Genomic DNA, 144179 nt, shown 5'->3' with positions numbered 1-144179 from the left:
TCAAGTGTCTTACACCAGCCTATGACTTCAATAAGTAGAGATTTCCTCTCCCTACTGACCAAGTTCCCATGTCTTTTTTTTTTTTTTTTGAGAGAGAGAGAGCCCACATGAGTGAAGGGGGAGGGGCAGAGGGAGAGAGAGTATCCTAAGCAGGCTCCACGCTCAGGACAGAGCCCACTCAGGACTCTATCTCACGACCCTGAGAGCATGACCTGAGCCAAAATCAAGAGTTGGACACCAAACTGACTGAGCCATCCAGGTGCCCCATGGAATCCTTTTCTGATCACATATTCCATCTGTACCCAGTTTCTAAAACTCTTCAAATATGACTTATAGAACTCCTGGTCCATTATAATGAAAGACAACTTATGTTCTAGACCCTGACTCTTTTTTGAGAATACCACTTTTCCCACAGCCCTTTCAAATAATAGCTGTTAGCCCCTCTGTGTTCTCAGACACTGGGCTTGCAGGAGGGAAAGGTGCCCTCTTACCCCCTTACTGCTCCTTCCTATTTTCTCTTCCTTCTCCATGGAAACACTCAGTTTTGAATCTCAAATGATCAGGTGCTTCTACACACCAGTCCTCCTGGCTATAGTTATCAACTCATACTAAGGCCACTTCTTAATTTTTGCAGATTTTTGATCCTGCTTCATTGTCATTTTTTTTATATCACTATTGCTTCTTGGTGATTTCAATGTCCTTCCAAGCTAATATGATCCTTCTGATACCCTGGCTTCCTAATTTCTTCCTAACTTCCTATGAACTCTTCCCATGATTATACCATAGACTTTGTCATTATCTGATCTACATCCCCTCCATATTCTCTATTTCCAGCATAATACTCTTTGACAACCACCTGCCATCTTTTTAGATCATTCCTTCCATGATCTTCTCTTCACTCTCCCTTTGAACCCATCAGGATACAAAATTCATCCATGATATGTTTAACTTTAGTTTCACTTTTTCTGACCCATCTTGGATTCACTCTTTTTCTTATCCAGCCTTAATTCTGTGACCAATAATTGTAATCCCTCCCTTGCATATATTAATGACTTCTTTGCCCCTCTCTAGCTTCCTCATAGGCCAAAACACATCCCTGGTTAAATCCAACTCTCTGCCTATTCTATGCCTGCAACTGTGCAACTGAACCTGACTAAATAAAAGCATAAAACCATGATACAGCCCACTAATCTCAAGTGGGCTCTTAAGACTAACTGGAAATTATATTTCCATATCCATTTCTTTTCTATCTACTAATGGACTATTTCATACTTGAAACCTCAATACTTCTTCCCCATCCTCCTTTCCTACTTGATGATTTGATAAAGCAACCAGAAGAGAACTTCACAAACTCTGACCACACCTACTCACCTACCTCCGTCTGTGCCCATACACTCTGCTTTCTCTCCTGGTACTATGGATGCACTGTCCAGGCTCTTAGATAACTTCTGTCCTAGGTACCAACTCTTCCAGTCTGCTCAAAGACCATGCAGCAGCAATTATCCCCCTTTTTCCCCTGAACCATGATTGTCTCTTCTCTATTAGATCTTTCATATCAACATAATAACTTACCATTTCTGGGGCTCCTGGGTGGCTCAGTCGTTAAGCGTCTGCCTTTAGCTCAGGTCATGGTCCCGGGGTCCTGGGATCGAGCCCCACATCGGGCTCCCCGCTCGGCGGGAGGCCTACCTCTCCCCCCTCCACTCCCCCTGCCTGTGTTCCTCTCTCACTGTGTCTCTCTCTGTCAAATAAATAAATAAAATCTTTAAAAAAAATAAAAATTAAATAAATAAATAAATAAATAAATAAAATAAAATAACTTACCATTTCTTCTTCTACAAAAAAAAAAAAAAAAATCTTCCTAACTAACTCTACTTCATTCTCTAGCTACCATTTATTTCTGTCTTTCCCTCTATAGAAACTCTCCCGGTATTTTCTATTATATATATCTCTCCTCTTATTTTCTATTCTATCATTTATTGACAGGTTATTTCATTCTCCCTTGAGCCCTCTCTGTGTTTTATCTCCAATACTCCACTGATATTGCTCCTTTCAGCATCCCTAGTGACCTCCAGATGGCTAGATCTGATAGTATGCCCTCAATTCTCACCTTATTCTAGTAGTAGTATTTGACACCTTCTTTCTTCACTTGACTTTCAGGATATCCCCCCTCAAATGTTTTGCGTCACACCTCATTTGCCACTACTTCTAAGGCTTTTGTTATGGTTAATTTTAGTGTCAACTTGACCAGGCTAAAAGATACACAGATAAGTAGTAAAAAATTCTTTCTGAGTGTGTCTGTTAGGGTGTTTTGGAACAGACTAGCATTTCATTTGATAGACTGAGTAAAGAAGATAGCTCCCACCAGTGTGGGTGAGCATCATCCAATCTGTTGAGGGCCTGAATGGAATAAAAAGTCAGAGGAAGGGCTAGTTTGTTCTCTGCTGGTGTTGGGACATCCATCTTCTCCTGCCCTCAGACATCAGTGCTTCTGGTTCTCAGGCCTTCAGACTACAACTAGGATTTATGCCATTGGCTCCTCTGATTTTCAGGCCTTTGGGTTTGGACCAGAACTATATCATTGGCTTTCCTGGGCCTTCAGCTTGCAGACAGCAGATCATGAGACTTCTTAGCTTCCATAATTGCATGAGCTGGCCCCTTATAATAAACCTCTTTCAATGTATCTTTATACCTCTGTGTAAGTCCTATTGATTCTGTTTCCCTTGAGAACACTAATACAGCTTCTTTTTGAGTTCCTCCTCATTTCCCTGACCTCTTAATTTTGGAGTGACAAGGACTCAATCTTTGGCCTTTTATTTTTCTATCTATGTTCACTTTCATTTCCTTCAGGCTTTAAATTTAATTTAAGTACTCTTGATATGCTGACAACTCTGAAATCTCTCTCTGAATTTTAGATTCACAGAAGCAACTGCCTATGTGGCATCTTTTCTTAAATGTGCAATAGGCTTATCATATTTAATATGTCTAAATACTAAGCTCCTAATCTCCCAAGCCCAACTCAACCTCCTCCATCTCATCTTTGCTCTGTTTCAGTTAATAAGAATGCTGTCCTTCCAGAGACTCTGATCAGAAACTGTGTATTCCTCCTCGAGTCTCCTCTATTATGTCCACCTTATCCAAATATGATGCTGTAAGCCTTTTCCCTCTCTCTGCCTGGATACTCTTTACTCACAAGACCCGTGACTCTTTCTTTGACCTCCTCAGGTCTTTACTTAAATACCATTCTAAGTGAGGCCCTCCCTGACCTTCCTATTTAAAATTTCAACCCTCTACTTCCAACATTTACTATTTATTTCCCTGTATTATTTTACTCTCTAAAATATATTACCATTTTAATGTATGTATTACTTATATTTTTGCTTATGGTCTATCTCCTCTGTCCCTCACTACTATATTATAAACTCCATAAAGACAAGGTTTTTTTTTTTTTTTTCTTAGAGAGAGAGAGAGCCCACTTGCATGAGCTGGGGGTGGCAAGGGTCAGAGGGAGAGGGAGAGAGAGAGAGAATATTGAGCAGGTTCTACACTGACGTGGGACGCTATCTCACAACCCTGAGATCATAACCTGAGCTGAAATCAAGAGTCAGATGCTTGACCAACTGAGCCACCCAGGCACCCCCAGAGTATTTTTTTTAATTGCTCATTGCTCTATCCTAGTACCTAAAATAGCATGGAACATAGTAGGTACTTACCAAGAGTTATAGAATGACTAAACAAAACAGCTATCCTTAATGCTTTACAGGACAAACACTGTCACCTTATGAATTATGTGTTAGGACTACAACTTTCAAATAATTGTTTTGAATTTTACACACCCACCAGCCATTCTGAGTGTCACAAGGTTTCTTGTCTGGAGAAGACAAGTCTGCTTGTTTTAGTGGCAGGAGTCCATTCCTTCCCCGCTGAGTACAAAGCAATTCTCAGAGGGAAAGCCCAGTACTGTATTCTTGTATGAAAGAAAACTGTGGTTTTGATGTGTTACAGTCTAAATGTGAGTGTTGCTCAGTAGCTTGGTGAGTACTCACCTCCTTCCTTCCTGCAGCATAGCATTTAGGAGCCAGCAACATCTTATTCTTAATCTGAATCATTTCCCACAACACATATACTCCTCACAGCATATTCTCTTCTACATACTATGTTCGTGAGTTTATGCTTGACTCTACCTCACCACAACCACCTTTTGTAAAATCAGCCTCTATCAGTCAGGGCCCAACCAGGAAAACAGAAACCAATCCAAGTATGTAAAACAAACACAGGGAATTGGTTCCAAAGTTATATAGGGGCAGGGAGCATTCTATAAAGCTACTCAGTACAGAGGGAAGCAACAGAGATGAGCAACAACAGGAGGCCCCTACAATCCCAAGTTGGAAGGGACAAGAGAGGAGTGTTGTCACTGGAGCCCTGGGGAGGGAGGCATTCCATGTAAGCTGGAGCCAAGTTGGTCATTGCAAGATTTGCTGAAGACACAGAGGATAAGCAGCTGATATTGGAAACCCTACCATAGGCAGAGAAGTGGCACCTTCTCCCTTCTTCCCACCAACCTCCAACCTTCCATCAGTGCCCTCCTTGTCCAAACCCATCCATAAGTGTGTGCCTGTGGACACAGCATGGACCCTGGAAAACACAGCCTATGGGGGTTAGTCAACCTTCCCCTGTCACTGCCTCCTTACCCTTTGTGCCAGAGCAGAGCAAGGGAAAAGCAGAGAAATAAATTTCAGGGCAAGCAGCTCCATGAATAGGCACACAAGATGTGATTTTGTTCATTTCTAGCTGTCAGAAGTTAATTTCCCCAAAATATCTGAAGATACATATGGCGGGGGGTCTTCAGGATATGAAGTAGGGACAAGCTTGCTTACTTTTAACAGGCTGGGATGAGATGGGGGGCTTTTATCAGAGGGGAACTGGCAGGAACATTGTGAGAAGAAGGAGTGAGAGGGGAACTGCCTCCCATGCTCTGAGGCTGTTTCAGTTCCCACAGGGGCCATCTCCTTTGCTTTTAAGGGGAACATGAACTGAGAGACAGGTCTGGTCTGGAATATGGGCACCCATTTCCCATGCCATTCCAGGGTTCATAGTTGTTTGCAAACTTTCTTCCCATGACCAGGGCTTTGATTTTTAAGAATCCATATACTCTCAAAAGGACATAGTTCTAAAAGATTATATTTTACAGGCTATAATTACATAAGTCCCAAATTAGGTAGTAAACACAGGACATTCTTTACAAGAAGTTAGATAACAGAAAGGAACTGTACACTGAGCAGAACCACCTGATTTTCTGGAGGGAACTATTTATACTTTTTAAATTTAAATGCAAACAATAGAATGTGTATCTATACTATTCCTTGAAGTAACATATTATCACACAGCCACTTTCCATTCAGTTAAAGTCAGTGTTGATCAAGCAAAGCATTTGATGTTTGACAACACAGCACATCCCCGACCAGGAATTGTCATGAATCAGTGGCAAAAAGATGAACACTGGGTGAGAGAAACCAGACCCAATTCATATCCCAGCTTTTCCCCTTACTGTTTGGAAATCATTGAAGAAGCTGGCTAATCAAAGTATATTTCTTCATCAGTAATAATGATTAAAATTTATATTTACTGAATGCTTCCTATTTGCCAAGTACCTAAGTACCTTATATACATTAACTAATTTAATCCCCAGAAACCTATTATTGGCTTCATTTTACAGAAACAGAGAAAGGTTAAATAATTGTATAAGCTCAAATAGATAAAAAAGAGCAGAACTAAGGTGGTTTTTATATGTTGTATACCACAAAAGGTGTCCCATCTAAGGGTCTGCCATTCCCATTATAGTCATGGTAGATTTGTATATTGAATAGGATGATTTTCCGGAACATGGCAGTACTGTGTTTTATTCTAACAAAATCAGTATATTCTGACACTTTTGACAGATGGAGGTAAAACATTTTTTAAGAAGTGCACCTTTTTCAAGTATGCACAAATTTGCCATATGGGCAGCCAGCAAATGCATTGAGTAGAACCAGGATACAGATCTGGGCAGTCAGGCTCCAGGGAGATGCTAGAAGTATGTTAGAAGGATGTGTGACTTCAAGTTAAATTGCAAAAACAAAATAAGATACCATACATAAAGGATAAACATTTGTCGTTGCCACATAGTTTTCAGGGAAGAAGAAACTATCTATGTACTAATGCAGAATTATAGTGCTCCTTTGTTTCTAGATATTTTACCAGAACTCACAGACCTTCATTTTTACGGCCTGGGCACTTCATTTGTTATGGACGACCAGTGATTTCCTACCCTTATTTCAGATCTTGCCAGTTCCCAAAAAAGGTCCAACATTCACTTACGTTGATAATAAACCTGACAGTCTCCACAGACGTCTTTTGAAGTAACTTTCCCCTCATTCCTTTTTAGAATAATTTTCTCCTCATTCCTCTTTTTCTTTTCACTAGTTCTGGAGAAACTTGGGGAAAAAAATTCAGAGCTGGGCTTTGTCTTACAGAAGATAAGGACAATGTGTGTCGTGTGTGTGTGTGTTAAATTTATTAAATTGTCTATATACATTTTCCTCTTGACCTTTTTCCAAGCATCCAATCACAGCATTTTCACCTGTACTGACTCTGACAAAATCATTACTGACACATAAGGAGCCCCTCAAGGAAGCTAGATGTCTTCTCATCAGGTGGCTGAGCTTCCAGAGTAGAATCCTCAGTTCTTCTGGACAGACACCCTTCCTCTGGTTTTGTTTTGTTGCAAAACTTATTTTTCACTCTGACCATGAAAATACACATTAATTAGTTGGAGAAACAATATGTGTTGACAAAGGAAAGTAGTGATGAGAGGAAGTTCACTACTTTTACTACAAAGAAGATTCTGGCAGGATGGTCTGCTAACATATTATTATAATAATAATTCTTATAATAAGTAGGATGTACTAGTCCCCCAATAACAGAGACATTTTTCCAGTTAGTTCTCTTTTTTCTGCCTCATGTAAAGACAGAGCTATTATTGTGGCTCTCTGAATCCCCAGGGGGATGCAAGAGTAGCTGAAGTAAGACAACGTTGGTAAGACCCAAACCTGCCTGGTGAGTGCAAGGACCTCTTACCTTGTAGAACTACATAGACAGTTTTATGTTGATCAGCTCCTCTGGGGAAAGCAGGAGAAGATGAATGACTTGGGAAGAATTTACCAAGAATTGGGGTAGAAAAAAAAGTACTCAAAAGTTTAAATACTACATTTTAAACAAAAGTCCCAGGGGGTAACTGTGGGAGGTTGTAAATCCCTGATACTGACTGGTTTCTGAGACTCTTCAAATCCTAAATAAAGATTATAATCTAAATATCAGTTCCCTCCAGGTCCTAAAGCTGAGAATAGTGTACTATACTCCAAATTCTAAATCAAAGTGTTAGATCTTTGAGGTTGCCTGTACAAGAGGATTGGATAAAATTGATTCTGCCATCTATTGCCAACTCACCTCTTGATTATAAAGAGCAGAAAGCAAGAGAGGCCTGGAAGTAAAGAGTGATGGACAGGGTGTTGTCAGCAAGCAGCTCAGGCTATAAGGGAGAAGATTATTTCATCCTCAGAAAGTTTAATCCTCAGAAAGAGAAGTCTGGAAGACATAGGGTCTGACATCTTACCACTCATGGCTGAAAGTCTTCAGGCAACCTTTGAGTAACCTTTGGTAGCAGGTTTCATTGGAAAGTATTTGCTATGGCCTAAATGTGCCTACCCCCTCAAATTCATATGTTGAAACCTAATCCACAATGTGATGGTGTTTGGAGGTAAAGCCCTTGGGAGGTAATTGGGTCATGAGGGAAGAGCCCTCATGAATGGGATTAATGCCCTTGTAAAAGAGTTCGCAGAGAGCTCCCTTGCCCCTTCTGTCATGTGAGGATATACTGAGTAGGTGGCCATCAATGAGGAAGAAGGCTCTCACCAGACACCAAATTGGCCAGCACCATGATCTTGGACTTCCCAGCTTCCAAATCTGTGAAAAATAAATGTTTGGTGTTTTTAAGCCATCCAGTTGGTATTTTTGTTATAGCATCCTGAATGGGCTGAGACCATCCTGTGTACCTTTGCTTTGGCAGTACAAAGCTGAATCATTGTCCCTGCTCCATATATATTCTCTGCAAAAGGGATCTGTAAATCATGTTATCTCAAAAGGGGATTACTCAAAGGAGTGAGATGACCCCAAGATGGTTGTTTGGGGGAGTAGGTTGTAAGAAGCCAGGAGTTGAAGGAGGTGCAATTAACCAGTACCTAAGGTATTAACTGTGTCAGATAACTGAAGATTAGAAGTCCCGAACTTGAGAAAGAATTAGCAGTCAGGCCTACAGCACATAGAAGGCCTGATGCGAGGTTACAATGACTCAAGTGAATTAAGTCCTTGTATATCTCACCTAGCTCTGGCTTTGTTCCAATTCTGAAGGTTCAGGGAGCCTACACCTGGGGGAAGAGGAAGGGAATGCAAGCCAAGGGGAATAGTAAAGAAGCTGATCTAGCCATTTTTGTCCAATGCAGTCTTTCTAGCCTGAGGCAGGCCCAAGCTGGGAGAGCTAAAAGGCTTCAAACAGCGTAAGTCAAAGAAACTAAAGTGTAGATGCTTCACTGGATTTTAATTTTAGTATCTGAGTGGAATAGAAGCTGTGGGATTATCCATTGTGGAAGATAATGAGTCAAAGGATCAAGGTTAATAGAAAGTTGTTTTCTGCTTTCATATACCCAAATCTGGCTCATTCAATAGTCAGGATTTTAGAAAAAAAATAACCTTGCCGATTGTGATCAGTGCTGTCAATGAGCTAAGCAGGTCAGGAGAGGCCTCTCTCAGACAAGTGTCCTTGAATCTGAGGCCTGAGTGGTGAGGAGGAGCCAACCAAAGAGATCTGAAAGAGCATTCTCACCTGAGAAAACAGTAAGAATGAAGGCCATGAGACAGAAGCCTTTAATAATCTAGGCATGGACCAAAGGGCAGCATCAAAAACAGAGAAAAGAGGCCTCTGGTAAGGTTGGCATTGGAAGCAGAAGCCTAATTCTGAAGTACCTTTTAGATTTTAGTCTTGAGTTTGAAATTAATTATAAAGGCAATAAGAAGCTATTAAAGGATTTGAAGGTGATCAGATTTGTACTAAAAACAACACCACCACCAACAACAACAAAGAAAGAAAATGACTCTGGCTTCTGTGAGGAAACTGTATGCTGGTGAGTTAAGGTTGACGGAGGAGCACCTGCTGGAAGCATTTTACCCGTGTAGGTAAGATATGATGTCACCTTGGCCTAGGTATAAGCGGAATTGGCTGAGATGTGGATGGATTTCAGATATAAGTTGTAGGTAGAACTTAGGCCACACACTGATGAGAGGGTCAATTAAGAATCTTTAGTGGAGGGCGCCTGGGTGGCTCAGTTGGTTGGGCGGCTGTCTTCGGCTCAGGTCATGATCCTGGAGTCCCTGGATCGAGTCCCGCATCGGGCTCCCTGCTCGGGGGGGGGGGGGTCTGCTTCTCCCTCTGACCCTCCCCCACTCTCATGTGCTCTCCCTCTCTCATTCTCTCTCCCTCAAATAAATAAATAAAATTAAAAAAAAAAAAAGAGAATCTTTAGTGGATGCTATTCGTGCCCTGCTATTACCTGCTTCAGTGGTAGATATATCCATTTCCCAGCTGCCATGAGTGTTAGCTGCTAATTGCTCACAGCTACTACCTTCTCTGGAGAATTTTCACAAGTTAAACAGTAACTGCAGTACTCAGAAATTTATGTCCTCCAATATCCCACTTGTGATGATCCAGAAACCTGACATGTGGATACCATGTGGATACATGGATACCATGCTGGAGCTAGTCTCACTGAGCTCTTTTCCTCAGTTCTCTCCTGTTTTCCTCCCCCCTTTTCCTGAGGGCACTCACTAAATAAGTCACTTGACTATCACTAAAACAGTATCAATACAATAAATCGCTTGAGAATCCCTGTCTGAGGCTCTGCTTCTAGGGAACCCAAACTGAGAGAGGATTTAATTTTGAACATGTTACTTTTGATATGAATTTGAGGCAACCCAGTGGTAATGTTAAGTAGGTAGGTTGATACATGACTCAACCTTGGAGAGATGGAGTGTTTGGACATCAGTAGCATATGAATGGTATTAATAGCCAGAGAAATGGATGAAGTCTCCAAACAGGTGTAGTACAAGAAAGTCTAGGACTGAGCCCTGAGATTGACAACATTTAGAGGTAGAAGATGAAGATCCTGAAAAAGAGGAAATATGATATCTTGGAATCTGAAGAAACTGTACCTTTATGCCTAGATTTGGGGGTTATAATGGGGTTCTACTATATGATTTCATGGGAAGTATTAGACTCCCTAGTGACCTTGACTGTCTCTTTCACTATACAACATGGAGAAAATTCAAGAAATGTGATTTTCTGTTACAGATCTTTTAATCATTGATACCTGCAAACTGACGCTTTGAGTCTTCATAATGCTAGGTAAGGTTATTTCATGTTAACTGCACAATTAACTCATGTCATCAATGAAGCTTTTTTCATTTAAGTTCCCAGTCCCTTTAAAATTAGAATTTTCCTCATTTGCTGAAGTCTTCCAATTACTTTCTAAGTTGAATTACTAGTGCACTAAACTTTTATTTCCAGAGAAATGAGTTCAAGTAGAGGTCATCCATGCAAATGAGTTGAGTGATCTCAAACTAGTATTTAACTGTGTCTTTAAGTTCTATCTATATTGGTTTATTTTTAAAGGCAAATGAAAGGTGAGAATATAGATCTTGTGTATTTATTTAAAGAGAGATTTCTGAAAATGACTGTATTTTCATCTAAATCTTCAGCACCCATCATGTAACTTATCAGGGAGCAAACTTTATGGCAGGCCAGAGAATCCCAAGATGAAGAGACAACAAGCCAAAGAGGTGGGTCTAGCAACAAAGATGCTCTGAGTTAAAGATGCCATGGAAATTTTATCTATATAAATTATTAAAGTTTAAACTAAATTATAAGGTAATGAATTCTTATTATGAAAAAGCTCAAAGTTTTCAATTCTCATTTAATCTTTCCTGCAATGCTTTCAGTTAAGTAGTATTTTTTTTTTTAAGATTTTATTTATTTATTTGAGACAGAGAGAATGAGAGACAGAGAGCATGAGAGGGAGGAGGGTCAGAGGGAGAAGCAGACTCCCTGCCGAGCAGGGAGCCCGATGCGGGACTCGATCCCAGGACTCCAGGATCACGACCTGAGCCAAAGGCAGTCGCTTAACCAATTGAGCCACCCAGGCGCCCAAGTAGTATTTTTTTTCAACTTAATGATGGTCCAAATAAAAAAAAAAAAATCCAAGCAACTTGTTTAAGAAAGCAAAGCTAATAAATGGTAGATTAGGATTCTAATCTAGGTCCCTCTGATTCCAAGGTTCATACTTTTTCTCCCATACCAAGATCGACCATGAAGACCCAACTTATTATCCTTAGATGTTCCAAGTGTCTTCAGTGTTGCAAAAGAAATGAACTCCAGAAGATAAGATTCAGGGGAGAAGTGAATTCTGTATGTCTAGTCTTTGACTCTTTCCCCAAGGGAACGCCTCCCAGTGGGTCATCACTCATTGATCCTCGTACTTCTTTTTGTCCCTGTAATGTAAGGATTGCATTCCTCTTTGTCTTGAAGCACAATTTATTTAGACATAATATTTTTCCAAGGAATTTACAAAATATGTTGGGGATGTGGGTAGGGGCTGATACCAAGTGAAGGTATAAAATATATAACTTTTCTGTGTCTATTTCTATCCCTCTTTTGCATAAGGGTTGAAGCAGCTTTGGACAAAAGGGAATAGAATTCTGACCTCCAGAGCTCTATACTCAGAGATATAACAGATTGCCTGAAAAACAGGAATTATGTTGAAGATGAGATTGCAGAAAAGGAAAACAGGATTCTGAGAGTAGGGAGGCTGGACATCTGCTTGAGCTTCCCCACCAAGGTTGAAATTGTTGGAGGCCATTAGTGAGTCTGAAAAAAGTGTGTTAGTTGGTACCAGAACCTTATTACCAATATCTGGTCTGGTAAGCACTGAATTGCTGCAACCCCTGGGAGCTTGGGTTATCTAACTGAGGACCCAGCTATGGATTACACAGGTGATGCATCATTCTTTTGCCTTATTCAAATACAGTGATGCTTTTCTCTTTTTACTACAAAGGGGCAATGATGAGGACTCTAGACCTAAGATGCAGGGCAAAACAGGTGGCATTCTCCAATACTATAACATTCACAAATGTTAGATGCAGTAGTGGATTTCCCAAGAACTTAAGTGGAGGCCAATATTTATGAAGTCCAGCTGCTAGTTGCCTTGGAATATCCCTCTTAAAATTAGTCTCAAGGGGGTTCTGATTTCCTACTTAACTAACAAGTCTTTAAAATGTGTAAGATTCACTGTGTTAATCAACTCACTGCCATGTCCTACTCCTACTTGGGGATTTACATAAATATTTGAGCCAGGGTGGTTCTAGGAAGACTGTGCTCACTGCAAATAAGCAGGGTAAAAGTTCAGAGCTATTCAGACTTGGATGTTAATATTAAAATAATCATATCTGTACTCAGAATATGGAGTATTTTACATCGCTGTTACAATCAATGTCCGGTAAAAGTCCTTTCACCCAAGCTTATTATGAACTAGGACAATCTTACCTAAATTCCATTATACCGTTAACTTTTATGCATCCATTCAGGTCATAGAATTGTGACCTTTAACTTATCATTCTATGCTCCTAAAGGAATCTTTAGATTAAAATCTTTAACTTATCATTCTATGCTCCTAAAGGAATATATCTTCTAAAGCCAGTTCACTGTAGTTTCAAAATATATTTTAGTAGTGGACTGAATGGTGGTCCCCATAAAAATATACCCATGCCTTAATCACCAGAACCTGTGAATATGACTTTATTTGGAAAAAGGGTCTTGGCAGATGTAAGTAGGTTAAGGAGCTCAATCCAGTGATATCATTGGATTATTTAGGTGTACCTTAAGTCCAATGGCAAATGTCCTTATAACACCTTACAGCAGGAGGAAACAAAGAGAAGAAGGCCATACGAATACAGAGGTTGGGGTTATGCAGTCACTAGCCAAGGAACCCATGGAGCCAGCAGAAACTGAAAAAGGCAAGGAAAGATTATCTTCTAGAGCCTTCAGAGAAAGCCAAGTACTGCCAACATCTTGATTTTAGACTCTGGCCTCCAGAACTGTGAGACAATAAATTCCTACTGTTGAAAGCCACTAAATTCATGGTAATTTGTCACAGTGGCCACAGGAAACAAATGCAATTAGTAGCAGCACTGAAACTATACAATAACTACAACACAAATATTGTAAAAAGTGGGATACATACTCTAAGAGTATGGTTACTGAATAAGAGGTAAGGTTATTCAACACCTACTAACATTTTGGGAGCATTTTGTGCTGAGAACTATCCCCAGTTTCTCTGTAATTTCAAACCTATAGAACCATACAAAATGGGTGAGACCATCCTGGTTTTACAGCTGATGAAACTGAGGCTCAAAAAGGTTAAGATTTTTTTTCCTGAAGACCACTGCAAGAAAGTAAGAGAGTGGGGATTTGTGTCTAACTTCAAAACCTTTGCTCTTTCTAATATATCATTCATCCTGTTCCACATGGGGATCATTGCTTTTAGACCATCTCAAAATTACAGTAAACTGGTGGTATAGCTGGAGATAGTACAACACAAATGTTGGCTGACAGAGACTTAATGTCATTAAAAACACTATAATTATCATCTTCCAGTTTTAAAATATTTCTTTGGGGATCTTGATTCTCTTCCTAGAAAAAGGCTATACATGAGCTATTGGTGAATCACATTTACATCCTCCTTTGCTCAATGTCCTCAGCAAGATTTTTAGAAGCTAAAAATCACGCATGAGACTGACAGTTCACTCCTATTATCAAAAAAATCAACAAAAATTATATTTGTTGAATATGAACTAAGAGTATAGATGGGTTAGATGAAGTTTGGCAAGGTCTGACCTAAATTCTTAGCAAATTTTGGGGAGGGTTCCAAAAGTTTCCATGCTTCTCATGGCCAGAAGGTTATGTCTGCATGAGCAATTATGCCCCCCGCGCCAAACCTCTTAGAATGATAACTTTAAGAAAAGAAAATCATATTGTAACCATCCCCTAGAAGTTATTCTTAAATTGCTGATATACTCCTAGCTCTTTCCTTGGACAAACTGAACAAACTGCTGAGATTGTGAACATTTGTTATTGTCATAGCAGAAGGTAAACTATTTTCATAAATATGCAAATATCTCCTACTGGGCTTCTATAATATTTCTAGCAACTGTGCTGCAGCGTATGTCTATTTCAAATCTGATGATATTAAAAAGGAGGAGAAAGTGCAGAGCGTGCAGCTTGGAAATATCTCTGCCCAGGAAAGCTAGCAATTAGAGCAAGGGATAGGCGAGCAGCCTGGGATAATGAACAGTACCAAGATAACCTGCTTAATTTGATCTTCCTCCAAATCTGAGGGTGTTGTAAAGGAATGGGCTTTGTTTCTGTAGGGGAATATAGTGAAACACAGGCAATCTCTTTATGATATCACTGCTTATGGACTCAGAGGTTTGTATTATTTCAAAGAAAAGTAATACTTAATCTAAGACAAGAGCCCCTTATCATACTGTTTGCTTGCTTGTTGCGGGGGGGTGGGGAGGCTTTCTCTCCACCATTCTGTGTGCTTAGGGAAGTCAGGGACCCTTGACAACAGCCCCTTGGAATGTCCATATACCCTCCCATGCTGTCAAAGTAAAGGAGGCTCTCCTTAAGCATGGGTTAAATGAATGAGTGACTAAAAGAGAGGGAAAGATAGATATAATGATAAGAGCAAAGGTTTTTCAATCAAACAAGACTAGGATTAAGTCCTTGCTCTACCAGCTACTTGATCTCAAAAAAGTTCATAATGTCTCTGAGCCTTCGTTTTCTCATCCGAAACTACTAGACACTGGGCCTGGCTTATATTAGGCATTCAATTCATGTCAGCTGTTATTAAGTTCTCAAGATAATAAGCTCCATAGCTGACCCTGGGAGAGTAGGCCTAGTAAGGGATTTATTTTTTTTAAAAAAGGTATTTTTGAGCCCCCATGGTATGACAGATGCTGTGCCTGGCTCTTGAGATACACAGATAAAACACTATGGCTTCTACTTTCACCACAAAGTGGAAAGATATATACTTAATAATAATAAGTGTAAAATGTATTATCTATTATTATAAAAATGTTATTGTTAGTATTAAAATATGATGGACATTTTAACAGCCATGCACAAGAGTCAGTGGGAACATATTATAAAGAATGTCAGAGAAGACAAGACAGGGAGACAGGAATAGTTTTATAGGGAGGTAGTTAAACTTATTAGTGATCCCTGAAATTACATAATCATAATAGGAAGTTTTGGAAATGGGCTGAGTTGAAGGTCACAGAGTATTTCAGGGATAATAACTAACCATTGCCAAGACACTGAAGCAATTACCAGTGTTTCTAGAAGGGTTGTAAAAATCTCCTTGACCCCAAATCTTTCCCCAATAATTGGTTCCTTCTTTTGAACACTGCCCTGTCCTCTACCTGGGAAGGTAGAACACAAAGCGTATGAGGCTGCAGTGTGCATGGGTGGTTTAGACACAGTTTTCTGTGAAGACAATTCCCCCAGGCAAGCCTAGGTGAACATAAGGCAAAGCAAACTAGGTTCCATGACACATTCCAATTTTTCATAAATTTGTCTAAAGTAGACTGAATTTTTAACATTTAGAGCAATACATATTTAAGGGAAATATTCATAGCTTCCTATGCCATTTCCAGGCACAAATGTTTCAGGTCCCGAGCTCTTTTTAAAAGAGCTGCTGCCTTTTCTCTTCCTACATCCACATGCATATTTGGAGGAGAGCTCTGCCAGGAACTGGGACCTCCCAAGGCAGATCTCTGTTACTTTGTACTCCCTAATCCCAACTTCCCCTTCTGATTCTGTAAATATTCAAAAGTCCCCTTTTTTATGTAGATATTTGTGAATAGCTCACCCTAAGACAGAGCTTCAGAAATCATAGAAAATTTGAGCATAAATATTAGTGGGAAAGTGTCTTAATGTGATGTGAATTGGGGCGGTTTCTCATTAACAGAGCATGTCACCAATCCTTATCCAAATTGTATCTCATGGGGTCCTAGAGTGTCCCCGGAAATATTCTCAGGTGCTGCCATATGTCTTCAGGAACAAATAGATCTCTAGTCTCCTCATCTCCATCTCAAGCAAAATGACTTCACTTACCTGTATTTATATTGAGCTTTTAGGCAATATTCTGTTTAAGGAAAATGTTTCTGCCACTTCAAAAATTTGAAAAACATTGATCTAGAGAAGTGGTCCTCAAACTTGAACAGATATCTGAGTCACCTGAAGGACTATTTAAAACACAGATTGCTCTGTCCTACCCTTAGTTTCTGATTCAGTAGATATGGAATGGGGCTGGAGAATCTGCATTTTTAACAAGTTCCAGATGATGCTGATATACTGATCTGGTAATCACACTTTAAGAAAGAATGATCTAGGGAGACAAAACTGACTTGGGAGGAAGGGGCCCTAGATTCCAGGCTTAGATATATTACTAGCTAGTAGTAAAAATTTTGAGGAAATCATTCTCCCTCTCTGAGCTTTAGGTTCTACAACTATAAAATTGGAAAGGATGGGGAAGGGTGTACTTTTTCAGATGCTAGTGATAGAGAAAACAACTCAGATTGGCTCACTAACAAAATGGAATTGGTTGGTTTGTGAACTTGGAACGTCCATGTATAAATGTTCAAATTTATACATTGCTGGACACAGGTTCTCTAACAATGTCATCAGGATGCTGTGCCTCTCCACGTCTGGGTCTGTCTTCATCTTCAGGCAGGCTCTCCCTCATGATGGCAAGAGAACCACCAGCAATGCCATACATATATTTTACTGACTTAGCAACCTTAGACAGTATCTGTTTTCAATAGTTTGAGCCAAAAGTATGAAGGCTGATGCTCATTTCTTGGAATGAGCCAATTTGGGGCTCTGTTGACCAGACCAAGGATGTGTACAAATTCATCGAACTAAAGGGTAGGATAGACACAGCTCAGGCCACAGGGATGGAAAGTGGGGGAGATCTGATTCCATGAAGTTACACCAAGGTGTTGCACTCAGAAGAGCCAGGAATGGTGAGACAAAGTCAAAAGACAACTCAAGGGTGAGTAAATCAGATCAATGTTTCTCAGAATCTTTTTTTAACCTATGGACCAGCAACCAAGAACACTTTGTAAAACTTTCCTTAAAGGGGTTTCAAGTCATTGCAGGTTATTTTTCCTATTTTGTAATATAAAGTTATGTTGACCATTTTATGTACTTTTTAAATATCACTCCCTCCTCCAGGTTTGTAACACCCTAGATGGGATCAGGGCAGGTGTTATCAGTGAGTAAGCAGAGGTTTTGGAGTTAGCCAGACCTGAGTTTGAATACCAGCAACACCACAGACTATTTCCCTTGACCTTCCCATCTTTGTGGATATCAGTACCTACCTTCTAGGGTGATGGTAGGCATCCAGTTAGGTGATGTCTGGAAAGTACCTGCCTACTCAAAAGACTCAACAGATTACAACTATTTTTATTATTACTGCCAAACTTGATGGGGCTTTTTTGGTCAAAATAGTCTAGACACCAGCTAGAAGCTTTAGTCTGTGGTCAATCAGATCCAGATAGCCAATTAAAGTCATCAATTTGCCAGACTCAGGGTTTTTTTTTCCCCCCAACTCTCAGCAAGTCCTGAAATCTTTTTAATAAGGATTCTGCGAGCATTTCTGGGAGTTTATAAAATAAGGCAGAAAGTAGCCTGGATGAGATGAGCATAAAAAATGGAAAACAAAGAGAACCTGGAATCAGTGGGAAACTTCATTTTCTTTAATTAGCATATTTAAGTGAAGTTTAGAAGCTGCTTCTTCCCTGAAACATTGCATTTTATTAAAAGCTGTTTAGAGCTCATAACCATTCTGCTGATTTTCTCAAAACACGTTCTCCTTATAGGCCGGTGCTAAACTGTGCATATGAAATGAGCTCAGCTTAATGTTGTGTTAAAAGAATTTGGTCTCTAGAGCTGTCTCTCTTCTTAATAATATGTAATCATACTCCATCTATTTAGTTTTCATTTAACTTGCCCCATGCAGGCAATGAATCCAGTTTAATTAAATGTGCCTTTAAATAGTTGAACGGCACTCATTTGCACCTAGCAAGCCTCCCTTTCATCCTATTAAGACCCCCCTCAAGATATAAAACCCAATAAAGAAGTCATGTAAAAAGTGTGTCTGATAATGCAAAGGAAGTCTGATATTTCCTGTGTACTTTAGTGGAAACTTGCAGTAGCTTTTGGGCAGTGTCACAGCTGAATAGAACCAGTGTGCGGCCTCTTGGATTGTGGAGTGGTTATTTGGATCACTCCTCATAAACAGCACATTTGGAAATGAGCTAGTGACCCTTTGGGTTGGAGTCGGCCATGCCCAAAGTGAGGCCCTACTGAGATACTAGACAGCTGCCTGGCGGCTCTCAGAGAGCCTCTGAAGTAGGCATGGCCAATGCCTTTGGTCATAATCACCAGGGACACAGGGTGGGAGAGGCTGCAGTTTCTCCCATTATAAGATTTGAAAAAGGGCAGGGAAGTTGGTCCTAAAAATTGAGAGAGGATAGTTAGGTGGTATTTTCCAGTCAAGAAAGGATAATATTAAAGAATTGTTAAATAATCATCCTCATCAGAGCCCTTCAGTTAAAGAATGGATTTCTATTCAACCTAGTGCTTCATTATTCATGCATTTAACACATTATTTATGTGTTATGTGCCAATTGCTAGCCCCCTACTGACCAGGGACACGACAAAAAACAAAGCAAAGTCCTTATTCTCTTTAAACTTACATTCTAGTTGAGGGAGACAGAAAATAAACAAAAACAAGGAAAGAACAAATAAATACATGGTCTTGGGTGCTAAGTAGAAAGAAAATAAGTCATATTAAAGAGTAGTGAGATTAAAGGGGTGGGGAGTTGCAGGGTAGTGTGGACGTAGTGTCAGAGAAGACCTATCTTATTAGACACTTTTGTAGGATCAGATTTGACACACCCTTGTGAGCTAAGTCCAGTGCTGGGCATTTTCACATAGTATATTAGTGATGAGGGTTGCTTCAAGTGTTTTTTTTTTTTTTTTAAGATTTTATTTATTTATTTGACAGAGAGAGACACAACGAGAGAGGGAACACAGCAGAGGGAGTGGGAGAGGGAGAAGCAGGCTTCCTGCGGAGCAGGGAGCCCGATGCGGGGCTAAATCCCAGGACCCTGGGATCATGACCTGAGCCAAAGGCAGACACTTAATGACTGAGCCATCCAGGCACCCTTGCTTCAAGTGTTTTAAGCAAGAAAGTGACATGATCATACCAGACCTTTAGAGACTGTAGAGAACAGACAGCAGGGAGGGGGTTGGGGGGATGGGGTATCAGGGTGATGGGTATTAAGGAGGGCATGTGTGGTGATGAGCACTGGGTTATATGCAACTAATGAATCGTTGAACACTACATGGAAAACTAATGATGTATTATATGTTGGCTAATTGAACATAATAAAATATATATATATAGTTTTACTACCAATTTAAAAAAAATGAAATGCCATCTTTGTGATATACTATATTTTGTTTCTTGACTGCTTAATTTATTATATCTTGCCATTAACAACCTATATTAATTACTGTAGCTTCATATCATGTTTGTAAATCTACCTTATTAGTCTGTTTCCAAAATTTCTTTGTTATACATAAACATTCATTTTTGCAGATAAATCTTAGGAGGAACTTTTCAAGTTCTAAAGTAAAATTCCATTGGTATTCTATTAAGTTTTTTTATTAAAATTGTATTAAATCAATAAATTAAAATTGCCAGATTTACAATAAAAAAAAAAGGAGACAAGTAGAAGTAGAAAGACCATGTAGATGATTGTTACAATGTTCTAGGTGGAAACAATGGTGGTGTAGGTACGACAAAGGAGATGCAAAGAAAGCAACAGACACAGGTATGGTGTGATGGCTGAATGGACAGGACTTGGTCATGGATTAAATGTGGGAAATGAGGGAAAGGGAAGGGACTTCCAGTTTTGTGAGTTAAGTAATGGCATATTACCTATAGGTAATAAAAGAATGTGCATGAGAATACCTATGGGAGCACATTCCAGGAGGACAGCTGCAGTAAAGCACATAAAGTGAAAAGGGATGGAGGTGAGGTCAGAGTGGTGAGGGGAGTAGGATGGGGCAGATCAAGTCAGGTTTTGAAAATCTGTTTTCAAGAATTAGGTGTTTTCTCTGAGATGGGAAGCCATTGGAGGGTTCTCAGCAGAGGCTGCTGCAGGGAGGCAGGGTAGAGGAAGCAGGAAGAGCAATTGTTGCCATCAGGTAATGGACGACAGCAGCTTGCATCAGGTAGTTTTGGTTTACATGGTGAGAAAAGGTCACATTCTGGAAATATTTTGAAGCTACAGTTGATGTAATTTGCTGTTAATTTGGATGCTATGTATAAGGGAAACAGAGAAGTTAAGGATGCCTAGATAGATGATTCTGGAAGCTAACTGTGAAAAGGAGTTGAAAATAGGGAGCGTTGGCTGGATGGAGATGGGTGGTGGGTTCAAGAACATGTTTGGATGCTAATTAAAAGAATCCACTAAGGGATAATAATTCAAACATAAGAGGAAGAAATATAACTGATATAGAGGGGACCATGGGAAAGTGAGATGGGAACTAGAGACCTGGGAGGCTGAATATTGGTAAAGGAAACTTCTTCTTTTAAAGCAGAAGAGATGATGAAGAGAATTGGTTTTTATGTAGAAAATTTGATAAATTTGGTAGCAGGAAGGTGGAGATCCCATTTCATGGTTTCTGTTTTATCTTCATGATATGAGGCAAGGTTTTCAAAGGTTAGTGAAATTGAGTACATGGGAAGTTATGAAGAGAGTGGAGAATATATGAATGATATTTTAAAGCAAATACAAGAATTTTCCTAGTAGCACAGCCAAGTTAGAATGTTAAGCACTTTTGAAAGCTCCGCTGAAATCTGGGATCACAAATTTATAATCACACTAATCTGCCTGGCTTTGTGATTTTTCTGCAGCAATACTCATCTGTTCAGATGCAAGCATGGAAAAGACAAATATTAAGATCTACCCAGGAGTGTAGTTTTGCCAGACAGGTTGGATGAGAAGAGGGAGGGGCAAGTGAGTTTTTGCAGGAGCATGATTATTATAATGTGCCATGGAACATACACTGGATAAGGAGATACCTGAAGACAGGGAGGTGTGATATATCAAATTTGGATGTGACAATGGATTGCTGTATCAGTGAAGTCAGTGGTGTACCGTGGTGGACACATGCCTGATTATGTCAACTGGAAAGAAGTGAAGAGTTCTGGTAGAAGAAAGTAAACTATGCTTTTGTGACTTCTGAGTAGATTATCTATTAGAGATGATACAGATATGAAAGGTATTGTGGAAATGGGTGGTTGAAGTGCAATGGGAGTGAAGGTCATTTGAAATGAAGAGATAACTCAAGGAAGTAAGAGATCAATAAACTGTAGAAATCAAGTATTGGAAGTTTTCTGGAGTAGGGTCAAAGTTGAGGTGGAAAATGAACAAGCATGTAAAATGTTTACTGAGGGGTGCCTGGGTGGCTCAGTCAGGTTAAGCATCTGACTTTAGCTCAGGTCATGATCTCAGGGTCCTGGGAACAAGCGCCACATCGGGCTCCCTGCTCAGCGGGTCTTGAGCAGGGAGCTCGCTTCTCTCTCTCCCTCTACCCCTCCCCTCACTTGTGCTCTCTCTCATGCTCTCTCTCTCTCTCTCTCTCTCTCTCAAATAAATAAATAAAAATCTTTAAAAAATAAAAATATTTACTGAATGGGGGATTATGCCTCAACATTGGTAAAGGATCAGTAGGATGGTACAGAAGGATTCTGTCCTCCTCAAAGAAAAATGGAATGTTCTGGAATTACCTCTACGGAGAAAGGGAGATGATAATTCTACCTCCTATTCCTATTAGGAGATAAAGCCACCCTTCTCTTCAGTAGGCTATAGGAAATGAAGTTCATACAAAAACAAATAGATGGAGGGACCTTCGCAAGGCATGATGAGGGTGAGTGGATTTTGCCAATTAGGGTCATGTGTTCCAGAGGAATGGTGGAAGGGTTTGGGAAAAGGGAGTGTGGAAATTTAGCCTCAGTGTTGGGGAGTGGGGTGGGTGTGAAAGATCAGAATGTGATTGGTGGCTTGTTATGCCTATATTTCAACATCGAAGTATGATGGTGTGATGTGATGGTAGGAGCCTCCCTACTGATGGAGGATATTAGAACTAATAGTATCTCTCTGTGACCTGGAGGTAAGGCCCAGTGTGTTATAAGGGGTCATCTTTACTTCCCAACCTGCTGGTATTAGAAGCTTCAGTGAGTGTAATCATGGCTTGCAACAATGGGAGAGCTCAAAATAAATGGCTCTTCTCTGGTGAGAATAGGCAGTTGACTCTTGGGCACAGGGCTGGAGCTTCCTCTTCGAGTCCAGCTTGGGTGGTGTAAGTGGAAGATGAGCCCCTCATATGAAAACTATCACTAAATTGCTCTAACTTCAAGAAACTGTCAGAGGCCAATACAAGTTGTAAGGTGGCAAAAATGATCTCTCTTTGGAAATACTTTCAGCCAGAGAGGGCACAGCCTGGGCACACTCAATGGGTTATGGATGTTCTGGTGACCTGTGTGTGTGCGCAATGTCATTTATCTTTCTCTGCAGTCTTCTGACAGCCAAATTCCTTCTCCTTGTTAGTCAAGAATCTTCATGTGGAAAACTCATGTGGAACAGAACATAGGTCCATAGGAAAATCTGTTCTGAAAAATAGTTGCATTTTGTACTTCTCAGATCAAAGATCATAAGGGAAGAAAGATGAAACTTTTTAATCACTGGGAGAGGCGGACTAATGAGTCACCCATTTCAGTAACTGCAAGGCGGAAAGCACCTCCCCTTACTCTTTCCACCCTGGACAGTGAAGTGCCAGCAATACAATAGCCCTGAGCAGAACAGGAAATATTCATCATAAGAGCTACACATTCTCTACTTCAGTTGCCAACTCCTTATAGGCTCATACTGGAACTCTATTGAATGTGTAACATTTTGATTTAGACTTAGCAGTGGGGAAAGATGAAGAAGAAAGTGAAAATGAACTTTTCTCCTTCTATTCACAGACTGAAATATCATCTAAGTTCTGATTTGGAATGACTAATATGGCAATCAGGGGAGAGTGAGAACCTTGCAGGAAGATCTTTGGATTGTTCTTGGAGTTAAAGGGTAAATTGGAAAGAGGAGAATAGTTTTTGGACATATCTGCAGAATTGGAGTGGAGACCATGCACACTTTCTTGGAATCAGGTTCTAGAAATTGAGTCCTTTTTTTTTTTTTTTTTTTTTTTTATTTGAGACAGAGAGAACGAGAGAGAGAGCACATGAGAGGGGGGAGGGTCAGAGGGAGAAGCAGGTTCCTTGCTGAGCAGGGAGCCCGATGCAGGACTCGATCCAGGGACTCCAGGATCATGATCTGAGCCGAAGGCAGTCACTTAACCAACTGAGCCACTCAGGCGCCCCTAGAAATTGAGTTCTACAGATTTTGAACTTACTCTCTGTACTGCACACAGATTTTTAAACTGAGTCTCAGAGAAAGAAGGAACGATCAGGAAATAGAGACAATTAATTGAATTAAAGTGCAATTTTGACCCAAGGACCTTAAGCAGAACAATAGGTTACTCAAATATTCCGTACTATCAAAGAAATGAAACAGGAGAAGGCAGGTGATTATTGGCCTATTATCACGTCATCAATGCCCCATTAAGATGTATTTTAGTAGACCATAAATTTACTGCAAAATAGTACTATATGACAGGTATTTTTAAGTCAAAATCAATCAATAAAACGTCAAAGACCACTGATGAAATAATGGAATAGATTAATAAGAATGTAATATACAGATCACGTCCTTGGACTGAGCATTTGCTTAGATATTTCTCACTTATACTCATGAGTCTGGAATCCTGACTCCAACACTTACTATGTGATATTGGACATGTCACTTAACCTACATTTCTATCATCATCTGTAAAATGGGAATAATGAAAACAGTGATCCCAGATAGCTGCCATGGTGATTACTGTATAATATGGATTGAGTGGTTGGTACAATGTCTGGCACGGTGTCAGTCCTTAACAGTTTCAATAACTGTTGGTATAAGTGAGAGAAAGTGAACCTTAGTCATTGAGGTGATGTGTGAGTAGGATATAAACCAGGACAGATGGTTATAGGGCCATCTATAAATATAAATGGCCAAGGTGAAGTAGGGACTTGGCAGTATATACCGTTCTCACTCAGAACAGCAATGAAACTAAGATTTCTTGCTCAAAAAGCAGAAAAAGAGTTTCATTAAAAGTACTAAATACGAAGTTTTTTACCTTTTTTCCACGTATGTCCTTTGCTCAAGTATATGCTCAATTATCCCACAGGACTTCACTTACAAAACACACAAAAGATTAAATTTAATAATTTAATTTGAAACTTAGTATTTCAAGACAGCAACAGTAGAGCATTAAACCAAGTGTTGGGTTTTTCTGAGGTCCTGCTCTCACTGCTCCATAGTAATCAGTCAATGGTTGGAAATGGAGATCAGTAAGAATTAATTAGAACTTTTCAAATATAATGGGAATACGTCAGAATCTCAGGCATTTTTCCTCTGGACAGACCATCTGGGGTGTATTTTCTAGTTAGTTGAATATAGCTGGATTATCAACCAGTCTCACTTATTGTGGTATGCAAAGCCTACTTACACACAGAGGTATCCAGAGAAAACTATACACTAAGTTATTTAGTATATTTTGCTCCAAATAAGCTGCCAAATACAATTTTAAAACTAGATAAAAATTCTCAAGAAGCACCCCAGGTCTAACCTGTGCCCTCAAAATTGGATTAATAGAATTCACTCATAGGATTTGCTTGCCTAAACCATATGGAACCCTGATTGCTAATTTGGGAACTTTATTAAATAATGGATTAAGATTCAAAAGGAATGCTTCAGGGAGTGGCTAGTAATAGTTTTGTCAAATGAGACAATTAATACAGCACAGGGTTATCTATTGGGTCTGAGTGGGATTCCTATCCCACTGCCCAGCTCATAATCAGTAGGGCAAAGAAAACAAGTCCACATAGACTAAATGGCCAAGAACAGATGAAGAGCAAGCTAATGGTATAGTAATTAGGAACAAAGCCAAAGCAGGATTCACAGATTGCCAATGTTAAAGAGAGGCAAAGATGTGCTGGATTCTGAAAAATGGACTTATTGGGACAGGTTTTTTATCAGCATGTATTTTTAAACTAGATTGGGGATGATGGTAATAAAGAAAATATTAGCCCCATATCTGGGTTTGTTTATAGATATAGTAAAATATTTGCAAAGTCCCCTTTCCCTTTTCATATAATAATTAACATTGGAATTGTGTTATTTTCCAATATGGCTGTTAAAAACTGCAAAGTAATCATTTTGAAAAGTAGAGCTTGTAAAAAAGTTGGCCTGATGCCTAGAGGGAAAGCAAACGATCTGTCTTTGAGTAGATCCTTAGATAGGTTTTGATCAGGGCCAGATGGTACCAGAAGAGACATGATTTCAGTCTCACTTCTACTGTTTACTATATGTGACCTTTGTTGGGTCTCACTTCTTCACTGGCCTTCAGGATACTTCTCTGTCAAATGGAATGACTGGACAATTTCCAAGTTTCTTCCAGGTCAAACATTCAGTAATCCTTCCCTTAAAAGGACTCTGCGAGACAGTGGAAGAATAAATAACAACTAGAACTTACTCTGGAGTGAGGCTGTTATACGTGGACACGTGAAATCACCTATGCTTATGCTTTATACAGCTATATATTTCCCTATCAAAGCTTCAAGTCTTCTCCATGGCCTTTCCAAGTATACTGGCACATGTGGTCAATTGCCATTACAGTAAAAAACATAATTACAGTTTTAAATATTGTAATCATCATGTAAGTTTGATGACACGCTTTATTTCTTCAAATTAAAATAAAAACAGATCAACCCCCCAGAGCAAGTTGAGAAGAGAGTTGGCTATCCTTGTCAGTTGGATTTCCACAACCAAAGAAGAGGCTGGCTTTCTAATCAGTCTGTTGCAGCTTCTGTACCTATGGTTTTTCACCACTAAAAGATGTCACTGAGGAATTTGGCTGATGATGTCCAGCACTGCAGGTTTTCAGTAGGCCAGCTTCCATCAATGATCTTTCAAAGTAACTCCACTTTTTGGTGCTAAATTCAACCCAAATATACCCTACTTGGTTCCTGAGATCAGCTCTCTTGGCTCACTGTCATCCTTCTCTGAAGGATCAAGAAAGCTTTGTTGTCTTCTTCTTTTCCCATGAAACAGAGGATTATTCCCACCTCTCTTCTAGACCACGAGTCCTTATTTGACTGCCTTTTTCAAGGGTTGTTATGTGTATCATCTTAGGGAACCCCTCCCCATACCTAAGAGGTGTGCAATATGGTTTCAGAAACTCCTTATAAAAATAAATAAGTTACATGAGAAGACAAATTATTCTATTAAAATCCTTTATCCTTTATGTCTAATTAATAATAATAATAATAATAGGTAATCTGAGCATTTACTTGATAGTGTTGATGTTTCTCATTTTAGGGAAGAAAACTTAAAGTATCTTATCTACGACATTTAAGAACCGGGATTTGAAGGCAATTTTGGCATCAGGGCCTGAACTTATAGTACCTGGAGGCACAAATAGAATGATATATTTGAGCAAGGCCCACAGTGTCTAGTATAGTCATGGCATCTGGTGAGGGAAAGAATGTAATAGAAGATAAAAAGATAATTTAGTTTAATTTTAGAAGGATTTGATGATCAGACCATTATCTTATTTGAACATGAGAACCCTTAACACTGTACTTCGGTGAGGGCAAGGAGAGAACTTTACCATGGTACACCATTTTTAAATATCAAGACACATGGGTGCCCCAGGTAAGCTGATAACTTGATGCACCTTCAAAAATATTTGCTTTTAGTATATATTCAACACTTAAAAAGGAAAGGCAGGTCACTATGTGAAGAATATTGAATAAAGGGAACCCATAGTGGAATTGCTTGGCCTTGCATGTATTTTTCTGAGTTCTGGCTCCAAGCTTGCTTGTAAGATAAAAAATGAAAAAGAAAACCTTTCCATCAATTTGAAAAAGAAAGAAAAAGCCTTATATTTATTGGCATCAATCATTATTCAATCAAGTCCTTAAAGGGTCTCATTCTTCCTCCAAGGCTCTAATAGCATCCTAGACATTTGTCATGTTTCCTGGTTCCCTAAGACTTTTCCAATACTACCCTAAAGGAAGGCCAGAGAACTGGCTTTGTCAGCTTCTTGCATCTGGAATTCAGGTATGTTACCTGGGCTCCACCAACTGGACGAAACTTTGCAAACTGTAATAGAAAGTAAATAGTGGTAAAAGCAAAAAACTACACAGAATCCTTTTTTTTTTTCTGTTGTTGTTGCTGTTGTGTTGCAAGATTAAAGGAGAAATATCCAGCATTTGGGGTCTGTGGTGGCTGTGATGGTTTAGAAGAGGCATCAGTACAGGCAGCAAGATAATTGCAGAAGCGATGAGGTTGTGATGCACAAGTGGTGGTGATGCAAATCATTTTACCTGCTGTGCATTGGCCTCAGCTGCAGTTTTCTCACAGACCAGTATTACAGTGTGGTTTTGGAGCATTGCTCGGAGCATTCTGTCTCCAGCTTGCTTTCAATGATTCTGTGATCTGCTAAATATCTTTTTAATAAATTCCTTTTCTGCTTAATCATCGTGAGCCAGCTTCTGCTGCTTGGAACTACAATTCTCATCTGGTACACTGTGTCCTTTCTTTTCAGATAAACTCAATTTTCTTCACCTTGTTACATATTCAGTGATGTTTTCAATCCTCAGTTGATGGTTTGACAGCTCATATGGGTGGGTGCCTCAGGCAGTTGTTGTGCCAACCTGCTATTGAATCTGGAATTGCATATTAGAAGGAGAAACTCCAGGAGGACATCCAGGGAGTGGTGAGAGAGCATATATAGATCATTGTGTGGCAGAAAAATGGGAAAGATCACTAACATGGAAGTTTAACTCTGAGGCTGAAAATATTAGGCTCCAATTCATAATTTGCCTTGGACTAGTCTTAAGTACAGGTGTAGGAACATTTAAATGGTCAGTTGCTCCCATCTCTGAGTTCCCATAGCACGTGGTACTTGTTTTTATTATAACACATCACATGCTGTACTACAATTATCAATTCACTTGTCTGTCTCTACCACTAGAATGAAGCTAGAACCATGACATCACTGTGTGTACATCTAGTACTGATTGTTGGACTTCATGGGAGGCCTAGTAAAAAGTGTTTCATTCCCACTCCCCAAATTATGTACAAATTGATAGATAAGATAAAGGAGTAACAACAAACACTAACATAGCATTTGCCTAAGCACTTTCCATTAACTCTTTCAATCTATAGCAATTCTATAAAAGTAAATACAGGTATTCTCCCATTTTACACAAAGGGAAACTGGGAAATAGAGAAGTTAAGTAGTTTCATAAAAGTCATCTAGCTTATAAATAGAAGTCTTTCTAGGGTCTACAACAAGGCAGAGAGAGCTCAAAATATCAACTTTTTCAGTGATAGAGGTGATAGAGGTAGTGGTTTAAGTGAAAAGCAACAGTAGGTTTCATAATACTGTACCCCAATCTTGAACAGCATGAGAAAACTTTGCTCCCCAAGCAAAGTCTTAAGCACTAAGCTTAGCTCATGGCCATGAGCAGAGAAAAATACTTTCCTAATTTCAATTTCTCCTTGATCCCTGTGTCTGTGGCATCCTGGACCTCTACTGGGTATGGCTCTTTCTAGAATCATCTTTCCACATTCTCATGGTGTCAGGCATTCTTACCCCAAGCCTTGATGTCTGTTAACAAAGTCCCTTGCTATAGAAGTGATAGACCTATGAAAGCTGCCTCCTAGAGAAATTCTTTCCCTTTCCCTACCTTGGTGTCAGTAGGACCAACACCCTAGAACAGAAGCTGCTTTTACCGTTTCTGAAATTGGTACATGAGGGCCCTGTGAGGACCAAAATCTCTGACTTGTGCTATTCAAATACAGTAAAATACAGAAAAATCTTGGTAATTAAACTAATCTGGAGTCAATCTGAGGCCAATTTGTGTGTTTTTCTGGGGGTGGAAGTGGTAATATAGAGCTTGGGAGGCAATTGGTACTGGCAGCATTATCTTTTCTACTAGAGATACCTGGCTCAGAGGAAAGTTAGTTATGAGCTAGGACTAGAAAAAATTGGGCCTCTTATCATGAGGCTGGGAGGCAGAAGTCTGACTCAATTACAGTTTCAGAAGGAGGAAAGTAAAGACCTGTAGTTATGGAGTTCCTTCTATAGGTCAGGCCTGCACTAGGCCTGGAACAACCCAAAGATAGAGTAGCAGGCACTGTTCTTTCTTTAGGCCTTGTGGATGAGGGAGATTTGATTGTCTTAATTCTTGCCTCTTCCTTTTTTTGGTTGTTGTTGTTTGGATGTTTTCATGGGTCTCACTTATACCAAAGGGAAATAACCTTCATTTAAGTCCATATTTCTTATCAGAGGAGGCAAGATGGCAGAAGAGTAGGGAACCTCGTTTCATCTGGTCCCTTGAATTTAGCTGGATAACAATCAAAACATTCTGAACACCCATTAATTCAGTCTGAGATGTAAGAAAATATATCTGGAACTCTATAAGTAGAAAAGTGACTGCTTTTTGCAATGTAGGAGATGCAGAGACATGAATCGGAGGGGAGATATTGGAAGATAAATGGAGGGGGGAGTGATATAACCCTGGAGGGCAAAATCAGAACCCTTAGAAATCTGCTCCAGTGAGAGACATCCCTGTCTGAAAAGGCCTCAAGGGCTGAAAAGGGCAGAATTCTAGGTGGGTCAGTGTGGTCTCAGGATCCCAGGAGTCAAAGAACTAATGGGGGAGCCTGAGCTGGTAGAGTGCCAAAGCAGTGGAGTGGAAAAACTGGTTACAGTCAGGAAGCCCAGGAGGGGACTCTCAGCTCAGGTTGCCATAAACCATGAGCCAGCCAATAATGTGACTGTTCTCCACCTGAGCACCCTGAAAAGGACTAGAACGGGTGGACCATCATCCATCCCCAGGAGGGGTGAAACAGGTGTGCCCACAACCGGGCAACAGCTCTCAGGGTGGCAGCCCTGGAAAGGGCAGTAGGGCAATACTCAGCCATCCCCTGGGAGCAGCGGAGAAGGTAAATGCAGGAGCCCACAACTGCTCTCAGCACTAGGGCACACAAAGGGCAATAACACAGGTCCTGAGGACACCCCCCATGCCCCGAGGATTGCTGTGGGCATGCACTGCAGGAGTCTGCAGAGTTTGGTGTACACAAAAGTGAAAACTGTTTGTCCCAGAGGGTTTACTGAAGAGAGGAGACCATGATCTTTCAGTTTTGGGGCTGGAGATTGGGGCATGGCCATTTTTATTGTGATCCTCTAAAGAGGTGTGGAAAACCTTCAGGGAACAAAAGCTAGACAGAGGATCAGCTTACACTGAGCCCAGCCCCCTGGCAAGTGGCAGTTCAACTCTGCCCAGGCAAAGAAGCCTGAGAAGCAGCACAGTGGGCCCCTCTCCCAAAAGACAAACAGGAAGAACAGGTGCACAACTAGTTTACAGATCCCACAAGACTGTAAAACTCCAGCACCAGGGGAAAATAGTATATAAAACTCGAGGTTTTTTCTCATGATTTGTTTATCTTTCAGTCTAAAATTTTCCATTTCAACTAGTTTCTTATTTTATCAACTCTTTGTTCTTAAGTCACTTTTCAACTTTGATTTTTTATATCTACATTTTAGAGATATATGCTTCATTTTTTGGCCTTTTTTCATTCTATTCGATTTTATTTTTGTATATTTATAAATTTTGCTTTCTTTGCCATTTTGGGATTTAGTGTCTTCTAACATACAGACCAAAATTCAATCAGGAACAAGTGGATCACCCTGCTTTGTCCACCCTGCGAGATTATAGTCTCTCCCCTCCACTTTTCTTTTCCTTTTTCTTTTGTTTTGTTTGTGTTTGCTTTTCTGTTTTGATTTCCCATGGCTTCAGATTTGTCTAGTGTGTATTTTGCTTGGATCATGGTTGATATTGTTGATTCTGCTCCCTCACTTACCCATTCTTCTCTGGGCAAAATGACTAGAAGGAGGAATTCACAACAAAATAAAGAACCAGAGGTAATGTTCTCTGCCACAGATCTAATTGATATGGATATAAGTAAGATGTCAGAGATGGAATTCAGGATAACAATTACAAAGTTAATAACTGGGCTTGAAAAAAGCATAAAAGACAGTAGAGAATCTCTTAGTGCAGCAATGAGATCTAATCAGGCAAAACTAAAAAATGTTATAACTGAAATGCAGTCTAAATTGGCTCTAACAGCTAAGGTGAATGAGGCAGGAGAGAGAGTAAGTGATCTAGAAGAGAGGCTGAAGGAAAAGATGCAAATTTTAGAGAAAAAGAGAGAATCGTGAGAGCAGCTCAAGACAAAAGGCTCCTTACCTACAGAGGGAGGAACATCAAACTAACATCACACCTGGCCACAGAAACCTGGCATGCCAGAAAGGACTGGCATGATATATTCAGGGTAATAAGTAAGAAGAACATGCAGCCAAGAATACTTTATCCAACAAGGCTGCCATTCAGAATGGAAGGAGAGATAAACAACTTCAAGGACAGACAGAAACTGAAAGAATATGTGACCACCAAGCCAGCCCTGCAAGAAATATTAAGGGGGATCCTGTAAACAAAGAGAGAGCCCAAGAGTAACATAGACCAAAAAGAAACAGAGACACTCTACAGAAACAGGGTCTTTACGGGCAATGCAATGGCACTAAATTCATATCTCTCAATAGTTACTCTGAATGTAAATGGGCTAAATGCTCCAATCAAAAGAAACAAGGTATCAGATTGGATAAAAAAGCAAGACCATCCATATGCTGTCTACAAGAGACCCATTTTAGACCAAAAGACACCTCCAGACTGAAAGTGAGGGGGTGGAGAACAATTTACCAAGCTAATGTTCCTCAAAAGAAAGCTGGGGTAGCAATCCTCATAGCAGACAAATTAGATTTTAAACCAAAGACTGTAGTAAGAGAAGAAGAGGGACACTGTATCATACTTAAAATGCCAATCCAACAAGAAGATCTAACAATTGTAAATATTTATGCCCCCAATGTGGGAGCAGCCGATTATATAAAACAATTAATAATCAAATTAAAGACATTGATAATAATACATTAATAGCTGGGGACTTCAACACCCCATTCACAACAATGGACAGATCATCTAAGCAGAAGATCAACAAGGAAACACAGGCTTAGAATGACACACTGGACCAGATGGACTTCACAGTTATGTACAGCACATTCCATCCTAAAACAACAGAATACTCATTCTTCTTGAGTGCACATGGAACGTACTCCAGAATAGATCACATACTGGATCACAAATCAGGTAGCAATCAACCAAAAGATTGGGATTATTCCCTGCATATTTTCAGACCACAGTGCTTTGAAACTTGTACTCAATTGCAAGAGGAAATTTGGAAGGAACTCGAGCACTTGGAGGTTAAAGAGCGTCCTACTAAAGAATGAATGGGTCAAACAGGAAATTAAAGAAGAACTTAAAAAAAATCATGGAAACTAATGAGAATTAAAACACATCTGTTCAAAACCTTTGGGATACAGCAAAGGCGGTCCTAAGAGGGAAGTACATTGCAATACAAGCCTCTCAAAAAATTAGAAAAATCTCAACTACACAAGCTAAATTTACACCTAAAGGAGCTGGAGAAAGAACAACAAATAAAGCCTAAACCAAGCAGGAGAAGAGAAATAATAAAGATTAGAACAGAAATCAATGAAAAAGAAACCTAAAGAACAGTAGAGCAGATCAACGAAACTAGAAGCTGGTTCTTTGAAAGAATTGATAAGATAGATAAACCACTGGACAGACTTACCCAAAAGAAAAGAGAAAGGACCCAAATTAATAAAATCATGAATGAAAGAGGAGAGATCACGACTAACACCAAGGAAATACAATTTTGAGAACATATTATGAGCAACTATATGCCAACAAATTAGGCAATGTGGAAGAAATGGATGCATTCCTGGAAATTTACAAACTACCAAAACAGAAACAGGAAGAAATAGAAAACCTGAACAGACCAATAACCAGCAAGGAAATTGAAGCAATAATAAAAAATCTCCCAAAAAACAAGAGTTCAGGGCCAGATAGCTTCCCAGGGGAATTCTACCAAACATTTAAGGAAGAAATAATATGTATTCTACTGAAGCTGTTTCAAAAAATAGAAATGGAAGGAAAACTTCCAAACTAGTTCTACGAGGCCAGCATTACCTTGATCCCCAAACCAGACAAAGACCTCACCAAAAAGGGGAATTACAGACCAATATCCCTGATGAACATGGATGCCAAAATTCTCACCAAGACACTAGCCAATAGGATCCCACAGTACATGAAAAGGATTATTCACCATGACCAAGTGGGATTTATTCCTGGGGTGCAAGGGTGGTTCAACATTCACAAATTAATCATGTGATAGATCACATTAATAAAAGAAAAGGCAAGACCCATATGATCCTCTCAATTGATTTAGAAAAAATATTAGACACAGTACAGCATCCTTTCTTGATTAAAACTCCTCAAAGTGTAGGGTTAGAGGGAATATAACTCAATATCATAAAAGCCATCTATGAAAAGCCCACAGAGAATATAATTCTCAATGGGGAAAAACTGAGAGCTTTTCCCCTAAGGTCAGGAACATGACAGGGATGCCCCCTATTACCACTGTTGTTCAACTTATTACTAGAAGTCCTAGCTTCAGCAATCAGACAGCAACAACAACAACAAAATAAAAGGCATTCAAATTGGCAAAGAAGAGGTCAAACTCTCACTTTTCACAAATGACATGATACTTTGTGTGGAAAACCCAAGACTCCACCCCAAAATTGCTAGAACTCATACAGCAATTCAGTACCATGGCAGGATACAAAATCTATGCACAGAAATCAGTTACATTTACATACACTTATAATAATGTGACTGAAGAAAGAGAAATTAAGGAGTCTATCCCATTTATAGTTGCACCAAAAAGTAAACTTAACCAAAGAGGTAAAGGATCTGTACTCTAAAAACTACAGAACACTTATGAATGAAATTGAGGAAGATACAAAGAGGTGGAAAAATATTCCATGCTTACGGATTAGAAGAATAAATATTATTAAAATGTCTATGCTACCCCGAGCAATCTACACACTCAATGCAATCCCTATCAAAGTACCATAGTGCATTTTTCACAGAACTGGAGCAAACAATCCTAAAATTTGTATGGAACCAGAAAAGACTGTGAATCACCAGGGGAATGTTGAAAAAGAAAACCAAAGGTGGGGGCATCACAATACCTGACTGGGAGGAAGGGGGATGGGTTAGCCTGGTGATGGATATTAAGGAGGGCATGTACTGCATGGAGCACTGGGTGTTATACAAAAACAATGAATCATGGATCACTACATCAAAAACTAATGATGTATTGTGTGGTGACTAACATAACAAAATTAAATTAAAAGTTCATATTTCCTCCAAAAAAAAAAGTCAAAGCATATATTCAAGATCTTTTTGAGGAGGAGAAACAAAAAGAGAATCTTCTGAAGAGAAATTTTCCATTGGCCTTAGGAATACAAATTACTCACCATATTCCTGAATATGGAATGGAATTTGGGAGAGCAAATCCAGTGCAACCTAAGATTTTACTATTAGAATCTTACCAGCGCTCTGTACACAGATCTCAGCCATGTTAAGGTTTAGAAGTGACAAATATTCTATCTATCTAAAATGATCTTCCAATACCAGCCCAAGTTGAACTTGAGTAGTTTAAGCCATACAGCCCACCCCTAAGTCAAGGGGAAACCATAGATTGGCTCCCATTAAAATAGAACCTTTACTGTTAAGCTTAACACACCACCAAGAGCTGACCAGACAGACTCCAAAGAGAAGGAAAGAGAAAAGGACTGAGTTATTTGAAACTCTTCAGTGAGGTCGGCCACTGCCCCCCTGAAAAGGTATGTGTGTGTTTGTGTGGAGGGGGGGGTTGCAGAAAGATACCAAATGATGTCTCTTCTCATAGAAACCTGAAACCAGGGAAGGGAGATTCTCACCCTCGCTCCTGATATCCCTAGACAGCTACTACAATGTCTGGCATGCTGTAGGTATGCAATAAATAATTGTTTAAAGAAGGGATGTCCAAGACTCACACACATGTAACTTGGCCTATGATAGAATCCCAGGGACACCCATTTATTCTCTACCAAACCAAATATTTCATCTCCTAGCAGCAGCATAGTATTAAATGGCAATGTGATTCACTGCATATGTTATGAATTTCTTTCTCTCATCCTTGTGCGGATTTGCAGGACAGAGAGAACGAAGAAGACTCAGTGTGAGTCTAGGCCTTGACTCTGATCTGCCCATGAACTCATGACAACCAACTAACCTCTTAACTTTAATTTTCTACTTCAAAGTAAGGGAGTTGATTCACAAGCATAGCTTTCTGTATTCACATTCCCCAGCAGTTTCTGTATCTATAGCCCAGGATCTCCAAGGAAAAAGAAACTGCTCACTCTAGATAAAAGATATATGTTTACAGCATTCTGTATTAGGTTGAATATTTAAAATAGATCTTAAGGAGATCTATTTAAAATCCTACTAAAAATGTTTTCTATTAGGTAAAGGAGAGAGAGGATTTACTATAATAATACATGACAAGATAATTCCTCATATTCCAAAAGGTCATGGATAAATCATCACTGGTAATATTTTTAATAAATAGCACATTATACTTAATAAAGGTTGCATACAAATTAGTTATTGGTAATTCTTACAAAATCCCACCAACCCCCATAGACAACCTCTGCATCCCAACAGCAGCCCTTCATACTACTGGAGGAGAGCTAGGGCATCAAGTGGGGCAATGGTTCTACTATTCTATAGTCCTGAGTAGTGGAAATATGATGGAGAGAGGACCGCTCCCATAGAGCTATTAAGATTCTTCCCATGAAGTCAAGGCTGACTCAGGGCAAAATTGTGAAATAGGCAAAGTTTTTTCTTTGGAACTCTATCCCATGTCCCATGAACAATTCTGCTTGGCCACTTTCCATGTGACAGTGTTTCCTTCAAGATCTATAAGCATAATAGAGTACTGTCCCTAGAAGAGCTTCCCAGTATGTGATTTACAGCAAGGGAATGGGAAGGTACACAGATAATGCTCTTTGGTCTTTATATTTTGTATGTCTGGATAATTTTGCCTGCTTGTTACTCTGTACAATCTGGGTAGCAGAAAACCGACAACCTACCTCTTACATTCAAATGAAAAAGGGAATGATGTTACAGGTTATTATGTCTGTTAATCTCTTGGGTATGACAGAGGACTAACGGGTTCCCTCGAGAGGCAGAAGTATAGTCCACAAGCTTAACTGCAGATGAATCTCTTGTTTCCTCCTCCTAAAACAGAATAGATCCTAAATCTATACTCTGACATGAGAGATTAAAGGCAAAAGATTTCATTCATACCAAGCTGAAAACTCAATGTGGGTAATATTTGACTATGAATGTCATTTTGAATAGAAAATAAAAGGACTTTGCTAAAAGCCTTTCTGTCTAAAGTTTCTCTTGAATTTTCTGAATTTTCCTTATAAAAAGAACCAATTAATTTGGAGTTTGAGAAGGAGTTGGGAGTCTCCCCTAATATCTGGACAATTCTCTAAAAACAGATACACCCCCACTATTTCTCCCTGGGATGGTTTTGTTATTGGACTTCCCATCTACAGTGGCTTCTCTCTCCATATAACAAGACCTTAAAACCAGGCAAGAATTTCAGTGGCCTTAATACCAAACTTGTGAGACCTGATTACATTTATCATGTTCCTTTACATTAGGTTAAGGGAGCAAAGCTAAATCTCAGTAGCTAGACCCAAGGATTCAGGCAAATAGATGGTTGTGTGTCTATACTGTCTTTCTAATTCATCTTTCCCAGCCACTAGGTGGTCTACACTGCCCTTCTGGTTACAGATTCTGGTTCCACTACTTTTTTTCCCCATCTCAATTTGGGTACTGAGATGATTTTTAGTGCATCTTAACATTTTTTTTTTTCTTAAGTAATTCCAGTTCTTGTAGGTGTAGAGTCTCTCCTTCAAAATCTTCTTCAGGAATCCTTTTCTACTCCCTTTCACTTTAGACCAAGATTACTCCTTACTTACTCCAGTGTTCAAGGCAATGGGCAGCTCTGTATTTAAACTAATGTCTAAGGCAATCTCATGCAAAGCAATGAGGCAGAAGTGGGAGTATATTGGGTATTCTGCTAACACCTGGAGGCTTGGTATCTTCAGAAGGGAAGGACCTACTTTATGTCTTTTTTCACCCTGGATCCTATGCCACTGTTCCTTCTGAGGTGTCCAACATATTCAGACTTTCCACTTCCTTTACACAATCATAGAGATCTAATAACATTTAACACACTGACACAGTGGGGGAGTAAGGTAGCCTTTCTATCAGGAGTCTTTGCTTCAGTAGAAAAAGATTTAGGAAGAACTGGAAGTTATACTTAATTGAAAAGGCATACATCTCTAATCCCTAGAACAATGTAAAAAGGAGATCATTTGGGAAGGCAACTTCTTATTTCCTCTACTTACCACATCAAAGCCGCTTATTATTAACTACCTGATGGTCATTTGGGCTCCATTTACAAGTAAGCATTCAAAAACTAATAGGGGGTACAGGATAAAGCAGAAGTTTTAAAGAATACATTTGCCAGTCTTCTTACCTTACTTGAAGCCTTTTCTGTTTCTGGGCCTTTTAAAATAGAAGCTCCAGAGTAAATTACAAAACAAAATTAAACAGCCTCAAGCAGAAGCACAGGCATCTGAATTTTGGAGAGAGTAGTAAAACACTATAAAGTAGTGACAAAATCCAAAGATGTGAAATGGTTTGGAAAGTGTATTGTATTGTTTTGTTTCATTTAGAGATTCAAGAAATTCTCCTTGACAATCTCACTCCTTTTTTCCTTCCTTTTCTTCTTTTTCTCTCCCTCCCTCCCTTCCTTCTTTTTTTTTTTTTTACCTCCTTCTCCCTCCCTCTCTCCTATCCTTCCCTTCTATTTTCCATTCTCCCTCCCCCTTTCTTTCTCTTAGCAAAAGAGTAATGCAACTCTGGGCTAAGAACTTGTTTGATCCTGAGTCCTAAGTGGTCTTGATCAACTAGATGTATTGGCAACTTTAGCACAGGAAGAGTGGAATTTCCTTTTCTCTGTTTCTTGTTACCTACCTGGACCATGTTCTAGAGATGGAAAAGACCATTGTCAGGTTGGATGATTCACTGGAAGAAATCTGATCTGCTCTATAAGAGCAGCAACTGATCTCCAAGTAATGACACCAAACTTCAAGCCAGAAGTCAGGAAAGAGAAGAACAAATGAGATAGAGAGTAAGTGAGTTCCTAGCAGGATAAAATGGACAAGAGTGTGGCCTACAAACATAGCTATATGTTGATGAGTATTGAAAATAGTCCTAGGAAACATTCATGTGTAATTTTAACAAAGGAATGACAAAGAGTGTCTTTAAAGACTATTGTGGAACTCTGTCATTCCATTCCATCACCTGTGCAGCTGTCCTGGCACAAGCCTCCACCATCTTTCCATGGGCCTATAACTACTTGAACAATGTTCCCAACTCCAGTGACCCTAGCTTCCTGTCCAAGCTGTTGCCAGGATTTTTATAAAACACAAATCTGGTTGTGATGCTCTGCTGTTTAACCTCCCAAATGGCTGGTTATCACCTACAGGATTAAACCCAAACTGTTTAGTAAGGACTTGGCCCACTTCATCTCCCACAAGTATCCAACACCAAGATTCTATCAATTCTATCTCATATGTGCATTCTGTTATCTTAAATCTGTAGGTCTTGGGGGGGGGGGTTAAAAAAAAATCTGTAGGTCTTTTCTTTAACTTTTAAATTTTGAACCAAACACTTATAGAAAAGTTGAAAAAATAGTAGAGATTTTCCATATATTCCTTACTCCCCCTAACATCTTACATAAAAACAGTCCATTTATCAAGTAAAATGAATTCACATTGAGATAATATTCACTAAATGAAATGATCTTATTCAAATTTCACTAGTTTTTCACTAACTTTTTTTTCCTGTTCCAAATCCTATCTAGGATCCCACCTTGTATTGAGTAACTCCTTCTTAGTCTCCTGCAGTCTGTAACAGTTCCTCAGTCTTTCCTTATCTTTCATATCCTTGACAATTTTGAAGAATTTTGACCAGTTGTTTTGCTGAATATCCTTCAGTTTTGGTTTGTCTGATGTTTTCTCATAATTCGACTGAAGTTAGGTGTTTTGGCCAGCACAGAAATGTTGTGTTTTTCTCAGTGCATCATATCATGGGATCCATAATGTTGATATGTCTCATTACTGGTGATATTGACCTCTATCAGGTGGTTCTGCAGGATATTTTTACTGTAAAATTTCTATCATTGCCTTTGTAGTTAATACATATATTGGATTTTGAGACTAGGTAGGTCTTGTTTGCTCTAAAGCTTTTACTCACTAATTTTAGCATCCAATAATGAATCTTGTCTACAACAATTATTACTGATGTATGATCTCTTTCTTACTTTATTTTTCCCTTTGCCTTAAATATCTATCCCTACTTTTTCCTCATGGCCAATTTCTACTCATCCTGCACCTCTCAGTTCCAAATTGTTTCATTGTTTCTCCTCTGTGAAACCTTTCCAGATTGTCCCCTGCAGATGAAGAATTCCCTTCTCCCCACTTCCTGTATAGCTTCACAATACACATCACCATGTTTATTGGCTGTTTTTGTTTTCCTGTGAATCACCCCACATGAACTTCTTGAGGATAACTACACTGTCTCAGCATTTTTTCCTACCATTTTTTTCTACAGTGTTGAGTCTATAATAGACATTCAATATATGTTTGGAGAATAAATGAATGAATGAATACATCTGTTATATTCTTTTCAAAATTCATTTCCAGGCTGAATAATTTAGAGTTTTTATTGTTACAGTTAAAGAATAGTGCTCATTTCTAAATACATGATTCTGATTTTCTGCCAAAATTTTACCCCTTTGAGAAATTTACTTCATCATGTTCCTGGCATAAACCTTATTTAATCCTCTAAAAACCAAACTCAAATCCTGCTTGCTGCTTTTTTTTTTCCCTACCTCCCTCTTGTCATACAATGACCTATCTTCCTGTGATTCCATTTGTGAGTATATTTCCTGGAGAAGAAGTGAAGAAACTGCTCTTTTATTCATTTTGCCAAGCTTCTGGGTGTTTCCTACTCTGATCCTGATGCATAGGCTTCCTTAATCCTTGGTGATACTTTTCCTCCTGTGTGTTTGCTTTATTGTGTAAATTCAAAGGAGGTTTTCTAAAACTGCCTTTATTCCCCTGAAGAAGCAAAACAAACAGTGGAAATTGACTTTTTGGCTAACAGTTCTCATTATTCTTATTACATAATTAGTGACTGGAATCATTAATGCAGGAGACCAGGCATGCATGTGGATGAATAGCTTGCCTGGCCATGTGCCCATAGACATGTCAACAGCAACTAATATAATTGTAGATGCTAAAAGGAACTTGTCCTCCATTATCATTATCAGCAGTGGCAGCATCCTGTCATTGAAACCTGTACTACATTGTGTGGTCTACACAGAACCATACATACCATTCTTAATCAGTAACATTACTCCTTTGAACCCACTTAGCACTTTGAACCCTCATAATACCTTATTTCAGTAGTTACTTTAAACTGCATTGTAGCCATATGCAGTTGTCTCATCCTTCTCAATCCACTGTCTCCCTACCCACACTAGACCAGGAATTCCTTAAAGCCTGAGATTGAGGTTTATACTCTCTTTATCATTAGTGCCTCCTACTATGCTGAGAACATAAAAGGAACTCAATAAGTATTTGTGGAATTAAATTGTTTTTCTTCCATCTAAAACAGAAGACAAAGAAACTGATAAATTGGGGAAGAATGTATAAGGAATTAACAATTATAGCATCATAATTTTTTTTTCATTGATACAATGTTATCGATGAGCACATTTTAAGTAGAACAAGGTTTTTGGAAGTTCTGAGAAGTTAGAGAAAGAAATCAAAAATTGACATTTTTTAAGAAAAAACATGAACTATAGAGTGAGACTTGAAAATGCAAAAGATTCATTTGGACTTGATTTATATAATACTTTTCTAATAGTGGGTGACATTCAGCCAAAGACATAGTCTAAATGTCATTCTCTTTGCCTCCATAGAAGTATTAATTTTAAGAATCTACCGCCTCTTAATTCTCATTGACAATGTCTTAGTTCTGATCCTCATTATTTTTCTTTATCAAGATAATTGCAATACCTTCAAATGATTCTCCTGCTTCCATTTTCTTCTCCCTTCCATTCTTAAGAGATGGTTCCCCATTGATCCTAAGACAAAGTTCTAATTCCTTTTCATGGCATATGAGATGCTTCAATTTTGCCTATCGATCTATTTTATTAGACTTCTCTCTTACCATTCTCCTATGCAAGTTGTATTCTAGCCACATAAAACTTCGCAAATCTCCAGGAAAGAGTACAGCATGCTTTTTAACTTTCCACACATTTCCTCATGCTGTTTCTACAAACAAAAATGCCCATCACTTTCATCTGATCCTCCCAGGACCCAGGTATACATATATATATAATACCCTCAGTGACGTATTCCCTAAGTTTACAAAGCAGAATTGATCTCTCTCCATCATTTGCTACAGATGTTGGTCTGTACCTTTATACTGCATTTGTCCTATTGTGTTAGAATTCTTTGTTTACAAAACTTACATTCTCTAAAGTTAACAGCTCTTCATCCCTGCATCACCAATACCTAGAAAGAGATTGTAGTAGGCTGGGCTGCTATAACAAACACTGAAATCTCTGTGGTCTATCATGATGAGAGTTTAAAGTTAACTCATGAAAGACCAATGTGATAGGGAAAGGAGAGGAATTTTTGTTTCACACAGTTACTCAGGGATCAAGGCTCCTTATATCTTAGGATACCACCATCTCCAACATGTGGACTCCAAGTGTGCCACAGAAATATTTAGTGGAAGACTGCATGCGGAAGATTTTTATGGATGAGTCCTGGACATACCATGCACAACATTAAATCACATTCTACTGCCATACCTTGGTCACTGACCCAAACTAATTTTAAGGGGCCTGGGAAATATAGTTTAGCTGTGTGTCCAGAAAAAAAGAAAAGAAACATGAATGTTGGAAAGCACAGCATTCCCTGTCATCCTGTGCAGTAAACAGGTGCAGAGTATAATGAAAGACATCTTTCTAATCTGAAGCCATTGTGGTGGATTCAAAGGAACAAAGAGAATAGTTTTTGAACAAGTCCTGGTTTCAGACTATAGCAATGCAAGCCACTTACTAGCTCTGTCGTCATGACAAATACTTAAAGCTCTCTAAGCTTCAAGTTCCTCATCTGTAAATTAAGTTGATATAGAGATTAATTGATGTAATACATGAAAAGCATCGGGCGCCTGGGTGGCTCAGTTGGTTAAGCGACTGCCTTTGGCTCAGGTCATGATCCTGGAGTCCGGGATCGAGTCCCACATCGGGCTCCCTGCTCAGCAGGGAGTCTGCTTCTCCCTCTGACCCTCCCCCCTCTCATGCTCTCTGTCTCTCATTGTCTCTCTCGCAAATAAATAAAATCTTAAAAAAAAAAAAAAAGAAAAGCATCTGGCACATAGAAAAAGTTACTTAATAATTACCCTTATTTCATTCAAACCAATTTTTTTTTTCAGAATCTGCAATGTGCTAGTGCAATGTGCTAAGTATCAAGAATAAAACCTATTGAAAGTGTTCCTTACCTTTAGAGAATTTATAGACCAGTTGTTAGGGCATAATTATAGATAAGAAAATAGACCATTTAAAATATATTGTGATAGGTAGGCTTTTCATAATACAGGGTATCAAAATATCCAGTAAACAAGTGAAAAAGTACTCACATCATTAGTCACCAGAAAAATGCAACTTAAAACCACAATGAGTTCCCATTACATACTCACTAGAATGAGTAAAATTAAAAAGATGACCAATACTAAGTGTTGGCATGAAAATGGAACAACTGTGAATTTCTTACCTAGCAGGGAGAGTGTAAATTGATCCCATCACATAGAAAAAAAGTTATACAGTACCTAGTAAGAACAAACACATATCCCATGACCTAGCAATCTCACTCCCAGACATATGCCTACAGGAATGAGTGTTTATGTCTACCATGATGGACAGGAGTATCCAGATAAGCCCTAAACTGGAAAGAAATCAAATTTTCTGGGAAGAAGCCCAGTGAATGGAAATGTCTATACCTTGATATAGATGCAGATTACACAGTATATGTATTTGTCAAAACTGTTAGAACTGCACATTTAAGATCTGTACATTTCAATATATGTAAATTATGCCTAAATAATAACAATTACAATAATGATAAAATAATAAGTGTAAAGCAGGTGCTTCCAAATCAGCAGTTAAAAGAGTCTCTTATACCTCAGTTTTAGTTGTTTTGTGGATGACTCATATCTTAAGATATGCCACAGCCCCACATGCATCTAAAGAAATGTTATTAATAACATTATCTCAATAATTGTTTCCACATAGTTAGTTATTTTTATTAAAAAGTCATCCTCAGTTTTAGCTTCTAGACAAACTAGCTCTGTAATGGCCCTCAGGAACCACCATTGTGAGTTCCGCATACTACCTAGAATATATTTTAATGCAGACCACCTAAACATACCATCAATTTTGGGCAAGAACCCAGACCACCAGTTTGAATTACATATATATTAATCTTCATAAAAAAGGTAATCTTTCTAACTTTAGTGGTAAACACACACACACACACACACACCAAGTAGAAAATATTTTGTTGCAAATCTGACTTAAAATAAGAGGTAATGAAAAAAATTTCCTCAAAGTCCTCTAACATACTATCTTTTGAAAACTATAATCTATTCCCTAATTATATAGTAAAATATGAACATAGTAAAAATGTTTCAAAATAATAACATAGAAAGATAAAATTATCACCTAAACTCCTAATCCCAAAGACAACCATTTTTAATCTGAGATTATCTTCTGCCATTACACAGATAGATATTCTCTTTTTAAAGTTATTTAGATAAAAAGATTAGAAGATAAAGGATAAATATCAGCAAAAAATATCAAAATTACTCACAATTCCATCACTCAAACGAGGTAAGCATCATAGACTTGATGCCACAGAAGAATTGCTTACTTCCTTTGTTGTCCAGGTCTTAGGGAGAGAAGAATGTGTCCAGGGATAGAATATTGGAATGTGGAGGATCTTTGCATCTTGCTCCATCTGCAACATAATCAATTAGAATTTTTCTTTGATTTTCCAATTTTAGTTTCTCTTTTCTGAGTTTTTGTCTTTTGCTGTTTCTATATTTTTTGTTGTATGTACTTGCAAGCATATTTTATGAGAACTGGGAGAGGCTGTCAGGGAGATTGCCTTTTAAGTCAGAAATCTAATAGTTATAGGATGAGGAGTCCCAATGAATTAGAGTAATATCTAGTATCAAACATCATAAGCGTTTCTGTAGCCTAGGTTATTAAGGAAACTAGAGAGGATTTCTAGAAAGAAAAGCCAATGTAAAAAGATTTCTAAAGGCAAAGAAAAATATGGAGAAAATTGTCCTATTGTTATTACACAATAACAGATTCTGCTGTTGGCCTCCTCACAGATTCCTGCATGAGGAAATAAAATAGATTTGGCATACTCGCACAGTCTCATTGGAATTAATCTTCCTTTCTACTTAGCGACATTTGTTTCAGATCATTAGCAACTAAGAAGGCAGTGTGTAAGCTGGCAGGGTAATTGAAGTAGAGATCCTTGGTTTACTGTTTCCCACTAAAAATCAAGGTCCAAATACTCAGGGATTCTAAAATAGAGGAAAAAGAAGTAACCTATGGGGAAAATAATGTGAGCTTTATTTAAAAAATATAATTTTATTTGATACAGAAAAAAGTTTTTTCACTTCCAAGAGAGGAGGTTGTTTGTTTTTTAATTGAAGTAAAATTGGTATATAACATTAATTTCAGGCATACAACATAATAATCTGATATTCATATACACTAAAAGTGATAATCACAATATGTCTAGTTTACCATCTATCACCATACAATTGACCCCCTTCACCTTTTTTGCCCACTCTCCAACCCCTTTCCCCCCTTATAACCACCAATCTGTTCTCTGTATCTATGAGTTTTGTTTTATTTTTTTTTTAGATTCCATATATAAGTGACATCATGGTATCTCTTTCTGACTTTTTTCACTTAGCACAATATCCTCAAGGTCCATCTACATCATTCAAATGGACAGATTTCTTTTTTATGGTTGAGTAGTATTCCATTGTATATATACTGTATCTTCTTCATCAAATCATCTACTGCTGAACACTTAGGTTGTTCCCATAACTTGGCTACTGTAAATAATGCTTCAATAAATGTAGGGGTACTCATATCTTTTTGACTTAGTGTTTTCATTTTCTTTGGATAAATATCCAGAAGTGGAATAACTGTATTATATGGTAGATCTATTTTTAATTTTTTGAGGAAACTCCATACTGCTTTCTACAGTGGATGTACCAATTTACATTCCCACAACAGTGTACAAGGGTTTCCTTTTCTCCACGGTCTCTTCAACACTTATTTCTTGTCTTTTTGATAATAGCCATTCTAACATGTGTGAGGTGATATCTCATTGTGTTTTTTTATTTGTATTTCCTGGATACTTCATGATGTTGAACATCTTTTCATTTGTCTCTTGGCCATCTGTATATCATATTTAGAAAAAATGTCTATTTAGATCCTCTGCCTGTTTAATTGGGTTTTTTACGTTTTTGTTTGTTGTTTGTCATTTGTATTGTTTTTTTGTTTTGCTTTTGCTATTGAGTTGTTTATACTTTTTGGATATCAACCCCTTATTAGATATAAGCTTTACAAATATTTTCTCCCATTCAGTAGGTTTCTTTTCATTTTATTGATGGTTTCCTTTGCTGTGCTGAAGCTTTTTAATTTGACACAGTCCTACTTGTTTATTTTACTTTTGTTGCCTTTCTTTTGATGTCAGATCCAAAAATTCAGTGCTAAGACTGATGTCAAGTTGCTTGCTATGTTTTCTTCCAGGAGTTTCACAGTTTCCAGTCTTACAGTCAAGTCTTTAATCCATTTTGAGTTATTTTTTGTGTATGGTGTAAAGTAATGGTCTAGTTTCATTCTTTTATGTGTGGCTGTCCAGTTTTACCAATACCATTTATTGAAGAGACTACTGTCCTTTCCCCACTATATATTCTTGACTCCTATGCTGTAAATTGACTGTATATGAGTTGGTTTATTTATGGACTCTCTATTCTAGTCCATTGATTTTTGTGTCTCTTTTTATGCCAATACTATACTGCTTTGACTACTATAGCTTTGTAGTATAGTTTAAAATAAGTGACCATGAAAACCAGGGAGTGTGTTCTTCTTTTTCAAGTTTGCTTTGGCTATTTGGGGTTTTTGTGGTTCCATACAAGTTTTAGTATTATTTGTAAACCACCCTTATGATGTTTGGTGAAATGGCACGTAATTTTGATAGGGATTACACTAAATCTGAAGATTGTGTTGGGTAATATGACATTTTAAAAAATATTAATTCTTCTAATCCATGAGCATGAAATATATTTCCTTTTATTTGTGTCTTCTTCAAATTCTTTCATCAATGTCATAGTTTTCAGTGTACACTTCTTTCACCTCCTTGGTTAAATTTATTCCTATGTATTTTTTTTTCTTTTTGTGCAATTGTAAATAACATTATTTTCTCAAGCACTCTGATATTATTATTTTATAGAAATGCAACAAATTTCTATATATTGATTTTGGACCCCACAACTTTACTGAATTCATTTATTGTACCAGTTTTTTGGTGGAGTTTTTTGCATTCTCTATGTCATCTGCAAATAGTGTGGGTTTTACTTCTTCTTACCATTTTGGATGGTTTTTGTTTTTCTTGTCCACTTGCTATGACTAGCATTTCCAACACCATGTTGAATAACAGTGGCAGGAGTGGGCATCTTTGTCTTGTTCCTAATCAAGAGGAAAAGCTATCAGTTTTTCACTATTGAGTATGTTAACTGTGGGTTTGTCATATATGACCTTTATTATGTTGAAGTATGTTCCCTCCACACCTGCTTTGTTGAGGGTTGGTTTTTTTTCTTTTAATCATAAATCTATGTTGAATTTTGTCAAGTTCTTTTTCTGCATCTATTGACTATACAATTTTTATCTCTCATTTGGTTCATATGGTGTATCTCTTTGATAAATTTGCTGATGTTGAATCCTTGCATCCCTGGAATTAATCTCACTTTATCATGGCATATAATCCTTTAATGTATTGTTGAATTTGGTATGCTAATATTTTTTGAAGAGTTTTACATCTATGTTCATCAAGGGTATTATTTTTTTGCGTGTGTGTGACATACTTGTCTGGTTTTGATATCAGGGTAATGCTGTCCTTGCAAAATGAATTTGGGAGCATTCCCTCCTCTTCAATTTTTTTGGAAGCATTTGAGAAGGATAGGTATTAAATATTCTTTGAATGTTTAGTAGAAGTCACCAGTGAAGACATCTGGTCTTAAACTCTTGTTTGTATGGAGGTGGTTTTGTTTTGTTTTGTTTCCTGATTCAATCTCCTAACTAGTAATTGGTCACTTCAGATTTTCTATTTCTTTATGATTCAGTCTTAGAAGATTGTATATTTCTAGAAATTAATCCATTTCTTCCATGTTATTCATTTTGTTGGCATATAATTGTTCATAGTAATCTCTTATGATCCTTTATATTTCTGTGGTATTAGTTGTAACTTCTCTTTCATTTTTGGTTTTATTTATTTGATCCTTCTCTCTTTATTTCTTCATGAGTCTAGCTAATGGTTTGTCAATTTTGTTTATACTTTCAAAAAATCTGCTATTAGTTTCATTGACCTTTTCTATTGCTTTCTTATTTCCACTCTGATCTTTATTATTTCCTTCATTCTACTAACTTTGGGCTTCATTTGTTCTTTTTCTAGTTTCTTTTGATGTAAAGTTAGATTATTTGAAATTTCTTTGTTTCTTGAGGTAGGCATGTATCACTTATGAACTTCCTCTTAGGACTGCTTTTGCTACACTCCATTGATTATGGATTGTTGTATTTCCATTTTCATTTGCCTCCAGATATTTTTTGATTTCCTCTTTGATTTCTTCATTGACCCATTGGTTGTTTAGAGCATGTTGTTTAATCTTCACATATCTATTTTCTTATAATTGATTTCTAGTTTCATACCATTGTGGTCAGAAAAGATACTTGATATAATTTCAATCTTCTTAAATTTATTGAGATTTGTTTTTAAACATAACATGTGATTTGTACTGGAGAATGTTCTATGTGTATTCTGTTGCCTTTCAATGGAATGTTTTATATATTCCTATTAAGTCCATTTAGTCTAATGTATCATTTAAGTCTGATGCTTCCTTATTGATTTTCTGTCTGTATGATCTATCTATTGATGTAAGTGGGGGTATTAAAGTCCCCTACTGTTATTGTACTGCTATCAATTTTTCCCTTTATGTCTGTTAATATTTGCTTTATATATTCAGGTGCTCCTATGTTGAGTGCATATTGACAAATGTTATATCCTCTTGTTGAATTGACCTCACTATCATCATGGAATGCCTTTCTTTCTCTTCTATTACAGTCCTTGTTTTAATGTGTACTTTGATATAAGTACAACTACACCAAACTTTTTATTTTCATTTGCATGGACTATTTTTTTCCATACCTTCACTGTCTGTGTGTATCTTTAGATCTCAAGTGAATCTCTTATATGCATATAAATGAATATTTTGCTTTTTAACAATTCGATTCAGCCACTGTCTTTTGACTAGAGAATTTAGTTCATTTATATTTAAATTTAGTTCATTTATATTTAAATATGTACCTTTTGCCATTTTGTTAATTGTTTTCTGGTTGTTTTTGTAGTTCTTCTCTGTTCCTGTCTTTCTTACCCTCTTTCTTTTTGCTTTGATGCTTTCTTTAGTGGTAATGCTTATATACCTTTCTCTTTATCTTTTGTGTATTTACTAAAAGTTCTTGGTTTGTAGTTACCATGATGCTTACATATAACAACTTATATCTACAACAGTCTACTTTAAGTCAGTAACAACTTAAGTTTGATCTTTTTCTAAAGCTCAAAATTTTTATTCTTCCTCTCACATTTTATGTTTTGATATCACATTTGATACCTTTTAATTTTGTGTCTCTCTTAACTATTATTGTAACCTTATTTATACTACCTTTGTCTTTTAAACTTTATACTAGTTTTATAAGTGATTAATTTACTACCTTTACTACACATTTACTTTTCCAGTGGGATTTATTCTTTCTTATGTATTTTTGTTACCAATTAGCCCCCTTTCTTTTCAGCTTAAAGGAGTTCCTTTAACACGTCTTATAAGGTCAATTTAGTGGTGATGAATTCCTTTAGTTTTTACTGGTCTGGAAAATTCTTCATCTCTCCTTCTCTCCTTCAATTCTGAATGATAGCCTTACTGGGTAGAGTATTCTTGGTTGTAAGTTTACTCCTTTTAGCGCTTTGATTATATCATGTCATTCTCTTTTGCCTTGCAAAGTTTCTGCTGAAAAAAATCAACTAATAGTCTTATGCAAAGTTCCCTTTATGTAAGTGGTTGTTTTCTTCTCACCACTTTAAAAATTCTCTTTAACTTTTGACATTTTGATTATAATATGTCTTGATATGGATCTCTTTGGGTTTATCTTATTTGGAACTCTGTGATTCCTGGATCTGAATGTTGGTTTCCTTCCCCAGATTTGGGAAGTTTTCAGTCATTATTTCTTCAAAATAATGATGAATTATTTTCCTTTATCCAGTCTGCTGTTGAACTCTTCTAATGCATTTTTCAGTTCAGTTATCATATTCTTCAGCTCTATGACTTGTTTGGTACTTTCCTATACTTTGTCTCTTTGTTAACATTCTCACTCTTCATCCATTCTTCTAAGTTCAGTGAGCATTTTTTGACCGTTACTATGAACTATCAAGTAGATTATTTATCTCCATTTCATTAAGGTCTTTTTCTGAAGTTTTTGTCTTATTCTTTTATTTGTAACATATTCCTCTCTTTCTTCATTTTGCTTGATACCTGTTTCTATGTGAGACAGCTACCTCTCCTAGTCTTGAGGGAATGACCTTGTGTAGGAGATGAACTTTATCATTTAACCAGCTTGCCCAGCTCTTAGTTGTCTCTCAAACCTTTGTGATTGTCCTAGTAGCCTGATTTGTTCTTGACAGATCCTTGTTGTTGAGAATGTGCCAAGACATGTGAGTGTTCAAAATGGAGTGATCTTATTCAACACCTAGTTTCAGGCTAATTGGAAGTCAATACTTTGAAAGCAACATATTAAAAAAAGTACACAAATATATACAATCCTGTAGGGCCACAATCATAGGCCCTGATGGCCTCTAGACTAGAACTGGAGGTGTTCCTTGGGTGACAGGTGCAAGAATCAAGACTTCAGAGGAGTGTATCTGCTCCTTTCTGGGAGTGAGCTGTGACAAGACCAAGGGAGGGTGCAAAGACAGTGTCTCCTTGCCCATGTTCCTATAGAATGCCCCTGCATGTGTGGCAAATCTGAAGCCTGTCCCTTTGGTTAAAGCTCCATGATAAGTAAATTAGTCTTTTTCACAGACATACTGGGGGTGTGTTTTGGTCTGTTGTCTGTGCAGTGCCCTGAGTATGGTAACCTCAAGCAATCCTATGATGTAAGTCCTATTATAGCCCAACTTTACAGATCGGGAAACTGAGGTACTTAATTGTTAAGTAAGTAAGGTCACAGTCATAAGTGATGCAGCCAAGGTTGAATTCCAGACAGTCTGGCTCCAGGATCTATGCAGACTAACCATTACACTATACTGCCTCTGCCATCTTATCACATTTTCCTAGTAAACATGTTTTTCCACTGTTAGAGACCATTATTTACAGACATTCTCTTAAAATCTACAAAAATCACTCCCTTTCTTCATTCTTAATTGATGACCTTGGTTTTGTTTTTTTTTTTTTTATTTCCCCAAGAAAACAAAGTATTCAGAAGACAATTACCTCATCTTTCCATCATCAAATCTCCCAGTCTCTATAATCAGTATCCATATACCCAAGTTTCTGATATAGCAGGTGAAATATCCTTACTCAAATAGGGCTCCTAAAACTAATCTGTCTAAAAGGGAACTGACTAGCACTCCTCCTGCCTGCTCAGGAATTTGGCTCTTACATCTCATTTACTCTACTTACTGTGTCATTTCTAATGACTTATGTGCTACAGGCAGTGCTGCCCATTAAAGATTTCAATTGTTTTCCTAAATTTTCCAGTCATTAGGCAGGCCATGTGATTACTTCTGACCAAGTAAATATATAACCATCTCAGACTAAAAGAGTGAAAAATCCCATGTACACTTTTCTAGTCTTACTCTTCTGCTATAGCAATTGAAGAGTTTGCATATTTGAGATCATGCACATATAGGACCATGGAGCCTCAGTCAGACTGTGGCCTCAAGAAACTATGGATAGCAGAGCTTCCTGCCTACTCTCCCTAAACATGTAGCATGGGTGAGAAATAAACCTTTGTTGTAGTAAACCACTGGAATTTGGGGCCTAATTTGTTACTTCAGCATAACTTACCCTACCCTGACTAATAGAGCATACAAATATCTTATTAAAAAACATCTCTTGACCCTACATTCCCTTCCAGCTAGTGTCAACTTATTCTGCTTTCTTTACAGTAAAATCATTGAATGTATTATCTACATTCAGTCTCCACTCCCTTGCCTTTAAAAAAAATCTGTAATCAGGCTTTTTTCCTCACTCTTAAAAAATGTCACTAAATCCATCAGTCAGTTCAATGTCCTTATGTTATTCAACTATTATCAAGCTTTATTCTCAGTTTTGTTTATTTCACGGATGACTTTCCTTTAATTTTAATTGTCAGTTTCTTTTTCTCTACTCTTTCCTAAATATTGTCCTGCCCCCAATCTTGGTGCTTGGCCCTCCTCTCTATCTCCTTCAGTGATCTTATCATTTCATGCATCTATATGCTGATGACACACCATTTATATACCCCATCCAGACCTCTCCCTGAAGCTGGACTCATCCCTGAGTAGTTAATAGTAATAGTTTAGAGGTATCTAAAACATAACATGTTCAAGTCAAAACTTTTTATTCCCACCACAATCCCTCTAAATGTTGGTTTCTTTACTATTTTCCTCATTGCAGCCCTAACATTCACTCACTTCCTAGACTCAGTCATGGCCTATGCATTGGATGAAGGTTGTGTGCTGCTAAAATTCTAGATGGCTCCATTCTTTTCATCATTCTTTCTCCAGTCTCAACTTTACCCATATATAATCCATCAGAAAGCTCTGTTGGGTTTACTCTCAAAATATATCCATGTCCCATTACTTCTGCTCACTTCTTTAAACATCACACACCTCTAAGATACCATCTCCTTTATGGACTTTAGAAATTAACTCACAACTGGTCTCCTTGCTTCTACTCTCACCACACTACAGTTTATTCTCTACAGAGTCACTAGGGAGCTCTTTAAAACCATACATCAGATTATGTCACTTCCCCTGCAATACTCTTCTACTGCTTTTCATCACATTTAGAATATAGCCCAGCTGCTTACCAGGGACTCCCTTGGCCTACACAACTTGGCCTCTGCTACCTTCCAGCCTTACCTCCTGTTTTGTTTCTTCTGATCCTCTCCACTTCAGCTATACTGTCTTCCTTGAGGTTTCTAAAACACTCTAAGCTAGTTTTTGCTTCAAGATGTTTACATCTGCTATTTCCTTCCTATGCTGTTACCTCTCTATTGAACACTGTTTTTTAGATCTTCACACTATTTGTCCCTATATATCTTCAGAGCTCTGCTTAAATATCCTCTCCTCAAAAAAGCCTACTCTGACATCTATTCTAAAACAGCCTTTCAACTTCCTATACTCTCTCCCACTTTCAATTTCTTGGTAATATTTACCACACTATAAAAATATATTCTTGTAGGGGCACCTGGGTGGCTTAGTCATTAGGCGTCTGCCTTCGGCTCAGGTCATGATCCCGGGGTCCTGGGATCGAGCCCCGCATCGGGCTACCTGCTCCGCGGGGAGTCTGCTTCTCCCTCTCCCACTCCCCCTGCTTGTGTTCCCTCTCTCGCTGTGTCTCTCTCTGTCAAATAAATAAAATCTTTAATATACATATATATATATATATATACACACATATATATATATGTTCTTGTATATACTTGTTTATTCAACTATTTAGTGTCTGTCTTCCCTAATATAACTTCAGTGCAGGGAATTTGTCTTGTCTGTCACTGGATTTCCAGTGCTCAGAATAAAGCTAGGCATCTAGTAGATGCTCTGTACATTGCTATTATATTAATGAATGAATTAATAAGTCACACATGTCTACTTTTGCATATGGTTCTTTTGGAATCTTATCATTTTTTTAAATGAAAGGGAAAGATTCATTGAGGTGGAAAATATTTCTGACATAGAGAAGATCAGGAATGATGCTTAGCTGAACAAAGGCCAATTCTACAAATAGTTGACAAATTGGCTGAGTTTTGGTCAATTCATTTTTTAAAGTCACCTCCTGAAAGTGTAGGTTTTTGCAGTCATTGGATCAGCCATGCAGTCAATCCAATTCAGCCTCAGAAGTGGGAAATAGATTGAATGTTTTTAAACTTATATTTTTTATTCTCCCAACAGAGTCAGTCTATACCTTGGGCAATTTCCAACCCAAAAACCATAAGTTTATGAAAATCTCTATAGTGTTAACCTTGTTGCATCCACTTTCCTGCTGCATGATTTCCTCTTCACATTCAAGTACTTAGAAAGCACTTGCCCTTGTTACTAGGAAAACTAATGTTGGAATCTCTTCTAATCTTCATGTTTCCTGAATTCATATTAACAGAAGGGAAAGAGACCAACAATCTCATTTGTGGTTATTCCAAATACAGCCTCATCTTCATCTTCATATTTGAGCACTAAGTTTAAGAGCAAAATTCATCACAGAGCAGAGAAAAGGGGCACATTTTAGCAGTTAATCTTCAGGACAACTTGATCCGACCTAAATGCTTTGTAATCTCTCGTTAAACAAAAGCTTTAGCTTCTGTGATCCTCCTTTTTATCTATCCTTATGAAGCTTCCTGAGGCTGAAGCTGCTGCTCATGTTATTTTTATAAACAGCATAGATCTCTGCCCACAAATAGTTTTCCAAGGGTGATGGCAGCAGGGTCAACTTAGCTCAAGTGTCAGGAGTCATATTTCCCTCCCTTTGGAGACACCTGCCCAAGCAAAGCCCAAACATCCTTTGCTTGTATTCTCACTGCACAGACTTCCTGTTACTGAGCACCCAGGCAGCCAAGGGCCCTGGCTCATTAAAGCATGGCTGAGAGACTACTGTGTCTGTCTGCACCTTCTGTTCTTGAAATTCCAAGAAAAGCCTTCCATTTGTCCTGTTATATGCACTGTGCTGCACTGTGCCACACTGTACCCCTGTCTCCACCCAGAGTCTGGTGTGTTTGGTAGGGTCCTTTGGTGGTTGTGAAATTTTGTTTCTCTTCCTGAAGGGAAACATCAAGGAAGTTCAGGCTCTATGACTCCAGACTGATACCCTAAGGAAGAAATAGTCCAGCCAGGATTGAAATGGCTCATGCTGGCCCAGTCACTGTGAACTTCCCAACAGGCATCTTAATTTTTTTCAGGCATCTTTAATACATGCTCATGAAAGCCTGTGTATAGAGTCAGTGAAAAGCAATAATTCAAATAAAATCCAAAAATAAAATAATTTAAAATATATATCACTATGCAGAAATATCAGAGAGAGCAATGTGACTGTATGTACACACACACACACACACACACACACACTCTGCAAGGGAGCAGCTGTCCTTCTGTCTTCTCACAAGCCCATGCTCTAACCACTTGTGAAAGAGAAACAATCTCTGGATAAATCCTCATAGGATAAAGACCCATTTTGACTTTATCTATGACCTAGAACTCTGGACTCAGACTCATCGACCAGAAAGTCGCCATCGCTGGGAATGAAGAGAACTGGATTCTCAACAAGTAGCCTACTTTAATGAAAGGAGTATGGACTTTAGAATTAAAGAGACCTAGCTTTAAATCACTCAGATTCCATTTATTAACTGTGCAACTATAAGCAAATACCTTAAACACTCTGAGCTTCCATTACCTCATATGCACAAAGCTTTTTGGAAGCTTTAAAGATGATGTACATGAGGGGGCTAGAACAGAGTAAGATCTCAGGGAACTGTAGGTAGTTTCTACTATAGGCCAACTCTTACTCTTGTTGGATAAGATACACCATCTCTTTGGGCTCCAGTTTTTTCCCTCTAAGAATCAAGTCTAGGGCTCAAAGATTCAAAACTTACTGGCTACACTTATGGAAGAAAGACTGATGACATAAAGAATTAGGATTTTCTTGACAAAAGTTGATGAGTCTCTTCTTTCTCCTTGGTGTATCTGGATGGTAGATGGGCAAAAGTTCTGTCTACATATGCATAGGTGTTAATAAAATGGGACAGGATGATGGTAAGTCCTTAGGGAAGAAAGTGTAAAATTTCCACTCTCATCTTGGCTTTGTGCTCACTTGCTCTCTCTCCCTCTCTTCTTCTTTCTCATTCTCTCTCTCTCTTTCCAAATGGAGAATGGAGAATGTACTGTCTCAGGCTTACATTTCATGAGATTATTAATATGAACATCCTTATAAAACTATAGGCAAACATAAGCTATATTCTTAACTATGTAAACTTATTGAGTGTCTCCAGTTTGCCTTGGATATATATTATGTTCAACTCTGGACTGTCCTAGAAAACAGTAATTGAAATGAAGTTAATGTCCCTGAAGTGCCCTATATAAAGAATACTAGGTTAAAGTATTCTTTGGAATACTTGCATTTGGAGAGTTTCCCAAGAGTTTTCTTTCCACACCCTATATTTGATTTGTATTAGACAATTTCATCTGTCATCCAGGACTGCCACTTACTTCCTACAAAGGAAAGTAATGCAGCTGGACTCAGTGCCATCATTTTTAAAATGTGTGCATATACAAGGACTTCCTTGATCTTTTATTTAGAAGGCAGGTAATAGAATTTAGATGGGATTAATCAGTACATAGTTATATGTACACACACCCACATACTGTTTTGAATTGAGTAGCTGGCATTTTTCATTTGCTTTTTTCAGGTGATCAATCTATCCTTAAATAGCTTTCAAAAGACATGAACTGGCCTGGCTCAAACACTGGAGTTTTCATTTCTTCTTATATTGATTACAGTAACTACAATAACAAGCCAATATCCACTGGGTAAAACTAATCTTTCTCATGCTGGTGAACAATTATTGAATTGCATTGACCTATTTTTTCTTTAATGGTGTGAAATATGTTTAATCATTAAAAGTGTCCTCAAATTGCCTGATTCCCACTTGTTTTTCAGCTTGCCAGGGCTCAAGTGAGTCAAAGTGATAACTCCACACACCAAACCTTTTGTAAATGAATTACTGAAAGACAGAACTTCCAACCTCAGGACAAATGCTACAGATAAGATGGAGTCTTAACCCTTACACCTGGCCATCTTTAGCATCATTTTGGATTTGTACTTCTGAATGGGTATAATAGTTTTCTGTTGCTGTGTAACAAATTATACAAATTAAGCAAATTTAAATTTAGGAGCTTAAAACAACACACATATTTATTATCTCACAGTTTTAGTGGGTCAGAAATTTGGGCAACTCTTAAATGAGTCCCCTATTTAAGGTCTCACAGGGCTGCAATCAGTGTGTTGTCAGCTGGATTGAGTTCTTGTTTGAAGGCTTGATTATCCATATCCAAACCTACTACCACTGTTGGCAGACTTTACTTTCCTCATGGCTGCAGGATTGAGGGCCCTGGCTTCTTACTGATTGGAAGTTGGGATTGCTCTCAGTTCTTAGAACCTGCCTACAATTCCTCACCATGCAGACTTTCCCCAATGGCTGCTAACTTCATGTTAGCAGGGTGAGTCTCTACAACAATTTTGCTACCAAGGTCATTTTAAATATGGGAGTGACATCCTTTGCTTTTGCCATATCCTATTGGTAAAAATCAAGTCACAGATCCCACCCAGAGTCAAGGGAAGGGAATTATAAAAGAGCACAAAAACAGGGAGGCCGGAGGCATGGGGGTAGGGCTCATTTTACAATCTCTCCAATGAAATAGGTACAAAAGGCAAAATATCGGGAAGGGTATAAAGGAGGATTCAGGACACCAACACTCTTCAAGAAGATAAGGTTGAAGGCAGAGGTGGAGACGATAATGTGACCAGCCAAGTAAGACTAACATTTGGCACATTTCTAAACTCATATTTTTAAAAATATTTGCTCCAGGGGAGGTGGGTTGGGGGATGGGTGAAATAGATAAAGGGGATTAAGAGTACACTTACTGTGATCAGCATGGAGTAATGTATAGATATGTTGAATCATTATATTATACACCTGAAACTGATATACTATATTAATTATATTTCAATAAAAATTAAAAATATAATATTTGTTCCATGTTTATATAGAGAAAAAATAAAGGGCTGTGAAGGGAGGAAAGAGAAAAAAGAATGCTGAGGACAGCAAATTTGGAAACTTACTCAGTAAAATAAATCCTTGCATTAACTGCCACCCCCTCCTTTAGAAGGTCATCTAGTTACCATCTGCTATTATTCAGTTATGCTGTCCACAGCCTCACCATCCTAACCCAAAGTATCCTATAACGTTGTTCCTTTTAACTACAAGTAATACTGATCAAAAGACAAATTTTGGTAAATTCAATCTTCTCTCTTTCAATTCCTGAAGATATAGCAGAGTCTAACAGATCAACTCCCAATAAGACTGTATCCTTAACTGAGCTATGCTTTTATACTTACTAGCAGAGTTTTTAAACTTGGCAATGCAAAGAATTAAGATGGGTAACAGCCTTAACTATTATTAAGTTTTCTTAAAATTTTTTATTATGTTCAATTAGCCAGCATAAGTTTTGTCAAACACTAACTGGAATAACTTCTAACTATAAAGGTGTCTATTTCCAACTGCCTGATTTAGGTTTCTGGAATCTTTACCTTGTTAGAATTCAGGTTTGGAGAATTTACTGTCCTATAGAGAAATTAGGGTGGAGTGTTAATGTTGTGAATGAAACTATAGAACTTCCTATAAATACTTTCATATTCTCTGAAATAAGACAACATATATGGAACAAAAAGGGAATACCAATTATGATCTAGATATCCTAAATTAGCAAAAAAAAAAAAAAATGGAAGGTAGGAAGGAAGGAAAGAGAGAAAAGGAAAGAATGAAAAAATAAATATACAATTAATTTTTACTTATTATCACTTCCTCTCAGGGTTTTCTTTGGAAATTCCCACCTTGGCCAGCAGAACTCCTGAGGTAAGGGCCCTAAGTAAGGGGAGCCTTACAGTAGTCTACCACCATTTGTGCTACCTGCTTGACCTCTGGAGGCACTGACTTGTGACCCAGGTTTATTGCCTCAATTATTTCAGTGCTTTCTCTCCTTTAGGAGACCCATGGGGGTGGTGGGGTGGGGGGGAAGCAAAACCAAAAACCCTCTTGGTTAAAATTTATCTCTTTATCTTTTATTTTTGATTTCTGAATCATTTTTCCCCTTATTTCCAGATACAACAAAAGAAGTACCTCAAACTCACTGCAACCAAAATATTCATTGTTCCCAAAAAGCTAACCAAGGAAAACTTCATGACTACATTAGAACTTGAAGTAAGGATATCTGTGGCAGAAGAATTCCTGTACACCCAACCCAGACCTACCTTCTACCTTTTCAGCAGGAGGCATTAGCTTAGGTCAGGCCATCTCTTCATAGCCCAAAGTGGGGAAATACTCAAGTATGATTATTTGTTCTCATACCAGTCTCTTGCCAGACTGCCATTTTACTCCTCTCCATGTATCAAAATCTGGCTGAGCCTTCAGGGTTCATCTTCAGTCCCTGTGACTCCTCTCTGCTCCAGTGGTCTCAACCTGGGCTGCATAGTAAATCTCCTGGAAGATCTAAAAGAAAAAAAATCCAATGTCCAGATCCCAAACATGTTTATTCAGTTGGTCTAAAATGGAGCATGAGCATTTTTAAAGAGGTCCCCAGGTGATTCTAATGTGCAGCAAGATTTGAGGACTATTTTTACATTTAATTCCATTCAACTTGAATCATCACATTTCCTTTTGTAGTTTAATTATATTTTCCATATTTCCATGTGTAAATTTCTCAGCTTAGAGTTAAAAATCTTCTTGTTCCTCCAACTGTGGATCCTCATTTGCTCATCCAATCAAGAAGAGCTTTTTATCTTTAAAATAGAAAACTGACTCTGCTTGTCTTAAGCTTATGTATAATGAAGGAAAGTGTCACTTTGGGGGGCATGGGGGATGAGAACATCCTTTACTGTTTAACAACCATTGTGTACAAAGAATATCAAAGCCTTACTTCCTCGTAGAATAGGAGTTAACTGTGTCATGGACTTGAGGGGTTCTTGGCAGAGCATTTGACTTAAATATCTGTTTTTACTCTTGGTGCCACATTAACAGACCTTCTGTCATTAGAGATTCATGTATTTGGATTAGATTTCACCTCTTTAGGAGCTTTTCATTAGTCATAAATAATCCTAGAAGATTCATTAAGACCTTTGTGTGAAAGCTCACCGGGTCACTGTTGCTTGCAATAAGAGGAGGCATATACAATTACCATTTGTAATAGACTTTGTCTCTTTTCTCTATGCTCTCCATAAAGGCAGAGCTGTGCTTGTATTAACTATTATGTCCCCAGCACCTAACTCAATATCTGGACAAAGCAGATTATAGTAAATGCCTTTGAATGAATGAATGAATGAATGAATGCATGATGAATAAAAGAATGAATGATCACGCTTGAGCAAATGGATAGCCACAATTAGTTATGAATCCTGAAAGAATAGAAAGAAAGAAAAAAAGAATTCTTGGAGGAAAAATATTACCATGTCATAGTTTTCCTGGAGTTTGAAGCTTTGCACAACCTTATCTCATAAAGTATGTTAAAGACAATTCCCTAATAGTTCCATTTTGAGGCTGTTGACTTTTTTTGCTGGGATTTCCCCCTACCATCTCTTTTCTTCAATAATATTAATAAAAAGAATAATCAGAGCTACCATTTATTGAGCTTTTACTAAGAACCAGACATTATACTAATTACTTAGGTATTTTTATTGATCCTCTCAATAACTCTATGAGGCGGGTATTTTCATTACCAATTTACAGATGAGGAGACCTAAACTTACAGAGGATATGTAAGTTCTGACAATCAAATGACAGATGTGGGATTTGAGCCACAATCTGTCTGATTGGTTTCATTGGATCCTGATGCTCCTCCTTTCATCTGCTTTCCCTGACCTCAACATATACTCTTTCTCCTTCTACCTCTTTCACATGGTCACACATACACCTTAGGCATGAGGATGCAATTTACCCTCTCTGAATATATGGTAGCCTGAAGAGGTTTGAGTTGGGAGGCTACAGGCAATATTCCAACAATAAGGATCAACACAGCTTCTGGAATTGAACTTAAAATGCACACAGTTTCTCTGCAGCCAATATGCAGAGGAAAATATGGTGAGGTCTTAATGTATTTTGTTCCACAAGGAACAGTGGGAAGGGTCTTGAAACAGCAATTAAATACTCTGCCTCAGTAATCCAGTTGTCATTTTTGCTCAAAACTTATTGGCCAAGGGTGCCTGGATGGCTCAGTTGGTTAAACGTCTGCCTTCAGCTCAGGTCATGATCCCAGAGTCCTGGGGCATTGGGGTCCCTGCTCACTGGGGAGCCGGATTCTCCCCCAGCCCCTCCCCCCTGCTCATGTGCTCTCTCAAATAAATAAAATCTTTAAAAAAAATTATTGGCCAGAACAAGCCACATAATCCCACTCATCCACAAGAAGGTAGGTAAACACAATCCTACCAGGTATCCAAAGGGGCATGGGGACAATGTGGTCAGTGGGTAGTACTAATGACTATGACAGGAGAGACTTGATATGATTTATATTTGTAAAGTATCATCTTGGCTATTATATGGAGAATATATCATGGAAGCAAGAGCAGAATAAGCAAGAATACTGGTTTAGGGACTATTTCAGTTACCCAGGAAAGACATGCTAATGGTACGGAGGTTGTTAGCAGAAGCAGGAACCTCAGGTTGAGGTGAGACAGGTGGTGCCGAGGAGGGACCGCCTTGCACTGCCTCCCTGAAACACCACGAGTAGGTTGGTTTGAGGGCTCCCAGGGGATGTCCCGTGGCCTCCTACCCAGCCAGCACCACGAGCATAGGGTTGTGTCCTGTGTGCACATGATCAAGGATGGGACCCAGAGCAGTCTGGTCAAGAGCTATAGCTACCTGCTCAAGTTCTTCCTGGTGGACAACAGCGACATGGGCCACGGCAAGATCCTGGAGCGCATGAAAGAAGGTACCGCCTGGGCTGCGTTAAGCCTGCAGTAACCGGATCGACTACCAGATGACTACCATCCTGCAGTGGGGCCAGTGGGTCAAGCTGGGGTTCTCGAACGTGTCTGGCCAGCACAGTTTGCGCACGGTGTTCAGGGGCGCTCAGAGGATCCTCCTGGTGTGTGGCATCACTAACAGCTGGTCCTTTTATAGTGCAAATGAGTGTATCACGGAGATCAATGAGCATGCCCCCCAGGGTCTCCAGGATCCTGGCCGGGAACTTGCCACACCTGGCTTTCAAATAGCAAGTCATGATAGAGCAGGTGTGCCTGCGCTGAAAAGAACTGCCCAACCGTATTCAAGGTCAGCCAGCTGTACAACCTCAGCGTCATCAAGTCCTTCACTCAACCGTCTGGCATCGTGCTCATGCAGCACGGCATGGAAAAGACCTGTTGGCCCAACCAAGTGCTGAGGCCATTGTCTCCTACACTCCTGTACCCCTCAAAGACAAACTCCCACTGCCAGTTACCTCAAGTCCTTATCACTTGGCAACTGCATCCAGGATGCACCTGTGCTGCTACTCACTGGCAGGTGGGGTAGGCAATGGCGTGGCCACAAGGGCTACAGCCTCAGGAGGTCCGAGTCCATCCGTCTCAGAACTGCTTGTGGAGCAAACGCAGTATCTACTGGGGCAGGCCAGATGCGCTCTGGCAGGGTTCGCCCTTGGCGAATGCTCCTGGCCCAGCTGGGAAGCATCAGGACGCGCCTAGTGGGTTAGGCTGTCTCAGCCAGAACAAGCCCCGCCAAGGGCTGCAAGGCTTGTGCGTGGGAAAATTAAGCAGAACAAGTCCAGGGCCCGGTGGTGCAGCGGAGAAGCAGCCAGGAGGCAGTCCCTAGAAACCCAGGAGGCCTGGGTCTCCTTTCTTATTTATATAGATGTTTTACCTCTTTTGTACATTTTTAAATAACCGGCAGGGTTTCTTCGATGTAGCCAAGTGGTTCCCATGTCAGCTGTGGGGATGAACTTGAGACATTTGGAGAGGAAGGGGATTTGAGGCAAAGGCGGGAAGGAATCTGCTGTCAATACTTCAAAGAAAGCTTTGAAATCACATACACTTCACATAAGGGCATGGGGGCTGTGTGGGGGCCACTGGGGACAAGGGAATAAGTGAACCCTTTGGAAGCTTTGGGCAGTAAGTACCACCCCTGGCTACCTGCACCAGCCTTTATGAGCACCATGGGTTTTTGTTTTTTCATTTTGCTTTGTTTTGTTTTTTAAATCAGTGTCTCATTTTAAGGTAGAGCAAACACAACTCTAGTGACGGATTGAGAAAAAGTTTTAAGGGTGATTGATGAGTTTTGGCATGAGCACCTGGGTCAATTAAGCTGTTTATTGGTAGAATATTAATGGTAAGGACTAGATGAGAGATGGTAGTGAGAATCAAGATGCTTGCTTTTTTGTATATGTTAATTATCAATGCCCAGGTTTACCAGACAAAAGTCCAGGGGAAGGTTAAGGAGTCATCAGCTTAGAGGTGATGATGTGTATACCTGAGAATCACCATGAGACCCGCTAAGAAGTGAGTATCGTAGAGAAGATAGAAGAACAAAATTACTGATACCTTGGACAATGTGGGTAGAAGGTGTGTTTTATTATTATTTTGAATAGAGGAGACTAACAATGCATTTGTATGGTGATGGGAAATGGGTGATTCAGGGAAGATGTGGAGTACCTGCAAGAGCAAATTCCTTGGGAGGGAGAGAAGAATTAGGACACAATAAATTCAAACTCACTTTGAAAAGTATAACATGCTAATTCAGGAAAGTTCTATTAGTAGGAGTAAACTATGCCCTCCAGAAAGAAAAACTCGGTCCTGACTTTAAACTGTCAGTGATAAAGTTTGAGAAAAAAAACCCAAGATGTGCATTAAAAAATTCTGAGAGACAATCTCAAACAACACTAAACTTTCTTCTACAACTTGGGGCGTAGCATCAACATGATATAATTTAGATAGTGAAGTCCAGCTGATTTAGTGACTCTAAAATCCCACCAAAAGAGTGCCAATGCCAACTTCATTGCTAATGTCCTTGTAAGATTCTCCTGCCTCGTTCAAATTAAAAACTCTCCCAAGATTTCCTTCAGTTACAAAACAAAGAAATATGCTCTAATCAACATGCATAATTATGCATATTATAGTGTGAAGATGATCAACTCGTCTCTTGGAAATTTATGGTAACCACGATTTAATTGTGCTTTCCTAGGGTTTCAACACAGCCTCTCTGGTTCCTGGGCAATTTCTTTCCCCCACAATTAGCCACAATTCTATATAAAGGGGAGTGTACTCTCCCCATTCTCTCCCTACCCTACTGCTCTATGATATCAGCTCTTAATACCTGAAAATGTTATTACTCCAATATCAATAATGGCCATTGTATTAGCCTGGTAAATCTTCCATAACAAAATACCAAAGACTGGGTAGCTCCAACAACAGAAATGTATTTTCTCACAGTTCTGGAGACTAGAAGTCCAAGATCCAAGTGTGGGCAAGGTTGGTTTCTCCTGAGGTCTCTCTCCTTGGCTTGCAGACAGCTGCCTTCTCTCTGTGTCCTCACATGGCCTTTCCTCTTTGCAAGTGCAATCTTGGTGTCTCTCAAGGACACCAGTCCTATTTGTTTTGCAACCCCTCCCACCTTATGAAGTTATTTAACCTTAGTTGCCTCTATAAAGGCCCTATCTCCAAATACAGTCATATTAGGGGCAAGGGCTTCCAAACGTGAATACAATTAATTCCATTGCAACCATCTTTCTAATAAATTCAATGGCAATTCTGGCTTTACTCGAATAATGTGGTTTATTTCATACTTTTTATAACTCTCTCTTTACAAAAATTATTTTTAATCCCCCTCAATTTCCATGACATGGCCCTTTTTTTATTGTGCTTTTTCATTGGCTATTCCTACTCTGTCTCCATTCAAATTTCTCACCTCACACCTTCCCCTAATTTTTGTTAATCTCTAGGCTCAATCCTGAGCCCCCTCTTAAAATGATTTCACTAAGGGGTATTATTCATGCCATAGTGCAAACATGATCTGCTTAGTACTGATATACACTTTCATAACTTTAGCCTAGACCATTCTTCAAGCCTCAGAGTCACATGTATTCACTTTCTATTGAGCATCCTGGGAACTACCAAACATTTCTAAGACACACACAGGAGTTCAAAACATAGTTGGTTCTCAATATGTATTTGTTGAGTTCCTTAATTTCACTCATTCATTCATTCAAAAATAGTCATTGATCACCTCCTAAAAAGCAGGCACTGTTTTAGGTACTTGGAATACATCTGTGAACAGGAGAGATCAAGATCCTTATCCTCAAGGAGCTCCCATCATAGCAGATAAGCAATGGTCAATGAACATGTTAGTCAGTGGAAGATGTTAAGTGCTAAGATTAAAGAAAAAGTAGAGCAAGATAAGGGGGATCAGGAATGGGACAAGGCGGAGGGTTGAGCATTAAAGATGTTCAAGAGAACCTCATTGAGAAAGGGAGATTTGAACAAAGATTTGAAGGAAGTGAATGAATAAATACAGTTAACCACAGGCATCTCAAGTCCAAAATCTCCATTTCTAACACATCTCTTTCCTAATATTCTCAATGTGACTGTCATTCATTCTTCTACTAAAGTGACCATACAAATCTATCTGCCAAAATGGGACACACCGGAGTATAAAAGGATAGTACTACAGGCCTGGACAAACTTGGGTGTCTGGATATGTGGATAACTAGCTGTCACCCCAGGCAGAAACCTGCCAGTCATCTTTGCTTTCTCTCACTCCCTCATTTCTCCCTTCTCCCACATCTTCTCCCAATAGATTACCAAGTCCTTTTGGTATTACCTCTAGAATATCTCCTCTTCTGCACTTCTACTACTGCTGTCTCCATTCAGGATCTCAGGATCTATGACTAGGATAGACAGATGAGCTTAAAAATGATCCCTTGTTCTCTCCATCCATTTCCCCTCAAATCCCTTCCCTATACCTCAGGCAGAATCTTCTTAAACACTCAAATCTGACACTCCCATTTAAAATATTTTTTTGAAAGAGGGGAGTGACAAGTGTGGGCAGAGAACACATACAGAGGGCTGACAAGAACACTGGTCCCAAACACTCTCCTCAGTGGCCATCACCTACTTACCATGTGTAGGCCAACCTGGCCTGTGAGTTCTTGCCACAATCCTGCTCTGCTGAATGCCTTCCCCAAAATGTAAGAACACAGGAGAATCAGCCAGTTTATCTTTGAAAGCCACAATTTCTGCAATTTCAAGTCTAAAACTCAGTGCCTCACAAAGATTAAGTGCCCATTATTTGTCCTTAAGATGTGGGAAATTAAAAATACAGATCTCTCTGTATTTCCTATTTCAGCCCAAATGAATCCAATTAGGTTTCACTGCAAACTATAAAATACTCTAGGCCTATTTCCTCTTTAAATTGATTATAAATGTTGATGCTCTTAAGCATAAGTGCAAATTAATCTAGGGAATTCCATGAAATTTTATTTCTTAATTATGCAATTTAAACTAAATTACTTAACTAAAATGACTACTCTGGCTCCTAAAATTGTTCAAGGTCAGACAAATGTAATCAAATGTAGCATAGTGATTTTTCACTTAGCATAAACCCTTTTGTCAAACTCATTTCACTGCTTTGGACTTGATAGAGAGGAGAGGCTCCACTCTCGAGGAGGGTGATCTCTATTGAGACTGGGAGGCAAGACCGGGTGACGACACTCAGGCCAATTGCAGGAGTTTCTGGAAAATGGAAACGTGATTTCCATTAAACTGAGAAAGGGACCAAGGGCTTAGACTGCCCAGAAATTAAACTTTCTACTGATACACATCTGGCAATGCTCCAGTGAACGCAATCCATTTGGCCAGCCAGATGGACTAGTCCTGGCAGCTTTTCTGTCTCATGCACAAAGCACTTCAGCCTGGGGAAGAGAAAAATCCCCAAACAAAAATATAAATAGAGAAGACTCCAGCATTGTGGCTAAACAATGGAGAAGACTTGTGGTCTTACAAATGAGATTTCTACAACATTGTGCATTTCAGACATTCCAACTGTTACCTTTTTTTCTTGATTTTTAATAGCTTATTTATCATGGGTGAAGGATGAGATTACTTATCTGAGGCCCCATGCTTTTGGCAGAAAACCTTTATAATGCTCAGTTACTCTCTCCTGGAGGAAAGAAGGCAATTTCTAGCCTCTGTCTGAGAAAAGATACTAAATAATACCAACAAAGAATGTTGATAAAATCCTAACTGAAAAAGATCATTTGAAAATGCAAACTTTTATACTGTTGACTATCAAAGGGACTCAGGCTAAAAGGATGGACTCACCAAAGAGATTATTTTTTTTCTCATTTGGGAAGACTTACCCTTTTCTCACTTTCTAACACCATGAGTCCAATTCAAGTCCCCCATTAGCCTGAATGACAATTTTCTTCTGTCAGTCAAACTGTGCATCTGAGTTGAAGTCCATTGATCATCCATCAGCTGAACTGCCATGGCTACTCAATAATCATGGCCCATTTCTGATTCCTTAATCATGGCCCATTTCCCATCCTTAAGTCGGATGCCTAGTTGAGCGTGTGACATCCCCTGAGTGGTCTAAGCATGTTTTCTCTTTCCTCACCCAGAGTTTGCTAAGGGAGGAATGCAGAGACAGAAATTCATTCTTAGCACTCATCCCTATATATGCCTTTCATAATTATGGACTTCTAAAATTATTCTAAATATATATTTTAACTCACTTATCAATAGATTATTGGAGGGGGTAGGTTAGAAGGTGTGGCATCAAATTTTTAAAAAATTAATGTCTTTTATAAATAAATAAAATCTTTAAAAAAAGTTAATGTATTTTACTTACTGAACTTTTTTAATCTAATACATTATTTTTTGTCTTTAAATACATGGAGTCATCCAAAACTTAAAATATGGTCCTTCCTTCCATATCTCTTTCCCTCTCTTCCTTCTAGCAAAGATTTACTTACATCCCATTCTGTGCCAGGTACCACACTGAGGATTTGTGTGAATTATAAGTACAATAAAGCATTTGAGGTGAATTCCAGGTTTTGTATTTAAATTACCTACATTTCCATTAGCTAATCTTTAAGTTTCTTCCATTATTTGCATCTTGACGAGATGTCAAGTTCCACATCAAATATCATAAACAAGAGGTCCCATGTCGAATATTTTCCAGTGTTTGTGGTTCTTGTGGTGTTGGGCTATATATTATCTAGCTTGTTTGGAGAACTAGATTCCTTAACCCAGTCTCATCTTCATTCAGAAATAATGGGAATTTCCTTTCTTTGTTTCAAGTAAGGAGTAATATAATTTTCTGTCTTTTAATGCCAGCTGCCTTTTCAGAATCAATCCTTTCACTCTTCCCAGCACTTCTGCACCCAGTTCGTTACGACCATGGGCTCAAGCTCCTGATAAAATCCTCAGAATCATGGCATGCTACAGTCTTTTGAAGGGTCATTTCCTTAAATATGCTTTCTACCATAGTATGAGTTTATGTTTCTTATATTGTTTTCTTTTAATGTCTCTATGAAATAAATCTAGAGTACTAGGACTGGAATTTTTCAGGCAAATATTGTTTAGCAGATATTTTCAGAGACACAAGGAAGTTTGCTACCATCAAGCCCTCAGCACGTTTGCCAAGTGGGCATAGTTTGACCTTATCCTATTATCTAGTACTTTCCTTTCTCAAAGGCCTTGTGCTGCCACTCATCCTTTTGCTGGTCAAAGTAAGAACCTATTTATTTATTTATTTATTTATTTATTTATTTATTTATTTATTATTTTAAAAATTTATTTATTTGAGAGAGAGCACACGCACAAGTGTGTGGGGGGGAGGGGCAGAGAGAGAATACAAGAGAGTCTTAAGCAGACTCTGTGCTGAGGGCAGAGCCCTATATGGGGCTTGATCTCACAACCCTGAGATCATGACCTGAGCCTAAACCAAGAGATGGATGCTTAACCCACTGTGCTACCCAGTCAGCCCAACAAGATCCAATTTTAAAACTCAGTTTAATTGAGATATAATTTACATGTAATTCAATGCATCTATAATAATGCCTTTTGGCAAACATATACACCATGTGATCACCACTGCCACAATCGAGATAGAGAACATTTTTATCACCCCAAAAACCTCCCTATGTCTCTAGGTCAATCCCCCACTCATTCTACATCCTGACCCAGGCCACCACTGATCTGCTCTCTGTCACCATGGTGAGTTTGATTATAAAACTGTAGTTCTAGAATATCATACCAATTGAATCACCCACTATGTGTTCTTTGTGTCTGACTTCTTTTACTCATAATGTTTTCAGGATTCATCCATGTTCCTATGTGTATTTGTAGTTCATTCCCCTTTAGTACTACTACTTTCCATTTTATGGATATAACACAGCTCTTTGTACATTCACTTTTTAATGGACATATGGGTTGTTTCCATTTTTTTGGTTTCTCTTTGTTTTTCTGCTTGGGTAAATTTGCTATGAACTTACCTGTACAGACTTGGTATAATATATCAGGGTGTTTTTATAAGAAGAAATATAAAATGAGTATTCAAGTTCTATAAGTTCAGACGCCAAAGGAAAGAGACAGGTAGTATAAATGAACGAAGCAGACTAAGTGTTAGGTAAAGGGGGGAGGTGAGGGATGTGGCAATTGACCACAGATCTAGTTTTTAACTCTTACCTTATGAAATAATGTTAAGAAAGTTGAAGTGATGATGTACCGCAGCATCAAAAGCAAGGTATTGTAAGTCAACTCATTCCTTGGCTCAGGTAACAAACAGTTCTTTTCAGACTTTTTTCTCTCCCACAGGCTAAAGTATCATTAAGAAGGCATCATTAAGAAAACAAATTTAGTTTTAGACAGCCTTGGGTTTGAATTCATGATCCACACCTACTAACTGCATGACTTTAAGCAGGTTTCTCTATGTTTCTGAACCTTTGTTTTTTATTAGCAAAATGGAGATAATAATGTTGTCGATTTCATCATAAACAAAATTAAAGTATTATCTGCTATTAGTTTAAACATTCTTTCTCTCACTTTGGCATAAGCTACAATATTATTGCATGTCTTCCACATGCCAAGCCCTATGTGAGGCACATGACTCTCATTATCTCATTTTATTAAATCCACCTCATTAGCTAGACAAGAAACTAAGGCTGAGATAGGTTAAAAACCATGTGATGAAAGCAAAAATAGGGACCACTGGCTCTGCCTGGGACTTACTTGCCAGGCTTCCTCAAAGCATAAGCCAACAGCATAATGATTTCATTGACTTCGGATGTATCTATACATTTGTAAAAGACAGACACATTTGAAGGGAACTCCACTTTGCAACCATTTCAGCTTCTTCCACTCGTCCATAACCTATAAGTCTGATATGCTCATAAAAAGCTGGAGGCCAAGCTTTTCTGAGAACTTGTCTTTGGCCAACTCTAACCCTACTGTCAAAAATGTGCCTCCTCCACTAGACTCTGAGCTCTGTCCCTAGGGCCTGGCAGGGTGCCTGGCACATAGTAGGAAGAGATCATTTTATGAGCACAACTTGAACAGTTTTCCTCACATCAAATTCAGGAACCAGAATCTTTAGATAAAGAACAAGTACTCCCTTCTAAATCCCATGGTGTATATTGCTGTAATCGTTACAATATCTTTAGTAGCTCAAGGAACCACTTGAGTGGTCTCAGTTGGCCTCATGACCAAAAATGTATCTCTCTTGGTATAATATTGAGTCACTTATGTTTAAAATGATGCCACTTGCCCTCACTGAGTTGCTGTTGTTTCTTTGTCTATAAAATAAGGGTACAGACCAGGAGCTTTGTAAGATCCTTTACAGCTTTTGGTTTTCTATAATTCAAACAGTACTCACTGGTTCCTCTCCCAGTTCCAATAACTTTGAGGTAACCTGGCACTTTTCTGAGGTCAGGTTCCTATAGAGCAGTGTGGCTCTCAGGACCAGCAGTGTCAGCAATGACAAGTTCACTAAGCTTGAGAACCACCCCTGTTGAAAGGGAGAATGCCATCCCTCTCTGTCTCGCCCAAGTCTTTCCTTGAACATCAACCCTCGCTCCAACTCCATTGCAGCTGCCTGCTGACTCCTTCTGCATTCTGCAGAGAGGAGGGTGCCTGGAGAGTTCTTTAAATTCCACTCACCCTGCCCTATGACCCAACGTGACATCTTTGTTGGCCTCATTAATGAATTAGGAGGATTCTTGAAACAATGGCATCTTTCTAAAACTGAGCATCAGTCTATAAGCAAAGGCTATTGAATGGTTTCCACCTGGTGGAGGGGTGAAGGTGTTTGGGGTGTGTATGTGGCTGGGGAGGATCAGATGAAGAAAAGCTTCTGCGTGAGCATCTTATTAATGAAGGAGCTTTACTTTTGAATTTTGATGTAGTTTCTAAGTTAGTTTCTGTGAAAGGTGGTCATTTCACTTGTGTCCCATATTTGGAGCATACTTACTGTGGTGTATTGTGAATTATTTTTAAAATAATTGCTGTCCTAAAAATAAAATAAAATAAAAATAAAATAACTGCTGTCCTTATCTCATAAACAACATAATTATCCTGCATTGGGTTTTCATAAAAGTATTTGTTAATATATTAAATTCTTGGGCCCTATGTTCGCATGACAGTGGACAAGAGCCTCGGTATATCAACTTGTCTTGGCCTCTCTTTCTGTGAGAAACTCTGGGAAGGTACTCAAGCGTCTAGATGAGCAGATCGGAGGATACAACATTAGGACCCAAATGGATACAATGCAACTTATGTAATAAATTCGTCTTAAAACTGAATTCCCTCAGGAATTTAAGGTACTCCCGAATTTCATGTCTTATTCTCATTCATAAGTCAACACACATGTATCAAGTGCTTACTCTGTGCCAGACACCATACTAATACTGAGGAAACAAAGATGAAAAAGATAGCCCGGATCTCAAAGTGCTCACAGCCTACCAAGGGGAGAGACTTAATAAATACCGTAAGAGAAGTATGTACATGATACAGAAATTCATGTTAACTGGGGAGAAGAGAAAGTGTTCTGGGAAAGACACCCTAGATAATGATTAGGAATATGCCCCACTACTTTACAGCAAAGAACAACTGGGGCAGAGTCCAGAGTATCTGAACAAAGAGGGCGATTGTAAAGAGCCAGAGCAGCTAGCTGGGTGTTGGGGCAGGCAAATACTTAAATCTCTGAACCTCTCACTCCCTCCAACATGCAGTCTATATTTGTTGAGAGTTTTATGGCTAAGAAAAGCCAGGGTACTGAAAACAGGGACTGTTGCTTTCCTCCCTCCAGGTCAGCCCGGGGCACCCAGAAGCTGGCAACTTGGCTCCTCAACAGCTGGGCCTCGCAGCTCCAGGGAACCATGAGGCTCTGCATTCTCCTCCCTAGACAGTGTAGACAGATTAAAAAAAAAAAAAAAAAAAGATAAAAGAAAGCCCTGCGTTAGTGCAAACAGATCCATATATCAGCAGAGAGTTATCAAGGTTAATGAGAAAAATTATCTCATCAGAACAACCCCCCCTGGTTGGAGGCCCGCGGGCTGGAGCTGCCCCCTCTCTAACCTGCCAGCGCTGGGCCTCCAGTACAATGTGATCCATCAAAGTCACTTCCTCTGCTTTCCCACTTCACAGGGGGCGCGTGGCTTCCCTCCCACCACTGGGGAGGAAATCAGTGGGAGGGAGGGTCCCCACAGGTGGGCACGGGTCATAAGGGGGATGCCAAGTGTGCCAGAAGTGGAAAAGGGAGAAGGGGACTGCGCCCCAACCCTCCTTCAGGGAGCCCAGAACCAAGGATAGACAAGCAGATGCCAGGGTAGGGAGGGAAACATGCACCCTCCACACACACACACACACACACACACACACACACACACACACACACGGGCATGCTCTGTGTCCTGCTATCATTTGTTTTCAATCTCTCGTCCTTTATCAGAAATAACAACTGTTTAGCCAGACCCATTTTCATAAACGCTGTCCTTATGGTTCCTTTTGGCAGAAGCGTGGAATCTCTGCTGCCAATCCTGTGGGTAGAGAATTTATTGTTTCCTTTTTGTTTCAGTTATTATGGTGGTGTTGGTGTAGTTTTGCTTTGTTCCGGAGAAGGCAGGAGTCCGCAGAGAAGTGGCCAGGAAACAACTTTTGCAGGTGGGCTGTCCAACGTGTAATGGCAGTTTGCCTGGCCGCTGCACTCACTTCCCCCTTCCAGGGCCCAGTTCTCGTCCTTCCTTAGGTGAACGGCAAACCTACTACCAGCAGGGGGCGCTACTCTTGCATCGTCCCCTCTTCCGCTGGCCACGCCTCTCTATTCTTCGTGCTCTTTTCTCAAGCCCCAGCTTGGGAAGCTTTCAGCCTTCAATGATCTTCCCTCTCCTTGGGCATTCTGCCTAAAGTTCCAGTAACTTTAGTACTCCGCTGTAAAACAAGGTTTAGCTAGTAATTTATGTCGACTTGTAGTCTCACTAGATTTCAAGGATGTCAGTCTTGACTTCTCCAGCCAGCTCGGAAGCGACTGCAGGGCATGATCAGTGTTTTAACGCAGTCTGACATGCTCCCTCAGCATCTGGCAAAATGCGGGTAGCTGGGTTGTGATTGTCATCTTAAGCCATGACCAATAGATTTTATATTCATTGTATTCCTTTCTTTGACAGAAGCTTCGTTTGAGAAACTACCTATTTTTCTAGATGTTCTCTATTCATGCATTACTAAGAACTTTTGAAGATGATCCAGGCTTACACATTTTTCTGCAAGAATAGAACCTTCTTTGAAATAATTGTCAATATTCTTCAGTGGTGAAGCCCTTGGGAGTAGGGCAGCAGAGGGGAAGTCTAGTACCTGGGCTGATCCTGTTTGATGACAAACATGTCTTCCTCACATTAGGAAGGCAGAAACAGTTTCCAGGAATCTCACTGAAGTTAACTCCAAAAAATTCCTATACAAATTGGTTGCCCAATATGATCAAAATATAGTATAATTTGTCCATTCATCAGATACTCACTGATTTCCTAATAGCTCTGTTCTGGACTCTGGGTGAGGCACAGGAGCTATAACGTTGAACAAGACAATTACTGGACTTACACTCTAGAATTACAAATGGTGGTCAACACCAAGGAAGAAATGGAGAGTTGTGATGACAAAGGAGGAGCTGGAGTGGGGACAGGGACCTGTGAGCTAGAGGCAGTGGGAGAGGTTTAGTGAAAACTAATTTAGATAGAGTAGCCAGAGAAGGTGAGGACATAGAGTGTAAGACCTAAAGGGGGACAGGGAGGCAGGCTTCAGAGAGCAGGGCAAGAGGTAATTTGTCAAATGCAACAGTTGGTTTTGTTCAGCTCTCAGTCACAATTATAATAGCTAACTAGTATTCATTGTTCATCTGTAAAATGCCATCTTACAACATTGCTCCAGGTAAGCTTATTGCAAAGGAGGAAACTGAGAGTCAGAGAGGTAAAGAGAAGGGGTAGAGATCCAACTTCGGTCTAATGGACTTCAGAGTGTGTACCTCTTCCTCCTTAGCTAATTGTACATAAGAAAATGAGCATGGCTCAAAGCCACCTAACTCCAGGATCTGAAATACTGTTCAAAGAGTATGTCCTACTGATGGCGTCTGTAAATCAAATTTTAAGTAAATCACAACTGTTTTAGTTGCAAAAATCAAAGATATGCCATAAAGTATATTTAGGAGTAGGGAAGAGTCAAACAAACAAATTAACCAAAAAGATCAAGAATGGCTGTCTTGAAGGGTCCTGCTATATATTATGTATTAACATTCACTGGTCTTTGCCTGGATAGACAACAGACAACTATTATTGACTCTAATTTCCCCTTCCTCATTCCACAGACATTTTGGAGCACCTGTTATATGCCAGACACCATGGTCGTAGCTCCAAATACAGATAAATACCATGCTGTTGTTCTAGAATTTATATACAATACTTTGGGGAACAAAGAAAAGAGACAATTATAATATAGAAAGGGAACTGCTGTGATAGAGGTCACAAAGGGGCATTGAACACAGAATGGGAGTTAATCACACGAAGGCTATAGTCCAAAAAAGATAGCAGGGAACATTATGGGGACTTTTAAGTAGCTGTTGTTGGAGGGTATGAGGGTAAACACAATAGGTGAAGTTGAAATCTATCCAGAGACCAGATTATGAAGAGCTTCTATATTGTGGTAAAAAGTTTGGGGTCTATGGGAAGCCACTGTGTGTGAAAATATAAGCAGAGGAATGATACTGTTCTCTCAGCTGTATGGAGAATGAATTAGAGTGAGGTGAGACTAGAGGCAGGGTGGGATGGAGTGGCTGCTGTGTTCCAGGCACTGTCCTAGCCACTGAAGGTCTGACTGTGAACAAGGAGCAAACAGGCTAGTGAGAGAGAGTTTCACTGGCAGATTTTATTTGATTTTCATGACCAGCACCCTCAAATGGGCTCTTTGTGTTGTCTAGCAATCGTGCTTTATGTCCACTCATCCCTCTTCTCCCCTGGATACTATTTTATTACTTCTCTTCCCTCATATTGCCACTCCATTCCCTCCTACTTGGATGTTGACTTTGCTTTCAACTTCACTGAGAAAATGGAAGCACCCAAAAGAGAACCTCTGGAGACTTTCAATGCCGCATTTACCTACCCTCAGGGTCTGCACATCCTGAAAGCCCTGCCTGACCCAAGAGATGAACTTGCTGTGCTCCCACCTAAAGCTAGTCCCTTCCATTCCTAGATCCATTCACTCTCACTTACTCAAAGCAGTTCTCAACTTTCCTCTCCCAAGACATTTTTCTTCACCTGTGGATCATTCCCAACAGCATACAAATATGCTGATACTCTTCCCATCTTAGAAGCCTCCTCTTGATCCACTTTCCCCACCAACTACTGCCATGTTTCTCTACTCCTTGCTGTAGCAAATTTCAGAAAAGTTGTCAGTATTCACTGCCCCATTTCCTCTCTTCTCAGTTTCTTTTGGTAAACCTACTTCAACTGAGCTTTAAGTCCCACCATTCCACAGAAATGCGTTTGCTGAATTTGATGGTCAGTTCTCAGTGCTCATCTTAAGTGACCTATTGGTAATGATACAGTTACATAAATCCTCTTCTTATATATCATTTCTGATCTTGCTTCCAGGATACACATCTTCTTGGTTTTCTCTCTACCTCACTGGTCATTGCTTTTTGGTCTGTTTCCCTTGATTCCACCTCTTCTCACTAACACTTTATGTTAGAGTGCCCTGGGATACTGTCCTTCATCCTCTTGTCTTCTTTCTCTATACTCATATCATCTACATGCTGATGCCTCACTGATATATATAAATCTTGGCACATTCCTCCACATTGCAGCCTCACATATGTAACTACCTTCTCAAGACCTCCACTAGGACATCTAGTAGACACTTCAAACTTAACATGTCTGAAGTTGAACTCTTGGTCTTACCCCACAATGCCTAATTTCATCAATAGCCTTCCCCACCTCAGGCAACAGCATCTCCATTTGTCTAGTTGCTCAGGCCAAAAATCTTGGGGACCAAGTGGTGAGCCACTTGGGGACCAGTGACTAGGACAGTGCCTGGCACACCCCACATCCAATCCATAAGCAAATCCTATAGCTCTACTCTCATGATATGGCTAGAATCCTATACTTCCAACCACCTTCACTGCTACCATTATCTTCTATTTCAAAAACCTCCAAGGTGCACCTGGGGGACCAGTCAATGAAGCATCCCACTCTTGATTTCAGTTCAGGTCATGATCTCATGGTCTTGGGATTGAGCCCTGCATCAAGCCCTGTGTCGGGCTCTGTGCTCAGTGTGGGGTCTTCTTCAGATTCTCTCTCTCTCTCTCTCAAATAAATAAATAAATAAAATCTTAAAAATAAACACAACCCCCTAACATGTCTCTCTGCTTTTACTCTTACCCTCAAAAAATCTGTATTCAGCACCAGAACAATTCTTTTAAAACTTAACCATGTTTTGCAAAAACCCTGAGTAACAGCCAAAGTACCTAAAGTACCTAAAGGTACTACTTAACTTGTCCTGTCCATCACATTTCTGTCCTCACCTACTTTCTCTCTTTTAGTAACTGTGCTTCAGCCATTCTGACCTCCTTCCTAGTCAGTCCTCAAATTCTCCAGACATACTTCCTCTTAAGTATTTTTGTATTGATTGTTTCATCTTCTGAGAATCTTTTTCCTCTAAATATCTCCATGTATTCCTCTAGGTACACCTACACCTTCACCTCATTTAAGTCTTTACCCAAGTGAAACATTTTTATAAGACCTTCCTTGAGCTCCCTATTTTAAATTGCAATCCCTTACCCACCAGCACTCTTGATCTACCCTTACTCTGTTTTATTCTATAGCACTTACCATCTTTTATCATATAATAATGTACTTATTTATTATATTTTATGTTTATACTGCTCTCTGTCAGCTAGAATATAGGCTTCTCAAGAGCAGATATTTCTACATTTTATTCCCTTATGTATAACATGTACCTAGAACAGAACCTGTCATATAATAGGTATTTAATGACTCTTTGCTATGTGAATGAATGATGATAAATGTTAAGAAGGAACTAAAGGATGTGGAGTTAAAATGGGACAATGTCAATGGAGAGAAGAGGAGACGCAAGAGATTAAGAAGGTCAAATTAAAAGATCTTTTTGATTGAATTCAGGGATAGAAGAAAAGTGTAAACAATGATTCCCAGATTTTAGGCTTTAGAATCTGTATGGAGGATGGTGCCATTTAATGAGATAAGAAATGGGAATTTAATTTGGTAACTGGATATGGGATGCTAATGTAGGAAGGACTATTTGTTAAGATTTATTTTTATTGAGATATAATTCACACATAATAAAATTGTCTCTTTTATGGTTCAATACTCACAAATCAGTGTGATACATCACATCAATCAGAGAAAAAATAAAAATCATGTGATCATTTCAATAGATGCAGAATAAGCATTTGACAAAGTACAACATCCATTCATGATAAAAACTCTCAACAAAGTAGGTTTAGAGGGAACATATTTCAACATAATAAGGATCATATATATTAAAATCCCATAGCTAACATCATACTCAATGGTAAAAATCTGAGAGTTTCTCCCCTAAGGTCAGGAACAAGATGAGGATGTCCACTCTCACCACTTTTATTCAATATAGTACTGGAAGTGGTAGCTACAGCAATCAGATAAGAGAAAGGACTAAAAGCATCCAAATTTGTAGATAACATGATACTCTAAATAGAAAACCTTAAAGACTCCACAAAAAAGCTAATAGAACTAATAAATGAATTCAGTAAGGTCACGGGATATAAAATCAATGCACAGAAATCCATTACATTTCTGTATACTAATAATGAAAGAGAAATTAAGAAAACAATCTAATTTACAATTGTACCACATATAATAAAATATCTAGGAATAAACTTAACCAAAGAGGTGAAAGACCTATAATCTGAAAACTATAAAACATTGATGAAAGAAATTGAAGAAGAAACAAAGAAATGGAAAGACATTCCATGCTCATGGATTAGAAGAACAAATATTGTTAAAATGTCTATACTACCCAAAGTAATCTATATATTTAATGCAATCCCTACCAAAATACCAACAACATTTTTCAAAGAACTAGAAAAGGCTATCCTAAAATTTGTATGCAACCACAGAAGACACCAAATAGCCAAAGCAATCTTGAAAAAGAAAAACAAAACTGGAGGTGTCACAATTCTAGTCTTCAAATTATATTACAAAGTTGTAGTAGTCAAAATAGTATGGTACTGGCACAAAAAATGACAGATAGGTCAATGGAATAGAATAGAAAGCCCAGAAATAAACCCACAACTATATGGTTAATTAATCTTTGACAAAAGAGTCAAGAATATCCAACGGGAAAAAGAGTCTTTTCAAGAAATGGTATTGGGAAAATTGGATAGCTATTTGCAAAAGAATGAAACTGCACTATGTTCTTAAACCATGCATAAAAATAAATTCAAAATGGATTAAGGACCTAAGTGTGAGACCTGAAACTATAAAAATCCTAGAAGAGAGCACAGGCAGCAATTTCCCTAATGTCGGCCATAGCAACATCTTTCTAGATATGTCTCCTAAGGCAAGGGAAACAAAAGCAAAAATAAATTATTGGGACTACATCAAAATTAAAAGCTTCTGCACAGTGAAGAAAACAACAAAACTAAGAGGCAACCTACTGAATGGGAGAAGATATTTTCAAATAACATATCTGATAAGGGGTAGTATCTCAAATACATAAAGAAGAAAAAGCAAATAATCCAATTAAAAACTGGGCAGAAGACATGAACAGATATTTCTCCAAAGAAGAAATATAGATGGGCAACAGACACAGGAAAAAATGCTCAATATCATTCATCATCAGGGAAATGCAAATCAAAACTACAATGAGATATCACCTCACATCTGTCAGAACGGCTAAAATCAAAACACAAGAAACAACAGGTGTTGGCAAGGATGTAGAGAAAAAGGAACTCTCTTGCACTGTTGGTGGGGAGGCAAACTAGTGCAGCCACTGTGAAAAATAGAACTACCCTATGATCCAGTAATTGTACTACTGGGTATTTACCCAAAGAATACAAAAACACTAAATTCAAAAGGATATTTACACACCTATGTTTATTGCAGCATTATTTACAACAGCCAAGCCAATAGCCAAGCAGCCCAAGTGTCCATCAATAGATGAATAGATAAGGTTTGGATAAATACATGTGTATGTGTATGCACATGTATTTGGGTAAATATGTGTGTGTGTGTGTGTGTATAATATGGAATCATATGGAATATGATTCTGCCATAAAAAGAATGAAATTTTTGCCATTTGCAACAACATAGATGGAGCTAGAGAGTATAATGCTAAGTGAAATAAGTCAGTCAGAGAAAGACAAATACCATATGATTTCACTCATTTGTGGAAATTAAGAAACAAAACAAATGATCAAAGGATAAAAGAGAGAGAAAGACAAACCAAGAAACAGAGTCTTATCTATAGAGACAATCTGATGGTTCCCAGAGGGGAGATGGTTGGGGGGATGGGTGAAATAGGTGAAGGGGATTAAGAGTACACTTACCATGATGAGCACTGAGTAATGTATAGAACTGTTGAATAACTATATTGTACACCTGAAACTAATATAACACTGTATGTTAACTACACTGGAATTAAAATAAAAAATAAAAGAACAATTAAAAATAAAATAAAATTGACCCTTTTAAAGTGGACAGTTCAGTCGTTTAGTATATTCACAAAGTAATTCCAGAACATTTTCATTGTCCCATAAAGAAATAAAGAAACGCCATACCTGTTACCAGTCACTCCCTTCCCCAAACTCCTGGGAAACAACAAATACACTTCTGTCTCTATGAATTTGGCTATGGACATTTAATATAAATAGAATCATATATCATGTAACTTGTGTCTGACTTCTTTCACTGAACATAATGCTTTCAAGTTTCACCTATATTGTAGCATATATCAGTACTTATTACTCTTTATGGTTGAATAATATCCCATTGTCTGGATATACCACATTTTGTTTATCCCTTCATCAGTTGATGGGCATTTGGGTTGCTTCCACTTTTTGACCATTATGAAAAATGACCCTATGAACATTTATGTACAAGTTTTATGTGAACATAAAAATGCCACCTGGGAGTTTCATTTTGGGTCATATGGTAACTTTATGTTTAATTTCTTGAGAATGTCAGTTGGTTTTAAATAAAGTAATCTTATGACTTGTTTGCTAGGGAGAGTCCTAGTCTATGCTTATTATCACAGTGAAGTTATTAATAGTGCCCCCTTTCACTCTTAAAAGAGCCCAAATCAGGACATTATATCATATGATCACCATAGTTGTAAGGTTCTGGACCTGAAAAAGGTAGCAATGATTATAGTCAGTACTTAGAAGTCATAGGAAAATTGCTACATGGAAATAGACAGTCAACAAGAGAGTCTGTAAATGTGAAGAGAAGTGTTTAATTTCAGTGTTATATTAGTTTCACGTATACAATATAAGTGATCCAAGAATTCTTTACATTAATGCTATTCCATTGAACAGGTCCCAATTCTTATTTTTTTAAAAAATCATTTTGCAGTCATGGATCATATTGCTTGTGTTCTCTTTGCTGACACTTCTTTTCCCTTGACTTTTATGTAAAACTGCTCCGTGGCTTTCCTCCTACCATTCTGGAAGATCCTTCTCAACAACTACATAGGTTCATATTCCTCCTTTAACTCTTTAAATGTCTATATGTCCCAGACTGATGAAGGTTGCTCAATGGAATAGCATTAAGGATGCTGCTAAGAGCAATTTTGGTGAAATGGTAAGTGGAGTCCCAGACAAAAGCAAGTAGAGATCTCTGGAAAGGGAGATAATCCGTGTGGGTTTCTCTGCTAAGAAGCTTGTCTGTGAAAAGGAGAGCTATTGCTTAATAGCAATATTATGTGAGGGGAGGTAAATGTTTGGGCTTTGTTGTCATTGTTAATTTTTTTTAAGATTTCATTTATTTATCTATTACTTATTTATTTAGAGAGAGATTGAGCACACTCGTGAACAGGGGGAGGGGTGGAGGGAGAGAGAGATTCTCCAGCAAACTCCACCCTGAACACAGAGCCCCATGCAGGGCTTGATCCCACCACCCTGAGGCCATGCACTGAGCTGAAATCAAGAGTCTGATGCTGAACTGACTGAGCCATCCAGGTGCCCCATTTTTAATTTTCTTTCTTTTTTTTTTTTTTTTTTTAGATGAAAGAGATTGAAGTATATATATCCAGAGAAGAAGTTGAAGATGACAGGGAGGAAAAGGAAATCATGGGAGAAGTGTGTCTGAATGCATCTAGCTGGGCTGGCAAGTAGCAGACACGAAGGCAACGGTGGGGAAAGCAGCTCGGATGACCCAGGAACCACTTCTACACTGGGGTGTGAGGTGTGGCAAGGATGGGAGGCTGTGCGGATAATTTAGTGAGTATTAAGGCCAGAGTGGATAGGGAGAAATTAAAAAAAAAAGAAAATGAGGACACTTAGGAAGGCATCTGTTTTCTGTGCCAAAGGCAGAGTGTGAGGCAGAGTGCTGAGCAGGGGTGTTGAGGGAAATGACATGGGAAAGACAAGATGCTGATGAAGAATGTTCAGCATTATTTACAGCATTAGGAGCCCAATAGAAATTGAAGATCCTGAACTGAGGGTACATGGGGCACATTCCAATAGCAGGATGAAGGAAATGCAGAAAAAGCAAGAGCTGAGCTGGTCCAGAATTGGATTTCTGCAAGGTGGGCAATTCGGATGTTAAGGGGAAAAGGAAGCAGAAAGGAGCCAGAATGGTTGAATATAGGCCCCGGTATGTGGGTTGAATAGGAAAGTATTTTTTTTGCTCCCAGTCAGTTAAACTTTAGCATATAACGAGAAGTTAAAAGGAAGCAAAAAAGCAAAACACAACAAAGGTACAACAGAGAACCTGACTTCTTTCTTACCTATCTCAAAAGGAATAAATAAAAAGCATTTTCAGATGTTTTCTTAACACTGAACTATGAACAGTTATAAAATGCCATAAATATCAATTTACGTTGCAATCTGCTCACAGGGAAGAGATGAGTTCAGCTTCAATAAAATTAAATAGACCAAACATTGAAATCTAGAGGAATTTTTTGTTCATTTATGTTGCATTGCAAGGTTTCAGATTTGTATTTACTCTTTCACAATAAATATTTTTTTTTTCATTTATGATCAGTCCAGTTGCACTCATCATTAGCCTCACAAGACGGATAAGATTGGACATTATTGTCCACTTGCCTTTTAGGGTTAAACTTTTGATTATTAATTTTAAAGTATAAACAATTTTTGATACTTTTAATTTAGATGGTGTTTCAATTTCCTGGAACTGTTCCTGAGTTCCTCATGCTGTTAAAAATAAGATAGTATGATAAAGGAAAAACTGAGATTCTAAAAATGAGCTTCACATTGATCATACCTAACTTATCTAAAATGTTAGTTAAAATAAAAGTACTATTGGCAGAAGTTAGTTCATAGTTCAGCTCCACTCCCTAACAATGAATAGAATAACTGAAGGAACAAGAGGTTTTCATATCAGTCATAATATAAATCTGCTTTATATCATGATCTTATTGTTAAAGTTGATACTATGTTCTTCTCCACCCCTCTGTCGGTATAAATCCTACATACTCTGAGCAATTGATCTGTGGTCAGTTTCAGTTATACTTCCTCTAAGTGCCTATTGGTTCACAACATTGGGAGTTCCTTGGGTGAGACTCAAAACTGTCCCCTGTGTGTGGAGGGCAGGGAGAGACCAAAGAAAGAGGCAAGTCGCTCAAATTATTAGATGCCTGTTTTAATGAGCAAAGGGAACATATATACAAGGCTTGTCTTGGGCAGCCACAAGACAAATAGATCACCATACCCACCCATCAGGATCCTTAGAATTTACATCAAGGCCTTAATGGGGTTCAGTCACATGTGCCATCCTTATGATCTGAATAATGCATTATTCTCTCAAGGCTATGTCCTTAAAGTGGTCCTTAGTATGGGAATGGTGGGTGGACCATGCCTTCCAAGTACAGGGGACAGGGTGAGGAGCTTCCCATTGATGGGGTCCAATTCATGGGTCAATGGGCAGTGGTCATGTCCTCTCAATGACCTCCTCTCAACAGTGCCTTCCTATAGGATCTATACTGATCCTATATTTTTCATGATCTGTTCCACACCATTACCTATACATCCCTGAATTATTTGACCCCTGCATTCTCCAATCTCGTAACACTCTCCCCCTTGCTCATCATGCTCTAATCTCACTGGGTATGATGGTTAATTGCAAGTGACAACTTGACTGGGCCATAGGATGCCCTGATATATGATCAAACATTATTCTGGGTATGTCTGTAAGGATGTTTCTGAATGAGATTGACACTTGTCTCTCCTGGGTCTCCAGCTGACTATCTTAGGACTTCTCAGCCTCCATAATTACCAGAGCCAATTGTATATGTTATACAGATATATGTCTGTGTGCATGTGTATGCGTGTGTGTGTGTGTGTGTTTATCTCCCATTGGTTCTGTTTCTCTGGAGAACCCTAATACACTGGGTTTTTCATTAAGCTCTTTTCTGCCTCAGGGCCCTCTTACATGTTATTCCCTTTGCCAAGAATCCCCTTTCCCCAGATCTTCCCATGGCTGCCTCCTCTTTATAATTCAAGTCTCTGCTCAAGTATTACCTCCTCCTGGCAGTCTTCCCTGACCACTCTAATAAAACCCTTCCCCGATCACTCCACAAATCCCAATTCTCCACCAAGCACTTTTTTTTTTCTCCTTAGCACTTAGTGAGGTCTGGCATTGTATTGTTTACTTGTGTATTTGCTCTTGGTCTACATATTCTTTTCCTTAGTATTACATTCCAAGATAAACAAAACCTCTTGTTGCTGTTCACCAGTCTATCTCTGTGTCTAGGGAAAAGCCCTGTACATACTAACAACTCAAAAAACATACTACCTTTTATTTAATGGTATGGGGAACTCAGGAACAATTTCAGAAAATCAACACATACTATAATTATTTTTAAGTAGCTCTTTGTACATATTACCAACCTAAGGGGAAAAAGTACAGAGCATATAATGATAAAACTTCAGCTTTGAATCCATTTTTTCATCAGACCTAAAAGGCAAGTAATGCTTCCCCATCCTACCAAATAGGGATCAAATGGGTGATGCGCTTAGAAGTGCCCTGACTACACAAACGATGGTTAAATAGGATCATATGGTGGTATAACTGTTATTAGATCTTGTTATCCCACTGTGCATCATGTTTTATTTCCATTTGACACTTTATGAGCACTTTTGCCTATTATTAAATATTCTTTGCAAGTGTAACTTAGTGAGTAATGCTTTATGTGGATGTGTACTAATTTTAAATCTTCCCCCAATTTCTGGACATTTTGAGTTATTGTATTTACATTAAACTTACCTGTGATATACCATAATAAATTGAGTATATATCTGATTATTGTTTCAGGATGGTCCTTCAGACATGGAATTAATACACAAAAGATAAGAACCATTATGGCACCCTGAACATGATGGCAGACTGTTTCCCACTAGAGGTTGTACCAGTTTTCACATTTACCATCTTCTAAGTGTTGAATGAGATTTTGTTTTTACCTTTTATACTCTTAAGTGTAAGAAATGGTTTCCTATTGCTTAATGCTTGGATTATTGGCGAAGTGGAGCATATGTTGTGTATTTATTAGACATCTGTATTCCCTTTCCTAAGAACTGCTTGCTAGGTTATTTTGACCATTTTTCTATTGGGCTTAAGGATTTTTTCATTTTATCAATTTGTATGAGGATATTATGATTGATAGCTCTTATCATTTATCATGAATGTTTCAAATATTTTCCCAATGTGTCTTTTGTCTTTAAATTTGCATATGGCAAAGAACTTTATTTTTTAAGCAGTCAAATTCATTGATAGTTCTTCTGGCTGTGATTTCCTTCATAGCTATTATGCTTAGAGTGTTCTTCCTTATACTTAGATCAGATAGTTATTGATATCCTTTTTTTTACTAGTTCTGATAGGATTTTATTATTTACTTTAATTCCTAACCCACCTGGGATTTTTTGGTACATAAACTGGGGACCTTATTTGTTCCCCATCCTCATGTCTGACCAAGCATTGTTTATTCATTTATGCTATCAGTACCCATATACTAAATGCTCCATATGCTAATATCTGTCAGTAGGGTGTTCACTTTGTTCTGGGTCTGATCTATTGGGTGAATCTTGCACCAACACCATTCTATTTCAAATTATTAAGGAATTACTACAGGGTTTGAGATCAGGCAAAGTGAGTTCCTTATTATTACTCTTCTTTTTAGAAATAACATTGGCTATCTTTTTTTTTTTTTTTTTTAGATTTTATTTATCTATTTGAGAGAGAGAGAGCAGGGGGGAGAGGCAGAGGGAGAGGGAGAAGCTGAGTGGGGAACCTGACATGAGGCTTGATCCCAGGACCCTGAGATCATGACCTGAGCTGAAGGCAGATGCTTAACTGACTGAGTCACCCAGGTGGCCCAGCATTGGTTATCTTTACTTGATTGTTCACTCAGGTGAAATTTAGACTCTTTAAGTTATAACAACTCAGACTTAACTTATAATTTTTGTTGAGATTACATTGAACTTATAAATTAACTTGGCAGAATTTTATGTTTTACAATTTCAGTCTTATGTCACAGAATGAAGACTGTATTTCTCTGTTCATGTCAAAATTTGCATCAGATTCTACAATTAAGATTTCTAGTTTTCTTTACAAGTTTTTTAAAGTTTTCATTAAGTTATAACCAAATATTATATATTTGACTACAGTTCTTATTTAGGTAATCTTGATGTTGTTATACTATTTCCAGGAAAGTAAATTTTTCTCATGTATGTTCTCCATTTATCTCATATATTAGGAGAAGAATTGAGGGGAAATGAAGTATTCAGGAAGTGAATAGAGGAGAATGTGTAAGAGAGGGGACAGAGGGTTCAAGTGAGAGCCATTTCTACACAGAGACAGACTTTATAAACTTTCATGAGGTTTGATTTGGTTCCCAGCATGCCTGATTTTTCACTTTTAGATTATCATTCCTTTGATTTAAATTATGATACACCCAAGAGGATCCATAGTAAAAACTCATACCATTATTGTCATCCTGCAGCAGATCATTAAATATTTTAGTGGATAAAGGAGCAAAGATAAGAGTTGATAATAACTGAACAATATCAGAGCAGAAATATTACAGGTATGTTGAGGAAAGGAACATTATCCCTGTGCTAATCATGGTGTAGAGGTAGTGTGGATCCAAAACCAACATGCCAGCAAAATAGTTGTCAAAAGTAGAAGCTAGGGCCCCAGTCGAAATTAGAAATATAGTAATTAGTCTCTACATGAAAAGGCTGAACAAAAGCTACAAGCATTAAAACGTGTTAAGAATCATGTCAAGATATTAAGCAATTGCAGAAGAATCCAAGACAGAGAAAGGAAGTGATAGGTGGCATCAAGATTAAGCTTCCAGTCAGAAAAAAAGAAAGTACTATACTGGAAATAACAGAGTAGTTCCAATAAAGAGAACAGTACTTTTGTTCTTGAAATCCTAGTAAACATAGTACACTTTTCTATTCACCAAATTCTGGCTTAAAGGTTAGTTTTTGGCTGCTCAAATCACTTTCTTCCTCTCACCATCCTGCATATGTTGAAAACAGACCAAATGGCTACCATGTCTATGGTCCTGGGCAGTCAGTGAATGACACTAGGAATCAATTCATAAGCACCAATAGAGGAGAGAGTGGCCAAAAATGGAGTTGGAGAGAGTGTGCCAATCATACTTCATGTAGCCTCCAAGCTTGCCAATGTTGACTGAGTGGAATGAGAGATTAGAGAGTCTGAAAATCTGCCTTATCATATTATGGTGTTCTATTAATAATAATTGGCATTCAAACTGTATGTTACAGTTTAAAAACTAGTTCCCAAACCACAAAAGACCATGATAGTCCATATCTTCCTTAGAAACTGAGGACTAGTCGGAACAGTTATAATTAACTCCATTTTATGACTAATAAAAACAAGTCTATGAGAAGTGTAATGACTTATCAAAGTAACAAAGTTATTGAGGGGCAAGATCTTGAACTCAGTCCTTCTGACAGTCCACATAATTCCTTCTCCACAATGTTTCCATTTCTGCTGTTTCTTCTGCCCAGCCATTGGTTCTCAAACTTGGTTGCATCTTGAAATCATCTGGGAAGTTTTAAGGAAAACTATGTCCTACTCCTGGAGATTTGGATTTAGTTGATGTGACACTCGGTCTGGAGTTCAGGATCTCTAAAACCTCTGAGATGATTCTAATAGAGCAAAATGTGAGAACCACTACCACCAGACCCATGAATTAACACTAATGACAAATGCTCTATTCAGAATGGTAGCTGGGGATTTAGTGATCCATCCCAGTATCAACCAAAGTATCTCATTTCAAATCAACTGGCTGTGTTGGTGGGGGTGGGGGTGTGGTCTGACTTAGAGAGGTAGCTCCCTTAAACAACTATATAGTTAGTAAGAGTTAACCAAAGCCTGTAAATATTTCCCTTTTCCCCCTCTTCATACTCCTCGTTGGAATTTCTTCTCTTCATTTCTGTACCTAGGGGCCGGGGAGGGTAGTAATGGGATGATTTCTGGAAGGCAGAACCACACATCAAAGAAGATGCCTCACCCATGACCAAGGTAAGCCAAAGTGGGAAAGGCAGACTCATAGAGACTGGGTATTCAGAGTAAGAGTCTGACAGGGTGGAAATGCTGAGACAGAAAGAGGATACGAATCAAGAACAGAAACAAGGTTGGGCTGGAGGTAGTGTGGCATTGTCCTGCATGGGAAAGGACATTTATGTAAAATTGCATGTGCTCTCAAAACTAGCTAGGTTAGGTGTACCAGTGGGCATGGATAAGAAGGACAGAACCAGAGAAGCGTGTCCAAAGCAATGATGAAATACCATCAGCTAAATTCAGAACTGGCGCTGTCAGGTGCTCATGCATAGGGCAAGGGGTCACTGTTGACATCTCTGTAAGCAGGGAGCTTTCTGCCTTTCACCTCTTCCCTAGTTTTCCTCCTTTTTCAAATGACTTCACACCAGGGAAGTCAGGTATTTGAATGGGTTCTTTCAGAAAAGTACTTCCTGTGTCCTATACTGGAGTTCAAAATATATTTTTCCCACCATAGAAAAATATGGTAACAGTGCTAGTGAAAGAAAAATTTGAAATAGTCTTATTGGAGTAATATTCCAGAACAAAGGGATTGGGAACTGAAAACCAACTGCTGCATTTAACATATTTATCTCTATGGAGAAGGCATTGTAAGTTTCAAATTAACTTCCAAATAAACTTTTGGTTCCATTGCAGCAAGTTTCTTGTGAGCAATGTCTGTGTCTTTCTTGTCATTGTACCACTGGGGCTTAGCAAAGAGCACATTTATATTGAATTATTCAAACATGGACCCATTTATGAGTTGCCAACCACCTCTACTTAAAGACACAGGAATAAGTAATGCCTCAAATACTTTCATGCATCCTTTTTCCCCTTTCTTATTTTGACATGAGGCAAATTGAACACTGTTTTATCAAATGTAAATTCTAGTACTAAAAGGCAAATCTAAAGGCTTCTTGACTTCCTGGCATCCTCCTTTATGGATAGGAAGAGGTTTTTATCCACCTGTGGTCCAGGACACCCACAGGCAATAATCTGAGACTCTCCCTTCCATTTAGCATATTGGTCCTTGTACTGGTTTAGTCTAGGACAGATCGTCCTTCTGGTTTCTTTCTCTTTTTTTTCCTTACCCTGCTTTATCAAGATGCAGCCCTTTTTATCTGCTCACAAAAGTGAACTCCTGAGTGCTGGTTTGTGATCAAGAAGCAACAAAGCTGTCATCTCCCTAAATATATTTTTATATTTTGCTTGGGGTTGTCACTATAAATAAGAGAAAGTATTGCTGATGGGGTTTTTCATGTGTGTGCTCTCTTTCTCTCTCCCTCCTCATTCACTTCATCATTGCCAGGCCCCCAGAGCTGTGTCACCACCCTGAAACAAATGGGGTAAAGCAACCAATTACATTAAAATGCAATATAAATAGAGGGAACAAGCAATTTTTAACTTGGGTTTCCTGAAAAACTGTTCATATTCTGGTGGCTAGTCAAGGGAAGGCAACAAATAAAGAAGTTATTTGGCTGTCATTTCATTTGAACTATTATAGGATCTAAGTGGCCCAGGGGAATAGTCCCACCGAAACCTCTCTCCCTTACAAATAGCTTAGTTTTTGTCTGTGTCATTCATTTGGGAGAATACAGAGACTGATGGAAGGCATTTCTGGCAGAGTCTTAGGAAAATTATTCTGGAAACATGACCAGTGAAGAGGGTTGTGAGAATAATGAACATAGAGACTTGAATTCCTCATGTCTTCTAGAAATGGAAGGAAAAGAATAGATAGAAGTCCCTCTGTGGGGAATTGTCAGACATATGCCAATCTCTTACAGCAGGCAATGTCACCAAGCATCAAGGTGCCCTTAGAACCTGAAAATGTGGAAGTAAGAGGTAGTCACACATTTAGCAGGCTACTCAGAATCACGTGGAGCAGGAGTGGTAAATACCCTTGGTTGCAATCACCCTTGTCATACCCATGGCAGATACTGCAAATGAATTACAACCTTCTCCCCCTCAACCTAAACTTAGCTTAGAAATCTGCTTTAATACAGAGTGCCAGATACATTATCCATCAAATGGTATCAGCGTACCAGAAGAAATCTATTTGTTGTCTATGAACTGGAGGGTTCCCAAACACCTGCCTGTTCATTCAGGTCCAAGGACTTGTGATCTAGGCTTGACTGAAGCAAGTGAGCACCTGACCTCTGACCCTGAGCTTTCTGCTCCTACTCTAGGTGTGATCACACCCCTTACCATGGTTTCCCTCTCATGGGCTCTTAGTTTTCTCTCACCATCACATCCACATCACTTTGCTTTCTACGCTACTCTGTGACCTCCTGCCTCCATAATATCCAAGCAAGATTCGGGGGCTGTTTTCTTGAGGACAGGAATGGAGTGGATTGAAGATGATGATAAGAGAGATGGTACAGGTTTTCTCTGTACATTCAGATGTACAATGTGTCTCTTGCTGTTTAATTCTGGTCATTGAGATATGTGACTAAGTTTCCAGACGTCTCACCTGGCATTCCATTTAGCTGCTATGCTATCCCTTTCTCATTTTTAGGTTATCTGGGAAAACACGGGACCAATGATGACCATTCTAATGACTTCTATAAATAGTTTCCCCACAAATAAACATATAGAGATGACATGTGAGCTTCACCATTTTTAGATGAAATTTCCACACCCACCTTCATATCAATTATAGCCATAATACTGACTTGTGCATATTTTTTATGAGACCTTTTGGTATATTCTACCTCCTTCAATTCAAACACCCTCATTAGAGTTTGATAACAATCTCTGAAAACTGATTTCTGAAGATTATTAAATCATACTAGCCTATAATAATGGAGATAAATTTCAGCATTTATAATTCAAAATAATTTTGAGTCATGATAGAAACCTTATCTAAAGTCATCCTTGTTTTCATAATGAGTGCTGTGTTTTCTGAAATATTCAAGTTTATTATCCATAAACCTTGCAGCCAGTAGGAGGGGCGAAGAGTCCCAGCAGTTTACGTGAATGCTTGAGGGACATTTTCTGAGATTCTTAACCTTCAGAGGCTTTTTTCCCCCAAATTGACTTTTAAAATGAAGAAAATTGAAAGTAGGAGAAATAGAAAAAAATGATCCAACCTTCAGATCAGGCAATTGCCTCAGAGTGAGTGGGGTTGGCAGCTATTTTCGAGTGTTAGGAATTCTGAAATTCTTGCTTACTTCAACCTGCCTCTTAAATTTCCAACATTAAATGTACCTTACTGAGTTAAGAAAACTCTCCTCCCTGGGAAAAGTCACTCACTAAACATTGTTCTGTTAGCTTCTGATGTAAAGCAGGGTCAGCAAGAATAAGCCTTGACAAGGGAGAAGCATTAGACCCTTGAGTCACATCCTCTCCTCTAGTTGGAGTGGATTTGTAGATACTTTAGGGACATCTTGAAATCATGGGAACTGCATCTTTCTGTGACCAATTTTATGTTACCAGAACATTTTCACAAACTATATTTCTAACAGAGCTATGCTCTTTGTGGAAGCTCAGCTCCTTACCTCATCCTCTCCTTCTCACCGCCCGTCTTCTGCCAGATGCTAAGCAAGACCCTATACCTGGTTTCCTCCACTAGTGTCCGGCTTTCCTCAGAGACCACCATCTCCTTTCTCCCCCACGGTCTTAAATAGGCAGTAGGTCTTACTCTAAATTTCATAGCTCATAGTCCTTTCTGGGATGCTCCTTACATTCCCATTTCCTAGGAAAAAGGACATCGTCCCAACTTTGTCAGAGCAAGTGGTGACTGATGCAACTTGATGCCAATGACATTAAGTCCATTAGCCTGAGGGAAAGCATGAATCATATGAGCACTGGCTTGAACTACGTGAAGCAGGACTGAGGCTCCTGGCAGACTTCCTTGATTCACAAACATACATGAAAAACACTTTGATAGCTTCAGAAACACTGGTGGTGTGGAAGAAATGCAGGACCCAGAAGAGGGTGTACTGAGGTTCTGAAATATGCAGGTGGGGCTTAATGAGCTAGGTAGGGCCTTAATGTTCATTTGACCTCACAGGTACTGCTGATAAATAGGAATATTTGGTCTACCACAACCAAATGATTTCCATGGATGTAGAATCAATACTTCTTGGAAAATTTAGGACTCTTCATGAGCTATTTTTTTTAAAGGTTTTATTTATTTATTTGAGAGAGAGAGAGAGAGAGAGCATGATCCAGGGGTTGGGGGGTAGGGGCAGAAGGAGAGGGAGAGGGAGAAGCAGACTTCTCGCTGAGTGGAGAGCCTGATGCAGGGCTCGATCCCAGGACTCTGAGATCATGACGTGAGCCAAAAGCAGACGCTTAACTTACTGAGCCACCCAGGCACCCCTTCACAAGCTCTTAAATCACTTTAATATCTATAATTGTCCACAAGAAAATAATTTTGACAAAAGTCCTTCCAGATTTATTTTACTAAGCCAGTTGATTCCATAAATAATCTCTGGAGATATCTGTGAGTATAAATCTCATTAATGTTTGGCTTAATAGAAGATAGTTGCATCCCCACAACTGCATCTGCATTCATTCTGTTGTACGCTGTTTTCCCCAGAAACATATGAAGAAAATCTGGCATCAGGCAGGTATGTAGTTGGAAAAGTAAGGAGAATTCAAATTGCCTTTCCAGATAATTATTATAAATACTCTTGATAGTACACCAAAAATCAACAAGTAGTAATTTTTGAAAAGTTAGCTGTGTGTGAAATTTGAAAGCTTATCAATGAACTTTTCTTACTCTGTGACAGTATAGACTATCAGCCTATCTTGCATATGCAAATGATGCATATTAGCCGCATCATTTTCCTCCCCCCCTCTATCCTCTCCTCTAAACTTGCATTTTGAATGGATCTTTTTACCATGTGTGATTCTGTAACATCACCCACTGGTGACCCGAAAAATATTGGTTCCCTGAGTTCTGAAATTTTACAAATGTTGACACATTTCATTATATAATATCAAAAATCACATTTATTAATTACATCACCAATCTCATTAGAAAAGTCTTTAAATATTGGGAAGCTGCCAAGCTCATGGTGATGGATACAAGTTTTCAAGTGAAAGTTTAAATTTTATCATTGAAAACAAATACTGGCAGTTGTTTTTCTCAAAGTGACAGATACTCGTTTTCATAATGTCTCCCAAATACCCACATCTGAATATCCATAGTTTGTCTCTCTCTTGTACTTTCAAGTAAAAATGGCATTTATGAAAGAAATTAGTAGTTCAGCTTGCAACCCAAACAATTGCACAGTGCTTCTCTCTCTCTCTCTCTCTTTTTTTAAGATTTTATTTATTTATTTGACAGAGAGAGACACAGTGAGAGAGGGAACACAAGCAGGGGGAGTGGGAGAGGGAGAAGCAGGCTCCCCGCTGAGCAGGGAGACCAATGCGGGGCTCTATCCAAGGACCCTGGGATCATGAGCTGAGCTGAAGGCCGACGCTTAACGACTGAGCCACCCAGGCGCCCCACACAAGTGCTTCTCTTTAAGATAACCATTGTATTTCTGTAAACAACCGTTCATCATGTATACTCCCCACCTTGTCACCATAATATTTGTGATGGTTAATTTTATGTGTCAACACGGAGGGTCTTTTTGGATGGCTCTATTTTCCCTTATCTCTCCTGAAAAATAAAAGGAAGCAAAGAGATTTCTAAGAACTGACAACCCAGTGAATGAAGTTAGAATCATTCCATAAAGCAGCCTTGCTCCAAACCCTTAGAGCTAGCTGGTTTGGGGGGCTGGGGATGCTAGTGCCGCCCCAGGCCTCACCTCTGTTCGTACCACCACAGGTGAAGGGCCGGCCAGCAGCACCATCTCTTACCCTGCTCAACTTGCTTCAACCCAGTGAGGCCTCTTTAAATAACAGCAAGTATGCCTGCAATTCCAAACCTCATTTCATGCATAATTGATAGTTCATAAGAACTTTATCAGATTCCAAAATATATATATATATAAAAATGATGAGGTTGAAGTCCTTTACGGTTGTTGTAGATTCACATCAGGAAGAGGAACCCTTTAAGGAGAAGAATATGGTATTTTCATTTGCATAAAGACAATAAAACTCTGTCAGTAGCAATTTCCCCATATATAAAAAATGAGAACATAGCACCTCGGTGACACAGACATCTGTTACTTAAACAGATGCCACCTTCTAAACTCACTCAAGCAACCCTCTGCTCCAACCAGAGACCCCTAAACCAAAATTCAATGTGTGGATGGAGCTTAAAAGGGGGACTTTGAATAATGATCGGTTTTACTTCCCAGCTTTACACTGAATTTGTTTGACTTTTATTATGTTTTTAATTTAGCAAAATCTCCATCATCTCTCTCAGTAATTCCTTGCTTCGAACTTAATCTCCACAAGCTGCAAAATTCAATACTTCCTTCCAAGATTCATTGCTGATTAGTATTAGCCCTTCAGAGAACCAGATGAACCATGGCTTTTGTTTGTTTGTTTGTTTCTTCTTGGAAATTCACTTTAATGACTTCAGAGAGCAGGACTCTAGCACTATCTAAAAAAGAAATGAAACTTGGTTTCTTTTTTCTAAGTAGCACAGAGAGTCCTGGACTGATGTTTTCCAGTTAAGCAATACTTCCCCAGCCTGAGACTGATAAGTGCCTTCAGAAGTTAGGCTTACACTTCTAAATCAGCAGTTCATGAAAGGCATTACGAAAAACTATTATACTGCTATAATGGATGACAGCACAGTTGTTTATGTTACACCTTGAAGTGAGCAGTAGGATTTTCAATCATTTGATAACCTTGAAACTGCTAAGGTATCAAATTGCTATCATGAATATTGTGCAGGAGCAGAAATAACTCAGGAAGCTGCCTTTGTGAATAATAATCAGAAAACTGCAACATTTTTACCAAGAAAATGGATTTGAGGCACTGGTGTATTGACAAGCTCTCCAACAGGAAACTAAGGGAGACATTACAAGTACATTTGCATTGGACAATGCATCAATCCATCGTAAATTCCAGCAGCATTGGGTCTGTAAGATCTAATCAGTTAAAAAATTATTAACAAAGATTATGTTGTTTGTTAAAATTTCAAGGATAAAGGGTAAGGAGAACTCCAATGTTAACTTTATAGCTGAAAACAATAAACAAGACATTTATTTAATATTTAAACTTCTCAGTATGCTCTCAAATCTAATTCATTTCAGCACAGAACCAACAAAAAGGGGTTTGGAAAGTGAGGATTTGCTTTAATAGGCATTTAAATCAATAGCAACATGAAGACATGGTAAAAACAAACAGTACATGTTTATTACACATCTCTTTTCCTTAAAAATGTATCTGTTCATTTCTACCAAATCCCAGGTTTGCTCATGAGCAGAGCACCCAGTGCTGGCCTGTAGCATTTTCAGACAACAGAGTCTACTGAGAACCCTCGACAGCCATGTGAAAACTCAATGTCTGGAGTGATTCATCATTGTGTCAGATTGTCCAGCGCTTTGTCACAGTGACTGACAATGGGAGAAACTTGGAAATAATACAAAGATTCTCTGTTCACTGATAGTGTCTGCACTGTGATTAGAGAAGAAAGCTTTGAGACTGTGAGGGGAATCTTAATTTTTTCCCCCAAATGAATTTTGATGTTTTTACTCTTTGTAGGTCAAACCCTACCTAACAATGAGTCTTACCCAAAAGTGGCCATTTTCATTTAAAATAATTCCTGGAGCTTGATTATTGAAATCATCACACACCCAAAAGCTTATTGGGTAGGGTGAACTGTTTTTCAAAACTGTAAAACCAACTACACCTGCTTTCTATGGGGTCACTGCATCCAGTAGAACATTGTCTGAATTGACTGGCTACTATGGATGGTGGTACCAACACAATCTAAACTTACTCATGCTTAACCCTTTCCTAGGAGCCTAGGATCATTTTATATTCAGCTTGGCGAAATCCTAAAAGGGTAATGATATTAATTCCTGACTTCAGGTAAGTTACTGCTAAATAAAGTAATGCAGAGCCTGGGTATTAGTTTTAGAAGTCCTAAGAAGCAAATGTAAATGATGTAATGCAAATCCATCTCCTCCATAAGAAGTAAATGATGTAGCATCTTCCACTAGTAATTGATAATCCACTGTCACCCTCTTATTAACAAGAAAAAAGAAAGCTAAAATGTATCATATTTGAAAGATGTGATTACAAGAGGAGTAAATTACTAGAGGGGATGGGTAATAATACTAACATTTATTGACTTATTATGTGCCAGAAATTGTACAAATAATATCTCATTTATTCATAGGAAACTCTATGAGATGAATTATCATCACCATTCTATAGAGAATGGAGGCTTAGAAAAGAATAAATACCTTTTGCAAGATTAGACAATTGGTAAATGGGGGAATTCAAATTTAAATACAAAGTATGCCAAATATTATAAGTTCCAAGAGCATTAACCATCCCTCCAGAGTAAACAAAAGGATTTGAAGTGCGGTCCATGGAAAATAAAATGAAAGAATAAGGAAAAAAATGCAGTCAAATATCTCTAAGAGGGACGGTCTCAAAATGTAAATCCAGCCGCATCATTTTCCTCCCCCCCTCTATCCTCTCCTCTAAACTTCATTGACCTTAGGTTAAAGCCAAACCTCCTTATCATGACAAACAAAGCAATGTGTGATCTGTTGCATACCGGCCTTCCAAATCTCATCTTCTACCACCTCATCCTTCTCCCCAGTCAGACACATTGGCTTATTGGTGGTCCTTTATATCTGGCATGCTCCGTCCTGACCTATGCTGTTTTTAGTCACTGAAATTCTCTTGCTTACTCTATTTTCCTGGTTAAATTCTCTTCATTCTCCACAGCTTAGCTAAATGACACCATAAAGAGGTTGGATCCCACATATCATATGAGCCACATACCTCTCCTTTATTGCCTATGCCAGATTTGTAACTTATATTTGTCAGAATGATTTCTTATTTATATCTGAATAATAATAATGATGATGATGATAATCTCACTTGGTCGGTAGCCCCAGTGCTTAGCTCACCCTGACACACAAACAGGTGCTCAATTAACTCCTTAAGAGTGAATGAATGGGTAAATGGATAGTTTCTACCTGTATTTCTTCCTATAGTTTATATGTAGAGTTTCATCTAATTTATATTGCAATTCAAGGACAAAATGAGCTGGGTATCACTTTCTCATTCTCCTGAAGAAGAAATTGATACTCAGAGAAGTTTAATACTGATCTAAATTTACATTGGTAGTGACAGAGCCTGCTAAAATCTGAGCCTTCTGAATCCCATTTCACTGCCAATTACACCAAAGTCTTACTGTGTCATCAGCAGAAATACAAAACACAGAAGATGGGGCAGGGGGGGGGGGTACAAAATTAGGTCCTCAGCGACCATGGAGAAAACATGAGTTCGGGAATGAACCTTGTTGATAGCAGTCCTGCTTTTCCCCTGTGAAGCTGCCTGACCCAGCTCAGGGTGCTGGTTAAGCTCACAAACTTTCAACCTGGAGGTTGAATCCAAAGACCTGAGTTAGGAGTCATGTCTCTCAAGTCAAGGAGCTGACTGTGAACTCTGAGTGAGTCATGGTAAACTAGCCAAGGTTCAAACACATAGGAGAACACACTTCTGGCCAAGCATCCTAGGTCTAACCCTTTGCTCTAGCCTGGCCTAAGATACACCTGGATTGGAGCACTCTTGAGTTAAAATGAAATCCATCTTCGATGTCTATATTTCAGATTTTCCATGGTGAATATATGAGTTGCCCAATGCTTCTGTTCAAACTAGCACTAGGATTCTGTCCTCACATGGCAAGGGGGAAAAATCCTCAACAAATCTAAGACTTCAAGAGAAGCATCATCCCAGAAGTGTCCAGTATGCTTATTTTATATGGATCCAGACCAGTCACTCTGTTTAATTTGTGCTCACCCATTGACCCTAAATGTCTGTACCAATTTCTGTCTTCTTACCCCAAACTTCATTGATCTTCTTGTGGTTTTCCTAATCTTATTTGGACATCTGGCTCCTATATAAAATCTTTACAAGCCCCTGGATACTTTGTTACTGGTTACCTCTTGCCCACCGGAGCCAATGCCTTAGCTCCAAAAGTCTACCACAGCCTTTCTAAATATCACTGGAGATTTTTAAAAATGAGTAACACAGACATGAAATTACTGCCATGTAAACTAGTATGGTAGGAATCATCACACAGGTGATTCCAGTGTGCAGTCAATATTAGGAGCTACTCTTATACACTCTTAGAATTTAGTGGAAATTATATAGAGACGGGCAGGTGTGAGGGAGAGTGGGTTCATATGGCAGAAGGAATAAAGTGGGTGAGAAAGGGATAACTTAATAGAGGAGGCATCAGGTGGGGAGGAGACTGAATAAAAGAAAGAAGAGAAGTCCCTGGAAGCTATGCCTCAGGGACAACATAGGAAACATGCTTAGGAGGCAGACAGAGTGTATCCAACCTAGACCCTTGGATGTAAATCATTGATTCAAGTAGCACTTACTGGCTACAGAACTCATACTTACTCCATCCCTACAGCAAGAACATCAGCCAGTCGTAGGCTTATAAACATCATTTTTAGAAAACCATAATGCATGTAATTTTCCCTTGACTTTACTTGCTGACTTTATAATCTTGTCCCAGAGTAGAAGTGGTGGGGGTGGGGAACTTTCACTGTATAGCTGCCAGAAATTGACTACTACTTTTCTTGAACTTGATAATTTTGAATGCTTGACAAACCGAGGCTATAAATATACTGAACTTTGTTCTGGAAAAGGCAACTGATAAAATAACATCATGCTTCAATAATAAAGAGCCAGTATTTTGGCTTAAATGATCAGTGAACCGGCTCTCTTCCCTGAGTCAAAAACTTAAGTTATGCCTATGAAATAGATATGCCTTAATTGGAAAACACTCCACAAAGTGAGTTTGTTCTTATCCTTTCTAAGAGAAAAAATGGGAAGTTGAGTCTGGATAAGACATTCTGTCACAGATTCATTTCAGCCTTATGTCATAGCTTGTGTATTATTTAGAGGTAATTTAAGATTCCTATATATGGTAACATAGATTGAAACTTTCATTTCACCTCCTGTACTTTCTCCCTGCACTTTCCAATTCCAGTCTTTGTTTTGGAATGAAACTATTAAGCTGCGACATGAAGTTAAACATACTCAACAGGGAAAGGTGTGTGAGTCAGCAATTTGTACCCGCCAAGAAAGGTATGAGAGGGCTTTTAAATTCATGTTATTGATGTGAATTATTTTGAAAACTGTATGGTTGGCTGTTTCAGTGAACTTTGGCAGGGATCAGCAATTTACTGATGATGAAAATAAACAAACAGCATCACATTCTCCAAATAGGCCACAAACTTGGTAATCAAGAGTTAAAGACATAAAGCTACAGGTGATCATTTCAGAGTGCCATAGAGAAGTCCCATAGAGAGAGAGGGGACTGAACGGAGCTCATTATCTCAGATGGTCAGACCACAGGTTCACAGTGAATGACAAATCTGCCCCAAATCACATCTGGGCTACAATTTCTTAGAGCCTTCTTTCAATTCTTTAGTGACAAATGCTGTGGAATCATTTCTAAATATTATGTTCACAATAATTGTGGGAAGACCTGAAGCACCATTCTGGAAAATTTGATCCAGGTCAACTGCATCAAGATCTTCTGGGGAGATTAAAACAAAACAAACAAAAACACAATTCCCAAAGGCCATCATTTCTGATTTAGTAGCGCTGGTGTGAGGCCTAAAAATATGCATATGAAAAGTGCTCTCTGGTAGTTTCTAATATGTCAAAACGTATGTTACCTATTGCTTTTGCTAACTGGCCTATTAAAGAGCAGAATAAATAAGAACATGCAGAGTTTCTGTGGGTTCACTTGAATAATTTATAGTAAATTCTAATTCTCCTCAGCAATTTTACATATTTGATCTGAATAGAAAATATTTAATACTGAGAATGTTAGAAATAAATGAAGGCCACTTACTATGGACAAGGACAGAAAGATACATACAGAAAGAATGTTAAAGCTCATCCCTTCTGGGCGCCTGGGTGGCTCAGTTGGTTAAGCGACTGCCTTCTGCTCAGGTCATGATCCTGGAGTCCCGGGATCGAGTCCCGCATCGGGCTCCCTGCTCGGCAGGGAGTCTGCTTCTCCCTCTGACCCTCCTCCCTCTCATGCTCTCTGTCTCTCATTCTCTCTCTCTCAAATAAATAAATAAAATCTTTAAAAAAAAAAAAATTAAAAAAAAAAAAAAAAAGCTCATCCCTTCTTCTGGCCCAGGTGGAATAATGATGTATGAGTGTCTGGGAACACTTTTGGGGGGGCATAGATGTAGCAGGTGACCCAGTGTTAATGGCTACTCCTGGACATGGCTCAGCTTTTGGGGGGGGGGCACAATATTTCAGTCATAGAAAAGCTGGCAAAGGAGGATCTGGTTTCAGAGTATCTACAGAGATGCATAGAAAACCTATCCTCAGGGGTACCTGGGTGGCTCAGTTGGTTGAGTGTCTAACTCTTGATTTTGGTTCAGGTCATGATCTCAGGGTAGTGAGATCAAGCCCTGAATCAGGCTCCACATTGAGCATGAAGACTGCTTGAGATTCTCTCTCTCTCTCTCTCTCTTCCCCTCTCCCTACTCAAGAAAGAGAGAGAGAGGAGAGAGAGATCTTAGATATAATCTTGTCTACCTCCAACTTGGAGTCATCTCTGACCCCTCTCTCTCTATTACACATTCCAAATCCACTGAACAAACAATCCACCAGCAAACCCTTAGGCTGTTGCTTGTTGAGCATCCATTGAATGGCTCTTTGACATCTCACACATATTATCACAAGTGGGACTTTTTACTAATATTGCTACTTTACTTAATGGTTTCCCTTCTATAAGGGAATTTCAAAATGAAAATATATTAAGCAAGCTCCATGTCAGAAGCTTTATATGCATTATATCATTCAATCCTTTCTCTGGTCCCTTGAACTCAGTATGTATCTTAATTTAAAACAAGAACATCAGGGGTATATAGTAGATGACAGAGCTGGAGGTCAAAATCAGGTCCCAATCATAGCATATACATTTATAGCAGAGGTAGCAAATATGGCCTGTAGGTCAAATCCGGCCCACCACTCTTCCCACATGTTCTAGGACTCTTTTCTGAAAACAGATTCAAAAGGGAAAATTGAGTGAGAGGACCCAGACACCTGTATTGAGGAATTTTTTTGAGAGTGACAAGGTATTGCCTAAACTTGGTATTGTCACCACAGTTCTGAGCCTCACATTCATCTTCTACACCTGGAAGTAAGGATTTTTGCTTCACAGATTAGAGGTGAGAATGAAAAGCTATATAAACTATGAAAGCACCTAGCACAGTGCATATTTGGGGATTGTTTGGGTTTATTTGCTCTTTTTCCTAATTAGAAGATTTCTGTTCAAGCAAAATAATCACCTAGAAAAATGCATACATCATAAAACAGAGTGATGTGCTAGCACAAAGTGAATGCACTGTGTTACCACTACCCAGGTGAAGAAATAGATAACCAGTGGGGCGCCTGGGTGGCTCAGTTGGTTAAGTGACTGCCTTCTGCTCAGGTCATGATCCTGGAGTCCCGGGATCAAGTCCCGTATCGGGCTCCCTGCTCGGCGGGGAATCTGCTTCTCCCTCTGACCCTCCCCCCTCTCATGTGCTCTCTGTCTCTCTCATTCTCTCTGTCTCAAATAAATAAATAAAATCTTTAAAAAAAAAAAGAAATAGATAACCAGTGCCTCAGAAGCGCTCTTATTGCTCCCTTCAGTGACTGCCTACCAGATTAGTTCGATCTGTTTTCATTTTTTTATTTTCTTCCTTTTTTTATTATGTTATGTTATGTTTATGTTGTTATGTTAGTCACCATACAGTACATCATTAGTTTTAGATGTAGTGTTCCATGATTCATTGTTTGCGTATAACACCCAGTGCTCCATGCAATATGTGCCCTCCTTAATACCCATCACTGATCTGCTTTCAAATGTTACATCCATAAAATCATGCAGTATGTATTCTTCTGTATTTTGGTTTTTCAATTTACATTATATTTCTGATATATGTCAGTGTTACTGCATGTAACATTAGCTTATTTTTTGTTGTGTTGTCTTAGTATTCCATTTTATGACTATATCATGATTAACCTGTTCTTCTCTAGATCGATATATAAATTGCTGTCAGTGTGGGGATAGTATGAATTATGTTGCTATAAAGGTTTTTGCACACGGTTTTGAATAATTGTAAGTACTTATTTTTGTTGAGTCTATAATCTGGAGTATTAATAGCTGAGTCACAGGGTGTGTGTATGTTTAACTTTAGCTGGTACTATCAACTTTTTTTTCAAAGGTAGTTGTACCAAATTTATCTTCATACCAGCCATTTATGGAAACTCTAGTTGCTCTATATCTTTGCTAACCCTTGGTATCTCATTGTATTTTAATTTGTCTGTCTCTAATCACTCAAGTAATTAAGCTCTTTCTAATTCCAATGCTGCTTTGACAGAACTGACCTTCTGATGTGATAGATTTACCTTGGCCTAGAATAGCTTTTCATGGTATGCAACTGACTAGTTGATGCTCAGAAAAGTTTTTCTTAGTACAGATTCCTATTCTAAAAATGAGCAAGTATGTTATGTGGACATTTTCCTTGTATAACAGCACGATTAAAAGTCAACACCTTTTCTAAATATAGTTTTTATGATATTTTCTTCATCTCTATACCCTGATAAGTATTTGGCAAAAAGGTAGGGTAATTTTATTTGTGTTAGTGGATAGCTCATGATTATCAACGAGTGGATTCTAATTGTAATATTCAGATACTTTTTGTATCAGAAGTTACTGGAATGACATGTGCAATGATAATATCTACATATTTCTCAAGCTGTTAAAAACCATCCCCACTATACCACTCACCCTCATCACAGAAAAGGGGCAAAAACAAATTCAGCTACATGAAGGTGACAAAATGTACGAAGGAGAACATGTGAGGAGAGATAGATTTAGATTTTTGGCTTCATGTTCAAGTTTGATATTTCCTAATCCTAACTTGTACTGATTTTGATCTCATTTTTATATTCTGACTAGGCAGATCAAATACATGTCCACAAAGAATTTTTGAGATATATGATGCTACTCCAGATCATAATAAATTTATTTGAAGACCCAAGCAACATGTTTGTTTTTTTAAGATTTTGTGTGTCTGAGAGAATCTTTGTTTTCATCACTTTACTAGCATGCCAAGGAATCCCCAGTGAACAAACTGGAAATTGAGAAGCAAAAACAATGCCAAGAGCATTATTATACTGGGGATATTTAATCTTGTTTTTTACTGATTTTTATAACAGAGAAAGCTCAATATCTATTCTTGCCAGGGTTCTTTAGCAGGATTTGTGATGGTTTAGATTACTGTTCAGCAAATATTAATTCCCCTGCCACTCCCACTGCAGGAAGAGTAAATTTCCTTGCCTTGTTGATATTGGGCTTGGAAAGTTAGTAGATGTGACACAGGCAGAGACTTTAAATATGCTTGTAGGGTTTGGCTTTGCTTTGGGACTCCTGACATTCATTATGAGAAGAAAATGGCCAGGTTGTTACCAGTCCCAAGAGTGTGAAAAGTATGTGTAGCACATAAGAACACTATCTGGATCCTAGAGCCCAGAGCCTGGAGTCCAACTTAATCAAACTGAGCTGAAAGTGACCTACAAACTCATGAAGGAAAGATAAGATCTTGATATTTTAAGCCACTTAGTTTTGGTATGGTTTATTATGCAGTATTATTGTGGCAAAAGCTGAGTGAGACAGCTTCTGAATTTATTTATGAATACTGACATTAAAATCCTCAAGTATAAAAATTAATTTAGTAAATTATTCAAATATAGATATAACATTTATATATATATAAATATACATAGCAATTTTATATATATAGATATATAAGTATATATCTATATATATAAAATTTATAATGTGCCAGTCACTGTGCTACATACTGGAGAAAGACAGTGAAGAAAATGCACATGAGGAAACTTGACAAGGTAATTAAAATACAGTGCAATCTGTTTCTGATATGGGCAAGCACATACTTACTATAGGATGACTTAGAAGGGGGACTGAAACTAGTCTTGACAACTCAAGGAAGTTTTATCAGAGGTGAAGTATGAGTAGGGATTATTCACATTATTGTAGGCAGAGGTGATAACATGCTCAAAAACTCAAAAATTAGAAGATATGGTCATTTACTGCATGACAAGACATGTAGTATAACAGAGACTGGATGGAGTGCAAGGAAAGAGATAAGTGTAGAGGTAAATAGCTTGAAGAGGCTAAGCATGTAGAAGGTATGCGTGAGGCTCCTGGCAGCACACTAAGTGTAAAGAAAGATAAAGCTCAGATGATATTAGTTTCCAAGATTCACTTATGCATGAAACCAAGGATAGGACTCTGGTAACTCCTATATTTATGAGATAGAAAGAGGCAATGTATTCATAAATTTAACAAATATTTGTTGAGCACTGTGAACATGATGGTAAATGAAAATAACACAGTTACCTCCCTCAGAGAGGTTATCTAGTTAGAAATATAAAGAAGCAAAGAGGCAATTCTAATATATGTTGTTAAGTATTATAATATGGAAGTATATGGGACAAAGTAGGGAGAGGACCAGAAAGATGTCACAGAGAAAGTAACACCTAAGCTGAAAACCTAAAGGAGGAATAAGAATTACTCAAGTCAAGAGTAAGAAAAATATCATCCCAGGTAGAGGGAATGGAATGTTTAAAATTCTCAAGAACAAGAGAAAAGATAATGAGCCCAGGTAAGGGGGTGGTTTCTCTTAAGAGACAGTGGGAATGGTAAATAGAGCCAGATCATAAGTTATGTTATGGGGTTTGGGATTTAATTTGAGAACAAGGAGAAACCAATGAGGGGTTTTAAGGAGAACTGAGAAACATTCATGGGGTAGAATCGGCAGAATAGCATGCCTGGATTAGAGAGGGAAACACAACTTGGGCAATCAGTGAAGGGTGATGCCATTGGGAGCACAAAATGCGATGGAGGTTTACAGAGTTGGTGATGAGAATTTAGAGGTGATGTTAAAAAAAAAATTATAGGAGGTGAACAAATAGCTGTTAAGGGAAAATTAAATGAATCAGAGTAATTCTTATTCACCAATCAAGGAGAAGACTTAATTTTAAGAAAGGGATGCTGCTCATCAGTGCCAGTGTGGCAAAGAACATGAAGATACTGAGTAAGAAAAAATATTCATACTTGGATATTAGAGGTTTGTGAATGACTTTTGAGAAAGTAGTTTTAGCAAATTTGTGGGTGTAGAGGCCAGATTATAAGAGGCTTGGGAGTGAGTGAGTGAAGAAATGGAAGACAAAGTAAAAGATGGAATGGCAGCTTAGAGAAGTAGCTGTGTTGAGAGGTAGCAATGTTAGAAGGAACCCAAGCTTGTTTGTGTGCTGAATGGAAAGAGCCAGAGGAGAGGAAGAGATTTAAGATTTAAAGTATGTTTGTGGTTGAGGGAGGATGGTACTTCTAGAACATGTTTCAAAGGAAATAGAGGGCTTGAGTTCAACCTCAAAGCTAGAGAACCTCTCCCTGATAAGGAGCAGGGACCCATCATCCTCAAGACAGAAGAACAGGGAAGGGCAGGCTGATGAAAGTAAGAAATTTTAAGATGATGGAAAGGATAACTTGAGCTGCTGTTTATTGACTTTTACTCCAAAAGGTAGAGGAAGAGGTTATTGGCTAGCTGAGTTTGAGAAAAATAGAGAAGATTACAATAATCCTTCTACAGAAACTGCTAAGGAGATGGTTCTTATTTGCAAACTATAGACTTCACTCTAGTTAGTTTTGATAAAAGTAGAATTTATTAAGGGGTATTAGCTAGCTTACAAGATCACCAGGAGACCCAGTGAATCACAGCCATGGGCAATGCCCAGTGCAGTATGATCTCTCATAAAAAGCCACTGCTGTCAACATGTGGTGCCTACATCTCAGTTCATCGAAATAAGCACAGTTTGTACCTGCCAAGCTCATCATCCTTAGATGCCTCTGAAGAACCAAATACTTGGAACCACTGGGAATCACCAAGTTCCAAAAGATGGATTCAGTGAATTTCTGTGTCCTCATATTGCTCCCTTCTGTAGGACAGACTGGTGTTTGTAACCCAATATATATTCTCCCTTTCCTTTGTAACAGAACATTTAGTGAGTCACATGGCCAGCTGCTCTGGGTAAAAACTACATTTCCCATCCTTTCTTGAAGCTGAATATGACCATGTGACTAAGTTTTGGCCAACGGGGGATAGTCAGAAGTATTATGGGGCAGTTTCTGACACAGTGAAGTTGAGTCACTCCTAGGGTTGGGTAAGTCTTTATCTAAAAGAAGTCTGTGTTCCTATGGACTTCTTAAAACAGAGCCATCATACCAGGCCAGGATAGTAGATTTTTACTCTTCCATAAGAGAAAAGTAAACTTTTATCTTGCTTTCCAAATTCAAAAAAGTTTTTCATGGGTGTGTCTGATGTGGCCCAGATCCCTTGCCTGGACTCAGACAGCCCAGGAGAATGAGGGAAAGGGCTCAGGTTCCACCTCTGGTAGCCAGGACTCATAATGGAGGGAATGTCCTTCAAATAGTGAGGGTATTCAAAAGATATTAGGCAGTCTACTAATAAAACAGATGCTTACAACAGGAATGTGCAAAGGAGGAACAAAGGGAGAAAGGAAATTAATAATAATAATAATAATAATAATAATAATAATAATAATAAAAATGAGTGAGTGGCAAAGGAGCCCAAAAGAGTGTGAATTGACCAAGATCTGATATCATGACTTTTTTAAAAAAGAAACCCTTGACACCCTGGAGTTGGGAACAGAAATTAGTCTTAGCCTAGTGAAAGTGTTGTGGAATTGCCAGACTATAGAATTAAAATTGATAGAAATGAACAGAGATGGAAGAGAGTGAAAGATAGGACATCTATACCTTCCTTGTACTTGATCCCAGGGTGCAGTAGAAGGATGAGTATGGGCAGTAGTTGTGAAGATCAAGTGGAAGTAGAAGCTAGTAAGGCTTTAGAGTCAGATGCCTAACATACTTACTGTAAAAACTTAGGCAAGGTATTGCTTCTTTGAGTTCACTTCCTCATCAGTAAAATGGAAATAAAGATAGCACCAGAGAACAAGTTTAGATACAGATAGTGTCTGCTCGGCTTCTAACACAGTGCTGGGTGCCTATGCCCTCAAAATCATGGTAAACACTTTTTAGTAAAGCTCAAGCATTACACTTACTCTTCCTCTCTGATCTCTTTACCTCATATCATAGGTTTTAGGCAAATAAAAATAGCTAGTCCTCTCTGGGGCTGAAGACCACCCAGCATAATTCAAGTCATTTTCAGGAATCAAGCATTTGGACCTAGAAAAAAATGTCATGACTCACAATTAGAGAATGGAATCCTCAGGAAAAAACCAACATTAACATCTAAACAAGAAAATGAGTTTATTGACATTGAAAAATGTTACTACGTTTTCAATTTCATTAAAGTCTCAAATAGACAAACACATTTATTTCTATGCTATGTGTCTGATAGCAAGAATGGGCAAAAACATCAGTCTACAAGCTCTGAGACTCTAGATTGTGACAGCGCTGATAAAATATATGTTTCCTGAAGAGACATGCAATCCTCACTATCTGTGACCATTGAAATATTAAGGAAATTACTTATAAAATAGATAAAAATCCATTATAGGAGCACAGCCTAGAAACCACAAAGGAGGATGGGAAGGAGTAATTCCCAATCTTCCTTGAAAATAAAAAAAAAAAAAGAATATTTTTTTCTCTTGTTATTATCCTGGTGAAATTAAATCTCATTGTGCAGTGCTCATCTTCATAATTACCAGGTTGCTTTGAGAATTAGATATAAAAAGCCACCTCATATAAAGGTAGCAGCTGATTTTTCTAAATATTATATTTTTAAAATGATAAAAGCGGAATAACATTTCAAATGATCATTTTAATCATTATGATTGTTCTGTGTCAGCCCACCCACCTTTCCCAACACACTAATTTACAGGCATTGAGGCAGGATACCTACAGGCACATCTCCTCAGGCCCTAAAACCATCTAGATTTGTACAGTAATAGGATCCTCATGAACATGTACCTGAGTTTCTGGAAGAAGTCCAGAAACTGAGAGCATGGAAACTATGAGTCTTAAGGGGTATAGTAGGCTAAATAATTGCCTGCAAAGATATTCACACCCTTATCATCCGGAACCTGTGAATATATTACCTTACATGGTGAATAGCACTTTGCAGATGTGATTAAGGTTATGGACGCTGAGGTGGGGATACTATCCTGGATTATGCAGGGGGGCCCAATCTAACTACATGAAAAGCAGAGGACCCTGCCTGGGTATTGTTCACCAGAGAGAGAGATATGATGATAGAAAAGAACCAGAAAAAATGGCAACATGAGAAGGACTCAACCTGCTGTTGTTGGCTTTGAAGACCAAAAGTGTCATGAGCAAAGAATATTTTATTGAGCATATTCCAAAATTTTTCCAGGATCTATAGATACAATAATATAGATATGAAAATCCCTGCTCTCACACAACTTGCATTCTAGAATTGGAGTAAGACCAAAAAATAAACAAGAAAAAATGCAGATAGAGATAAGAGTGATGTAGATAAAAAAGCCTGAAGTGACAGAGAAGTGATCCTTAGACCAAATGTCAAGGAAGACCTCTCTGAGGAGATGACTTTCAAGTTGAGAAAGAATGGTAAGTGTAATGGCCCTAAAGTGGGAGTAAAAAACAAAGGGACAGGCAAATGGTAAAAAGACAGTAAAAAGAGATGAGATCAGTATAGTGGGCAGGAGTCAGACCATAATGTAAGACATTTTAAACAGGGTGAAGAGTTTGGATTTGATTCTAAGTATGATGCAAAGTCTTTGGAGGGTTTGGAACATGGTGCAGATACATAGGAAGATGGTCTGATGGACATCTTTAGGAGTTTATTTCAACTAACGTGTGGAAAATGGATGGTAGAGGTGGGAAGGACAGGTATTGCCTGAGAGAGACCACTTGGGAAGCTATTGTTGTTCAAGTAAAAGATCATGATGATTAGACATGTTTGGGATATGTTTTAAAGGTAGAATTTATAGAACTTGAAAATTAATTGGATGCCAGGTGTGAGCAACAGAATATTGATAAGTTGTATAAGCTGGCTATGGGTGGTGCTCTTTACTGAGATGGGAAAGCTCAAGAGAAGCCAGTTTAGATGAAAATGTTGAGAGAATCACTAGTAGCATGATGTTCATACTAAATTTGAGATGCCTAAAAGATATCTAAGTGATGATAGTAAGCAGACAGTGGAATATGCCTATCTGGGCATACATATTTATGAATTATTTCCAAATAGTTTGTATGTAAAGCAATGAGACTTGATGAGGTCAACTAAGGAGAGAGTGGGTAAATGGACATGAGAAATGACTTAAGAAGGAGCCTTAGAGCACTCTTTCATTTAGAAAACCAGGGAATGCAAAGAAACCCAAGAAGAAAGTTTTTTAAGAAAAAGAGTATATGATGAACAGTGTCCAAAGCTGCTGTGGAAGCAAGTGAGAGATGATAAGACCAGTGAGAAAAGGGACTATTGGCCTGGCCATCTGCAGGTCACTGATGACACTCACAACAAGTGTGTTCTTGGAGGAGTCTAGAACTGAAGTCATCCTGAAATGGGCTGAAGAAAGGATGGAAGAAAATAGAGACAACAACTGCACAGAACAATTTCAGGAAGTTTAGTTGGGAAGGAGAGTGAGAAATACTTACTAAAGAGGCGATATGAGAGCATATATGTGTCCTTTAGGGAATAAATCATGGGTAAGAGAGAAAATGATGATGTAGAGTAGAGAGAACAAAACAAAAGTGGCTCCTACACCTGATATGACAAGAGGGGATGAGATGCAGAACAAACCTAGAAAGAATGCCTCAGGCACAGATAAGGGTGTTTATCCATACTCACGGAAGACAGGTACAAAATATGGGTACAGATGCATATAAATGAGTAGATTTGGAAGTGAGATGATAAAGTAGCTACCATCTGATTATACTCATTTATCAGAAGCACACCCCTCATCTTGCACCTTCAGACTCACAAGGAGAGACAAGAGGGTATACATGCTGTGTCCCCTGGAAAGGGAGTCAGCCTGAATTTGAACATTAGAGATGATCTCCTCAGAGGGCAAACTCAGAAGTATGGATAATAATGGATAAGGGAGATTTCCCTGGAGAGCTGCCATGTTGCCTAACCAAACAACTGACTCTACAGGCAGAGCAGGGCATCTTTGCTATTCCTATCCAGAAGGGGTTGATGTTTGCTATGAATTAGTGACTGATGTGTAATTCTTATTCTCTCTTGTGCTGATCACTTTTTTTTTAAAGCCCTGAGATGGCTGAAATCATGAGAAGTCACATCTGGCTCTGACGGAGAGAAGTACACATCACCTACTACAGAAGGTAAGAAAGTCTAGTCTCTCACTCTGTGGTGTGTTTCAGGTATCCTGAGGAAACTTCAGATGGAACTTGAGCATCTAGCTACCCTCCCTCTAGCAATCTTTTCTTCCTTCTTAGGAGAACAGAGAACAGAAATATATTGCAATATTTTGGTAAGCAAAGTATGACAATCAAGGTCACTGTGCTTTTCCTTTAAGATATGTTCACAGTTGTTCCGAGAAGAATAAGTTACACATGAACATCTTCCACATGTGCCCTTTCATTTCCAAATAACATAAAGGAAGATTATATTGCTTTTTTACATGAGCAAAAGTCTCCTGAGTTGTTGTTGTTTTTTGTTTGTTTGTTTTTTAAGTCCCCTGAGTTTTTACTACCTACCTAGGTAGTATATACCTAGGCTACAGTCTTGCCAGAGAGTTGAAATAAAAAGTCTTACAACAACAGTAGCCTATAGGAACCTGGAAAAACCTAGAGCAGAGACAACCACTGTGTCATCATTAGGAATCCAAATACCAAAGACTCCTACCAGTTCTGGAGCCCAGCATGCTTCAGATAAATTGAAGTTTACCATCACCACACAGAGAAATGACAGCGGTGTTAGCAACATACAGGTATCATTCGGACATTCACATAGCAAAGAGAGAGCCTATGAACCTCATGGCCAGTCTCTGGTGTCCTCTGCTATCTGGTTTCCTAAAATTCCCACTTATTTGATTAAAAGAATCAAAATACAATGTAGTCCAAGGAAATCTACCCTATACATTGGCTTAGCCACCAATGAGACTTAAATACTAAGAGCCCTCTGAAAGAGATCATTTTTCACTGTATCACACACATTTCAAAATATTTATAGCCTATTAATTGGGCAATATAGAATTTTTAAATAACTAGCAATGGTTGTTCAGAATGGATGCTCTGAAACAAGAGACTATGGATGAATTAAGCCCCCTCTAATGGGTGTCACTAAGGAAGAAAATGTGTAGGAAAAGAAATTAGAATTTTCATTTTTTATTTTTAAATCTGATACATTTCAGTGTAATTTCAATATAATTTTAGTGTGTGTGAGTGTATATATATGTGTATATACATATATATATATTTTAAAGATGTATTTATTTATTTGGGGGTGAGGGAGAGAGAGAGAGAATCCAAGCCGACTCCCCGCTGAGCACAGAGCCTGAAGCACAGCTCAATCCCAGGACCCCAAGATCATGACCTGAGCCAAAATCAAGAATTTGATGCTTAACCGACTGAGTCACCCAGGTGCCCCAATTTTAATGTAATATATATTTTTAAATTTAAAAATATATTAGTATAAAAATAGATGTAATATGTATATGAGTTTAATATGTATGTTAAATTTTACTTTTTTAAAAAGATTTATTTATTTATTTTAGAGAGAGTAAGAGGGCGCATGTGAGTTGGGGAAGGAGCAGAGAGAGAAAAATCTTTAAGCAGACTCTCTGCTGAGCACGGAGCCCTAGGCAGGGCCCAATCCCTGGACGCATGAGATCATGACCTGAGACAAAACCTAGAGTTGTCCATTTAACTGACTGAGCCACCCAGGCACCCTGAAATTAATTTTTTTTTAAATAGCTGGTGTATACAATCAAAAAAATTTGAGAGAACTTTTCTGTAGACTGCTGAAGTATGAATTGAGATCACTTTCTATATAATACTACTAGTACTCATAATGATAATAAATAAATTGTAATCACATAAAAATAATTATATAAATTCAGCACTTACTATGTGCATTGCTCTGTTTTTGAGAATTAATATGTGTTCCTTACAACAACCCAGTAAGTAGGTGTTTTTCCATAGTATGAATACAGGCAATGATGCCTACAGTTTAAATAATTTGTCCAGGGAAATAGCTCCCAGTGGAAGAAGTCAGGGCTTTCCACCCTGTCATTAAGGAACAGAACGGAAGAGACAGGTATAGGTAATCATGGCAAGATGCTTCATGCTGATGAACCTCCTGAGTGTCTTCTTGAAGCCAGTTTGATAATTTCAAGCCACTCTTGAGCTTGAGCTGCTGTAAGAAATGGAATCTAAAAATCACAGATCTGAAGCTAATGGCCCAGGAGTAAGCTCTAATATCTGGCATCTAAACTGATACCCATTTTTCTTCTCTTGACTCATTTTCAATTTCAAAAATCTCTTATTAAGTGGTAAGCAGATCAGCTCTGTTTAACAATCTCCCAAAACAAATGAATTAAATGGTAATTCAATTTAACCAATAAACATGAATGCGAGGAAGAAATGAGTATGAAATAATCTTGTGGATTTTGCAGACACTTGGCCTTTTACCTCAATTCTCCTTAAAATACCGACTAAGATTTTAGATGTTGGTTTAGACCACATCTCTGAGAAACCTTCTTGACTTCGCAAGCCAGAGATGAATTACTGTTCCTTCTTTTGTGCTACCCGGCCTTCCAACACTTTGTTTGCCATGACTCATACAACACTGAGATATAATTGCCAGTTACTTGTCTGTCATCTATACTAAACTGTTAGTTTGTTGACTGCAGGGATAGGTTATTGTTCATTGCTATATCTTCAGTGTTTCCATAGCCTCTAGTATATAGCATAAGCACAATAAATTCAGATGATCTGATAAATAAATACATATAAATTGATGAAGAAATACCAAGTTTTTAAATTGACCAACAGGTTAAAAGAAGGCAGATTAAATATGGTGCAGGCAATCAGTGAAGTACGGGCACCAAAAATGTGAGAAAGGTACTGCTTCAGCAAATTCTTCCAGACTTTTGCAACCAGAAACATCTAGAAAGAAACTACTCAGTTTCAGCATATATGTAAGTTGGGGATTCATTTGGCCTTAATGATTGCTGGTCATTTATAGAAATTCCAAACAAATAAGTTGTGCTAGTGAAGGGGAGAGAATATGTCACCCCAAAATATGCCACTTAGACCAGTTGATTATTTTGAATTAAAGGTACCTGAGAAATAGCCAATGCAAAAAGGACACTGACGTGCCTTCTCCCTCCCTGAAAGCAGGAGCTAACTCTCCCATGTGAGGGTACCCTCCATGTCCCAGGAGGGTAGAAGTCATCCTTATCACCAGAGATAGGGAATTTAGTGCCCAGAAGGCTCTATAAACAAGCACTGTTACTTCTTCACCAGTTTATTACCCTAAACTAAACCTCTTGGTCTTGTCAATTCTTTTTTTTTTTTTTTTTCTTGTCAATTCTTTATAAATTTATTTTTTCTTTGTCTAAATGGTATAAAAGCCTCCAGCTTTGGTTACTTCTTTGAGTCTATTTTTATGAGGCTTCCATACATACAAAATTAAATTTATTTCTCTCCTATTAGTCTATCTTACAGCAATTTAATTATTGCACCAGCCCAGGAACCTAGAAGGGAAAAGAAAATTTTTTGCTGCCCCACACTAGTGGTCTGAAAAGACAGCTGAATACAGACCTGAGGTCTTCTGGTTTCACATAAACCATCCTATAATTGGGGTTCACACAATATCCTATTTCTTGTGTGTGTTTAATTCAAACATGAAGATCCCAAGATAGACTGGGGGGAAAACAATCAGTTCTTGACACCCTTCGCCTTGAAATCATAACTCATCCACGGTCCAATGGTCACTCTCGACACAAGATGTACCTTTTCCCTCCTTCTCTCAATCCCCAAAGATTAAAGGCATCGCTCCCAGTCAGAAAGTTTCCACTAGAACTCTTCAAATCTCCTCCAACTTCAGAATGACCAATTGTAGCTCAGGTACTTGAGGAAAACCTAAAGAGGCAGTAATCTCAAATTGTTAATTAGTGTCACATGGCAGGAGGTGATGAAGAGCCAGCAAAAGTAGAACAGTAGTGAGTGGGTAATAGAATAGTTTTGAAGCCTTCCCACTCTGTTCACCTAGTAATTTAACACACTATGATAGGATCTTATCGAGAATGATTTTACAAATCTGCTTTCTATTTGTTTGTGTTGTAATCCTGTACCTCCTGGGTCATTTTAAGGATTCTTAATTTTAAGTTTTGAGAAGCTGGGCAAATGGTTTTACATGGAAAACAGTGTCAGGTCTCATTGTACTTAAACTGCCCATCATTAGTGTGGTCCCTAATAGGGTTTAAACTCCTAGACTTTGATAATCATTTGTGTTTAAACTGCTTTTCTAAGGAGGCAGTCATTTCTGTGTGGCTAAATGTCCTGGAGGTCCTCTCATGACTAATACAGAAGTCATAATAACATAAGTCTACATGCTGATCTCTAATATAGACAAATGCCTTTGTCCATATTGGATATAGTGAGAGATTTCTCTAACCTGGTGAAAACATAGGCTTTCATAAAATACAAAGTTTCTGGGACTCCTCTAGGAATGCACAGAAGCTCAAGCTAATCAAATCAATGGGCTAAAAGCAAAAGTACTTAACCATTAAGTTAGAAAATCTTAGCAAAGTAAAAATGAAACTGTGTTTAACACTGGACAGGGACAACAAAAATTAAGATTTTTAAATTCTTTGGAGAAAGAAATGGTAAGGACAGGAAATGTACATCTATCATTGTTAGTGAGAGAATGGAATTGGGTGGAAGAGTAAGAAACAAATGAATTCTCACTTGGGTGATATTCTGTGCGGTGATCTAAGCAGTGTGATAGGCTTATCCCCCAATTGAACTAGGGTAATGAGAAGCTGTCTTAAAGACTAGATTGGAAGCAGTGTCAGAACACAACAGGGTATCTCTACTAAAAGCACTACTAGGGAGGACTAGAAAAGAAATCAGAAGACTTGGGTTTTGCTGTTGCTGGTGACATTTCCTAGCTTGGGAGTCCTTGTGTCCTTGTGAAGGTTATTCAAGGTATTTTACACCTTTTGTTATAAAATCGGTTTCCAAACTTGGTTGTCCAAGGGAAGCATATTATTTGTATGGATTCTGGAGAATAGCATGATATTTAGTAAAAGGGAAGATCAGGAATAACCACCACCAATAATAATGATAACTTTAACATTTACCAACAGCACTCTATGTGTCAGAAGCCTCAGGAGGGTGCTACATGTTCCCGCCCTCATTTAATCTGCACAACATCACAGTGATGTAGGCTCCGCAGGGCAGGACCACTTTATGCAGGATTAGGTCCTAAAATTAGCGCTTAACTATTTACTAAATAACATAAAAACAACTAGAAAACCCCTAGAGGTAAATGTGGGTTGGATGGATAATTCTAAAGAGTCTCTGCTTTCCTAAAGAGTTTGTTTGTTTCTGCCTTAGTATTAAGTCTCAATGACCTTAATACACATGATTTAAACTAATTACATAGTAAAATCCCAGGAGAAGAATTAAAATACTTAGTGTAACCCCAGGGAAAGGATGAATTATAAAAAGCAGTACACTCAAATGGAGCACGGGATAACTCCTCCTGTATTTTACATTTTAGGAAATTCAAGCTAGAGAAGATAAATATATTCTCCAAGGTCAAGAAAGTAGTAAGTGGTAGAGCTGAGATTTAAACCAGAGCCCTCTGGTACCACCAATATGCAATTCACAAGGCCAGTGGAGGTAACATTATGTACACATTTCTAAAAGATACAATTTCCTTTGTTAGCAAAGAGTCTAAAAACAGCCTATTTATAAAACAGAGAATAATTATATGTATTTAAGCTGAAACTTAAACAGAGAAAAATGTACACAGCGGGGAAGGAACATTGGTAAATTCATCAATACCCCAGAAGGATAATTGGGTAGATTTATATAAAAAACAACAACTATGCTTTGATGAGTAAGTGAAAATAGCAACTAATTTCAATGTACAGAGTTTTAAAATGCTAAAATTTTATGGTATTTGTGAAAAAGATTATGATTCAATGACAGATCTCAATAAAGCCTCAAGAATTTTGTACAAAAGACACTGAAATGTAACTCCTCAATTATCTTTTCCACTAGACAGTCACCCACATTCTCTAACCAAAGCATTTTTCTGCTTCAAATGGAAATTAGTTTTCCCCTTTGCTGAGAGGTCCAGAATGGAGCCAAAGCCTAAATCATCAACTCTTTGGGTAACTTGACTGGGTGGGATCACACAAACTTCCCCAGAACTGGCATAGACTTCTTTTCATTTTAAAAAATAATATAATTTAGGGGTGCCTGGGTGGCTCAGTCGGTTAAGCATCTGCCTTCGGCTCAAGTCATTATCCCAGGGTCCAGGGATCCAGCCCTACATCCAGCTCCTTGCTCAGCAGGGAGCCTGCTTCTCCCTCTCCAGCTCCCCCTGCTTGTGCTCTCTCTCTAGCTCTCTGTCAAAAAAATAAATAAATCTTTAAAAATAATAACAATCGGGGCACCTGGGTGGCTCAGTTGGTTGGGCAACTGCCTTCGGCTCAGGACATGATCCTGGAGTCCCGGGATCGAGTCCCACATCGGGCTCCCTGCTCAGCAGGGAGTCTGCTTCTCCCTCTGACCCTCCCCCCTCTCATGCTCTCTCTATCTCATTCTCTCTCTCAAATAAATAAAATCTTTAAAAAAATAAAAAAATAATAACAATCGGGCGCCTGGGTGGCTCACTTGGTTAAGTGTCTGCCTTCAGCTCAGGTCATGATCCCTGGGTCCTGGGATTGAGTCCTGCATCAGGCTCCTTGCTCAGCGGGGAGCCTGCTTCTCCCTCTGCCTGCCACTCCCCCTGCTTGTGCTCTCTCTCTGACAAATAAATAAATAAAACCTTAAAAAATAATAATAAAAATTAAAAAAAATAAAAATAGTAATAATCATTTAATGAAGGATAGTTGGGAGAAAGGCAGGCAGGGACAGGGGGCCCCTGCCCTAAGAGGAAACCACCCTTAAAAGGATTTTACACTACCCTGGAAGGAGCCCTCTACCCTTTCCCACGTGATAGGTAGATAACAAAAACTTGATTGGGTGACAGGCACATGGAGGGTTAATCAGATTAAATCAGCCCACCAACAAGCCTGTAAAAACCCCTAGACTTAGAAACTCCAGTGGGAATCCTCTTGGGTCTCCTCCCTCTTCGGGAGCTTTGTACTCTCAATAAACTTTGCTTTAGTATCACTCAATAAACTTTGTTTTGCTGCCCACCACTCTTCATTCATCTGGTCTACCTCTTTATTCTTCAAAGCAGTGTGACCAAGAATGGTGGGTACTAAAGGAAAAGAAATCCTGTAACATAATTTATTTTTGCTTTATCCTTTTTTCTGATTAATTACTAACCATCATGGCTGGGGACATTTCTGCTTTTAAGTATTATATATTTAGTAAATCCTCCCAGAATCTGGATTTAAATTTACTGCTTCCTTTCTGTTTCAAAGAACAAACATCTCTGCTTCTCACAAAGATCATCCCATCTACTTGTCACATGGACACCATCCCTTTGGTGCTTTTCAAGGATTTTACTCCTGAAATTACTTTCTTTGTGTTCTCCTTAGTTGCTTATGATATTGTCAGGAACATACAAAAAGTTCTATCAACCAATTTTTTAAAAACCCTTCCTTGAGACCAAATATTCCTATTAGTTCTCCATTTCTCAGCCCCCAATTTGCAGCAACAGTTGGAAAACTCATGGTCAGTATTTATTGTGTTTTTCATTATATATATATATATATATATATATATATACACATACATATATATATATATATACACACACACACACATATATATATATAAATTCATTATATATAAATAATTGGGAGCATATACATATATATATACACATATATACATATATATGTATATAACTGGGAGCAATTTTAAACTAATAAAAAAATTTGCAAAAACAGTACAAAGAACTCCCAAATCTTCCTTAGCTAGCTTCCCCAATTGTTTATATTTTATCACATTTGTTCCATCTCTCTCTCGCTGTCTGTGAATACATATAACATACATTCCATTATCATTTTTTTTTTCCTGGTCAACTTATGGGCAACTTGTAGCTATGGTGCCACTTCCTCCTTAAATACTGCAGTGTGTGTTTTCCAAAATCAGGACATTCTCCAACAAAACTGCCACACAACCATCCAAAACAGGAAATCTACATTGATTGATTACTTTTAAATCTGAAATCCATTTATTTTTCCAACTATCTCAGTCAAGTTTCTTTCCCCTTTGCTCCGTGATGACATCCAGGGTCATGTTTTCATTTAGTTCTGATGTCACTTTAAATCTAGAACAGTTCTTTAACCTTTCCCTGCCTTTTATGTCTTTGGTGTTTAAAGAGTAAGGATCTTTCATTCCATAGAATGGCACTCAGCCTGAGTTTCCCCAAGTGCAGATGAGGGTTATGCATTCTTCCCCAGGTTCATACAAAGAATACGAGAGAAATGAAGTTATATCGTTCTCAGGGCATCAGGACAATCCTTCCCACGAGACGTGATGTAAGCCTTCATAAGTTGATGTCTGCCAAGTTTTGCCACCTTAAAATCACTTTCCCCTTTATAAATGATAAGTATTTTGTGGAAAGATACATCTATGCCTGTATCCCGCTATAAGGGCTTTGTAGTGCATCAACTTGGCTAGGCTGAACTACACTTTCCAGAATGTTTGTGATTATGCTGGGCCATATACAGTTCCTGTGGGTCACTTAGAGAGTAGAAGTGAAGCAATAGCCATTCTGTACTCTCACACCTTGTCACTTACCTATTGGCTTTCCTCACTGCTGTGTGGCAGCCAGGTCTACAACTTCTCCCTGGTTCCCTTTTCAGTTTCTCTGACGCTTGGGCAGGGGTGAAGGGTTCTGACTTCCGCAGGACACACACGCTATCAACTAACTCAGGTTTCAGGCCATCATCATGGTCTGCAGCTTCTGCTCATGTTCCAGCTATTCTTGCTTCCCTTGTGCTCCAACTTCTTTACATCCATTTTTCCCTTTCTTACTGGACATGAAACTCCAGACATAAAACGTCTCAGTGTGATGCTGGAGTTTGCAGGGCCTGAGACAGCAGCCTGCATAACCTGTTTAACTGGTTTCCACAATTGTAGAAGGCCAAATCTTCCTGCAAGTGTATGAGATAGATAGATATAGTATAAATATGCATTATAATTACCATAATTATAAATTATATGTAATAAATACATAATATAAATGATATAATATGTAAATATACAATATGGTATTTATAAATATATATTTAAAATTATATGTAAAATATGTATCATATGTCTATAAGTCATATATATTTCATATATATACATATATATTATTTCTTGATGGCTCTGCTTCTCTGCTTGAACCATGACTGATCTGGTGCCCCACATCAAGTCTCCCCCCGGCAGCCTTAGCATCCTTTCATACCTTCCACTTGAGTCAGTCATGACTATGATATTTATCAAATGCTGAGTCTTCTATATCCAAGATTCCTTCTAAATGTATTAGCATTCTGCTCTAAGGAAGAATTTTCCCTTCTCCCTAATTTATTATCTTTTCACTTACTCATATTTTATGGACCTATGAATTGCTATTTCTTTTAATGGGTTGTAAATCATTAGTTTATAATTAATTTCAGTGTTCAAGTGGTCTTAGAGTTGGCCAGTGCGAGTCCCCTTTAGACTGGCCCCATGTCCCTTTTGACATATCCCCCCTCATTCGTTGAGTACTTCCTTCCTTTCTGGCACGAAAAGATATCTGTGCTCTTTTTGTTCTTTCTCTGACTTAGCCCCAGAATCAGCTATTTTCTTTTTTGGAGAGGATGGCAGGCACCAAGCCAAAAATCTTGAACTTCCTCTTGTTTTATACCTTTCTTTTGACCTGTCCATTATAAATCATGTATTAATTTTCTATTGCTATGTAACAGTTTACCACCAACTGAACAGTTTAAAGCAACACAATTCATTTTCTTTCATTTTCCATGGATCAGGGGTCCAGGCACTGGTTAGCCACTCAGGATCTTACCAGCAATGATCAAAGTGTCAGCTGTGCTATGATCTCATCCAAGGCATAGGGTTCTCTTCCAAGCTCATCAGGTTGTTGGTAGAATTCACAGACTTGTGGTTTAGGGCTAAGGTCCTCCATTAGATAGAGGTCATTCTCAGGGTCTAGAGGCCACTCTTGGGTCCCAGTCACATGGCCCTCTTACAACATGGCAGCTTACTTCTTCAAAGCCATCAGAAAAATTTTATTCCAGTTTGCTGTAAGGAAATCACAATCAACATGATGTAATTATGGGAGTTGACTATCCCATCATATTCACAGATCCTGTTCACATTCAAGGCAAGGAGATTATACAGGGCATGTATACCAGGGGGTAGAACCTTAGGGGCCATTTTAGAATTCTGTCTCTTACAAACCATCAGCAACTTCTAAGAATTCTACTTCTAATATATATCCAAATCTGGCCCCTTCTCTCTGTCCACTGCCACCATCCTAGCCCATGCCACCACCATCTTTCCTTTATTCTGATGGTCTGGTGGTCTCCTTTATTCCATTTTTGCACCGTATACCATCATCCAAGACTATCCAGAGTAACCTTTAAAAAGGTTGGAACAGTTGGAAAATGATGCTTGATGCTATTAATTTCACTTAAATCTTCAACAGTGTCCTATTACATTCAGAGCAAAATCCACACTTTTTCCCATAGCTTACAAGCCTCTGCTTTATCTGCCCCTGTCTACCTATTGCATCAACTTCCTTTTGTTCCCTGGACATCATGACCTTCCCCCTCCTATTTTTCATTTAAGCCAAAGTTGTTCCCTCCCTGCCTTTTCAGTTAACTCTGAACAAATTTCTTTGGCTATTTGCATCTCAGTACACATAATATCTTTTTAAGAAGCCTTTCCGATCCTGTAAATCAACATTTAAGTTCAGTCACTCTGAATTACGTCAGCCTATTCATTTTCTTCATAGTGTTCATCACCATCTGAAAGTGTATTGTCTATCTCTTTACTTGTATATTGTCTGACTGCCCCAAGTAGAATGCTAGCTCCATGAGGCCAGGGACCATGTCTATGCCAATCACTGGTATATCCCCAGTACCCAGTAGAGTACTGTGCTTTGTACTAAACAGGTGCTTGATACATACTATGAAATACATGAAATAATCAGAAATTTGTGAAGATGTTACCTTAAAGGACTCAGGCTCTGACGTCATTTTGTAATGTGAAAAACTATACATACATACATACATACATATATACAAACATATTCTCTTTTAAATTGTTTGTCTGAGAATAGGGTATTTAAGAATTAATATTAAATCATTCCATTTGTTAATGTTAAAAGCCCTCTTTTGGACCCTGGAAGGAAAGTGTCACTACAGAAACAACTTTTTCACTACTTCAACCATTAGCGGCATGATATTTTTGCAATAAACATCTGGCAATATTTTCCTACAGTGAATTTATATCCTGCTCCAGAAATTTATCACTATTAGCAACAATAATAAAAATCCTTGTTCCAGACACAGCACAAGTGGAATACTCCTTAACAACTTTGAATTAATGCTTCTGCCACCAACCACAAACATCCATATCCTTCCAAAGTAGTCCCTATCTAACTGGGAACATCTCAGTGCAAAAGTGCAGGACTCTTGCTTGCTGGCTCCAGAATGAGGTCACAGACTCAAGGCTCTTGCCCCAAGCTGGCACAAGGGGAAGGGACATGGGTAATTAAACTTGGATATGTTCTTTTTTTTTTCTTTAATGTTTTATTTATTTATTCATGAAAGTCAGAGAGAGAGAGGCAGAGGCAGAGGGAGAAGCAGGCTCCCTGCCTAGCAGGGAGCCCAATGCGGGACTCGATCCCAGGACCCCGGGATCATGACCTGAGCCGAAGGCAGATGCTTAACCATCTGAGCCACCCAGGTGCCCCAACTTGGATATGTTCTAAGAGAGTTCTACCTGAAGCAGCTTCTGGTCCTCCAAATAATTCCAGTATCCTCCAGGTCTTTTGAGGGTACAGTCCTTAAGAACCTAACTAAAAAAAGTGTGCACTGATGACATTTTCTGTGGTCAGTTTGCTAAGTTAAACTACTATATACAGTTTAAGACATTTAAGAGCCTCTGGCTGAAGGGCTAAAATGTAACAAGAATGCTTAGGAACCGTTTATATGCTTGATTTGTTTTACAGTGTTTTTGGTCTTTAGTTTTGATTGGATTGTTTTACTGAAACATGAAGGGCATTTGGAAGGCAAGAAAGTGAATAGGATACATTTGCAACAATATGCCCTAAAGCAACATCTTAATGTCAGAAGTAAATTATAACAACTTACATTACTGATGACATACATTATAATTCAAAGCCAGGGGAACTACATCAAGGTAGTTCTCACTATGATATAAAAAGGATTTTCTTTGTATCTTTTGCAGCTAGATAAAGACCTTTATTGATGAAAATGGTATCAACAAAAGGTAATAGAAGAAAATACATATCTCTCGGAATGCATGAAAACATTTTTTTTTCCTGAAGCTTCCCAAAGCCTTTGCATCTATTCCCTAAAAATATTCTTTATTTCACAGATGGCATGGAATGAGTTTCTTCCAGTGTTATATATGTGTCTCGCAGGATGTCAAGAGCAAGTACATCTGACTTGATCCATTTTTTATGTAAATATCCAATTGTTAATAGCACAAACAGTGATGACACTTATAAAATAATGCTTGTAACTATTAAAACTACTGGGGCCAAGGCTGCATGGGAATGGCTGAATCTGTCCTGACTGAGTGCTTCACTGGGCACCTGTCAGAAGTTTAAGTGCGCCACAGACCCAGGTCTAATTCAGCTGCAATTGCATATGAACATATGCATGTGTGCACATACATACAACGAGAATAAATCACAGGCAGTAATTGAGATTTGACAATTACCAAATATATCTTAATTGATATGATACTGCATTGGAACTTGATATCTACCAAAGGTGTGATTTTTAGACTCTATAATCGAAGAATACATGACCTACTGCTTTCATTGGACAATACTCTTATGGTGTCTCCACATTTCTCCTTTATATATGTGGCCTCAACTTATGTTGACATTTTATAGTAATAATAATGAAGTAAAGTTTCAAAAAGTATCTAACTACTTGGTTAATACTTTGAGAGCTAATTCAGTCTTCAATTTAGATTTTAAAAGATTTCAATGTAAATACAAACATTATTCTTTCTTCAAATAAAAAAACAACAAAAAAGATAACCAGGAAAAGCATGTGAGAATTTGTTGTCATTTCTCTTTGTTTGTTTTTTAAGGGACTAAAGACTGTGTAGGCAAATATATCTGAACTACTTAGGCTGAATGCAATAACTTGAAAGCCTAAGTAAAACCTACTCCTTGTCTTTTAATTTGGTTTACTATTTCAGTTGTTCTGTGGGTTTGCCAGCTCCCTCTGCTGTTATTTCCAGGACTGGCTAAGAATGTCAGAGCTAAAAGGAATTTGGAGACCTAGAATATCAGCCATGGCAGTGCACCCTCAGTTCAAGAGAGAACCAACTAATTATATTCATATCCTCAGGACATATTAGGACTATATATAATAATGACTCTCCAACTTATGTCTGTGGGTATGTTGGCATCATTGGTTCTCTGGAAAACCTAGAAGAGGGAAAACTATTTTGTTTGTTTTCTTGCTGATCTAAAGACAGCAAAAAAGTTCCTTACTTAGAAGAGCTACTGTACTAGCCTACAGTGAGGAGCTAGGAGAGGTGAAGTCCTTCTACCATTTGGGATGATGTGCTTTTGAATATAAACTGTCTCACAACAGCCCTGCTAGGGAGTGAAGTGGGAGCTGCATGACTGGTTGGAAAGAAAATGTTTTGGCCGGGGCCAGTAGCCCATCTCATGAAATAGCAGATTGCTTTCAGTGCTGTGAAATGGTACCATGTCAGATAGCATCACTTGATGGAAAAGGCCAGGTTAGAGTCAAGAGGCTGGAATTCCAACAGTGAATATACTAAGATCACCTAATACTTGAATATCCTACCTTCACATACATATACATTGATAAGACTGAAAGGGCTCAATAAACCATTCTTCCAATGAGGAAACTGAAGCCCAAACTTACTGATTTAAGGTTATATAGTTCATGAAAACTAATTTTTTATTATGTGTATAGCCTTGCATATTCTTTAGAAAATACGTTGTCTCTAAACTGGAGGCATTTATAATGTAGGGCAAGGTAAGGCAAGGCATAAAACTATAGCTTTGAAAGGGATTATGAAACCATCTGGAACAATGTGTCCAAGTGGTGTATCAGTCAATGCTTGAATATGGGAGCTCAGGTTGTTGTAATGTTGTTCTTCACATTGAACCACATTTGGGCCTCACATACACCTGCTATATGGGTGTCAGTCCATGGCTAAGCAGCCTTGCATGATGACTATGGACCCAGGCCTTCTTGCTAAAGACTCTGAACATTATTGCTAGTTCTTCCCTTAGAATCTGTGCTATAGGCAAACGCAGTCATTATCACTGTAAAACTCAGGTCATGTGGAGTTGGAATTATTTTTATTTATTTTTTTAAGATTGTATTTATTAATTTGAGAGAGAGAGGGCACAAGGTGGGGAGATAGGCAGAGAGACAAGCAGACCCCTTGCTGAGCACAGAACCTGAGGTAGGGCTGGATCCCAGGACCCTGAGATCATGACCTGAGACGAAGTCAGATGCTTACCAACTGAACCACCCAGGCACCCCAAAATTACTTTATTAATTTTAAATTTCTAGATGGAGATTTGTAATTGTAATTATTTATTTTAAGACATATATGCTCAGACCATCAAGAAAAAGATGATAATGAAAATCCCAAACGAGGATTGTTAGGTACTTAACATTTCTCAGAAGTGTAATTCTCTGTAGACAGAGAGTAAGGACGGTCTCTTGATGAATATTTACAACATGATTCTTGAAAGCCATGTGTAAATACCGACTGTATCTCATATAAGATGAAATACCCATTATATGTGCATAACATAATGCCTCCTATTTGACCTCAATCTTTCTCTGCTCTTTAAAAGTTGGTCCCACCATCATTAAAACTGGCCACCCCCAAACCAAAAGGGTGAAGAAGAAATTTTAAAATCAGTTCATTAAAAACTAGGTCTCTCTACAGCATTTGAGATAATCTAATAAGATTGGGTTTTATTCAGAGCACTGCTATAAAGAAAATATTTAATGACAGTAAATAAAATGTGCTTTTCCATAGTAACTAATACAGCAGGATCTTATTACAGCTGCATAGATTAGAAAGTTTTCAGACGATCCTATAATGGATTCTTTTTTCAGTTTTACCGAAGAAAGAAAAATAATGCATTATGTTTGTATCACACTTTATAAAGTATGACAGTTTTACATGTTATCTTATTTGATCTCTGCATAATTACTCTGGGAAGGCATGGCAGGCATATTGATGCCCAGGCCTCAGCTACAGGAGCCCACCAAAAGGCTTGTTCCAGGTTGCATGGTTACCGAGCAAGTGGGAGGCATTCCTCTTAAACCAAGCACTTCTGACCCTAAATTCTATGCTCATCATCTCCCAGCATGATCAGTGTCTCTACACACCTGAGGATTTCCTTGCTTAGAAGATTTTTGGGAGGGGGGCGGAGCAAGATGGCGGAGGAGTAGGAGACCTGGATTTTGTCTCCTCTCAGGAATTCAGCTGGATAGGGATCAAACCATTCTGAACACCTACAAACCCAACAGGAGATCGAAGAAAGGAATAGCAACAACTCTCTGAACAGAAAAGCGACCACTTTCTGGAGGGTAAGACGTGAGGAGAAGTGAAACCGAGGTGATATTTCAGAGGATAGATGGCGGGGGAGGGGCCTCCGTCGGCCGCTTCTGGCAAGTGATAGAACCACGGAGCACAAAATCGGAACTTTTAAAAGTGCTCCGCTGAGGGACGTCACTCTGGTGGCTAAGTGGGGGGTGGAACCCTCGTGGGACAGTGTGGTCTCAGGACCCTCGGGGTCACAGAAAGACCGGGGGTGCCTGAGTGAGGCAGAGCTCCCAGGTAACGGAGCCGGGAAGCCAGCTGCAGAGACGGAGCCCAGGCGCGGGCCCTCAGCTCGGGTCGCCATAAACCGTGATCCGCGCACAGTCGGGTCACTGCTCCTCCAGCAGGGACCCAACAAGCGGCAGATCCAGGGAGACTCACCTTCCTGCCCCGGGAGGAGCCGCGCGGGAGTGCACCGCAGGGATCTGCTGGGTGTGGAGACTCCACCCGGGGTCGGGTGCCAGAGATAGAGGCGCGGGGTCGCAGGCCGGGTGAGCACGGAGTGTGGCCGGAGACCGGGGAGACGGGAGTGACTGACGGCTTTTCTCTGGGGGCTACCTGAGGAGCGGGGCCCCGAGTTCTCGGCTCCTCCGGGGCGGAGATTGGGAGGCCGCCATTTTCACTCTCCGCCTCCAAAGCTGTACAGAAAGCTTGCAGGGAACAAAAGCCCTGGAGAGCAAACCCGAGCAGATTACTCAGCCGGGAGGGGGCAAGGGCGGGGCAATTCCGCCTCCGGCAGAGACATTTGGAAACCACGGCAACAGGCCCCTCCCCAGAAGATCAGCGAGAACAGCCGGCCAAGACCAAGTTTACCGATCAATGAGAACGGCAGAACTCCAGCGCTAGGGGAATACTGCACATAGAATCCGTGGCTTTTTTACCATGATTCTTTAGTCTTTCAAAGTTAATTTTTTTTTACCTGTCTTTTTTTCTTTTCTTTCTTTTTTTCTTTTTTTTGAATTTTTCTTTTTCCCTTTTTCAACCAACATCTTATCAATCCCTTTTTTTTAAAAAACATTTTTATTTTTCATTTTTAGAGTCATATTCTATCCCTTCATAGTAGTTACCCGTATTTTTGGCATATATATATAAGTTGTTCTCTCTTTAAAATTTTGAGATAGTTTTCTAACAGATTAAAATATACCCTAAATCTCTAGTATATGGTGTTTTCTACTCCCCTGCCTGATCACATTCTCTCCCTTTTTTTTTCTCTTTTTTCTTTTTTTAAATCCTCTTCTTTCTTTTTTCAAACAACTTCTTATCAATTCCTTTTATAACATTTTTTATAATTTCCATCTTTACAGTCATATTCCATCCCTTCATCATATCAACCCTTATTTTTGTACATATATAAGTTTTTCTTTCTTTAAAATTTTGGGAGGCACTTTCTTCTAAAAGACCAAAATACACCCCAAATCTAGTGTGTGGCACTGATCTATATACCAGCCTGATCATATTTGATCACGTTCTGTTTTTTTTGTTGTTGTTGTTGTTTTGTTTTGTTTGTTTTTGTTTGTTTTTATCTTTACCTTTTTCTTTTTTTTCTTTTTCTTTTTTCTCTCTTTCCCTTTCTTTTCCCACTGCTTCAGGTCTTTTCTGATTTGTTTAGAGTATATTTTCTGGGGACGTTGTTACTCTGCTAGCATTTTGTTCTCTCATTAATCTATTCTCCCCTGCACAAAATGACAAGACAGAAAAAATCACCTCAACAAAAAGAACAAGAGGTAGTACCGACTGCCAGGGACCTACTCAATATGGACATTAGTACGATGTCAGATCTAGAGTTCAGAATCATCACTTTAAAGATACTAGCTGGGCTTGAAAAAAATATGGAAGTTATTAGAGAAACCCTTTCTGGAGAAGTAAAAGAACTAAAATCTAACCAAGTAGAACTCAAAAAGGCTATTAATGAGGTGCAATAAAAAATGGGGGCGCTAACTGCTAGGATAAATGAGGCAGAAGAGAGAATCAGTAATATAGAAGACCAAATGATGGAAAATAAAGAAGCTGAGAAAAAGAGAGATAAACAACTACTGGATCACGAGGGCAGAATTCAAGAGATAAGCGATACCATAAGACGAAACAACATTAGAATAATTGGGATCCCAAAAGAAGAAGAAAGAGAGAGAGGGGCAGAAGGTATAATGGAGCAAATTATAGCAGAGAACTTCCCTAATTTGGGGAAGGAAACAGGCATGAAAATCCAAGAAGCACAGAGAACCCCTCTCAAAATCAATAAAAATAGGTAAACACCCCGAAATCTAATAGTAAAACTTACGAGTCTCATAGACAAAGAGAAAATCCTGAAAGTGGCTCGGGATAAGAGATATGTAACCTACAAGGGTAGAAACATTAGATTGGCAACAGACCTACGCACAGAGACCTGGCAGGCCAGAAAGGACTGGCAGGATATATTCAGAGCACTAAACGAGAAAAATATGCAGCCAAGAATATTACATCCAGCTAGGCTGTCATTGAAAATTGAAGGAGAGATAAAAAGCTTCCAGGACAAACAAAAACTAAAGGAATTTGCAAACACAAAACCAGCCCTACAGGAAATCTTGAAAGGGGTCCTCTAAGCAAAGAGAGACCCTAAAAGCAACATAGACCAGAAAGGAACACAGACAATATACGGTAACAGTCACTTTACAGGCAATACAATGGCACTAAATTCCTATCTTTCAATAGTTACCCTGAATGTAAATGGGCTAAATGCCCCAATCAAAAGACACAGGCTATCAGACTGGATTAAAAAACAAGACCCATCAATATGCTGTCTGCAAGAGACTCATTTTAGAACCAAAGACACCCCCAGATTGAAAGTGAGGGGGTGGAAAACCATTTACCATGCTAATGGACACCAAAAGAAAGCTGGGGTGGCAATCCTTATATCAGACAAATTAGATTTTAAACCAAAGACTGTAATAAGAGATGAGGAAGGACACTATATCCTACTTAAAGGGTCTCTCCAACAAGAAGATCTAACAATTGTAAATATCTATGCCCCTAACATGGGAGCAGCCAATTATATAAGGCAATTAATAACAAAAGCAAAGAAACACATCGACAACAATACAATAATAGTGGGGGACTTTAACACCCCCCTCACTGAAATGGACAGATCATCTAAGCAAAAGATCAACAAGGAAATAAAGACTTTAAATGACACACTGGACCAAATGGACTTCACAGACATATTCAGAACATTCCATCCCAAAGCAATGGAATACACATTCTTCTCTAGTGCCCATGGAACATTCTCCAGAATCGATCACATCCTTGGTTGCAAATCAGGTCTCAACCGGTACCAAAAGATTGGGATCATTCCCTGCCTATTTTCAGACCACAATGCTTTGAAACTAGAACTCAATCACAAGAGGAAAGTGGGAAAGAAGTCAAATACATGGAGGCTAAAGAGCATCCTACTGAAGAATGAATGGGTCAACCAGGAAATTAAAGAAGAATTAAAAAAATACATGGAAACCAATGAAAATGAAAACACAACTATTCAAAATCTTTGGGATGCAGCAAAGGCAGTCCTAAGAGGAAAGTATATAGCAATACAACCCTTTCTCAAGAAACAAGAAAGGTCTCAAGTACACAACCTAACCCTACACCTAAGGGAGCTGGAGAAAGAACAGCAAATAAAGCCTAAACCCAGCAGGAGAAGAGAAATAATAAAGATCAGAGCAGAAATCAATGAAATAGAAACTAAAAGAACAGTAGAACAGATCAACGAAACTAGGAGCTGGTTCTTTGAAAGAATTAACAAGATTGATAAACCCCTGGCCAGACTTATCAAAAAGAGAAGAGAAATGACCCAAATCAACAAAATCATGAATAAAAGAGGAGACATCACAACCAACACCAAACAAATACAAACAATTATAAGAACATATTATGAGCAACTCTATGCCAGCAAATTAGATAACCTGGAAGAAATGGATGCATTCCTAGAGATGTATCAACTACCAAAACTGAACCAGGAAGAAATAGAAAACCTGAACAGACCTATAAGCACTAAGGAAATTGAAGCAGTCATCAAAAATCTCCCAAAAAACAAAAGCCCAGGGCCAGATGGCTTCCCAGGGGAATTCTACCAAACATTTCAAGAAGAATTAATACCTATTCTTCTGAAACTGTTCCAAAAAAATAGAAATGGAAGGAAAACTTCCAAACTCATTTTATGAGGCCAGCATTACCTTGATCCCAAAATCAGACAAAGACCCCATCAAAAAAGAGAATTACAGACCAATATCCCTGATGAACATGGATGCAAAAATTCTCACCAAAATACTAGCCAATAGGATCCAACTGTACATTAAAAGGATTATTCACCATGACCAAGTGGGATTTATCCCTGGGCTGCAAGGTTGGTTCAACATCCGCAAATCAATCAATGTGATACAATACATTAACAAAAGAAAGAACAAGAATCATATGATCCTCTCAATAGATGCAGAAAAAGCTTTTGACAAAGTACAGCATCCTTTCTTGATCAAAACTCTTCAGAGTATAGGCATAGAGGGTACATACCTCAATATCATAAAAGCCATCTATGAAAAACCTACAGCGAATATCCTTCTCAATGGGGAAAAACTGAGAGCTTTCCCCCTAAGGTCAGGAACGTGGCAGGGATGTCCACTATCACCACTGCTATTCAACATAGTATTGGAAGTCCTAGCCACAGCAATCAGACAACAAAAAGAAATAAAAGGCATCCAAATCAGCAAAGAAGAAGTCAAACTCTCACTCTTTGCAGACGATATGATACTTTATGTGGAAAACCCCAAAGACTCCACCCCAAAACTGCTAGAACTCATACAGGAATTCAGTCAAGTGGCAGGATATAAAATCAGTGCACAGAAATCAGTGGCATTCCTATACACCAACAACAAGACAGAAGAAAGAGAAATTAAGGAGTCGATCCCATTTGCAATTGCACCCAAAACCATAAGATACCTAGGAATAAATCTAACCAAAGAGACAAAGGATCTGTACTCAGAAAACTATAAAATACTCATTAAAGAAATTGAGGAAGACACAAAGAAATGGAAAAATGTTCCATGCTCATGGATTGGAAGAACAAATATTGTGAAGAGCTCAATGCTACCTAGAGCAATCTGCACATTCAATGCAATCCCCATCAAAATACCATCCACTTTTTTCAAAGAAATGGAACAAATAATCCTAAAATTTGTATGGAACCGGAAAAGACCCCGCATAGCCAGAGGAATGTTGAAAAAGAAAAGCAAAGCCGGCGGCATCACAATTCCGGACTTCCAGCTCTATTACAAAGCTGTCATCATCAAGACAGCATGGTACTGGCACAAAAACAGACCCATAGATCAATGGAACAGAATAGAGAGCCCAGAAATGGACCCTCAACTCTATGGTCAACTCATCTTCGACAAAGCAGGAAAGAATGTCCAATGGAACAAAGACAGTCTCTTCAACAAATGGTGTTGGGAAAATTGGATAGCCACATGCAGAAGAATGAAACTGGACCATTTCCTTACACCACACACAAAAATAGACTCTAAATGTTTGAAAGACCTCAATGTGAGACAGGAGTCCATCCAAATCCTAAAGGAGAACACAGGCAGCAACCTCTTTGACCTCAGCTGAAGCAACTTCTTCCTAGACACATCGCCAAAGGCAAGGGAAGCAAGGGCAAAAATGAACTATTGGGACTTCATCAAGATAAAAAGCTTTTGCAAAGCAAAGGAAACAGTCAACAAAACCAAAAGACAACCGACAGAATGGGAGAAGATATTTGCAAATGACATATCAGATAAAGGGCTAGTATCCAAAATCTATAAAGAACTCATCAAACTCAACACCCAAAGAACAAAGAATCCAATCAAGAAATGGGCAGAAGACATGAACAGACATTTCTCCAAAGAAGACATCCAAATGGCCAACAGACACATGAAAAAGTGTTCAATATCGCTCGGCATCAGGGAAATCCAAATCCAAACCTCAATGAGATACCACCTCACACCAGTCAGAATGGCTAAAATTAACAAGTCAGGAAACGACAGATGTTGGCGGGGATGTGGAGAAAGGGGAACCCTCCTACACTGTTGGTGGGAATGCAAGCTGGTGCAGCCACTCTGGAAAACAGTATGGAGGTTCCTCAAAAAGTTGAAAATAGAGCTACCATAGGATCCAGCAATTGCACTACTGGGTATTTACCCCAAAGATACAAAAGTAGGGATCCGAAAGGGTACATGCACCCTGATGTTTATAGCAGCAATGTCCACAATAGCCAAACTGTGGAAAGAGCCAAGATGTCCATCGACAGATGAATGGATAAAGAAGATGTGGTATATATATACAATGGAATACTATGCAGCCATAAAAGAAATGAGATCTTGCCATTTGCAGTGACGTGGGTGGAACTGGAGGGTATTATGTTGAGTGAAATAAGTCAAACAGAGAAAGACATGTATCATATGATCTCACTGATTTGAGGAAATCTTAATTGCAGGAAACAAACTGAGGGTTGCTGGAGTGGGGGGTGGGGTGGGAGGGATGGGGTGACTGGGTGATAGACACTGGGGAGGGTATGTGCTCTGGTAAGCGCTGTGAATTGTGCAAGACCATTGAATCTCAGATCTGTACCTCTGAAACAAATAATGCAATATATGTTAAGAAAAAAAAAAGAAGAAGAAGGTAGCGGGAGGGGAAGAATGAAGCGGGGGAAATCGGAGAGGTAGACGAACTATGAGAGACGATGGACTCTGAAAAACAAACTGAGCGTTCTAGAGGGGAGGGGGGTGGGAGGATGGGTTAGCCTGGTGGTGGGTATTGAGGAGGGCACATTCTGCATGGAGCACTGGGTGTTACGCACAAACAATGAATCATGGAACACTTCATCTAAAACTAATGATGTAATGTATGGGGATTAACATAAGAATAAAAAAAAAAGAAGATTTTTGGGAGAAATTGGGTTCTTATTACATGGTTTTGAATGCACTAATAGGCCACTGTGCTCTCTGTAACCTCAAGGACTTGAATTATAAAGTGCCTGATGCCACACCAGGTATAGTGTCATTAGCCCTATTCTTCCAAACAAGTGAAATAAAAGCATTTTTCCATGTTTTTCAAACACATAAAATGCAGAAGGCAGGGTGCCTGGGTGGCTCAGATGGTTAAACATCTGCCTTCAGCTCAGGTCATGATCCCAGGGTCCTGGGATCGAGTCCCGCATTGGGCTCCCTGCCAGGCGGGGAGCCTGCTTCTCCCTCTGCCTCTGCCTCTCTCTCTCTCTCTCTCTCTCTCTCTCTGACTCTCTTGAATAAATAAGTAAAACATTAAAAAAAAATGCAGAAGACAGGCAAGGATTCAGCATTTTTGGAGTTTGTTGTCTACATACAAATCCAATTAGAAAATGACTATAACTTGAAATTAATGAGTAATAAAATCTCTTTAATTGTTCTGGCTTTTGTTTATAAATGTTAAAACACAGTACATGGTTATTTATTTTCTATTTAGCTAGTAAGGACTTGGACCTTCTGTTTTCTTTCACTGCTAATACGGACGGACATACTATAATTCATGCTCATGGCCAGTCACCTGAAAAGGTTATGATATTTTCATTCATATTTCATTCATATTGCTATTTTCAAGTTCTTCACTTCCTTTGCCAGAATGTGTACTCCCTCCTACACCCCACTGAAAAGAAAAAAAGCCAGTGAAGAGTCAGGTGTATGAGGTTTTGTGTTTCCCCCTCCTGTCTTTTATCATTGATTTTTATATCAGTCATAATAAAATATCTTTCTCTTCTGGAAATTGTTCATCTCTCTCTATGCAACAAATTTCTGTTGAGAATGAATAAGAATTACATTTAATAATGAATCTTCTAAGCCTTCATGTCCACCTGTGTTTGTCTATGTCTGTGATGGGGGGTGACAGGGAATGTGAAGTATTTTAAGGAGGTGCTGATGAAGAAAAGTGAAGATGATTCATTTGACCAGATTTGAGTCCATGTATAAATTCAATCAACTTTCTGACAGATACCTCCATGCACGTTGTTCTAATTCTTTGTCTTAGGTTTTTTTGTTTTTTCTTTTTTTTCTTTTTTCAGGCAGTGCTATGGTCTGAATATTTGTGTCCCTCAAAATTCATATATTGAAATCCTAGCCCCTGAGGTAATGGTGTTAGGAAGGGGAGGCCTTTAGGAGGTGATTAGGTAATGAGGGTGGAGCCCTCATGAATGGAATTAGTGCTCTTAGAAAAGGGACCCCAGAAAGCTCTTTGGATTCCTTCCACCATGTATGGACACCAAAGGGCCCCTCTATGAATTAGAAAGTGGCCTTTCACCAGACACCACGTCTGTGCCAGTGCCTTGATCTTAGACATCCCAGCCTCTAAAACTGTGAGAAATAAATTTCTTTTGTTTATAAGCCACCCAGTTTGTGGTATTTTGTTATAGGACAAACAGACTAGGAGTATAGATCCCTTCAATTTTAAGCAAAGTACCAAAGTGTCTTGAAAAAAGGTTTGGGTAATGAAATATTGAATTGTACAGTTTTGTACTAATCAGGAGAAAAAGAAAAACGAAAAACAAACAAACAAACTTGTGAACTCATTAAGAAGTATTTGTAAGACAGGCAGCGTTTTCCACCCCTGTTCTGATGACTTTGAAAGGAGCATAGTCTGTTCCTATAAAGCAATAAAGTCATCAAGTCCACGTGGATGATCTTCTTTGTTATTTAAAATAGGCTTTAAGAGTCTTTCCACATGAGGAAGGCCCATCTGATAGAGTTACTTAACAAGGCATTTATATTCTTAATAGGTTGCTGATAAATTCCGTTCAAAATCAGAGGCAGAGGTGATGCTACAATGGTCAAGATTATGACCAAGTTTTAGAAGTTCTTTAAAGTTACTATAAAGTGTACTGTTTTGAATATTCACTACAAGACTCCATGGCACACACATTATAAAGCCAAAGTATAATTAATCATAAATTACTACTATACCGGTTTGATTGTTTATAAAGAACTTTCTTATACATGTCTCAGTTCATAGTCATAGCAATCTGAGAAGACTTGTGGCGCAAAGTTGAATGGGCAGTGTGACAGGAATATCACCTGCAGTAGCCTTAGCTGTGACTTACTTCCCTCACTTACACACTATGTTCTAACTACTGGTTAGACCATAGAGTTAAGCATTGGTGGTAGTACATTTGTTCATATATTTAATCCTATTTACTTAATAAATATTTATTATGAAAACTTTTTTTCCTGAAATTTCTATCTTTAACTCATGCCATCTGATTATGTGGACATACTGAGGACATAGTAGCCAATTCATCACACATATTGACAGGAAACTTACACTGTAGGAGGGTTCCACATGCAGTAACTGGCCATTGGAAAACCCAGATAAAAGTTCTTCCCAACTTTGGAGAACTGGTTTGAGACTAGTCAAAGGTGAATCAGATTTATTTGCCTAATTCTCCCAAACTTTTCTTATCAATCATAGCATTCTTATCTTTGCAGTTCAGTGGCAGTCTAGGAAGGAATATAATCAGAAGGCAAGTAAAGGCTTTTCTTTCTAGACCTCCACTTTCAGGTGAGTAAAAGTGAGCACTTGTAATCCATCCTGCACCTAATTCTCAACTCAAAATTTACTTAGATTTCCTATTTAATCTTTTTCTCACTTTTTTTCCTTCCTTACAATGTTTTCCTTTTTCCTACTTCTCTAGTGTTTGCTCCTTATGCTTTTGTCCCTTTCTTTTTTCCTCTTTCTCCCTTCCTTACTCCACCAAGATGTGAAATGTTTTATATATAACTACTCTTGTAAAGGTGAATCAAACTGAATCTCCCTAAGTGGCTTTTGTCCCTCATTAAAAACCTTAGATGGCATCTCCTTACCTATAGCACTATAACACAGAGACAATATTGCTGGGCCTCCTATTCAAAGTCTTCTTCAACTGATCCCTACTTGCTCTGCTAGCCTCATCTCTTAGGACGGTAGTTCTTCCAGTATCCCAGACTCACAAGACTATAGCAGCCAGTGAGCATATAGTGCATACTACTTACTCCCTACTACTCATCTGTGTTCCTTTACTTTGCCTGGAACATGCCATGAATACTGTAGGTATTTTAATAAATATGAGTTGAATTTGAATTTTCTGTTATCAATTTGGAAGAAAATGAGTTGGAATATTACTATTTCTCAGTTAAACAATTTAAAAGCTAATTAAATTAGGTCACATTTCGCTTATGACTTTTTTCTTCTTAATATCAAAATAAAGCTGTTAAAAATATAAAAGGCATCCTTGTCTGCATTTTCATGCTCTGTTGTTTTGCTTGTTTGTTTCGACATGGCACTAGGTGTTTGATTCTGGCATGTGTTGATGGGCATGGATAAAAAGCAAGAAGTGAAATAGATTTCCAAGGTCAGAAATTGTTGACTAGTAGACTATAGTCCACTTTCACTGCTAAGAGATTTTGCTTCCAATGTTTTAATTATTCTGGGCTCTTCTCTATTATATGAATTTGCTATATAAATTCTTATGCTTTCATTCATATACGGCACCCTTTCTTTCCTCAATTCTCTGGGTAGAATCTTGCAAAGAGAGTAAACAGACATTTCCTTGCCATTTACAAAGGGCTTTGTTTGCTCAAGAAGTCCATAATTTAGACACTAATGAAATATGAAATATGCCACATTATACTTTGAAAATGACCTTGTATCAATATCAAATGTGGAGAATGAGTGTTCAGGGAATTTCATGGTTTCTATCCAAATTTTATGCCTACTTCATAGAATCTTTTATCCACACTTATATGCCTTGATGTGTTTATAAACATTAATATAAAAAGAACAGTGTAGTTTGTTTTAAAAATCTAAAATCTGACTTATCTATGAGACACACTTCAGAACACAAACCAATTTTGCTATAGTAATACTGTGTCAATACTTCCTGACAGAAGACAAATGTTGTTATTATTTCACCGTTTCTTAGCTTTGTAAAAGTTTAGAATTTTACAAAATGACTCTTCTTTACGTGTCAAAACAGTAAGTTGATGGAAAAAAAACACTACAGCATTTTTTATATCTGGTAGCAATGATGGATAATCCAGGTGTGTTGGGTTATAAATGGTATACATACCATATTGATAACTTAAAAAAACAGTGAATATAGTTTTAATGGAGAAATGTATTTTTTAATTTTAAGTTTTTATTTTAATTCCAGTTAGTTAACATACAGTGTAATATTAGTTTGAGGTGTATAATATAGTGATTCAACAATTTCATACAACACCCAGTGCTCATCACAGCAAATGCACTCCTTAATCCCCATCACCTATTTTACCCATCCCCCCACCTACCTCCCCTCTGGTAACCATCAGTTTATTCTCTATAGTTAAGAGTTTGTTTCTTGGTTTACCTCTTTTTTCTTCCCCCATGTTCCTTTGTTCTGTTTCTTAATTTCCACATAGGAGTGAAATCATATTTGTCTTTCTCTGACTGACTTATTTTGCTTGGTATTACACTCTCTAGATCCATCCATGTTGTTGCAAATGGCAAGATTTCATTATTTTTTATGGTGACTAATATATATAGAGAGAGACAGAGAGAGAGAGACAGAGAGAGAGAGAACATCTTCTTTATCCATTCATCTATCAATGGATACTTGGGCTGCTTCCATATCTTGGCTATTGTAAATAATGCTGCTACAAACATGGGGTGCATGTATCTCTTTGAATTAGTGTTTTTGTATTATTTGGGTAAATACCTAGTAGTATAATTGCTGGATCATTGGGTAGATCTATTTTTAACTTTTTGAGGAACCTCCATACTGTTTTCTACAGTGGCTATACCAGTTTGTATTCCCACCAACAGTGTACAAGTGTTCCTTTTTCTCCACATCCTTGCCAACACCTGTTGTTTCTTGTGTTTTTGATTTTAGCCATTCTGACGGGTGTAAGGTGATATCTCATTGTAGTTTTGACTTGCATTTTCCTGATAATGAGTGATGTTGAGCATCTTTTCCTGTGTCTGTTGGCCATCTATATGTCTTCTTTGGAGAAAGTCTGTTCATGTCTTCTGCCCATTTTTAATTGGATTATTGTTGGAGAAATGTATTTTTTCATCAAATCACAGATAATTTTTTTTTAAAAGATCACTGTGACTTGTTTTGCTTTTATTTGATTAGATATTCTCCATGATAGAAGATTGACATCAGAACTATCTAAAAGTCATCAGTCTCCATCTAGTAGTTCATTGGCTGGCATATAGAACAAATAGCTAGGGAGTTTGTTAGCACTCAAGAAAATTAGAAAAGAGATAAAATTATGCTTCGGGTTTCCATCTTTTCTAAGCTTTTTTCTAGATTTCCTTTCCTATTAACCACCCCCCAACACACACAGAGTCACTTAATATTTTCATACTATTGTAGCCCTTTTCATAGTGGATATCTGATAAATTCTTTCAGGGAAGATGCTTAGGGATTTAATGTGCTATAATGATAAGAATAATTAGAAATTCACAAAAGAGCCCAAGAAAGAAAATGAATACAATGCATAACTCACTATTTGCAGGATTTAAGAAATACTTGGAGGAGAAACTTTCTAGAGCTTTAATCTCAAGATACAAAGACAAGTCTTTCTCTGAGATGATGTCCATAAACTTATAGAGAAACAATAGTGTTAGATTCATATCTTATGTTTGAACTGGAGTGTGATCAGGATAACTGGAACAACTTTGGTTTTGTGGATGTTTAGGCTGGAGTGCTCCCAATAATTATTCACTTTTACCAAGAGGATGTTATACCTAGAAATTCTGCTCCACTTCCTTGTATCCACCCATTCCTAGTGTTACTGACTTCATTATTTTCCGAAGGCAGGGGCTTATTCCATAGAATCTTTCTTATCTCCATATAGGCAATTTTCCAAAATAACTGAGCTTATCAATTCCTTCTGTAAAGGAAACTGATTCCCATGGATCAGTTAATTCTCTGGACAATCCCTAGGATGACTAAAAAATTGTTTCACCATCAATTTAATTGTTGGTTCCCAAACCTTTTGTGCTGGTTGGACTTGTTATTATATTATGTAATTTAATTAAATAGTATGCAAACTTAAAAAATAACTAAAATAAAATTGTATGCAAATGTGAAAGTAAAAAGAGTTTTGTTGTGCCTATAAATAATAAATTGAAAGCTTTCCACAGACTCAATAACTGCTAGTCTTAAGAAAATTAAATTGGAATAGATAAAGACAAAAATAATTTACAAAAATTAAAAGAATTTTTGAACTCTGCTTCACAAATTTCTTTAGCTTTTTTCTTTTTAAAAATGTGAAATTGGAAATTATGGAAAATATATTATGCATATGGTTTATGCAAGAAATAGAACTCTGATCATGAACCTTAGTCAAAGAAAAGTCATTGGTCCTACATCAAAAAATTACCATATGATTTTGCATTTATATGTTAAGTGTTCAAAATTGTTTAAGGTATATTTGTGACATTTTTGTAAGCCAAATTTAATCTTTTAATATTATTATTAAAGACTAGGTACTGATCTAATCACCTCTGAGAAATAGGCTTCTATGAAATGTCAGTGGAGGAGATCTTTTGGCTGGCAAACTAACATCACATGAAGTCAGAGCACATGATATGAAATTGGGAGTGAAGAAAAGGCTGCAGATTTAATGAAAGAGTCCACGCTTACTGGCTCAATGATTCCTGCAATCCCTTCTACACAGCACAAATATTTTGAGAAAAAACTTAATCTGTAATCATCTCTAAGAAAGAGAATATGCTAAGTGGCAAGTGATTGAGGTCAGCTTTATAAATGAGGAAAAGAGAAAACAGACTGGTGTCTATTGTTTCTGTAGAAGTGGTATCTCAATGGGAGTGTAAGAAGTAAAAATTCAGAATGGGGGTTGGTTGTTTATGTTGTGGTTGAGTTGAATCCAAACCTTGATGAAGTCAAAGATAGTCAGCTTTCATATTGCATTTAATTGAGAGTCAGAGCATAAAGTATGTTCTTGGAAGACTAAGCAATAAACACCATTGTAAGAAATAGGCTCCCACCAGGAACAAATACCTCCTTCTTCCCTCAACAACAGTTCTGTAGTTCTCTCTTTTCCAACTAAAATATAAACTCCATGGTCAGGATCACATTCCTTGTGGCTAGAAGAAAGCCTAACATATTGATGATGCTCAAAAGTTGTTTATTGAATCATGGCCTGAATTCTTTCTCTATTGTATTAACTTGTCCCCCCTCTCTTTCTCTTACCTTTTAGTTCTTAAATTGTCCTCAGACCCCTCCATGGTCAATGCAAACAGTTAAAACTAAAGATACTTGCTCCTTCCCAACACCATGAATTTTTCATTTACTCCACAATTAGCAACCTGCATGGTGTTAACAGTTATTATTATTATTATTATTATTATTATTATTATTATTATTATTATTTATTGGATCCTTGAATGGAAAGCATTAGAAAAGTAGACCCATTATCTTGGGTCAGTTTTCCCAGAAGCAGATGCTTAGACAAGCATTTGTATACAAATGAGCTGTTAGGAGATGCTTCCAGGAAAAACAGGTAAAGGAGTAGGAGACATCGAGTGGGGAGAAGTAAGAAACTAACCAAGAGTGCAATTCAGGTGTCCTCCTAGCCTCAGCCTGATCCCATGGGGAGCTCTGAAGATTGAAGACTGCAGTGTATTTTCCCCCTGCAGGCAAGGGATCAGACTTTTTACCTTGTCTTCCCTTAGTCATTGGCTATAGACCTCCCCAGGGACTATTAAACTCTAAAGTATTTCCAGAAAAACTTTAAGCCTATGGGTCCAAGGACAGTCCTCTGAAGAATGTTGCAGTTTCAGGTGTGAATAGGTAACAGGAAGAGGCTGTGGTATAGACACATAAGAGGGATCCAGGGGAGCTGGACAGATCATTAATTAAGGTATCCCCTAATGCCAAAAACTGTACTGAGTAAAACTCTCATTTGCCACCTTCTGGCCTGATTAGTAAGGTGGGTACATGAACACACAGTGTTCTTTGGGGTTCTACCTAATACATCCATCCCCTTGGTGGAGTTTTCAGATTTGGGTTCTGCTTGCATAGGTCTATTTTACTGTAGGTCGCCATAATTCTAGGGAAGAATATTCAGTTAATTCCTCTACACTTTTCTTAAATTGAGCTAGAGACATTTTTTAATGTTCCCCAGAATTAGTTCCTGTACTAAGATGTGAAAATTAAGATGCCCCATTGTCAACTGTAATGTGCACTGGGGTTTGGTTTCTTACCTGTTACTGTAATCCATCTCCAGTTTCATACTGAACAGATAAATGAAAAAGTATATTATTTTTATGTTATCGAAATTGTGAATATTCTCTAGAATCTGATAAATAGCTCACGATAGATTTTTTAAATGACATATTAAGGATGTCCATCTTGACATGAATATATTAACAGATGCCCATCTTGACATGAATATACTAACATCTGTTCTACTTTTCTTTCTTTTGACATTATTGTTACTCTTTATAAGAAATAACTTTTTTGAAAAATGTAATTTTGCTTTTATTTTTCATGTAGATGTAAACAATGGTTATATAATTATATAACCTCTTTATGTGTAATAATATGCATATACAGTTTATATATAAAATTTTTATTTTTATATAAAATATATATTTATATATATATAAAATATTATACATATATATAATCTATGGAGGTGAGCATTACAGCAAACAATCAAATCACAAATATGCTTTACCAAGAAATAACTGTTTTAAATGTTGTACTCTACAATGAACAAAAAGTCACAAAGGTCACACATCTTTACTATTCTATTTTCTTTATGTGATTATAAAATCAAAATTACTTACTCAATAATCTTAATTATCTTTTTCCTCAGCAAACTAATATTATTGCCAAGCAGATTCTGACAGATTACTTACAGGTGGAGTATGGGGAGGAACTTCTATAAGCTGACATATCTATAGGTGGAAAAGAAGGAGGTATTAGAAAGTCAGCAAAAACATTAACAACTGAGCATGCCTGATGGACATCTGGTCTTGTTGTGTACTCTAATACAAAACATCATAACAATAAATGCTCATAATGAACTAATAAAGTATGATGGATTCACTGTACCATTCATTAAAATTTTGATAGATGTCCTTCGAAAAATCATTAAACAAAAACTGACAGAAGTAATGGAAAAAAAATGTTAATGAAATCTTAAATTTAATGAAAGATGTATAAGACCACTAAACTAAAAACTGCAAATTATTGCTGAGAGAAATTAATAAAAGTGAAAAATTAATAATGAATAATGAAAATTAATGAAATGGAGAGATAAACCTTGTTTATGCATTATAAAAATTCAATATTGTTAAAATATCTTGTTTTCCTCAAACTAATCTATAAATTCAAAGCAATCTCAATCAAAAGCCCATCTAACATTTTTGTATAATTGACTACATGATTCTAAAGTTTATATGGAACTACAAAGACCTGCAATAGCCAAAACAATCTTTAAAAAATACAGAGTTGGTTGAGGTGCCTGGGTGGCTCACTTGTTAAATGTGGGACTCTTGATTTTGGCTCAGGTCGTAATCTCAGGGTTGTAAGATCAAGCCCTGTGCTTAGGGTTCTCCCTCTCCCTCTCCCTCTGCCCCTCCCTCTGCTCGGGCTCTCTCCCTCTCTCCCTGTAATATATAATAATATACTTTATATATATTATATAAGTAATATATATATAAAGTTGGAGGATGAAAACATGAAACTTTCAAGAACATAGCAGAAAACATGGAAGAATAGCTTAAAGCATATTAACAAAGGAAAAGATTACTTATTACACAAAAAACACTACTATAAATCAACAACAAAGATAATTATTTGGACTTTATCAAAATGTGAACGTCTGTAACCAAAATATTGCATTAAGAAAATGTAAGTGCAAGATATAAACTGAAAAAAATATTCATTTTACATGTGTTTGACAAAGATCTTATATCCAGATACAAATCAACAATTAAAAGTCAAACATACAATAAAAAAAAAGTGGGCAAAATGTTTGAAGAGGCACCTCATAGAAAGATATAGGAATGGCCAATAAGAGCACGAAATAGTTCTTTACCTTCTTAGTCACCTGGAAAACAGAAAAAAAAAAAAAAATAATGCGATACCACTTCACACTCACTAGAAGGCTTATAGTAATGACTAACAACAGTTATTGGCAAGAATGTACAGCAACTAAGATTTTCATACACTGTAGCCGAGAATATAAAATGGTACAACTACTGTGGCAAAATATTTGGTAGTTTTGCTAATGAAGTTAAACATACACCAACCCTATTACACAGAAATTTCACTCCTTGGTGTTTACCCAAGAGAAATTAAAACATACGTCCACAAAGGGACCTGACATATAATATTCATTGAAGCCTAATTTAGAGTAGGCCCAAATTGAAAACAACCCAAATGTTTTGGGTTTTGTTGTTTTACTAATTTCTCCTCTACAGGAGAATTAGTAAAAGGCGAAAGATTTACGCGATCTGAAGAGAAACCAGAGTATCTACAGGAGAATTAGTAAACAAAGTATGTTATATTCATATAATGGAATATTATTCAACAATAAAAAGAATAAA

At 38.3% G+C, this 144179-nt stretch overlaps 1 long non-coding RNA gene and 1 pseudogene across 1 annotated transcript; one reads left to right on the top strand and one right to left on the bottom strand.

Moving 5' to 3' along the window:
• The first annotated feature begins 61872 nt into the window (after nt 1-61872).
• Nucleotides 61873-62746, top strand: LOC118011681 (annotated as a pseudogene).
• A 9430-nt stretch (nt 62747-72176) lies between these two features.
• On the bottom strand, nt 72177-141854 carry LOC118012494. Its single transcript, XR_004679725.1, has 4 exons — nt 141825-141854; nt 120739-120974; nt 119487-119842; nt 72177-72443 (listed from the first exon to the last, which is right to left on the bottom strand). It is a non-coding gene; the product is annotated as an uncharacterized LOC118012494 (long non-coding RNA).
• Nucleotides 141855-144179: the final 2325 nt, after the last annotated feature.

Source organism: Mirounga leonina, unplaced genomic scaffold, assembly GCF_011800145.1.
Source record: "Mirounga leonina isolate KUSES-001 unplaced genomic scaffold, KU_Mleo_1.0 Mir_151, whole genome shotgun sequence".
In the NCBI taxonomy this organism is placed as follows: Eukaryota; Metazoa; Chordata; class Mammalia; order Carnivora; family Phocidae; genus Mirounga; species Mirounga leonina.
This window is presented reverse-complemented; position numbering and strand designations above follow the sequence as displayed.